The following is a 144,179-nucleotide window of genomic DNA, read 5'->3' on the forward strand; positions in this document are numbered from 1 at the left end:
AAAACATTGAATAAAAGTGCAGTCGAACCCTTTTAAAACTAATTCCACACACCTGCATGCTCCTCATTCCCTCAGAGCAACACAACCTGAACAATGACTTAAAGTTGTCCAGGTTTTCACAAATACAGTTGTTGCTGTTATTGTGTCTCTGTTGTTAATAGCAATGTAATGATGGATATAGTATATATATATTATACGGATAATGACGTATCCTGATTTATCCTGACTTATCCTGGTCATGAATTAATAATGCCTTACACTATGGACACATGGCCTACACATTACACAATGGAATGTCACTGTAAATATAGATAAGCGATTAAATGAGAACAATAGAGCACAATTTGCTATGATACTTTGAGGATTTGACAATATACTAATTTGTTGTTAGGCCTTGACCAGTCCTGTACAGAAGACCCACCACTGTCTTCTAAAGTCGAAACAAATTGAACTTGCATTGCAACTTAGGGTGTGCGGTAGTATACTTGTAAAAGACAAGATGTGAAGGAAGAGAGTAAACTGTAATTTCCAGTCTTTTTTCTGTCTGGTACAGCCCTTAAGTTTTGTGGTGAGGTCAAGTACGTCAAGCCATTATTTAACAAATGACCTATCTGATGATAGGGACATCTACAGGCAACGTAGAATGTGATATGCACAAGCAAACATGATTGTACGTAAGTTTAGTATTGTCATGGTCTGGCCCTCTGCCTGTTTATCCCCCTCTTTCTGTATCTCTCCCTCTGCCCAGTTGTGGCTGTCTTTCCACTTCAGCGACTCCCATTGCAGCCCTCAGTCCTAGTTACACACCTGGTCCCACTCTCATCAGCCCAGCCAATTACAAACCTATGAACTCTGCTACAATCAACCCACCACCTATAAATACTGGACTCCTTGCACAAACGAACTGTCAGAACATAAATCTTTGTCCGGTGTTTCACGTCGTTGTCCCCTGCTCTACCTTGATGTTTTGGGTTTGTCATTTTGACAACAACTATGAAGACATAGAAGACAACAACAAACTACTGTAACCCGTTGGATATATGCGAATACTGTGGAATTATTGTCATGGCTGGAGTTGTCTGTGAAGAGAGACATTGCTTGGAGCTTCCCATTGTATGAATCAACTAGGGAACTTGGTTATATTTGTACATCATTTGCTGCACATGATCAGTGACATATGTAGACATATGTATGTGTGACCGGTGTCAGGAATAGGTTTTTCTTTTTTTGTTGTTGTTCCTTTAATTGTTTTGCATACTTATTATCTGTTGTATATATCTATCAGTGACTTATAGTATCCTTCCTTATATATATATATTACTTACCACTGTCGATTGGATATATGATCCTATATGTGAGCAGACTTCCGGTTCCACGGACTAATGATGACGTCAGTGGCCGCAACTGACAGCTGTCAGATGGGGAACGGAAGAGGAGGAGTTTGTTTATTGGGAACTTGACTTGTATCAGTATAAAGCGACTGGCAGAGGGGAAGGTTGGGTGTGTGTGCTGCTCTGTGGAGTGTGTCCAGGGTGACAGGAGGACCGATAGAGAGAGTGAACTATAAATTCGGTTGGCACACCAAAGTTACGAGCCGAGAGAGGAGAAGGACTCGTGTGTGGCACCAACTGTAGAGGACGGAGAGGATCGAGTGAACTGACTTACCTGTTGACGACGGAGAGGATCGAGTGAGCCGTGTACGAGCCAGTGACCAGGAGTGGTGTTACAGAGTGCGGATACCCAGCAACATCGGCGGGCAGGTAACTGCCCGTTGTGTGTGAGTATTGTTCTATCCCGCACTACTGTCGATTACATCACTGTACGGGGGCGTAGGCGAGCTGTACTTGTTGGTGGAACAGAAAAACTGGTGTCTAACTTATGTGCTTTCAGGTCCAAATTATGTATTGAAGGGGACGTATATGTTGGACTGATTGGACTCTCTCTCTGTGAAACAAAATAACTGTCTGAACCCATCGCACTTTAGCAGCACTTTTGTAATGGAATGGTTTTAAGGAGTTGGTTATTTTGTTATTTTGTTATATAATTAGTTTTGCTACAGGATTTTAGATTTATTAAAGATTGTATTTTAAGGGTGTTTTAGAGATCCCATGTATAGGAAAATTATATTTCTGATGATGATGATGATTCAGTGTCAGTCTCTCTCCACTTTTTATGGTTGCTCTCTCACCTGGTAAAACGTGAACCTGTGTGTCCTTGAACAAACTGAAGCTAAGAGTAATAATGATAAAAGTGTTGCCGTTTCTCTGTAAATAAATGACGGCTGGCGTAGTCCCAGGATTATCTAGTGAGGTGTACAACTTTGATATCTCTAGCACCTTAAACGGTGCCACTCTAATAATTAAAGGTTGTATGTCTTATAAAATAATAACAATAAAGAATATTCTACTGCCCAAATTCTGTGTGGCTGATTCGGCCTTGGTCACATATTTGGCGTAGTGTCGGCAGGACAGGAAGAGAGCAAACCACAGGAGAGACTGAACATTAATTTTGTTTTGTTTTGTTTATATTAGCTGCTATGATGATGATGCCGGTCTACTCAGGTGCCCCATGGTTGCCCAAGTTCGAAGGTACAGAAGGTAGGGAAAAATATAAAGAATGGAAACAACAGATTAAAGGGTTATTGGGCACTCAAGATCTAACTGAGGCAAAGAAAGTAGCCATTGTGTTGAGTACGCTAGCCGGGGAAGCTAAACGACAGATAAGGGTGGTGGATGAGGGAGAGCGGGACACGGCAGGAAAAATCTTTAATTATCTGGATGCTTTGTATAGGGAATCGGTGTCCGCCTCAAAACTACGTTCACAGTTTTTTGGCTGCACCCAGCAGTCCGGGGAAAGTGTTACTACCTTTATTCTGAGACTTAGGGAGCTCTCTTGTGGGTTGCGGGGGCACGACCCAGCTACTGCCCCCTCTGATGCCGTTCTTCGAGACCAACTACTGAGTGGGCTGTCCGATGGCCCACTTGGACAAGCGCTACGGATCTACGCAAGGCGACACCCTGAAGAGGACTTTATGAAACTACGTACAGAGGCCCTGGCATTAGATAGAGAACATGGAGGTACAAATACACCTGAAATCGCTTGTCATGCTATTAACCCTGCATCTGTTTCCCATACCCCACAGACCACAGATTGGAGAGAGACTTTAAAGAGAGAGATAATGGATGACGTTAAAACACAAATGAAAGGACTGACCCAGGAACTGTTGCGCGAAATCAAGCCGCTACTGCAACCAAGCTCCACCGAGGCGCACCGCCGCACCTCGGAGCCACGAGCCGCGCCACCTAGAGATCGGTACGTGCCTTATCAAAGAAATGAATGGGATGCAGATGGGAGACCTATATGTAGACAATAGAATTTCGCCGCCCTTCGGGCGGCTCATCCTAGTTCCGTTGCAGCGCAATGGGAAGAAGGAAATTGCGAGATTTGACAGACTCCACTTCATGTTTCAGCTGTGTTTTTAAACCCAGTATTGTGCCCTTCACATGTATTAACGGATGGGTATTATTATTATTTGTTGTATTTTATTTTCACATCAAAGCAAATTAAATTAAATTAAAATAAGCACACATGAAACTGCTTTTTACTGTTTTTGTTTACTTACAATAAGTTACTGTTTTTGGAAACCAAAAGATGTTGAGAATGGAGCAGAACATACTGTAGTATATTTTTGTGGGGACCTTGACTGCATTATAGTAGGCCTACAATCTTTTGGATTGCAGTGACCCCACATTGTTTCTTCGGGAACAATATTTGTAGTTACAATGAGGGCTACATGAGCCGAAGGGAGAGAAACACGTCGCCTCTCTCCAGTCCGTGCGTATGCTGCTGCTGGTGGCTGAATAACAACGGATCGCATCGCTGACTGACATAAACGCACAGTTACAATTCAGAGGCACTTCAATAAGAAAACTCAACTAATAACGCTTGTGTGTGTTAATCTGCCCGATGCTGACGTTAGTATATAATGTTTAGATTGTTTTCCTCTTGTACATGCGTTTGTGGGCACAGTGGCAGGGGGTGAAAAGCCGATTTGTCCCATGGTGTGCACTGCGCAACTGTGCAGTGTAAATCATGCTGAAATCAAACCACACACACACACACACACACAGTCACTCAGTCACAAATCCTCCACAGTGTGATTACGTGTCTGCAGTGACACTGATGCGAGGTTACAATGAGTCCGTGGTGTGGTGAGACTGGGAAAGGAATAATGCGCGGAAGAGCTTGGCATCCGACTGCGCGCGTTGTGTCGATGAGATGGGCGCGTTGGGAAATACCGCACCGAAGCACACTCGCCTATTATATTGCATTGCATTTGCACAGTGCGCTCAGTGCGATATTTCCGAACGTGGCCGTTGTGTGTGTGTGGGTGTGTGTGTGTGGCTGGCTGGCCTGTGTTTTGCTGCGTGGGGATCGCCATGTGAGGGGGCTAGCCAATAAGGGCCCGGTGTTGCATGTGGAGAATTGTGTAGGTGAGTGTGTGTGGTGTAGCCGAACGGGGTGGTGAGAACATGAGGGGGATGTAGCACAGCAATCGGTGACCCCTACATTAAGCTGTGTTGCTCCCAGCATGCAGTGCAAATGCGTGTTGTAGCAACCGTAGCCAATGGGAAAACAGGATGCAGTGTTGCCAGGTCCGCGAATTGTAAGCGAGTTGTAAGTAGCGTGTTGAATGGCATTTTTTCTGGGCTTGTTTTCATAGACCTGGCAACAAATTAGGCGGGGGTGTCGGTGCTTGTGGCGTGTTTGTGTTTATTATTGATAGTGATATTGTTTGTGAGTGTGGACGGGAGGCGGCTTTAGTGGCAGTGCAATGACAATTTTTACGCGGGTGATGTTGAGTGTGGCCGTGCTGCGCGACATGAGGAGATAGCGGAGGGTCGACGCGGAGGGTAAGTCTGTGACGTGTTAGTGTGTTTAGTGGGTTGTTGCAGTGTGTGTTGCAGTGTGTCAGTGACGTAGTAGCTGGTGCCTTTTGTTCCTGGGTGCGAACAGCGTTTTGGGCACACCTTTTCAATTGTATAATAGATGCAAGCAATCAGGCCATATGATCCGTTTCTGTCCAGCTAACCAGGCGGCGTTAAACTAGCGTCCCCTGTCGCCGAGGTCCGGGAGACAGGGGTTGGGTGTCCTTATACAGAATCAGGGGCCAACAAAGCTTTTATTGGACAAAGTCCAACTATCAGTGTTAAAGTGGAGGGTGTGTCTTTGAGGGGCTTACTAGACACAGGATCCCAAGTCACGTTAATGCGAGAGAGCCTATTTGACCAGCATTTTTCCCAGGATAAAGTGGGTAGGAAGCCTCTTGTCTTTAAGTTACGAGCGGCGAACGGTATTATTATTCCCTACACCGGCTATGCCGTGTTAGATCTCGAAATAGAGGGAGTGAGTGTACCAGGGAGAGGAGTCGTAATCGTGCAAGATGAACATTGCACACAACCGTTGATAATAGGGATGAATGTCGTGGGCTCGTGCTGGCATGCACTGTTTAGGGGAGCCGGGAGGTCTGTTTTCTCTTCACAACAGGAACATGCAATATGGAAGGATGCGTTTGCCACCTGCCGGAGGGTGGAGGCGGTGACCAACACGGATGGATCGTTGGGCTACGTATGGCCAGTGGGTCATCAGCCCTGCCAGACGAAACTGCCGTGGGGGTCGCGCGCTCCCTGGTGACGGTGTGCGGGGGTCGGGTCCCCGTGCGCCTCTGCAACCCCCACCCTTACAACCTCTTCGTGGGACGGTATCAGAAGCTAGGTAGACTCTATCCAGTGGACGCGGCCGACATCCGTGGCCGCCGAGACCTGAGCCTGATGATGGGAGACGATGGAGAAGTGGAAGTGAACCTGGTGAGCACAGAGGAGGACGAGCCCGTACCAACCCTGCCGCAAGAGATCCAGAGACTGACCGAGCGAGATGACCTGTCGGAGACGCAGCGAAGAGAACTACGAGGGCTGCTTGGAAAATGGAGGAAGGTGTTCGCGACGCATGACGAGGACTTCGGGCAGACGGACGCCATACAACACCAAATCCCCACCGCTGACGCCGCCCCCATTCGGGAGAGACACCGACCGTTACCGCCGTCTATGTATAAGGAGAGGAAGATCCTGCTGAGTGATATGATGGAGAAGGGAGTCATTAGGGAGAGCCCCTGCTACGTTCCAGAGACTAATGCAGCAGTGCCTCAGTGGCCAATTAGCTGAATCGTTATTAGTGTATTTAGACGATATTATATTATATTCCGCTGACTATTCTTCTCATCTACAGAACCTTGACAGTGTGTTTCAGCGACTGGGAAAGCATGGACTGAAACTGCGCCTCGATAAATGTAAGCTCCTGCAACAAGAAGTATAATTTCTGGGCCATGTAGTAGACCAACATGGTGTGCGACCAGATCCCGATAAAGTGACCGCCGTACAAGATTGGCCGACCCCCACGACAGTACGAGAGGTCCGTGCGTTTTTAGGCCTCGCTGGCTATTACCGGCGGTTCGTGTCCTCCTTTGCCGCGACCGCTAGACCCCTAAATAATCTGCTAATCGGAATCCCTAATGATGTTAAGTCCCATCAGTGCCGTATTGAGTGGTCCCCCGAGTGTCAGAAATCCTTTCTGGAACTAAAAAAAGCATTAACACAAGCCCCTGTTCTAGCGTATGCCGATTATAATCTACCTTTTGTAGTGTATACTGATGCCAGTTTACATGGGTTGGGCGCCGTGTTAGCGCAGGTTCAGGAGGGGCGGGAGCGGGTGATTGCGTATGCGAGTCGTAGTCTACACCCCACTGAACAAAATTTTGCAAATTATAGCTCCTTTAAGCTAGAACTCCTAGCCTTAAAGTGGGCTATAACTGAGAAATTCAAAGATTATTTGACCGGCACGCAATTTACTGTATTTACTGACAATAACCCAGTAGCGCACCTCCAGACGGCGAGGCTAGGGGCGGTTGAGCAACGCTGGGCAGCACAGTTGGCTTCATTTACTTTTGATGTTAAATATCGGCCGGGGAAGAATAATGCGAATGTGGATGTGCTCTCCCGGTACCCTGTGGACCCTGGAGGAGCCGTGATGGCGGTAGAGCTCGTACCCCCTAAAGAGGAATGGAGGGACGCACAAGACCGGGATAACAACATCAAAATGATAAAGAGATGTGTGGGACAGAAGCGGCAACCCACGGCGGAGGAGAAGAGGAGTTGGTCCGGGGAAGCCCAACAGCTGCTGCGCCAGTGGACGAGGTTGCGGATCGAGGACGGAGTCCTATATCGCAGTGTGACAGATTCACGCACGCAGGAAGAATATCTCCAGACGGTGTGTCCAGCGGCCCGACGCGAAGAAGTATGGAGAGGAGTTCATCTGGCAGTAGCCCACGCTGGAGTGGAGAGGACGATGGCGCAGTTGAGACGGCGGTTCTACTGGCCAGGCATGGAGGGGGAGGTGAGTAGTTTCCATCTGGGTTGTGTCCCCTGCAATTTACAGCATAAAAGAGTAGAGCCCAAGGCCCCACTGCAGCCCTTTGAAGTGTCATACCCCTTAGAGATAATTATTAGCCATTGATTTCCTCACATTAGGTCGGCCTACTGACACATGTCAAAATATTCTGGTTGTAACTGATTTATTCACTAAATACAGTTGGGCCATTCCCACCCGTGACCAGACTGCTCAGACCACTGTACGTGCGTTATGGAATAATGTTATACAGCCGCTTGGCTGCCCGGCTCGGTTCCATTCAGACCGGGGGGCCAACTTTGAGTCTGCTTTAATGCAACAACTGTGTAATATGTATGGTGTTACTAAGAGTCGCACTACCCCGTATCATCCGGCTGGCAATGGGGGGGTAGAGAGGTTCAATCAGACATTACTGAATATGTTGCGTTCGCTGGATCATGATAAACAGGATCGGTGGTCTGAGCATCTGCCTGAGCTAGTTCATGCTTACAATAACACAGTTCACAGTGCCACTGGTTATGCCCCGTCTTTGCTAATATTTGGTCGCCATCTACGGCGCCCTGTAGATGTTGAGCTAGGAGTGCCGCCGTCCCAACAACGGATGAGAATAGGAGACTGGGTCCAGGACCACCAACAGCGGATGGCGACCGCTTATCAGACCGCGAGCCAGAGGCTGGGGGGGACAGCGGAGCAAAGGAAACAGGTCTATGACCGCCGAGCAGGTATTACGCAGTTATTACCTGGGGAACGGGTGTGGGTACGGAATAGGAACATGCACGGTCAAGGGAAGCTGGGAACGTGGTGGGACCCCGAACCGTTTGTGATATTGGGACAGCTGGGGGAGGCTGGGTTGGTGTACCGTATCAGGCCTGAGAAGGGAGGAACAGAGAGGACAATCCATCGTAATGCATTAGTAGTGCCCAGACCCAGAACCGGCGGGTCGGTTAGAGAGCCCACCGATGCTCCAGTGTTATGGATTCTTTCCGGTCCCGGTGGATGCTGCCGGGCCACGACGTTCCAGTAGGGCCAATTTAGGGACCCCGCCAGTCCGGTATAGAGACAATTAGTGGCCATTGCAGGGACTGCTCATGATAAAGTTGGGAGGAGTGTCACCGGTGTCAGGAATAGGTTTTTCTTTTTTTGTTGTTGTTCCTTTAATTGTTTTGCATACTTATTATTTGTTGTATATCTATCAGTGACTTATAGTATCCTTCCTTATATATATATTACTTACCACTGTCGATTGGATATATGATCCTATATGTGAGCAGACTTCCGGTTCCACGGACTAATGATGACATCAGTGGCCGCAACTGACAGCTGTCAGATGGGGAACGGAAGAGGAGGAGTTTGTTTATTGGGAACTTGACTTGTATCAGTATAAAGCGACTGGCAGAGGGGAAGGTTGGGTGTGTGTGCTGCTCTGTGGAGTGTGTCCAGGGTGACAGGAGGACTTACCTGTTGACGACGGAGAGGATCGAGTGAGCCGTGTACGAGCCAGTGACCAGGAGTGGTGTTACAGAGTGCGGATACCCAGCAACATCGGTGGGCAAGTAACTGCCCGTTGTGTGTGAGTATTGTTCTATCCCGCACTACTGTCGATTACATCACTGTACGTAGGCGAGCTGTACTCGTTGGTGGAACAGAAAAACTGGCGTCTACCTTATGTGCTTTCAGGTCCAAATGATGTATTGAAGGGGACGTATATGTTGGACTGATTGGACTCTCTCTCTGTGAAACAAAATAACTGTCTGAACCCATCGCACTTTAGCAGCACTTTTGTAATGGAATGGTTTTAAGGAGTTGGTTATTTTGTTATTTTGTTATATAATTAGTTTTGCTACAGGATTTTAGATTTATTAAAGATTGTATTTTAAGGGTGTTTTAGAGATCCCCATGTATAGGAAAATAAACATGTTATATTTCTGATTCATGATTCAGTGTCAGTCTCTCTCCACTTTTTATGGTTGCTCTCTCACCTGGTAAAACGTGAACCTGTGTGTCCTTGAACAAACTGAAGCTAAGAGTAATAATGATAAAAGAGTTGCCGTTTCTCTGTAAATAAATGACGGCTGGCGTAGTCCCAGATTATCTAGTGAGGTGTACAACTTTGATATCTCTAGCACCTTAAACGGTGCCACTCTAATAATTAAAGGTTGTATGTCTTATAAAATAATAACGATAAAGAATATTCTACTGCCCAAATTCTGTGTGGCTGATTCGGCCTTGGTCACATATGTAGCAGGTGTGGCGCCCTGTATGGGTGTATAAGTGAAATCACTTTAGGCTCTGTGTTCAGCATGGGACTATTGTGTGTTTGTTTGTTAAGCGGTTAAAGCTCTATATTCTGATATACTCATTGTAATAGTGTTTGTTCAGTCACAGGGCTCTCCATGTCTGTGTAATAAACAATGTGAGAAGATTAATACACAATATCATATAAGATTCAGTGTCCATCCATGATATGGCGTCTATCAACTCCATCAAGCTCATCCTGGGTCTCCCCTAACCTGACTCCGCCAGATGGGGCAGCAGAGAGTACACTGGGTACTCTCTGCTGCCCCATCTGGCGGAGTCAGGTTAGGTCTCCCCATCAACAGCTATGTTCTGTGGCTGATACTGAATGGAGCTGGTGGGACGATCGCCTCCGAGTTCTTCTATCTCAACCTGATCGTATCTGTGACCATCTCTTCCCTGGCCTCTGTCTTTTACTTTGCATGGCTCTTCACATGCACATTCATTTTGTTCAGGGTTTTTTCGCATTACTTCTAGTGTTTTTTTCTGGTTCCCTGTTCCATCATTCCAGTGTTGTATCTGTGTGGAGCGTTACATAGCGGTGGTTCACCCTGTGGTGTTTCTCAGGTACAAAGCTAAGCCAACGCAGGGAAGCTGCAGTACCCTCACTAAAAACGCCGGGACAAGGCTCCACACGTCCCAAACTCTTCCCCCTTCTGGCTCCAAAACTATGGAATGCACCTTTTCAGACTCCATCATGGCCCGTAGCACTTACCCTACCCCCTTAGATAGCACTTTTGTAGACTTGGATAGCATCTGATACATACTTATAGCATGTTATGTAGACAGCACTAGAATTGCATTGTATGTAGTCTTAGCACATAATAGTAGCCTACATATGTATAGCATAGAATAGTATACATTGACACGATCGTAGACAGGAACACCCACAAATGTCACATCTGGTTTTAGCCCGGGGTAAACAAAATGGTCTTCCCCATAGAGTTATAATAGCGTATGATCCTTTGGATCACGTTCAGAGCGATGTGTTGGATGATAGAAATATTGACAGCCAAGAAAAATCCATCAGAAAGACATCTGGAACACTCGCCCTCGGAAAGTTGACTTATTATTACGTATACGAGACGATTTAGCCATGGTTCACATGGCGCTCGTCTGTCATGGCGGAACTTCAACTTGTTTTATGCACTTTTCCCATTTAGAACGTTAACGTCTACATACATGTTCAGATTTCAAATATAAAGTGCTCACCCCAGAGCCATGGATGTTACAATCCTCGTCGGGTGGGTAATAGCACCCGTGTCTTCCGCATTGTTCAATAAAAAGCGTTTTTATCCGATCGGTGACCATTTTATCAGAGTTATAATGCACCAACGATAGGGGCGCATGGCCATAAACTGATTAAACAGCTTTTTATTGAACAATACGGAAGATACCGGTACTTATTCCCGAACTAGCAGAATTGTAACATCTATGGTCCTGGGGTGAGCACTTTATATTTGTAATCGGAACATTTGTGTAAAACACTTCAGTCCAGGCCAGGGCTACCATGAGCTCACAGCGCGCTGCGACGCGTTGTTTGTAGATTTTTTGTTTATGCTGGGGTCCTGGGGTTCAAGTGGTTTATAGTCAGAGTATCCTTATCTAATTATACTTTATTGCAGCGTCAAGTTGCACAAGCATAACCACCACTGAAATCGGACATCGATCTCCCTCTCCCTCCATGTTACAAAACATTGTGTTACCGCGGCGCAGTGTTTACTCGCCTGGTAGAGACACTCTATAGATATGATCAATTAAACTTAACGTAATATCAAAAACCAACAGCCATTAAGTCATCAATAATGTTTAGAGAACACATTGTAGTGAATTCTAAGTAGTTTAGAGACAGTTGCAACTTGGCACGGAGCCATCGTTGTGCGGTCGAAACGAATGGTGTCTGTAGTCTACTTGGAATTCACTAAAACATCATTGATGAATTAATGGCTTTTTAAAATGTATATATTATGATAAGTTTCAGTGATCATATCTATAGAAAAGTGTCTCTTACCATATAGTGAATATATCAGTCCATTGTGTTGTGCTGGATCATGCCCATGCAGTCAAGAAAAACATTACAATCGGCCTCTAGCTTGTTTCATTTTCTAAAGTAGCGTTCCTTGTCGAGTGGCAACAAGGATCTGTGCCTGTGATCTGGCAAGCCATGACGCCTACTTTTAAATTAGTAGTATTTAAAGCATCTGTGTTTGAAAACCCAACACTTCACTGTTTATTCCGGTTGGGAGAACTCTAAACTTTCCCCCGGCTCCACCCCCTAGCTATATTGACGCCCCTGATGACAAAAGTCGGTGTCGGTATATATATCACGTGTGTCATTGCAGCTACAGATTATGTACCTTTGCATCCGGAAGTTGAACCCAGCTCCGCTTCATTGTGTAGCTTTGTAGCTTTCGCAGCAGCCACAAACGTCAGATGCATCTTTGTATCTTCATGCTGGCTTCCATTGACAATGAATGGTAGACTGTATCTGCTTGCATCTGCCCATGTGAACGCAGCATTACCATGAATTAATAATGCCCACCACTGTCTTCTAAAGTCCACTCCGCCATCTCCCGCCTACAGAGGGTCCTGTATTTAAATCCCTAAACGGCCTTGCCCCTTCCTATATTTCTGAACTAATAACTGCTCCCCCTACCACCAGGACACTCAGATCCTCCACTCTCAAACTCATTGCAGTCCCCCCTTCAAATCTATTATACACTTTGGAATAATCTTCCACACATATTTTATTTTATTTTATTGTTTATTGTTTGTTATTTTGTTTGTTTGTTCTACTATTGCAATGTGATAGACTACGGTCTACCTGTTCTCTGGAAAGCACTTTGGGTCAACTGCTGTTGTTTTTAAATGTGCTATATAAATAAAATTGACTTGACTTGACTAAAGTTGGGGTGTGCGTACAGGGTGTGCGGTATTATACTTGTAAAAGACAAGATGTGAAGGCTTGTGTACTAATTATGAAGACTGTTTGCAATAATTTTAGGGGGTGGGTGGCAGTTTGTGTTTTGGAAGACAAATAGTATTTTGGAAAACAGTTTTTCTTGTTGTTTCTTCACACAGAGCTGGTTCTATGTTACTGAAAGAATGTGGAGCAATCCTCTTATGGCTCTGCTGCAGTAACAATTAATTAGGGACCAAGAAGTCACGTAGTGACTTTGGTCACTTATTGTTTTAGTGTTTATTAGGGACCAAGAAGTCACGCAGTGACTTTGGTCACTTATTGTTTTTGTGTTTATTTTTCTTCTCCTTCTCCTTCCGCCAAAAATAGCTGTTCTGACTGAATGGTGCAGTCGGTTTTCCGAAACGCGGTAATCTGGTAGAGGGCCATGCCAAACGGTGAATATGCGAAGCCCAAGATGATTGGCCAAATGGTGGCGCTATAGCGCTCAATTGAAAATGCTAACTTTGAACGTGCATAGCTCATGAACAGTTTGACCGTTGGCAATGCCACTTTGATACCCATATGCGTCTCCTCATGCTGAACAACTTTCGTGTTCTGACTTTTTTACCTCTGACCTTTAGATCACCCGCCATTTTGAATTATATGATCAGTACTTCTTCTCCTTCTCCTTCCGCCAAAAATAGCTGTTCTGACTGAACCGTGCAGTCGGTTTTCGCAAAACTTGTCAACATGATAGAGGACCATGCCAAACGGTGACTATGCGAAGCCCATCATGATTGGCCAAATGGTGGCGCTATAGCACTCAATTGATGCAAAACTTGCAAACTTGCAAACTTTGAACGTGCATATCTCATGAACCGTTTGACCGTTGGCAATGACACTTTGATACACATATGTGTCTCCTCATGCTGAACAACTTTCGTGTTCTGACTTTTGACCTCTGACCTTTAGATCACGCGCCATTTTGAATTATATGAAAAACAGTTCAAATGTAACTCCTCCCAGAATCTTTGCTCAAAATGCACGAAAACTTCTACACGTGAACTTTGGACCTATACGGACAAATAATCGTAGCACATTTTTTCTAAGTGAACCAATGAAAATTGCTGTTTTGTGAAACTTCTTCTGCACCTAATACCTATATGAAAACTGAATGATGTTACTGTTTAGAATGAGTCAACTGACTGTGTCTGCATAGCTCAGTTGGTAGAGCTCTCGCCGTTGGACCACACGGTTGTGTGTTCAAATCCGGGTAAAGACAACTCAGTGTATGCATTGTGTGCTGCAAGATTTGTGATGACTCAACTATAGAAATATTGAAGTAGATTACATTTGACATATTGTTGAACGCCCTGTGGGCTATATCAGTGAGATCAATAACTTTAAAGACTGGTGTGATAATAGCCACCTTATGTTAAACACCACAACAACTAAAGAGATGATCTTCAATCCAAATCCATGGTTATGAACAATTGTCTGCCTAACACACACGCATGCAGCCACGCAGCCACGCAGCCACGCACGCAGGCAGGAAGGCAGGCAGGCAGGCAGGCAGGCACACACACACACACACACACACACACACACACACACACACACACACACACACACTTTAACTGTGCGTGAAAACACACTGTAGTAATGGATAAAGACATGCCTAAAATGAGGACACACCTTCTTGTTACCAAATCACTGAATGGTTTTACTGTTTACAATATAGTCACTGTTAATATTGTCTCTGTGTAGGTCAGTCAGTAGAGCTCCCGCCTTTGGTCCACAAGGTTGTGAGTTCAAATCCCGGTACCGACAACTCAGCTCGTCAGTCTCATTTGTGCATGTTGTTCTTATTGCGCATTGTTCTTCTTCTATCTTGGTCCCGCTTTATCGCTGCTTGCAGCTATATTTATAATTAATATCCACTTATTCAATATTGTTAGACTATACATATATTATCCAGATAGCCAGATACTCTATATTGGATATAGATAGATTCATATATTAAATATGAAGCTTACAAAGCAATCTCACAGTTTATTTCTAGAATGTTGCATAGAGCATGACCTGGGGGAGGAGTCAGAGAGGGGTGGAGCACATGCAGCAGTTTGTTAGGTTGAGATTGGTGGCTGATGACTGTATTGTTCCACTCTTTGGCCAATCAACACCAAGCAGTTAGTGGTTCCACCTCAGGCTCTCTAGTATAAGAAGAGTTTGTAGTTGTTCTCCACAACTCCTCCAGGATATCTATACTTTCTGATCTCATCTGACTGTGGACTGGAGAGATGAACTCTCTCAACACACCCAAGGATCATCAAGACCTCTGTAAATTACTTACTGTGTCTATATGGATATACAGCATGCCATAAGGATGTTATTTTTATCTAGTAATTTGTTTGTTTTGATTTATTTTAGCATTGACTACCCGTTGTCATGTATTTTCTAAAATATAAAATGATTGTAGAATCGAATTATAAATGGATGCTAAATTGATAATAGGGTACATTAACTTAACACTATAGGTCTTGTTATTTGTGACGATTTGATCGAAGGGCTGCCATTGGATTGTTTTGATTAATTTTCGTTTTTTCATGTCATATGAAAGCAGGGAATCATAGCTTAAAATTGACATTGGTAGTTCAGTTTGACCCACCAGTTTTGGAGATATGGCTTATAGAGAAATGTCTTAGTGGAAAAAAGACCAAGCAGAGAAAATGGATTTCTAAGCTTTAGTTCAGTGATCTGTGACTTTAGGGGGTGCTGTTTTCCCTTCATTCCTCCTTTAGTCAACCAGCAGTGTTGCCATGTCTGCTTATTATAATTAGTTGGCCTTGTTTCTAAAGAAAAATAATGCATAGGCCTACTGTACCTATTTTATAATAATTTATAACCTGTTAATAAAAATGTATTTGACAAAAATAAAGTGTAGTTGATCATTTGGGCTTGTTTTTAAAGTGTAGTTGATTATGGAGAGTTGGTAACCAAGTTGACCCTTATTAGATCTTTAACTATCAAGTGTAAAAATAAACCTTAAAAGGTCCATTTTGTTTCATTTTACACTCTCAAGATATACATAATTGTTAAACATCTGCATTACTTAATTTACAATAAGTCTACACAATTAGAGAATGTTGTTATCTCTCCTTTTTTAAATAGGCTACTGTATTTATTTGGCATTTTGTAGTAAGAAAAAGGGAAAATAACAGTGGCAGATAAATTAGGCCTATGTAAATGTTCCAGATGAGTACAAATAAAAGAGCTATATGAATGCAAAAAAAACAGTAACCAACAGACAACAGGACAGTTTGCTCTCAAACTCTCAGCACAAATTGTGCCCTCTTGGCTCTTCTCTTAATTCCTGTTCCATTAGCCTGTTATTATTATTATGTGTCTGCAGACCCCCATCTGAAAATAATTTATGCCAGACACAAGATTTGTGTTGTTTGTATGCATATAGATCGGCTATTTTGGGCTTGTTTTCATATACCGGGTTGCTTATTTCTCTCACAGAAACTGGCAACCCCGCAACGATAGCCGTTAGCTACATTTAGCTAATATATTGATATCAATCCTGTAGCTAAAACAAGTACATTATCGCGCTATATTACATATCGATGCGATCTGCGTTATTATGACCTTAATTTTCATGGCAGGTACATTCCAAAGCAACTAATAATAACCACGTTATGGTGACATAATGTTACAATGTTTACATTACATTCATTCGAGTCTTCTTCTTCTGCTATTGGAAATAGGAAGCCATTTCCGCATTTTCCATTGTTGTGGTCACCAGTGCCCCCAGCTGGAACATTAGCATGAATTAGCTTTAGGCGGACCAAAATAAACACACTTTTTACGTTGTTAATACTTCTTTCTCTGCTATTTCTGTTAGCCAGTTAGTAAAAGACTAGTATTATCTTCCAAAACGATTGTGTACAAAAAGGCGGATTTGGCGGAATTTGCATACTTTAGCAGGGAAGCCGTATGTCTAGTTAGCATTGGTTAACCCAATGGTTATGACATAGTGACATGTTTAAGCATGTATTTCATATTTATATGTCGATATCAGCTCTGACATTTATTTCAGACCTGCTCTAACATGACATGAATAATAATATAGCTTCAGATTATTTTAGACAGAAAAATAAAAAAGTAGGCCTACAAAGAAAATAGTTTTTCAGCTGTCCTCAACAGTTGCCACCCCCGCGATGGCAGTCCGTACATCGCGTGTGGTCACATTTTAAGTCCAGGAATGCCTCTAAACAACATTTCCTTTGTCTTTGTTTCCAATTCAGTGTTGCATCATCAGTCTGGCTTCCCTGTTCTACCAGAGGTGAATGAACAAAGAAGCTTGGCTAAGCAAAAATGCCACTGCTGTGATCAGTGTGGTAAACGCTTCCCTACAATGTCTAGCCTTAAAATACACCAGACCATTCACACTGGAGAGAAACCCTTTGGATGTGATCAGTGTGGTAAACGCTTCCCTACAATGTCTAGACTGAAACAACACCAGATAATTCATACTGGAGAGAAAGCCTATGGATGTGATCAGTGTGGTAAACGCTTCTCTCGAATGGACAACCTTAAAACACACCAGAGAATTCACACTGGAGAGAAACCATATGGATGTGATCAGTGTGGGCAACACTTCTCTCAGTTGTCTGACCTTAAAAAACACCAGAGAATTCACACTGGAGAGAAACCCTATGGATGTGATCAATGTGGACAACACTTCTCTCAAATATCAAGCCTTAAAACACACCAGAAAATTCATACTGGAGAGAAACCCTATGGATGTGATCAATGTGGACAACACTTCTCTCAAATGTCAAGCCTTAAAACACACCAGAAAATTCATACTGGAGATAAACCCTATGGATGTGATGAGTGTGGACAACACTTCTCTATAATGGGAAATCTTAAAACACACCAGAGAATTCACACTGGAGAGAAACCCTATGGATGTGATCAGTGTGATAAACGCTTCTCTGAAATGTCCAGCCTTAAACGCCACCAGAGAATTCACACAGGAGAGAACCCCTATGGATGTGATCAGTGTGGGCAACACTTCTCTCAGTTGTCTGACCTTAAAAAACACCAGAGAATTCACACTGGAGAGAAACCCTATGGATGTGATCAATGTGGACAACACTTCTCTATAATGGGAAATCTTAAAAAACACCAGAGAATTCACACTGGAGAGAAACCCTATGGATGTGATCAATGTGGACAACACTTCTCTCAAATGTCAAGCCTTAAACGCCACCAGAGAATTCACACAGGAGAGAACCCCTATGGATGTGATCAGTGTGGGCAACACTTCTCTCAGTTGTCTGACCTTTAAAAACACCAGAGAATTCACACTGGAGAGAAACCCAAATGATTTTTTGTTGTTGATTTTCTTATTGGACATTTTCAAGACATTTTAAATTAGACACATTGTCTGACAGGGAAGAAATTAGCACGTAATCACATTTTGTACAAAATACATATTGTGTACCTTCTTATATATTATGGCTACAGCCATTGGTCAAATATATGAAAGGAGTCACAGACGTCCATATACAATCTTCCCATTGTATTTTCAAACACCATTTTAACCATGTTAGATTAATTGAACATATCCTGACGAAGACCCAAAGGGGTCGAAACGTTGTATCCTCTTCTCCATGAAATAAAAATGTTGAGCTCAAGGCCAGTGTGCGAACTACATCTCCTTTCATCAGATTCATTGAAAACACTGACATTGAGTGATTTTTATTACTTTTAATTCATTTTTTTATTTTCTAGTTTTTCTACTTTATGAGGCATTTCTGTCTCTTTTTATTTCCTTTTTTATTTTATATTTGACATTGCACGTTGACATAACGATGTATTCTCTCTCTTTCCTACTCAGATCATGCATCTCAAATGGCCAATTCTCTGGTTACCATTTCAGATTTGGCCCATGGGCCTTCTTCTCTTCATAGTACTGGTCAATTTTATTATTAACACATTTCACATTATGAAATAGTAATAATTATGTTAGTGAAATGGGTATGGAGACGTGGGAAGACCTCTGTTACTGAACAAACAATATAGCAATGATTAGTAGAGCTATTTTAACAAAACATATCCCTTACAAGCTACAGCACCTTTAACATTTCACAAAGGATGATAATAATAAGTTCTGTGTCATAGACCTATTTCTGTAGTTCTGTTGAAACTCAAAGAGGTGTAACATGGTCTCAGTTCATCCATAATGTGATCATTAACAGGTGATCTGTCCAATGCCAGACAACCAGTGACCATTAACACGTTTAATCTCTGCATTTTAATGCATTGTCTATAGTGAATGAAGCATCAGCCATCATACTTTAGCCTGTTTACATTTTAACCTGGGGAAAGAATGTGGGGTTTGTTCATTATTTAGCATTTGAAAAAACATTGAATAAAAGTGCAGTCGAACCCTATTAAACGCATGCTCCTCATTCCCTCAGAGCAACACAACCTGAACAATGACTTAAAGTTACACAAATACAGTTGTTGCTGTTATTGTGTCTATGTTGTTAATAGCAATGTAATGATGGATATAGGATATGATTATTATACGGATAATGACGTATCCTGATTTATCCTGACTTATCCTGGTCATGAATGAATAATGCCTTACACTATGGACACATGGCCTACACATTACACAATGGAATTTCACTGTAAATATAGATAAGCTATTAAATGAGAACAATAGAACACAATTTGCTATGAGACTTTGAGGATTTGACAATATACTAATTTGTTGTTAGGCCTTGACCAGTCCTGTACAGAAGACCCACCACTGTCAAACAAATGAACTTGCATTGCAACTTAGGGTGTGCGGTATTATACTTGTAATTTCCAGTCTTTTTTCTGTCTGGTACAGCCCTTAAGTTTTGTGGTGAGGTCAAGTACGTCAAGCCATTATTTAACAAATGACCTATCTGATGATAGGGACATCTACAGGCAACGTAGAATGTGATATGCACAAGCAAACATGATTGTATGTAAGTTTAGTATTGTCATGGTCTGGCCCTCTGCCTGTTTATTCCCCTCTTTCTGTATCTCTCCCTCTGCCCAGTTGTGTCTGTCTTTCCACTCCCACTTCCCATTGCAGCCCTCAGTCCTAGTTACACACCTGGTTCATCAGCCCAGCCAATTACAAACCTGTGTACCTCTGCTACAATCAACCCACCACCTATAAATACTGGACTCCTTGCACAAACTAACTGTCAGAACATAAATCTTTGTCCGGTGCTTCACGTCGTTGTCCCCTGCTCTACCTTGATGATTTGGGTTTGTCATTTTGACAACAACTATGAAGACATAGAAGACAACAACAAACTACAACAACAAACCCTAGCCCAAACATTTAGACTCTCGTAGATGTTTTTTTCGATTCTGACGAATCTCTCTACGAGAGTCTAAAAGACTAGTCCCTTAAAAAAAGTCTTGTGTTTACGTTTGTGCCTCAAAATCACTCTTACCTTGTACAAATGCAAAATCTAAAATCGAAATAGTTTTTCCCCACATGTCCGGCGGGTGTTCGGAAAACAATTACACCCGTAGGGACCGTAGTTTTCAATAAAAACAATATTTTAATCCACTCCGTCCATACTCCTCCATTGTAAATGCGCAACAGAACATTGGTCGCGCCCCTAGTGGCCAGGGTTCTGTTGCGCATTTACAATGGAGAGAAAACCAAGATGGCCGCCAGATTCCGAGACAGAGTATGGACGGAGTGGATTAAAATATTTTTTGTATTGAAAACTACGGTCCCTACGGGTGTAATTGTTTTCCGAACACATGTGGGGCAAAACTATTTAGATTTTAGATTTTGCAAGGTAAGAGTGATTTTGAGGCACAAACGTAAACACAAGACTTTTTTTAAGGGACTAGTCTTTTAGACTCTCGTAGAGAGATTTGTCAGAAAAGGAAAAAAAACCTCTACGAGAGTCTAAATGTTTGGGCTACTGTAACCCATTGGATATATGCGAATACTGTGGAATTATTGTCATGGCTGGAGTTGTCTGTGAAGAGAGACATTGCTTGGAGCTTCCCATTGTATGAATCAACTAGGGAACTTGGTTATATTTGTACATAATTTGCTGCACATGATCAGTGACATATGTACAGTATGTAGCAGGTGTGGCACCCTGTATGGGTGTATAAGTGAAATCACTTTAGGCTCTGTGTTAAGCATGGGACTATTGTGTGTTTGTTTGTTAAGCGGTTAAAGCTCTATATTCTGATATACTCATTGTAATAGAGTGTTTGTTCAGTCACAGGGCTCTCCATGTCTGTGTAATAAACAATGTGAGAAGATTAATAAACAATATCATATAAGATTCAGTGTCCATCCATGATATGGTGTCTTTATACCACTGCTATCAACTCCATCAAGCTCATCCTGGGTCTCCCCTAACCTGACTCCGCCAGATGGGGCAGCAGAGAGTACACTGGGTACTCTCTGCTGCCCCATCTGGCGGAGTCAGGTTAGGTCTCCCCATCAACAGCTACGTTCTGTGGCTGATACTGAATGGAGCTGGTGGGACGATCGCCTCCGAGTTCTTCTATCTCAACCTGATCGTATCTGTGACCATCTCTTCCCTGGCCTCTGTCTTTTACTTTGCATGGCTCTTCACATGCACATTCATTTTGTTCAGGGTTTTTTCGCATTACTTCTAGTGTTTGTTTCTGGTTCCCTGTTCCATCATTCCAGTGTTGTATCTGTGTGGAGCGTTACATAGCGGTGGTTCACCCTGTGGTGTTTCTCAGGTACAAAGCTAAGCCAACGCAGGGAAGCTGCAGTACCCTCACTAAAAACGCCGGGACAACGCTCCACACATCCCAAACTCTTCTCCCTTCTGGCTCCAAAACTATGGAATGCACTTCCCATTACAGTCAGAACTGCAGCATCACTCCCAATCTTCCGCCATAGTCTGAAAACCCACCTTTCCACCCTACCCCCTTAGATAGCACTTTTGTAGACTTGGATAGCATCTGATACATAGTTATAGCATGTTATGTAGACAGCACTAGAATTGCATTGTATGTAGTCTTAGCACTTCATAGTAGCCTACATATGTATAGCATAGAATAGTATACATTGACACGATCGTAGACAGGAACACCCACAAACGTCACATCCGGTTTTAGCCCGGGGTAAACAAAATGGTCTTCACCATAGAGTTATAATAGCGTATGATCCTTTGGATCACGTGCAGAGCGATTTGTTGGATGATAGAAATATTGACAGCCAAGAAAAATCCATCAGAAAGACATCTGGAACACTCGCCCTCGGAAAGTAGACTTATTATTACGTATACGAGACGATTTAGCCATGGTTCACATGGCGCTCGTCTGTCATGGCGGAACATCAACCTGTTTTATGCACTTTTCCCATTTAGAACGTTAACGTCTACATACATGTTCAGATTTCAAATATAAAGTGCTCGCCACAGAGCCACGGATGTTACAATCCTCGTCCGGTGGGTAATAGTACCCGTGTCTTCCGCATTGTTCAATAAAAAGCGTTTTAATCCGATCGGTGACCATTTTATCAGAGTTATAATGCACCAACCGATAGGGGCGCATGGCCATAAACTGATTAAACAGCTTTTTATTGAACAATACGGAAGATACCGGTACTTATTCCCGAACTAGCAGAATTGTAACATCTATGGTCCTGGGGTGAGCACTTTATATTTGTAATCGGAACATTTGTGTAAAACACTTCAGTCCAGGCCAGGGCTACCATGAGCTCACCGTGCGCTGCGACGCGTTGTTTGTAGATTTTTTGTTAATGCTGGGGTCCTGGGGTTCAAGTGGTTTATAGTCAGAGTATCCTTATCTAATTATACTTTATTGCAGCGTCAAGTTGCACAAGCATAACCACCACTGAAATCGGACATCGATCTCCCTCTCCCTCCATGTTACAAAACATTGTGTTACCGCGGCGCAGTGTTTACTCGCCTGGTAGAGACACTCTATAGATATGATCAATTAAACTTAACGTAATATCAAAAACCAACAGCCATTAAGTCATCAATAATGTTTATAGAACACATTGTAGTGAATTCTAAGTAGTTTAGAGACAGTTGGAACTTGGCACGGAGCCATCGTTGTGCGGTCGAAACGAATGGTGTCGGTAGTCTACTTGGAATTCACTAAAACATCATTGATGAATTAATGGCTTTTTAAAATGTATATATTATGATAAGTTTCAGTGATCATATCTATATAAAAGTGTCTCTTACCATATAGTGAATATATCAGTCCATTGTGTTGTGCTGGATCATGCCCATGCAGTCAAGAAAAACATTACAATCGGCCTCTAGCTTGTTTCATTTTCTAAAGTAGCGTTCCTTGTCGAGTGGCAACAAGGATCTGTGCCTGTGATCTGGCAAGACATGACGCCTACTTTTAAATTAGTAGTATTTAAAAGGATCTGTGTTTGAAAACCCAACACTTCACTGTTTATTCCGGTTGGGAGAACTCTGAACTTTCCCCCGGCTCCACCCCCCAGCTATATTGACCCCCCTGATGACAAAAGTCGGTGTCGGTGTATATATCACGTGTGTCATTGCAGCTACAGATTATGTACCTTTGCATCCGGAAGTTGAACCCAGCTCCGCTTCATTGTGTAGCTTTGTAGCTTTCGCAGCAGCCACAAACGTCAGATGCATCTTTCTATCTTCATGCTGGCTTCCATTGACAATGAATGGTAGACTGTATCTACTTGCATCTGCCCATGTGAACGCAGCATTACCATGAATTAATAATGCCTTATTACACTATGACACATGTTTCTGCACACAGGCCTACACATTACACAATGGGATTTCACTGTAAATATAGATAAGCGATTAAATGAGAACAATAGAGCACAATTGGCTATGAGACTTTGAGGATTTGACAATATACTAATTTGTTGTTAGGCCTTGACCAGTCCTGTACAGAAACCCCACCACTGTCTTCTAAAGTCCACTCCGCCATCTCCCGCCTACAGAGGGTCCTGTATTTAAATCCCTAAACGGCCTTGCCCCTTCCTATATTTCTGAACTAATAACTGCTCCCCCTACCACCAGGACACTCAGATCCTCCACTCTCAAACTCATTGCAGTCCCCCCTTCAAATCTATTATACACTTTGGAATAATCTTCCACACATATTTTATTTTATTTTATTGTTTATTGTTGTTCATTGTTTTTGTTGTTATTTTGTTTGTTTGTTCTACTATTGCAATGTGATAGACTACGGTCTACCTGTTCTCTGGAAAGCACTTTGGGTCAACTGCTGTTGTTTTTAAATGTGCTATATAAATAAAATTGACTTGACTTGACTAAAGTTGGGGTGTGCGTACAGGGTGTGCGATATTATACTTGTAAAAGACAAGATGTGAAGGCTTGTGTACTAACTATGAAGACTGTTTGCAATAATTTTAGGGGGTGGGTGGCAGTTTGTGTTTTGGAAGACAAATAGTATTTTGGAAAACAGTTTTTCTTGTTGTTTCTTCACACAGAGCTGGTTCTATGTTACTGAAATAATGTGGAGCAATCCTCTTATGGCTCTGCTGCAGTAACAATTAATTAGGGACCAAGAAGTCACGTAGTGACTTTGGTCACTTATTGGTTTTGTGTTTATTTTTCTTCTCCTTCTCCTTCCGCCAAAAATAGCTGTTCTGACTGAATGGTGCAGTCGGTTTTCCGAAACGCGGTAATCTGGTAGAGGGCCATGCCAAACGGTGAATATGCGAAGCCCAAGACGATTGGCCAAATGGTGGCGCTATAGCGCTCAATTGAAAATGCTAACTTTGAACGTGCATAGCTCATGAACCGTTTGACCGTTGGCAATGACACTTTGATACCCATATGCGTCTCCTCATGCTGAACAACTTTCGTGTTCTGACTTTTGACCTCTGACCTTTAGATCACCCGACATTTTGAATTATATGATCAGTACTTCTTCTCCTTCTCCTTCCGCCAAAAATAGCTGTTCTGACTGAACCGTGCAGTCGGTTTTCGCAAAACTTGTCAACATGATAGAGGACCATGCCAAACAGTGACTATGCGAAGCCCATCATGATTGGCCAAATGGTGGCGCTATAGCACTCAATTGATGCAAAACGTGCAAACTTGCAAACTTTGAACGTGCATATCTCATGAACCGTTTGACTGTTGGCAATGACACTTTGACACACATATGTGTCTCCTCATGCCGAACAACTTTCGTGTTCTGACTTTTGACCTCTGACCTTTAAATCACCCGCCATTTTGAATTATATGAAAAACAGTTCAAATGTAACTCCTCCCAGAATCTTTGCTCAAAATGCATGAAAACGTCTACACGTGAACTTTGGACCTATACGGACAAATAATCTTAGCACATTTTTGTTAAGTGAAAGAATTAAGTTTTTATGAGCCAATGAAAATTGCTCTTTTGTGAAAAATATTCTTCTGCCTCTAATACACACATATGCTTATGTCACTTTACTATGCGAAGCCCATCACGATTGGCCAAATGGTGGCGCTATAGCACTCAATTGATGCAAAACTTGCAAACTTGCAAACTTTGAACGTGCATATCTCATGAACCGTTTGACTGTTGGCAATGACACTTTGACACACATATGTGTCTCCTCATGCCGAACAACTTTCGTGTTCTGACTTTTGACCTCTGACCTTTAGATCACCCGCCATTTTGAATTATATGAAAAACCGTTCAAATGTAACTCCTCCCAGAATCTTTGCTCAAAATGCACGAAAACTTCTACACGTGAACTTTGGACCTATACGGACAAATAATCGTAGCACATTTTTGTTAAGTGAAAAAATGAAGTTTTTATGAGCCAATGAAAATTGCGCGCGCACGCACGCACACACACACACACACTAAAGTTTGAGTACTTATGCTGAACTAACACTGAATGATTTTCCTGTTAACAATGGAGTAACAGATTGTCTCTGTCTAGCTCAGTCAGTAGAGATCTCACCCTTGGACCACAAGATTGTTGGTTCAAATCCAGGTACCAACAACTCAGCCTGTGAGTCTCATTTGTGCATATTGTTGAACGCCCTGTGGGCCATATCAGTGAGATCAATAACTTTAAAGACTGGTGTGATAATAGCCACCTTATGTTAAACTCCACAAAAACTAAAGAGATGATCTTCGATCCAGGCAGGCAGGCAGGCAGGCAGGCAGGCAGGCAGGCAGGCACTTTAACTGTGCGTGATAACACACTGTAGTAATGGATAAAGACATGCCCAAAATGAGGACACACCTTCTTGTTACCAAATCACTGAATGGTTTTACTGTTAATATTGTCTCTGTGTAGGTCAGTCAGTAGAGCTCCCGCCTTCGGTCCACAAGGTTGTGAGTTCAAATCCTGGTACCGACAACTCAGCTCGTCAGTCTCATTTGTGCATGTTGTTCTTATTGCGCATTGTTCTTCTTCTATCTTGGTCCCGCTTTATCGCTGCTTGCAGCTATATTTATAATTAATATCCACTTATTCAATATTGTTAGACTATACATATATTATCCAGATAGCCAGATACTCTATATTGGATATAGATAGATTAATATATTAAATATGAAGCTTACAAAGCAATCTCACAGTTAGCAGTTTATTTCTAGAATGTTGCATAGAGCATGACCTGGGGGAGGAGTCAGAGAGGGGTGGAGCACATGCAGCAGTTTGTTAGGTTGAGATTGGTGGCTGATGACTGTATTGTTCCACTCTTTGGCCAATCAACACCAAGCAGTTAGTGGTTCCACCTCAGGCTCTCTAGTATAAGAAGAGTTTGTAGTTGTCCACAACTCCTCCAGGATATCTATACTTTCTGATCTCATCTGACTGTGGACTCCAGACTTCAGCTGAAGATTAACTCTCTCAACACACCCTCTCAACACACCCAAGGATCATCAAGACCTCTGTAAGTTACTTACTGTGTCTATATGGATATACAGCATGCCATAAGGATGTTATTTTTATCTAGTAATTTGTTTGTTTTGATTTATTTTAGCATTGACTACCCGTTGTCATGTATTTTCTAAAATATAAAATTATTGTAGAATCGAATTATAAATGGATGCTAAATTGATAATAGGGTACATTAACTTAACACTATAGGTCTTGTTATTTGTGACGATTTGATCGAAGGACTGCCATTAGATTGTTTTGAATTTTCGTTTTTTCATGTCATATGAAAGCAGGGAAGCTTCAAATTGACATATTGGTTGTTCAGTTTGACCCACCAGTTTTGGAGATATGGCTTATAGAGAAATGTCTTGCAGGAGTAGTGGAAAAAAGACCAAGCAGAGAAAATGGACTTCTAATCTTTAGTTCAGTGATCTGTGACTTTAGGGGGTGCTGTTTTCCCTTCATTCCTCCATTAGTCAACCAGCAGTGTTGCCATGTCTGCTTATTATAATTAGTTGGCCTTGTTTCTAAAGAAAAATAATGCATAGGCCTACTGTACCAATTTTATAATAATTTATAACCTGTTAATAAAAATGTATTTGACAAAAATAAAGTGTAGTTGATCATTTGGGCTTGTTTTTAAAGTGTAGTTGATTATGGAGAGTGGACCCTTATTAGATCTTTAACTATCAAGTGTAAAAAGAAACCTTAAAAGGTCAATTTTGTTTCATTTTACACTCTCAAGATATACATAATTGTTAAACATCTGCATTACTTAATTTACAATAAGTCTACACAATTAGAGAATGTTGTTATCTCTCCTTTTTTTAAATGGGCTACTGTATTTATTTGGCATTTTGTAGTATGAAAAAGGGAAAATAACAGTGGCAGATAAATTAGGCCTATGTAAATGTTCCAGATGAGTACAAATAAAAGCTATATGAATGCAAAAAAAACAATAACCAACAGACAACAGGACAGTTTGCTCTCAAACTCTCCCAGCACAAATTGTGCCCTCTTGGCTCTTCTCTTAATTCCTGTTTCATTAGCCTGTTATTATTATTATTTGTCTGCAGACCCCCATCTGAAAATAATTTATGCCAGACACAAGATTTGTTGTTTGTATGCATATAGATCGGCTATTTGTTGTCGGTACCGGGATTTTAACTTATTTTGGGCTTGTTTTCATATACCGGGTTGCTTATTTCTCTCGCAGAAACTGGCAACCCCGCAACGATAGCCGTTAGCTACATTTAGCTAATATATTGATATCAATCCTGTAGCTAAAACAAGTACATTATCGCGCTATATTACATATCGATGCGATCTGCGTTATTATGACCTTAATTTTCATGGCAGGTACATTCCAAAGCAACTAATAATAACCACGTTATGGTGACATAATGTTACAATGTTTACATTACATTCATTCGAGTCTTCTTCTTCTGCTATTGGAAATAGGAAGCCATTTCCGCATTTTCCATTGTTGTGGTCACCAGTGCCCCCAGCTGGAACATTAGCATGAATTAGCTTTAGGCGGACCAAAATAAACACACTTTTTACGTTGTTAATACTTCTTTCTCTGCTATTTCTGTTAGCTAGTTAGTAAAAGACTAGTATTATCTTCCAAAACGATTGTGTACAAAAAGGCGGATTTTAGCGGAATTTGCATACTTTATCAGGGAAGCCGTATGTCTAGTTAGCATTGGTTAACCCAATGGTTAACATTAGACATAGTGACATGTTTAAGCATTTATTTCATATTTATATGTCGATATCAGCTCTGACATTTATTTCAGACCTGCTCTAACATGACATCAATAATAATATAGCTTCAGATTATTTTAGACAGAAAAATAAAAAAGGACAAAGAAAATAGTTTTTCAGCTGTCCTCAACAGTTGCCACCCCCGCGATGGCAGTCCGTACATCGCGTGTGGTCACATTTTAAGTCCAGGAATGCCTCTAAACAACATTTCCTTTGTCTTTGTTTCCAATTCAGTGTTGCATCATCAGTCTGGCTTCCCTGTTCTACCAGAGGTGAATGAACAAAGAAGCTTGGCTAAGCAAAAATGCCACTGCTGTGATCAGTGTGGTAAACGCTTCCCTACAATGTCTAGCCTTAAAATACACCAGACCATTCACACTGGAGAGAAACCCTTTGGATGTGATCAGTGTGGTAAACGCTTCCCTACAATGTCTAGACTGAAAAAACACCAGATAATTCATACTGGAGAGAAACCCTATGGGTGTGATCAGTGTGGACAACACTTCTCTAACTTGAGCAACCTTAAATCACACCAGATAATTCACACTGGAGAGAAACCATATGGATGTGATCAGTGTGGGCAACACTTCTCTCAGTTGTCTGACCTTAAAAAACACCAGAGAATTCACACTGGAGAGAAACCCTATGGATGTGATCAGTGTGGTAAACGCTTCTCTCGAATGGACAGCCTTAAAAGACACCAGAGAATTCACACTGGAGAGAAACCATATGGATGTGATCAGTGTGGGCAACACTTCTCTCAGTTGTCTGACCTTAAAAAACACCAGAGAATTCACACTGGAGAGAAACCCTATGGATGTGATCAATGTGGACAACACTTCTCTCAAATGTCAAGCCTTAAAACACACCAGAAAATTCATACTGGAGATGTTATGGCAATCTGTGGGACACATGCTCAGGAAGACATAATAATGAGGCAACACAAGGATTCATAGTTTGGAAGTATTAGGATTTTACTCGAGTAAGGAGTCAGGAACTTACATGACCAATTCAATGCAACGGAAGACCCAGTCTGACTCTCTGAGTAAACATAAGGCCACAGCCTTTATAGTCTCCACTCCCACAAGAGACATCCCCCAACATAGCCCAAAGGAATTTGTGACAGTAACAAAGTAACCAACCAGCACCACAGGGGTGTCACAGATAAGATAACATCAGAGTGCAATAAAGGGGTATTATTATATGTTTGCAGTCTAAATTTCTATGACATTACCCCACTTTTAAACATTTAAAAACCCCTAAACACCACTTATCAGTACATCGCAGATGTAGGCAAAAAACCTGGAACCCAATGGGTTAGACAAACAGGGAAAATTCCTACATGGCCCTCATCATAGAGCGACCGCACACAAGGCCTACGATACACAGTGTTACAATAGTTTCAAACAAAACAAACAAAACAAGGCAAAGCCAAATTAAACATACAGCAAAACGTTGTAGCCCTCAGACCAAAAAACATCTCAGCACCAGAAAATGTCCGTTCAGAACTGTCCACTACACACTCGATAGTGTACTGCAGGTGCCATGTGGTCAACTCCGCACAGAGCAATCCAAACCGGAAGTAGCTCTTTCACAGAGCTCAAAGCACCAACGTGCATTACTTCCTCAAGCCCCAGACATGTCGTGAGCTTGCAGATCGGCCATTTGACAGAACTGCACACGTCACAGCCTTTCAAAAGACCAGAAATTGTCACCGCACAGGTGATGCAACATCATTCAGAAACGGCTCCCGAGCACATGATCGCAGGATTCAAAGTCCAGAGTGCTAACAGCACTTGATCCCCCATAGGGACATCAGCGTGGACACGTCGCGGACAGCAGACTAACCACTCATTTCTGAAAAAGAAAGAAAACCAATGCGAGTAATATGTCATTAACCACACCTAACCGGAGCCGGGCATTCATTCGAGATGGCCCCTGACCTTATATAAATCACGGGTCCCGCTCCGTGGGCATGCCTGCATTTAAGCCCCCAGCCTGCAGGAGCAGTCACAGCAACCCCTGGTCTATTATGGGTAGTTTAAGTCGGGTCTTGAACTTAACCTGCATTAATCAATCGTACTTATCTTCTGTCCACAACAATCAGCTGGCACATTATTACCTTGTGTTATCTCAACATGGATAGGCATAATAAGCTTTGGCTTGATCATGTAACACAACTGTCTTTTAAACACGGAAATGTAAGTACCAAAATTAACTATTCATTCATAAACCAGTCTATACATACTATCATTCATTCAACCCGACTCCGCATCTAAGTGGACCTTAGTTAGTTGACTTAGTTGACAACTTCTCATAATACATATTCCATATCATCCCCAAACGATACTTAGCCATGTCACATATTCCATATCATCCCCAAACGATACTTAGCCATGTCATCATCCACTTCATCATTCGTCATGTTATTCCAACACGACTCTTCTCATTATTATGGAGCTGAAAGAAAAAACTACAACACCATTGAAAAACCCTACTCTACCTGGATCACATGTCCTTCGCTATGTCATATCCAGCTCAGATACAGTCACATTACTACTAATTTGAATGTTGATGGTGGACTCAATACTACGTAGCTACAGCAGCAATAAACATGTATTATCGAATTTCATTTACTGCTAGTCCACCACTTCTCAATGCTCTTTCTGACTCAACCAGGCAGCTATGCTCAGCTCTAACGTACAACTCTAACTCTCAGTAAGCACATGTGTTTTTGTGCAACTATCTATGCGTAGATATCTTATCTCTGAACACATTCTTATATGTCTCTTTAGTATGGCATCATCAAACAATACCGTTGTTCAGAACTAATCGCATAACTGCAACAGAACATGATTTAGAACATCCTCCTATGCTCAATTATTCCACCAGGAAACATCAAGTTGTTGCATATCTTACTTACGTAATACTCACAGATTCGACTTCCAAATCCAATGACTTCTGCAAACACAGCAAGATATTCGGCGCACATGCACACATGCACAATTCCAATTTCCGTCAGGGATTAGTCAATTTCGTTAGTAACATCATGCCACAAAACATGAGAGAAATCAATCTCATGTCACATCAATCTGGATCGCCTCCACATGAACCTAAGAAACTTGGATCAGAATATTCATACAGGAAACATAACAATTTGAGTACACTCTTACATACTTTTGTTTGTTTCAAGGCGTCCCTCGAAAACAAACCCTTCTTTGTCCTGATTTAAATACACCATATAGCACTCCTATTTCTGTATTTGTAGATAATTGAACAATGTGTGATGACTTATCAATATGATACTCCACCTTGGGGCGTCCAAAGAATAGATCACAATATGACCTATTTTGTCAATGGGTTCTTCTCTTCCTGCTCAAATCCTTATTCAGCTCATACCTGCTCCTACTACTGTAGCCCTATTTATTAATGTATCACCCTACTGATATGTTCGCACTATTGGTGAGATGCGAAAATACTTTCCGCTGTACTTTACCTGTACTGTACTCTGACAATACATTGAATCTCATCTCATCTCATCTCATCTGTGACACACATTCAATTCATCAATTTAAATTCACCGGTCTTGAAGACAAGAGTATAGCACAATATAGCGTCAACCAAACTGTCATGCATCATTACAAATACTACTCAAATCAATTGTTATTTAACAAAACTATGCCTGCAATATACTGAACTTGCATCCTAAGTAATTCTCTAAACAATATAATGTAGAGATTGACTGATTTTACACCGTTTCAACCTCTAAGATTTTACCTTGATCATGACCTTCAGGACATTCTTTAAGAATGATTCTATCTTAACTGTCCTTCTTATTTGAGTGAGCGTAATTACTGCACACACATGCTGAAGTGATTCAATGATCTATCTCACTTATCTAGTACTATAGGCCTACTATTGAACTCCACCAATGTATTAGTATTGTAGTATCTGACCCTGTGCAGCTGATCATAGTATGCCTTTACATTCTCAACATAGCATCACCCATAGCATCACCCTCCCCAGGCTAATCAAAACACAGCTGGCCTACCATCATAGAGATAAGAAACACAGCTGCCCTGGGGCTTCTTGCAAGGTTCTACCAGGTCAACCCAAATTCCTTGACAATAGGCTACTCCTAAAGCTTGATCACAATCTGATCATGTAAACAGGTTACATCAGTACAGTATGTCTTAAATTTAACTCATACAGCCAATACATCAATAACAGCCATGTAATCAATAGACCTTTTTGCTAAAACTACTCATAACTTCGGCACCACTAATTGAACTAAATTAACTTGTACTTTCACTATACCTTGGTCTGAATTTTTAGCCGAATGAAGCCTCTTGGCAGCACTTAAACCTCTATTCCCAGAAGGGGGTTTTATTGACCATGTCACAGGAACTTCGATAAGTGCCCTGAAACAGCTGGAAATCCCTTTGTTTACTGATAAGATAATTTTACGGCCTGCATGGGACACAAAAAAGTCAAACTCTGTTTTTAAGAGTTTGCCAGTTGTCAGTGAGATCACAGTATTTATCACTACTATATTTTAGTAAATACAACCTATTTTTGTTTTATAACAGCCATAAGTGGAACAAATGCAACTCTGTAGCTACTCACTATCATTCGATCCCAATGTACACCTGTCAGCTTCACCTCACCCCTCCACCATAACTGCAGAGCCACAAAAAATAGCACAGCTTTTTCCGCATTCAGTTGTCACCAACGCGTACTCCTTCATGTCGGGATTCCGATTCAAGAATCTTTGCTTCCTTCAGATTCCGATCGTATCATTGTCCAGTGATCCCCCATCACTGTGTGCCATAATGTTCCATCTCAATGTCAGTGCATCAATGTCCATGCTCAGTTCCCAATGTTCAGTTCGTTCTCATCTCAACCCTGACACAGAGTTGCACCCTCATACTGGAAAAAACAAAACCAGTAGTTTGGCCCGTACATGCGGTATCATCTTTCCAACGGAACAGGATGAGGTGTTGTCGACAGCCGTACATTTATTTTTGCATAATATTGCAATCCACTGTACACTAAAGTTTGCAATTATAGCTGCTATATTCTATTCCATATTTAACTTTTGGGTTCCTGTCCTTCAAATAATGTCATCAAATCAATCACCGTCACAAGCTATCAGCATGTGGGCATACTTATTTTATTTTATGCCTTATTTGGACTTTCAAAATTTCAAATCTGTATATACTTTAAGTCCTAGGCCTAAAATTACAAATCTGTATATTACACTTTAAGACATACTGTAGATTACAACCCAAACACAAACCGGGTTCTCAGATCCTCGCAAAAGATGTCACCAAATCGAACATCGTCACACTATTCCTATTTGCCAAACAGTGACTGCTTGTTAGCCTGTGTTAGGCCTAAAGAAGGTTCTTAAAGGCTAACATGTTATCCTCGATAAATGCAATCACTTGTATCAGGCAGATATCTTTTTTGTGCACTTGTCATGCACTTTAAGACATACAGTACAGTACATGATCAGGTCTCTGGCTCAGATACCACAAAACTAACTTTTGCCTTCTAGGTGTTGGCCGTGGGCTTAGCCAAGTCAATCTCCTTCAATAAACCACAGGGGTGCAAACTCAACAAATGGTTGCTTGGAGCTGATAATCTGTAGACCTTTACAAATGACAGTTACAAAACGTAACTATCTTGGGAAGTAACCCTTTACATTCTCATTAGGGAACACATACTTACAGATGTTCCCTTATTAAAAACCAAATACCTAATTTACAATTTACTAATGGCTTGGTCAATGTCTATCTATCTCAAGCCGAATGGGCTTTCCTGTCTTTTCTTTCTTAAATCCTGCCACATGCTGTGGTTCACTTTTCTCCTCTCCTGCCTGTAATAAAACTCATTACAACAGGGGGGTAATTATCTCACAAAACAGCTTGACCCACCCCCCGGCTAAACTGATAACCAAGGGTTAAGAATAGTTTAACAAACACAGCTGGTTTTAGCTAGCTTAGGGCTCTTTAATCAACACTATTCCTACCTTCTCACTACTAATCAGACTATTTTAAACAACATGCTTATAATAACTAGGTTTGCGCGCACGCAGTAGATCTGTCATTTAAAAAAAACTTTCTTTCAGTCTCAAGTAATCTTTATCTCAATCTCACTCCACTAACTGTCACACTGTCCAATTTACTATTGAGCAGACGCTCTTAATTCAGAGCGATTTACAACATGAATATCCAGGGGCATACTTATACATCAAGCTGCGTATATTACAGAAAACAGGCGATAGCCTCCTATACTGTATGGTGCATGGCTTAGCAAGGCTCACTTCTCTAGGAACTAAAGAGCCACTTAATTTTAAACACTTAAACTAACTTTTAATATCAATCAGGGCATGGCCTGCCTGGGGAATTTAGATTAAATTCTTTCTACATTTTAAATTTCACGACAACTCCCCTTGAAGGGAACCGTACAGCCCTCAGGGGCTAGCTACCATGCCATGTTAAGGATAAATAAGTCTATATTAGACAGTCACTTGATCAAAATGAAGTGATAACTAGTAAACCAGTCATCGATGCTACTCTTTCATCAAGGCTACTATTAGCCCCACACTCAGAATAACTGAGTGAGGTAATAGACTAAACTATTTTGACTACCATTTTCACCTTGACTACTCTAGCCCACATTTCGACACAGAAACTGTACATAATGCACCTAAATATCTTCTCCAGGCCCTAAATGTTCTTCACAAGTTTGAGCATTTTCACTCATACACATGTGTACACTCACGCTTTCAAACAGTATACATTGAGACATATGTACTCCATACACATACTGTATTCACTTCCTTATTTTTATCCCTATTTGGAACTATTTCCATTTTCTCGTCTCGAGAATCATATGACATCATATGATTTAAAACGTATTACTTTACCTTAATATATCTCTATATCAATTCTCATATCTTCATTTTCATTCTAGGCTGTTAACTATTTAACATCCCTTTTTCACAATTTCCTCTCACACTTCTTTTCTGTCTCACACTGTCTGCCTCTCTCTCACACACTCACATACAGGCAGAACACTCCATTCTACACTCAATCAGTTTTCATGACAGACCATTCACATTCATTTTCAAATGATATATCCATACATAGCGCTTCACAATTGTTTTATGCTTCTGTTAGCAAAGGTACCCTAGTATAAGGCGAGGATCAACCCCCCTTCTCAGTAGCTACGAAGTTAGGCAAGACAACTTGTCTCCCTTTTTTAGGCCATACATTTAACACTCTGGACATACACTTAGGACAATACACACACACACACACACACACTCTGGCTAGCCAATTTTTTGTTGCTTCATAAAACAACAAGGATACCCTAAGGCAGGATCTAGTCCCCCTTTTTAGACAGCAGGCAACGTAATGAGTGATTTATTGAATAGACTATTCTTTTTTTCCAAATGTACACTGGTACCATTTGTCAGACCTCCTTGTCTAACCATCTTGAGTCATTCAACCAACCAAACACTGTTCCTCCGTCTCTCATGGCATGCACATGAAAGGCAAAACTTTCGTTTCCCTCTTTTAAATAGGCCATCAAAAAATGCCTATCGTGATCACAACCAAATTTCATCACTAATACCTTAAAACCCCGAATAAAAGCAATACCTCATTTCCTGAACATCCAAACAGACACCCATATACTCACTTGCGCGTCGTCGGCCCAGCCCGAAAGAATGAACTTACTCACCAAGCCGACGACCGCCAAGTCCAGCATAATCTCGGTGGGAAACCTCCAAAATGTTATGGCAATCTGTGGGACACATGCTCAGGAAGACATAATAATGAGGCAACACAAGGATTCATAGTTTGGAAGTATTAGGATTTTACTCGAGTAAGGAGTCAGGAACTTACATGACCAATTCAATGCAACGGAAGACCCAGTCTGACTCTCTGAGTAAACATAAGGCCACAGCCTTTATAGTCTCCACTCCCACAAGAGACATCCCCCAACATAGCCCAAAGGAATTTGTGACAGTAACAAAGTAACCAACCAGCACCACAGGGGTGTCACAGATAAGATAACATCAGAGTGCAATAAAGGGGTATTATTATATGTTTGCAAGAAACCCTATGGATGTGATCAATGTGGACAACACTTCTCTCAAATGTCAAGCCTTAAAACACACCAGAAAATTCATACTGGAGAGAAACCCTATGGATGTGATCAGTGTGGACAACATTTCTCTCGAATGGACAGCCTTAAAGGCCACCAGAAAATTCATACTGGAGAGAAACCCTATGGATGTGATCAGTGTGGACAACATTTCTCTGAAATGTCCAGCCTTAAAAGCCACCAGAGAATTCACACAGGAGAGAAACCCTATGGATGTGATCAGTGTGGGCAACACTTCTCTCAGTTGTCTGACCTTAAAAAACACCAGAGAATTCACACTGGAGAGAAACCCTATGGATGTGATCAATGTGGACAACACTTCTCTCAAATGTCAAGCCTTAAACGCCACCAGAGAATTCACACAGGAGAGAACCCCTATGGATGTGATCAGTGTGGGCAACACTTCTCTCAGTTGTCTGACCTTAAAAAACACCAGAGAATTCACACTGGAGAGAAACCCTATGGATGTGATCAATGTGGACAACACTTCTCTCAAATGTCAAGCCTTAAAACACACCAGAAAATTCATACTGGAGATAAACCCTATGGATGTGATCAGTGTGGGCAACACTTCTCTCAGTTGTCTGACCTTAAAAAACACCAGAGAATTCACACTGGAGAGAAACCCTATGGATGTGATGATTGTGGACAACACTTTTCTATAATGGGAAATCTTAAAAGACACAAGATAATTCATACTGGAGAGAAACCCTATGGATGTGATCAGTGTGGACAACATTTCTCTGAAATGTCCAGCCTTAAAACACACCAGAAAATGCATACTGGAGAGAAACCCTATGGATGTGATCAGTGTGGACAACGCTTCTCTCGAATGGACAGTCTTAAAACACACCAGATAATTCACACTGGAGAGAAACCCTATGGATGTGATGATTGTGGACAACACTTCTCTCAAATGGCACACCTTAAAAGCCACCAGATAATTCACACTGGAGAGAAACCCAAATGATTTTTTGTTGTTGATTTTCTTATTGGACATTTTCAAGACATTTTAAATTAGACACATTGTCTGACAGGGAAGAAATTAGCACGTAATCACATTTTGTACATACATGTGTAAGTATGGATGACATAAAACGTGTTAAAAAATACATATTGTGTACCTTCTTATATATTATGGCTACAGCCATTGGTCAAATATATGAAAGGAGTCACAGACGTCCATATACAAGCTTCCCATTGTATTTTCAAACACCATTTTAACCATGTTAGATTAATTGAACATATCCTGACGAAGACCCAAAGGGGTCGAAACGTTGTATCCTCTTCTCCATGAAATAAAAATGTTGAGCTCAAGGCCAGTGTGCGAACTACATCTCCTTTCATCAGATTCATTGAAAACACTGACATTGAGTGATTTTTATTACTTTTAATTCATTTATTTTCTAGTTTTTCTACTTGATGAGGCATTTCTGTCTCTTTTTATTACCTTTTTTATTTTATATTTGACATTGCACGTTGACATCACGATGTATTCTCTCTCTTTCCTACTCAGATCATGCATCTCAAATGGCCAATTCTCTGGTTACCATTTCAGATTTGGCCCATGGGCCTTCTTCTCTTCATAGTACTGGTCAATTTTATTATTAACACATTTCACATTATGAAATAGTAATAATTATGTTAGTGAAATGGGTATGGAGACGTGGGAAGACCTCTGTTACTGAACAAACAATATAGCAATGATTAGTAGAGCTATTTTAACAAAACATATCCCTTACAAGTTACAGCACCTTTAACATTTGTGACTAAATTTGACTGAGGGACTGCCATTGGATTTTTTTTGAATTTTCGTTTTTTCACGTCATATGAAAGCAGGGAATCATAGCTTCAAATTGACATATTGGTTGTTCAGTTTGACCCACCAGTTTTGGAGATATGGCTTATAGAGTAATGTCTTGCAGAAAAATGCGAGTTGAGAAAACCGGCTTGAAAGGTTCACTTCAGTGGTCTCTAACATTACACCTAGCTACATGTTTGGGCATTTATTTCATATTTACATGTCGATTTCAGCTCTGACACTTATTTCAGACATGCTCTAGTATGTGAAGAGTCTGCCTGTGCTATTAACTCATTTTGAAAAAAAAAAAATGAAAAAATCTCCTCTGGTGAAAAGCGGTAATTTGCGCGATGGCAGTCTCTCAGTCAAATCTGGTCACATTTCACAAAGGATGATAATAATAAGTTCTGTGTCATAGACCTATTTCTGTAGTTCTGTTGAAACTCAAAGAGGTGTAACATGGTCTCAGTTAATCCATAATGTGATCATTAACAGGTGATCTGTCCAATGCCAGACAACCAGTGACCATTAACACGTTTAATCTCTGCATTTTAATGCATTGTCTATAGTGAATGAAGCATCAGCCATCATAATTTAGCCTGTTTACATTTTAACCTGGGGAAAGAATGTGGGGTTTGTTCATTATTTAGCATTTGAAAAAACATTGAATAAAAGTGCAGTCGAACCCTATTAAACGCATGCTCCTCATTCCCTCAGAGCAACACAACCTGAACAATGACTTAAAGTTACACAAATACAGTTGTTGCTGTTATTGTGTCTATGTTGTTAATAGCAATGTAATGATGGATATAGGATATGATTATTATACGGATAATGACATATCCTGATTTATCCTGACTTATCCTGGTCATGAATTAATAATGCCTTACACTATGGACACATGGCCTACACATTACACAATGGAATTTCACTGTAAATATAGATAAGCGATTAAATGAGAACAATAGAACACAATTTGCTATGAGACTTTGAGGTCGCCCCATCCACCAGATGGGGCAACAGAGAGTACACTGGGTACTCTCTGCTGCCCCATCTGGCGGAGTCAGGTTAGGTATCCCCATCAACAGCTACGTTCTGTGGCTGATACTGAGTGGAGCTGGTGGGACGATCGCCTCCGAGTTCTTCTATCTCAACCTGATCGTATCTGTGACCATCTCTTCCCTGGCCGCTGTCTTTTACTTTGCATGGCTCTTCACATGCACATTCATTTTGTTCAGGGTTTTTTCGCATTACTTCCATTCCATTCCGTTCCATCATTCCAGTGTTGTATCTGTGTGGAGCGTTACATAGCGGTGGTTCACCCTGTGGTGTTTCTCAGGTACAAAGCTAAGCCAACGCAGGGAAGCTGCAGTACCATCACTAAAAACGCCGGGACAACGCTCCACACGTCCCAAACTCTTCTCCCTTCTGGCTCCAAAACTATGGAATGCGCTTCCCATTACAGTCAGAACTGCAGCATCACTCCCAATCTTCCGCCATAGTCTGAAAACCCACCTTTCCACCCTACCCCCTTAGATAGCACTTTTGTAGACTTAGATAGCATCTGATCCATACTTATAGCATGTTATGTAGACAGCACTAGAATTGCATTGTATGTAGTCTTAGCACTTCATAGTAGCCTACATAATGTATAGCATAGAATAGTATACATTGACACGATCGTAGACAGGAACACCCACAAACGTCACATCCGGTTTTAGCCCGGGGTAAACAAAATGGTCTTCCCCATAGAGTTATAATAGCGTATGATCCTTTGGATCACGTTCAGAGCGATGTGTTGGATGATAGAAATATTGACAGCCAAGAAAAATCCATCAGAAAGACATCTGGAACACTCGCCCTCGGAAAGTTGACTTATTATTACGTATACGAGACGATTTAGCCATGGTTCACATGGCGCTCGTCTGTCATAGCGGAACTTCAACCTGTTTTATGCACTTTTCCCATTTAGAACGTTAACGTCTACATACATGTTCAGATTTCAAATATAAAGTGCTCGCCCCAGAGCCACGGATGTTACAATCCTCGTCGGGTGGGTAATAGTACCCGTGTCTTCCGCATTGTTCAATAAAAAGCGTTTTAATCCGATCGGTGACCATTTTATCAGAGTTATAATGCACCAACCGATAGGGGCGCATGGCCATAAACTGATTAAACATCTATGGTCCTGGGGTGAGCACTTTATATTTGTAATCGGAACATTTGTGTAGGCGTAAGCCGCCGTAAGGAGTGTAAATGGAGAATGTGCGTAAAACACTTCAGTCCAGGCCAGGGCTACCATGAGCTCACAGCGCGTTGCGACGCGTTGTTTGTAGATCTTTTGTTTATGCTGGGGTCCTGGGGTTGAAGTGGTTTATAGTCAGAGTATCCTTATCTAATTATACTTTATTGCAGCGTCAAGTTGCACAAGCATAACCACCACTGAAATCGGACATCGATCTCCCTCTCCCTCCAGGTTACAAAACATTGTGTTACCGCGGCGCAGTGTTTACTCGCCTGGTAGAGACAATTAATTAAACTTAACGTAATATCAAAAACCAACAGCCATTAAGTCATCAATAATGTTTATAGAACACATTGTAGTGAATTCTAAGTAGTTTAGAGACAGTTGTAACTTGGAACGGAGCCATCGGTGTGCGGTCGAAACGAATGGTGTCGGTAGTCTACTTGGAATTCACTAAAACATGTTCTATAAACATCATTGATGAATGAATGGCTTTTTAAAATGTATATATGATAAGTTTCAGTGATCATATCTATAGAAAAGTGTCTCTTACCATGCGAATATATCAGTCCATTGTGTTGTGCTGGATCATGCCCATGCAGTCAAGGAAAACATTCCAATCGGCCTCTAGCTTGTTTCATTTTCTAAAGTAGCGTTCCTTGTCGAGTGGCAACAAGGATCTGTGCCTGTGATCTGGCAAGCCATGACGCCTACTTTTAAATTAGTAGTATTTAAAGCATCTGTGTTTGAAAACCCAACACTTCACTGTTTATTCCGGTTGGGAGAACTCTGAACTTTCCCCCGGCTCCACCCCCCAGCTATATTGACGCCCCTGATGACAAAGGTCGGTGTCGGTGTATATATGTATAGTTTATATAGTTTCATTATATAGATATTCCACTGTTACGTTCTTAGTTTATGCATGTTTCATGATAACTACTTTTTATGTATGTGATGTATTGCCATGCTTTTTGTTCTTGCTTAATGTAAATCGTTCTGGATTAAGAGCGTCTGCTAAATGCCTAAATTGTAAATTGTAAGTTGTAAGCTCGTCGGTACAGGGTGGCCTGTTGCTGCGCTGTCTGGCTGACGGGGCTTGCATTCAGCTTGTCAATTGTTATATCCGATACGGTGTATCCTTACTACTTCCTGCTGGTCTTTTGGGTGGTGTGCATTTCTGTGGTGTGTTTCTGCTGCCTCTCGGTCCTCAGAGCTCTGAAACAGCCTGGACCAGGAGAAGGACAGAGGGACAGTGGGGAGGGAAATGGCCTGAAGAGAAGAGCTTTTAGAATAATTCTGATCAGCTAGTAGTAATGTCACTGACTATAATGAGCTATATTCCCTATTATATGTTGTGTTTCGTCTGCTGCTGTTCAGATCTCAATTCTAATAGCCGTGATGTCAATGCTTGTTCATCCTTTGCTCTACCTCCACAAAGTTGGGAAACTGCCATGCTTCAAGTAATCATGGGGATATTATAATAATCATGAATGAATTGAATACATTCCTTACCAAGACATTTCTTCACCTATGTGTTTGTAAAGATGTTAACACATGTCACAAATCCATAACAAGCTTTATTTTGTATGGAAAACACTCCTTGGGCGGCCAACCGTCCATACCCACTTTTCCAGGTCATCACCTTTACAAACGCATTGGTAAATAAATCTCTTTGCAAGGAATTTATTCACAGATTGGAAATCCTTCTGATAAAATTCCCTGACTAAAGGGGCTCTGAAAGCAGTATAGATCTCTTACCAGACCCGTGTATGACATGTGTCAGAGAAACCTATTTCAATTATTGAGATATTTGTTATGTTGTTGTTTATTGAATTACTTGTGGTAGGAGAAAACTGTATTTTGACAATTACATTGACATTATTACGTTATTGTTCATCATATATACATTGTTTCTCAGGCTAAATGCATGTATATTGATGTATATTTGGAGGAACCACATCACATTAAATTACATAACTTTGAAAGTATGAACCTAAGTTTCTGTCTCCCCTAAATGAGAGAATAACTTCAGCTATTCTGACATGCTCAAACACAGTTTTAGTAGGATAGGACCCCAGGGGTGAGCACCTGGCCAGTTGAATCTAGATAAACATGCCTGTTTAATACACAAATTCAGAAGATTCAGCGTCCATCCCGGATATGGACGATTTGTTAGAGGTTGTGGTGACAGCAGCTCCAATGAGTCTCGCTTCAGTTCAAACATGTTGATGTCTCGGACAGAATTTTGCATTGAACATCCATCTGTGGTAGTTTCTGCATCATCGAGCACCACGCATTATTTGAATGTCACACGCAGGCCTATTTTAGACTAAACTAGACAGGGTGGCAAAAACAAACAAACATAAAACATTTGAAAACACCAACAATAAAACGGACGTATTTCAAATTAAATCATGCAAGTACAAGCTCACTCATTTTGTAGAACATGGTGCCTGATCCATAGAGCACCGAAGTCTGACGTCAATATCGGTAGAGGGCGCAAGTCCACGGGTTCATGTACTTTTTTATTTGCATTGTAATCCCCATAGGGGTTCATATAAGAACTGTGTTTGAAAAATAAACATGTCATCCCTGCCGTTTCACTCATATGGATATGAAGAATCAACTGAGAGAAAATGCTATTGTTACTGCTGCTGAATTAGTTACATTTTCGCTATAAACAGACTGTATCATATATGAGTGACTGAAATGAGTGACTGAAATGACCATCACTGATAGGCTATTAAACCGGTCAAATATTGGCAAAATTGCCAAATAATATAAGAAAGAGACAACATTGTGCAAATAGCTGATCTACATGCCCACAATGAGCTTGTAAATCAGCTGTTATCACAATATTTATCTAGAGAACCTGTTCAAATAGGATTATTTTTTGGGGGTCGTGGCCTGAAAAGGTGAGAACCACTGGTCTAAATAAAATGACCTGTTCATGAACTACTTTTAATTCATTAATTTGGATTATTCATACAATGGAACATGACGCATGTGTGACGGATTAATACCCACTGCCTGTAATATGACTACTTTTAATTAATCTGTTTTTTTAATCATATGATGTGATTTTGGTTGATCATGAAACATTGATGGAAAATAAAAATCTAGTGAAGAAACTTTGTTTGCTGTGTATTGGCTTAAACGTACAGAACCAAACAGGACAACAGCAAATTATTGTAACCCATTAGATAGTATAGGCGTGGGACGATTCACTTACCTCCCGATTCCATATCGATACCTAGGGTGCCAATTCGATTTATATTGCGATCCTGAAATAATATATTGCGATTCGATTCAATATTGCGATTTTTCTCCCAAATTGCTATTATACTAAACTCAGCAACAGGTCCATTATTTCTCCACTTTAATAATACCAATTCCATAACATTTTGTATTCGTCTTTTGGGCCCCAAATCATACCCTAATAAGCACTAGTGTCTATTTAAAACACATACTGTAGGTATTTTTGACTGAGGAGTCATATTTTGACAACATAAACTGCCACTCATTGATTGATTGATTGATTGATTGATTTATTAATAATTTAATTAGACAATGAAATGCAAAAGGTACAGGGGGCACTTTTTATATGCAAATATCCTGGCCAATGGCATTGTAAGACTAAACAATAGGACCCAATGATGATGTTTAGGTGAAAATAGACCAGAAAAAAATTATTTAAACTCTTTGTTTGATCAAATATAAATGTTGCCCTAAAGCAACAGTGGGTCTTGCAGGGTTTTAAGTGCCACGGCCTGCAACCTGCAGGGCCCTTTGTGAGAGACTATTTCAAATAGGTATACAGATGGTGCTTCCGTCGAAACCGCGTTCGAGTCCCGATCCCGACGACCTTTGCTGCGTGTCTCCCCCCCCCCCCCCCCCCCCCCATCTCTCTCCCCCTCTCCTGTCAAGCTACTGTTAATCTGTCAATAAAGGCCAAAAGCCCCAACAATAGAATTCATGAATTCCACATATCATTCTCTACCTTGACCCCCAACCTTCGTTTGTGGAAAGACTTTCACATGAGGTTCTGTCACGTCTCGGCGGTGTCACGCCAGTAATAATAACAACACGTACGGTGCATCCATGTTGCAGAGACACGCAACGCAAACAACAGCCGCAGACGCACACATGCACGCATGCATAAAGTTAGGTCATATTTTTGGTGTTAAACCTTTTTTTCCCCCATTTTCTTTAGTTAAAGCTGTATTTTTTGGGGGGGCTTTTTGCCTTTGACTGATAGAGTTCTGATTTGAATCATTGCAATAGAGCAGGGGTGTGCAGCATTTGTTTCCCAGGGGGCCACAATGACTTTGATAAAGTGAGTGAAGGGCCACACATTGGACTATTTAACACTAGCATGACTGAAGTAAAATGTGACAGAAGTAGCATGTGCTTAACTTCATATTTAGAAAATGTTTCAGATGTAAAAAAAAATCACACCCGTGTGAACTGAGTGGTGCAACTCCCCCCCCCCCCCCCCCCCTCTCTCTCTTTCTGGCACAACAGCGCCACTTTTGGTACTCATTGGTACTCGTGCTCATAGTGACATAGTAGTCACATAGTTAGGTGAACACATAGGTGAACACAGACATTGCTGTTCGTTGGAGTGGTTGCACCACTCAAAAATCTGAGATGATGGAATGATGATGGATGATGATGGTCATGGAAGGGGGACCTTCTGAAGTGTTAATTGAAAGTTGAAACACAATCATACAGTAGTGTTGATATGTTAATTAATCTATCTATCTATCTATCTATCTATCTATCTATCTATCTATCTATCTATCTATCTATCTATCTATCGTATCATAGTTAAACTAGGGGCCACCTTGTGTGCCAGCTTAATGTGTCATGAGTTGATAAACAAATTATCGGCACATCTAAAGGTGCAGTTTGCATAGTGACTATACATTTCCATGGAATCAAAAGCAATATGAAAATCCTTTTGAGTGCAGGTGTGCAACAAACAAACATTAGTGGAAGGAGGAGCAGGGAAAGGAATAGTTAGAGAAGGCACAGCACAGAGTTCATCATTTGGAGGATCTGCTCTCATAAAAAGGTTAATATGTGTACTGCATGTCACATTAAAAGCGTAATTTTATTTACCCGGGCAGTGCTGCACTTTTAGACTGACATGTTTGATCGTCTCTTGTCTTGATTGTTTAAACATGACGTCATGGGCCGCTATGCTCGATTTTTTTCGGGTATTGGTTATCAAGCTCCATCCCTACTTTTACGGGCCTGGAGTTTTCGTGCTGGGCCTCGGGCTCCATTATATATACTAGAATTTCGCCACCCTTCGGGCGGCTCATCCTAGAGTTACGTAGCAGCGCAATATGGGGAGAAGGAAATTGCGGGAGTTGACAGACTCCACTTCATGTTTCAGCTGTGTGTTTATACCCAGTATTGTGTAGAAACGGATGGGTTATTAATTATTATTATGTGTTGTTGCGCGCCCGCCCGCACACACACACACACACACACACACACACACACACACACACACACACACACACACACACACACACACACACTCACTCACTCACTCGCGCACTTGTCAATTGAAGTCCGGACTGTCCGGCCATGGGCTGCGATGCGAAACGAAAATCCTCCACGGTGTACTGTGAAGAACACAGCTGCTTTAGCTGCGTTCACCAAGCGTAGTGTAGTTGTGTGGCGTTTGCCGTGCGATAGGCGAGAGATGTGTGTGTCGGGTTGTTGTCGGTGTGTTGTTGCTGGCGGTGGCCGTCATGGGTCCTTATTAGTGTAGTCTAGTCAACACGACGTGGTGGTGGTGTGGTCGCCTGGCCGGCACAGCAGCCAGAGGGGGAGCGGGTGGAGGTAAGATGAGCTGGGTTAGAGCAGAGGTAGCGAGATTGGACATCGAGGGTCGGAAATAACGTGTGTGTCACTGTGAAGGCCGTACCATTGGACTGGCCCCATGAAGTGAACGGAGTTGGCGTAACTCGGCAAAGTGGTGACGATTTTGACGTAGGTTGGTGGTCTTGCGCAATAATGTGTTATTTCATAAAAATGGGTATTGTACTGTAAATTATCTTGTACTAAGTAGTGGTTGATGTCTGGACAGGCATGCTGTTGGTGTTGTGCATGGCGGCGGTGGCTCAGGGGTAGAGTACCTGGATGGTAACCGCAAGGTTGCCAGTTCGAACCCGGGATCCCACAGAGTTACTGTCGAAGTGTCCTTGAGCAAGACACTGAACCCCTAATTGCTCCCGATGTGCTAGTTGGTGCCTTGCATGGTTTCCGCTGCCATCGGTGTATGAATGTGTGTGTGAATGGGTGAATGTAATGCACAATCTATGTAAAGCGCCTTGGATAAAAGTGCTATATAAATGCACCATTTACCATTTATGGTGAGATGTGTGCAAACGGTGTGGTTTGGTAGGAGAAGGCGGACAAAGGATGGGGTGTTGCGCTGTCTATTAGGGTGGCAGGATATATATCACTCATTCTTGAGATGAGGGACAAAAGTGTCCCACACATAAGAGCCTTATTTATGTTAAAAATAAATTAATTCATAAAAATAAAAGCACTTGCAAAGTTAAATGTAATACAGTTGTGTATTCTTATGCCATTAATTTCATTATATATTTTTTCATATACCATCTAAATTAGTTAAAAGCAGGCACTGTACCCAAAAAGGCCTGTATTTAGCCTGTCCCCAGCAAGTTGTCACAATTTCAAACTGCCAAAAAAGTGTCTAATACTGTCACAATCACATAAATATACATACTAAATGAAAGTAGATTGTCAACAACATAGCAAACAATATACACAGTTAATTTTAATTTATATTTTAAATTAAATATCTCATATCAAATGTGTGTCCCACGTCTCCGTCAACTCCGTCAGGTTTTTTGAAAGTCTTAAATTAATCAGAAAATATTGTCGACAGATTTAGCCTGAAGACTCCTTTTCCAAGTCCTGTTTATATTTGTTGCAACAGTGGAGCACCTGGTCTGACAAGCATTCAATTGTTTGATATTTTAAACAAACAATGTTGATATCAATGTGGTCACAGCTTTTACATGTCAACTCTGTCAGGACATTATTATGATCTTTGTTAAGAATTCCAAAATAATGTTTAGTATTTTAGTTTAGGGTTAGGTTTAGCTAACAACTGAAGAAAAAACTAAATGGATAAATTGTACTACAGAGGGTTAAGATGAAAACAAATGCCATTTTATCAACTCTGTCAGACGTCAACTCCATCAGGTTTTGTGTCTGACGGAGTTGACATGTATCTGACGGAGTTGACAAAAGTGTTCCCAAAACAATAAAATTATAGTTTATGAATAATGGGAAGTATTCTAATTTGGCAGACAGTTAGAGCATGCCTTAAGGAACATTTTTGGCTATAGGGCCATCACAGATTTGTCTCGTGGTGACCATGGCAGCCATCTTCCAAAATGGCCACCACCTGATGTTATTTTACAATAACTCAAGTTCTACACCACCTAGGATCTTGATTCTGGTGACTAATATTACATTTTCAAGGATGAGGGATACAGTGGTACAATTTAGATTTTCCCTATGACCATGGCAGCCATTTTTCAAAATGGCCGCCACCTGCTGTTATTTTACAATAACTCAAGTTTTAGACCACCTAGGATCTTGATTCTGGTGACTAATCATACATTTTAAAAGATGAGGAATACAGTGGTACTATTTAGATTGGTTCTGTGACCATGCCAGCCATTGTTTTTCAAAATGGCCACCAACCTGCTGTTATTTTACCAATAATTCAAGTTATAGACCACCTAGGATCTTGATTCTGGTGACTAATCAATGTAATCATACATTTTAAAAGATGAGGAATACAGTGGTACTATTTAGATTTGTCCTGTGACCATGGAAGCCATTGTTTTTCAAAATGGCCACCAACCTGCTGTTATTTTACCAATAACTCAAGTTTTAGACCACCAAGGATCTTGGATCTGGCGACTAATCATTACATTTTCAAGGATGAACTTTCTCTGGGAGGGGTCAGGGCTTATTTCAGGTGCAGGCTGAGTTGCTACTGACAGGACATTACAGTAGGTGGGCTTTATGGCCTTTGACTTGTCCCTTTCAGGCACAGACGCACAGTTTGACTTCACTGGCCACTGCAGGGAACTGTGGGGGAGAAACTTTGGTCTCTTGACACCCCGATTAGGTTCAGGGGTTTTTTGGTAGAGACTTGCCTTTCATGACATCGTTGCTGCAGCAGTTGATCTCCTTACTGCGAGCGGTGGCACACTCTGGGTCTCTTGGGCGTTGTATCTTGGTGGCCTCCTGCCAGTGTTTCTCCGTCCTCATGAGCTCTGTGTTCTGGGGCTCTTACATTGTCTTGGCTGGAGATTGCTTTCCTGCAGGGTCCAGCCCAGTCTTGCAGATGGCTGCTGGCCCACCTGGAGGCCCCAACCTCAATTGTTCGGTTGGTGTGATTAGGTGGGGTGGTCTTCCCCAATCAGGATGAGGGGTTTGACCCTTTCAAACCGTTGTAGCGGCAGTCTGGCCAAGTGTCTGTATTTAGTTGTGAGGCTAGATACAGGATACGATTGCTCACCCAGCCCCAGGTGACTTGAGGTGAAGGCTCCTTTGATTTGGTAACATTGCTTTGGTTGACATGCTGGGGACACAGAGAACGACACTGATGCCTTCAGTGTCTGCACATCCTGCCTGATAGTTCTGAAGGCAGATCTTCAGGTTTTCCGTTGAGGCAGAGTCTTTCGCTCACTGTTCACCTCAAGCAGGACTTCAAGGTGTTTGCCTTTGCACAGGCTATATGGCTAGGACTCGTGCTTCAACCACTCCGAGAACTCCAACAGGGTGTTGGTTTCTCCTGGGCCGCAGAGCATTGTGCGGCGGAATTCAACTCTTATCTCTGGTGGCAGCTTGTTGAGGAGTCGTGCAACTTGTGAGCCGCATCTAAGTGCTGTGTCTCCCTCTGGGCCTAGGGTTGTTAGCATGCCTACCAGCGACTGTACTTGAAGCGCAAACTTCTCAAAGGCCACCCCATCGCCTCGACAGATGTTGGCTGCCTCCAAGACACTTGCTATTTTCCGTAACACTAATTCGTGGGACTGTCCAAACTTGTTGTTTAGGTGTCACCCGGGTCTCTGTTGGTGAAGTCGGGTCTATAGGTGGTCTAGAACATTATTAGAACGTTATTTAGTATGGGGATATTAATACAATCTGGTAATAAATTCCTTACCAAGAATTTTCTTCACCAATGTGTTTGGAAGGGTGTCTACTAACATATCCCACATTGCTTTATATTCAACCACCCTAGGGGAACTTTTGACAGCTGCTGAAAGTTGGGGTACCATCAACAACCAATATAAGGCAAAATGTTCATTATGCTTATAGCATGTGACATGTCAAACTAGGGGGTTTTCATGATTCTGAATGCATTCCAAGCATTAGCTATGCACAAAAAACACTCATTGGGCTGAAAACGGCCATAGCCGTCATCACAAATGTGATTAGGTCAGCACATTTGGGCACATTTGGGCAAGTGGATATGGCCGAATTTAGCCCAAAGAGTTTGACCCCTAGTTTGGCCATAGACCCCCTAGTTTGGCCATAGCCACTTGCCCAAATGTGCCCAAATGTGCTTACCTCATCACATCTGTGATGATGGCTATGGCCGTTTTTAGCCCAAGGAGTGTTTTTCGTGCAAAACTAATGCTTGGAATGGATTCAGAATCATGAAAACCCCCTCGTTTGACATGCCACATGCTACTTAAAGCATAATGAAAATTAGAACATTTAGCCTTATATTGGTTGTTGATGGTACCCAACTTTCAGCAGCTGTCAAAAATTCCCCTAGGGTGGTTCAATATAAACCAATGTGGGATATGTTAGTAGACACCTTTACAAACAAGAAAATTCTTGGTAAGAAATGTATTCCCAGATTTGACATTCTGATAATATTCCCTGACTAATTGGTAAAATAATAGCAGGTCCCCCATTTTTGAAAATGGCTGCCATTGTCACAGGATAAATCTAAATAGTACTACTGTATTCCTCATCCTTGACAATGTAGTATTAGTCACCAGAATCAAGATCCTAGGTGGTGTAGAACTTGAGTTATTGGGAAATAACAGAAAGTTGGCGGCCATTTTGAAAAATGTCTACCATGGTCACAGGACAAATCTAAATAGTATCAATGTATCCCACATCCTTGAAAATGTATGATTAGTCACCAGAATCAAGATCCTAGGTGGTGTAGAACTTGAGTTATTGTAAAGTAACAGCAGGTGGCGACCATTTTGAAAAATGGCTGCCATGGTCACAGGGCAAATCTAAATAGTACCACTGTATTCCTCATCCTTGAAAATGTGGGATTAGTTACCAGAATCAAGATCCTAGGTGGTCTAGAACCTAAATCAGTTCAACTTGTCAGATGTCCGTCAACTCCGTCAGACGTTGGTCACATGATGTTTTTGTTCATTTCCAAAGAAATAGATGATTCAATGTCAAATATTTTGTGCTTATGTATTGAAACACCAACTGAAATACTACTTAATGATGCTTTTTATTTTTTTTAACATGGTTTTTATGTTATAATATTGAAAGTAAAGGTTGAAAATGAAGGATTTGAGAAATGGGATATTTCATAATAGTGTGATATTGGAATAAAACAATATTAAATTAATTGTATTACTTAACTTGACTACTAAAAGCCATTATAAGATAACTGAGGACTTTATAGTATTGTTGAAATTATCAAATTAAAATAAAAGGGATTTTAGTGTGTCTGACGGAGTTGACATAAATCAGTTATAAAGTGCATAAATGTCCCATTTTAGAAATAAATGTTATGCGAAAAACCTGTTCCTTCTCAAGATTGGTAGTTGAGACCTGTGTCTACAAATACATCCATTTCATTTGAATGGTTCTTAAAATTAAAAAAAATCTGATTTGAAAAAGGTTTTGTCCCTTATCTCAAGAATGAGTGATATATTATATATTTGTTGCATTTTTTTTAATAATAATACAAATAATAATTCTGTTGATCTATTATGAAGATGGTGATGCCTGGCGTTTCACTTTTACTCTGTGTTGAGTTCTCAAATTCTGCCCAAACCCTAGCCAAAAATCTATGCTAATTAGTCGCGCCGGGCCTCGGCCCTGATCAGTTAGGGCCAGGCCCGTTGAGACCTCTAGCGCCAGAGCCTTGGAAGGGCTTGATCCATCACTGATGCTGCTGTGACAGTGTTGACGCTCAGGTTTCTGACAGCAACGATGTGTTTTTATTTCAAGTTAAATTATGGAGGTACAAGGTGTCTGGCCAACTAAACAGCGACCGACTGCTTCCCAATTCTCTCCAGTAATGGTCCATTTGTAGCTGATTGCTGTTCTTGTCCTTGTGACATACAGCTTTGTTTGAGGAGCTGTGACTCGAGTGATTTGTCTGTAGCGAAGTGGCGCGTGATTTGGAAACGGGATGACTGACGTTTATATGCTATATGATCAATTAGCAGCGGTGTAATCGAACCCAATAAAAAGAGCGCCTTTATCCAAGGCGCTTTACATAGATTGTGCATCAATTCACCCATTCACACACTGATGGCAGCGGAAACCATGCAAGGCACCAACCAGCACATCAGGAGCAATTTTGGGTTCAGTGTCTTGCTCAAGGACACTTCGACACTGACTCTGGGGGAGCGCGGGTTCGAACTGGCAACCTTGCGGTAAATCCGCCTAGTATTTTTCAGACTATATACATCATAAAATGATCAGATTACTTACAAATGTGATAAAGTTGATTTATTTTGACATTATTAATGTTACTCAATAAGACAACTAGTTTCTCAGCACAACTTTATTGTCGGCACCACGCCATACCAACTTCACAACAGCCACACAGTATCACAACATCCGGTTTGCCCCCTTCCGGTCCCCCCTTCATAAACGTCCCCCGTTGCCTCACAGTGCAACACATGCCATTTACACTGGTCATAGAGAACAGGAAACAGACAGTATTAAGTTAACAAACTCACTGTCTTTCAAAAAAAAAGAAAAAAGTGCATTGCAACAAATTCCCAAACAGCTTGTAACTGTAGAACATAAAAAATGTAATAATTAGTCTTGTGATTTACACCTTGTGTGCAAAAGAGTTTTGTGTTAAAGTCAGTTGCTTTTGTACTGAGTCTCTTTTCAATGACTGACATTGTGGACTTAATGTTCCTCGTGTCCAATATGGGATGCAGATCTGAGCTGTGGTATCACTGTTGTGGAGAAATGTTGTGTGCCTCCCCATGTGAAGTCATCCACATGGCAGGCTAGAACCCCAGTCACAGCACAGTCCTTATCTAGCCAGTAGAAAAAGGATGGATCAATTTTGGAAATCTTTCCTCCTGTTGTCAACACCATATCCTTCACTCTGTTGTACCAGTGGAGAGAAGCAACTTCCAGACCATTTATCTCAACATGTTTTTCTAAGTCAAGTGATACATCTTTTGTTTCAAACACATGCTCACAAAAATATGTGACATTTGTTAAAGGTACATCAGTTAATCCATCATCACATACATTTGGCACATAATTTGTTACCACCTCAAAATGATCAACTTTCGACATGTTAGCTGCATCTGTGGTGCCTGCAACATTAGTGGGTTCAATATAAAGAAAATTATACCAGTCTTTGTATTTGCCCATAGCTTTTCCTGCACGCCCCAACACCTTAGCTGTGTATAAAACACCTCTGTCTTTGTATTTCACAATTTGTCCTGCTTTCAGACTCACATCTGTCCTCAGACTGACACCTGTTCTCTGCTCTGTACCATGTGTATCTGTAGTGTCAGCCGTGTGTTCTGTCTCATTTTGTATTCCATCTGCCATTTGTGTTGGCTCCGATTGTGGTTCCGTTTGTCTCAGTCCCTGTATGACCTCCAGGTCACTGTCAGCCATGTCCTGTCCTTGCTCCACGTTTGTTGTGTCTTTTTCTGAATGAGCTTTCGTAACCCATTGATCCATATTTTCTGTGTTCACTTTCCTCAATCTGAGCCGATGCACTTCAATGCATGTTCCTTCGTGTCTGACAAAAATCACCGCTCCGTCCTGACCGATGACAACTCCTGGACCTTTCCACTCTGGACAATCCACTCTCTTGTAATATACACAATCTCCACTTTCATATTGTTCATCAGTGTGGCACATTTGTTTCTGCAGGGCTCTCTGTATTTTTACTGAGCATTCTGCTTCTGTAAAATCCCTTCTTGCTGCATGCAAAGCAGTGTTGTGTCTTGTCACAGATTCACCTTTTGTTGTTCCATCTATTATTTTTACACAATAATGACCAGAGCTTGTAAAGTCAAGTTTTACAGGTTTGTTGAACATCACCGCCCTGTCATTTTCCATGTCCAGTAGTGTCCCTGCTCTTTTCATGGAGGCTTTGCTTAAAAGCAGTGGAACCTCAGCTGAAACTACCTCCGTTTCAATGCGACACCTGGTCTGTCCAATTGTTGCAGGAATTTTCAAACTTTTTGTGGAATACAACACTTTTCCATCACCAAACTTGAATGGTTTATGGCTGCGTTTTTCAGTTTTCCTCAAATCACTCAACTCTTTCTGGCTCAGTTCAGTTATGTAGCCATCTAGCCACCCCTGTCCACATACAGTCCGTGTACATGCAGTGTCTATTATTGCTGAACCAAAACACTCTGTCATAACTATTCCATTTGACATTTGTACTCCATTGGAGGTCTCTTTAGTGTACAGAGTAATGTTGCACTCCTCTACTGCATCTGTATAACTTTCCTCATTATGCGGACAGTCTTTGGCCCAATGAAATGTTGATTGACAGACCGCACACTTTGATCTTCGACCGTACCTGTCCAAAGGATTTGTGCCAAGCACAGGCGTCTTGTGTTGATCCTGTTGAGGCCACATGCCCTTCTGTTGTCTCTGCTCCGTCGTTACAAACGTTTCTTGGTTGATTCCCATGCTGGGAGCTGACGTATTTCCTCCGAATATCCTCTTCAATGCGGACTTCATGGACGCAAAAGTCAGATCTGTACATGCTGTGAGGGCTAACTGACGGTCTTTCATGTCCAAGCATGCAGTATCCAATAGTTTGAAAGCCAACACTGCGTCAGGGAGTTCCATTTTGTACTTTCGTATACGAGAATAACGTTGCTCAAAATCAATGATATAGTCCGCCATGGACACGCTGCCGTCTCTCGTTATCCGATCAAAGCTCGAGTAAGCTTCATAGACTTGATCTTTCTCTTCTTTAAGAAACAAATTGTCAAGCTTTGCAATCAAAGTGATCATACCGTCAACTTTATTTAAGTCATCAACGGGTATTTCCATCGCCGTTTCTCTCGCACATCCAGATAGCGCCAAAACCACCGCAAGGGCTTGTTTCTTTTTTGTAAGTTCCGTAACTCTGCTCCAGATTTCGATTTCATTCTTCCAAGTTTCATATGGCTTCCCTTCGTCGAAGCCTGGTGGGACTTTATAGTTTCCAGCCATCTCTGCTACCAATGTTACTCAATAAGACAACTAGTTTCTCAGCACAACTTTATTGTCGGCACCACGCCATACCAACTTCACAACAGCCACACAGTATCAAGGTGCTGCCACACGGTCAAAAGAGCTGCGCACATTCTCGGCTGCGCGCTGCTTAAAGCTTGAGTTTTTAGACAGCTGGTGGATGGAAATTAAGCTCCACCTCCGCTGAATTCTTGCGCGACGGCCAGATTCCCGGAAACGCTCTCCTCCGCTCAAGTCTTCCGCGGAGGTGGAGCTTCTTTTCCATCCACCAGCTGTCTAAAAACTCAGAATTTAAGCTGCGCGCAGCTTAAGAAGTGCGCAGCTTAAGACCGTTTTGCGCTATGGTGTGGAGACGGTGTCACAACATCCGGTTTGCCCCCTTCCGGTCCCCCCTTCATAAACGTCCCCCGTTGCCTCACAGTGCAACACATGCCATTTACACTGGTCATAGAGAACAGGAAACAGACAGTATTAAGTTAACAATTAAAGTCACAGAACATGACATATCATCAATAACACCTTTAATGCAATGAAGAATACAAATTAATATGCATCATAGTGTCACGTGAAACATGTTATGGAGCTGTGCATTCTGCCTAGCTGTCACAATTGCATTTGCAATGTGGGGAACAGTCCAAATTTGCATTGCTGCATTTGCAGGTACATCACCTTTACAGCTCTGCAAGCTCTGGAAACCTCTGGAATGGTCAGCCAAACTGGCAACCCATGACCTTTCTTCCTTGGCCTACCCATAGTTCTGTGGAGAAGGAATCACTTGATGGCTTTGTGTGCTGAAGTCCTGGGTGGGTGGTAATTTCTCCATCGTTATTTTCTTTTTTCGTTGATGGACTGGATTTGTCAGTCTTTCAAGCTCCCGGAAGTGCTGGCAGTCAACATCTAGTTGCTGGAAGGGATGCTTTGCCAGATTGACGAATGTTTCTGTCGCAGCATCTTAGGGCGATTCATACTCCTATTTTAGAGCCGAATAAAAGTCAAATGACGTCACATTGGAGGCTCTACAGAGCCGAACCGACTTTTATTCGGCTCTAAAATAGGAGTATGAATCGGCCCATAGGCTTGCCAGGTCCGCCAAGCTGACTTCAAAAGGCTCATACATAGTCTGGATTTTCAGTGGTGGGGTGACCACCGAACTACAACATGACGTCACGAGCCGCGGTGAAGAGCAAACCACCGCCACCGCTCCAGCCCTTCTCTCTGTTTTTACTCACCACCGCTCAACGTTATTTCAGCTCCGGTGGTCAGCTCACCACCGGAGCGGTGTTCACCTCACCACCGAAAATCCAGACTATGAATAGGCCTTTACCCTTTACATTATAGTCCATGAGCTGGACAGGTTTTCATTACAAAATAAGTGGGTAAAGCCATACCTATATGAAATTATAGAGAGAGGAGTGTGTGTGTGTGTGTACGACTGTATGTGTGTGCGTCAATTTAACAAGACGATCAGAAATCAGCAGAGAGTGAGCAACGTTTGCGCTACTGTATGCCGAATTGATTCCAGACTTTTTTTTTCTCCCTGGAAATAAAAACGTTCTGGATTTCCAAAGCTACCGGACTACCAACACCTAGAATTAAATTATATCATCTCACACCTCCCCCCATGTATCAGGTAAAGACAGTAAAGTAGTCCCGTCTTGCTTTGCACGTATTTAGCTGGCTACGGTGTGGATGTCGCATCGGAAACTGCGAGGCGAACTGTTGCTTCAATTCACGCCACAACGTGGCACAAATACTGTCCAGGGGTCCGTCCATCCATTTTTTTATTTTTTTCATGTTAAAATATAAACAAGAAAAGACAAAGTAAATATTAAAAACAAAAAAAGAAGCGTCCAAAAATAATAATAATAGTGATCTTTCATAATGCTTAACTTATGTTTATGTTCGAAAAAAGGAGTAGGAAGAAGTTTATTGAAAAACCTATCAAGTCCTTTGATACCTTTGTGTATCTCAATACATCAGAACTTATCAAATTATATTCAGGTTGATTTTTTTTTTCTTTGTTTACACACTCACAGTATAATAACAAAATGGAAATACAATTTTTTTAAAATAAAAACAATCAAGTCTATATAAGATAATTCAACTAAAAATCCATCCATCCATCCATCCATCTATATCTATGACTGTCAGTCATAGATACACCTGCGGGTCATGGGTTGTTGTCATGGGTTAATAAACAAATGATCGTCACATATGTGTTCCCTGAGGTTTTCCAACTAAGGACAAAGTTTGCATAAAGAATATACTGTACATTTCCATGAATCCAATGCAATATGAAAATGCTTTTAAGTGCAGGTGTGCAACAAACAAACATTAGTGGAAGGAGGAGCAGGGAAAGGTATAGTTAGAGAAGGCAAAGCACAGAGTTCATCATTTGGAGGATCTGCTCTCATCAGGAAGAAAGTGACCGTCGGACGAAGAGACTTCACCAAAACACCAACTCAGAGATCTGAGACACTCTGCTGGCATCAAAAGGTGAGATCCCTTTAACCTTGTGTTCATTGTTCATTAGAATAGTTGTTCAATAGAATAGAAACATTTAGAAGAGTTGTTAAAAATGTTTACTTGTGTCATTGTTATATCAGGTCAACTGTGCTCTAATCCGTCTTCTGTACCGGTTACAGGACACACATAGAGCCTGAAGATGAACGACACACTGGCGAATGGCACCAACTCCTCCTTCCCCTTCACATCCTCGGAGTGGATAGCAATGTGCAGTGTCAGCTCTATCAAGCTCCTGGATCTCCCCATCAACAGCTACGTTCTGTGGCTGATACTGAGTGGAGCTGGTGGGACGATCGCCTCCGAGTTATTTTATCTCAACGTGATCGTATCTGTGATCCTCTCTACCTTGGCCGAGGTCCTTTTCGTTGCATGGCTCTTCACATACAACTCAGTGTTGTACAAGGTTACTGACTTTACTTTTGATTTGTTTGTCTTCTTCTCCATCCCATCGTTCCAGTGTTGTATCTGTGTGGAGCGTTACATAGCGGTGGTTCACCCGTGGTGTTTGTCAGGTACAAAGCTCTTCGGTACAGGGTGGCCTGTTGCTGCGCTGTCTGGCTGACGGGGCTTACAGTCAGCTTGTTAGTTATATTCGATACTTTGTATCCTTACTACTTCCTGATGGGCTTTTGGATGGTGTGCATTTCTGTGGTGTGTTTCTGCTGCCTCTCGGTCCTCAGAGCTCTGAAACAGCCTGGACCAGGAGAAGGACAGAGGGACAGTGGGGAGGGAAACGGCCTGAAGAGAAGAGCTTTTAGAATCATTCTGATCAGCTTGGTAGTAATGTCACTGACTACAATGAGCTATTTTCCCACTACTCTGTTTGCACTACTGAATTATCCCAAGTTAGTTGCTAATATAATCGCATATACAGTAGCCATGATGTCAGCTCTTTTTCATCCTTTGCTCTACCTCCACAAAGCTGGGAAACTGCCATGCTTCAAGGGGCTCTGAAAGCACGATAGATCTCTTACTAGCTGTGTGTGATACTAGGCTCTAATCCATACACAAATCTAATCCAAATTGCCACTGTGTCAGAGAAACCTACTTCAATTAGTCAGCCAATTCCACTGCAATGAATACATTTGTGTTCATCATAATTATGTAGATCATTTTTTAATGGAAAAACATTGTTTCTCGGGTGATGGTAAAGTAAAGTAATTCCTAAAAATATATATATAAATTAAATATTATAGAAAAGACCATTACTGTAGCCTACAGTATAAAGATCAAAAAAGTACAGGCTACTATAAAACCAAATAATAAGAAAGAGGTAAACATTGTGAAAATACCTGATCTACATGCTCACAAGGAGCTTGTCAATCAGCTGTTAACACAGTATCTGCGGAACCAGTTCAAACATGACTCATGTGTGACGGATTAATACACTGTCTGTAATATGACCTGTTCACGAACTACTTTTAATTTATCTGTTTTTTTTATCATTCATGATATGTGACTGTGATGGAACTGGAAGCATCGATGGAAAATAAAAATCTAGTGAATAAACTTTGTTTGCTGTCTCTATTGTATGAATCAACTAGGAAAGGGAACTCTGTTACATTTCTACATAATGTTCTGCATATGAACCGTGGCATGTGTATGTAGCTATACCTTATGGCCTTATTTGTTTGTTAAAAGGATAAAGCTCTATATTCTGATACACTCATTGTAATAGAGTGTTTGTTCAGTCACAGGGCTCTCCATGTCTGTGTAATAAACAATGTGAGAAGATTCAGCGTCCATCCAGGATATGGCCAGTCTGGATCTGTTGCTGTTGTGTGAGATTGACCTGAGGGTCTACATCAGATCACAATGTTTGTTTTCTTTTAAAAAAGAAGACGTGTGGATGCCTGCATGGCTTCTACCCCTTTAACGTTAGAGGTTGTGGTGACAGCAGCTCCAATGAGTCTCGCTTCAGTTCAAACATGTTGATGTCTGGGACAGAATTTTGCATTGAACATCCATCTGTGGTCGTTTCTGCATCATCGAGCACCACGCATTATTTGAATCTATTCTATTTTAGACAAAACTAGACGGTGGCAAAAAAAAAAAAGTAAGTGGTGCAACACCATGTGGGCGTCTCCGGAACTTCCAGAGACGCCCAGGGGGGGAAATTACAGAGTTACCGTGTGGGGGTCCCCAGGGTGTGTGTGTGTGTGTGTGTGTGTGTGTGTGTGTGTGTGTGTGTGTGTGTGTGTGTGTGTGTGTGTGTGTGTGTGTGTGTGTGTGTGTGTGTGTGCGCGTGTGTTACGCTGCGCAACAGTGACACTTGGTTGGTTGTGAAAACCAACCAAACTATTTCAATAAAAGGAGAGATCACACCAATATGGAATAAGCAAATGTTTATTGGAAACATTTTGGCAGCAGTTTAGCAAGTAAAATGGCAAAAGATTATAGCAGTAGATTATTTTTGTGATTAGACTCCAATTGCATTTATTGAATTAGATTAGCTTTTAATAGGGAGAAACCCCATTGGAGCATTGGAGTCTTGACGCTGGTGGTGGGTCGGCAGCTGAGCAGATGAACCTCCTACCTTCTCAACACTAGATGACATAAGTGTCAGAGGCAGTGATATTTAAAGGCGGCGTCAAATCACCTGATTGGCTGCTGCAAAGTGCTCGTGCTTGGATTTGTGAACAGATTTTGACAGTGTGAGAACGGAAATGACGAGCTATGAATATGATATAGTGCTGAAATGCCGAATGAAAGCGTTGCTTAAGATCTTCCTTTATTGAACCTTCGCTAAAAGCTACATTTTCGTGCTCAGACAGACCCAGCCAGCCAGCCAGAGACACACAAAGCTCCGTAATGAAGTGGTTGCACCGCTTAAAAATAAACATGAGACATTAAGAGTTCAAGACACAGAGCATAACAAATCATGGGTTGTGTGATTGGCTCCTCTCAGGGGCCAATCACCAGCCTGGGTCCACCTAAAAGCTAGCCACTCACACGGCACCACCACTCAAGCTGGTAAACCACTCACTCACAAGTTCAATCACACATTCACACCAGCCTCCTCCATCAGTCACTCCTCCCTCATTCACACACACACACACACACACACACACACACACACACACACCACACTGAGGGAAAAGGACAGCAACACAGGAGTATACACATTATCCCACATGCCCTTTTTGAAACCGCCTCCTCGCCACTCATCCTACACTTGCACTCGGTATGCGCGTTCACGCGAGGCCGAAACCAAGCAGCCTTGAGTGGAAGTGGCTTATGAAGCCCACAAGGGCGAGTCTATGCCGATCTAAACTCGATAGTCTTGTGCAGCCCTGCTCTGTGTCCGCATGGAAACCGCGACCTACAAATGTAAGTACCGTGGGTGAAGCCACACAAACAAAACACCTTTTAACACAATGATTTATAAACACCATGGATGTATATGAAATGTCCATTTTGACAGTCATGCTGTAATTCCTTTTAAATGTCCATATTAATGAAATCCACATGTCACACAAACATATACACGATGCAATGCAATATAACTGTACAAACATGTGTGTGTGCGTGCGCATGTGTGTGCGTGTGTGTGTGCGCAAATACGGAGAGAGACAGAGTTATTTAATATTTAATTAAAATCAAGATTTAACGTCCTGTCTTGCTATAGCGCACGTAGGCTATCACAAACATTTCGCCCTGTGTAGCCTGGCTATTCCTGTGTGTGTGGCATACACACATGAGAGAGAGAAAGAGAAAGAGAGAGAGAAAAAGATGCGTCCTGTGTCGGTCTCGCGCTTGTATCACGGTATCCTGCACGTGCGTGAGATGTCAAAATGAATTGGAATAAAAAAACAAATGATGTAGCCTATATGTATCGGGTCTGGATCGCATCTTGGTGAACTCTTGCAGTGTGTGATGCCTAGTCGGCGACCAATCGTTTAGTGTGAAAGCCACAACGATATAATGACAGACGATTTCATAAAAAGACTCCTGGAGTGTGAAATACATAACGATCTGATGACTCGCCGACAACTTTAAAACTCCTACAGTGTGTAGGGGCCATTACTGACATTGTGGCATTGAGGTGAATGTTGTGATGTATGATTAGTGACACAGAAATACAGTACTGTTCAAATGACATGTAGGCATATTCTCGCTTTTATGTAGAATAGATGTTTCAAATGGCCAGTTCTCTTGTTACCATTTCAGATATTTTTTGTGACCATACATCTGTATGTATAGATCGATTTTGTTTAACTTGTTAATGGATTTTTCAAGACATTTTAAATTAGACACATTGTCTGTGACAGGGAAGAAATTGGCACATGATCATCAATCAAGTATGGATGAAATAAAACGTGTTACAAAATACATATTGTGTAGGCCTACGTTCTTATATATTATGGCTACAGCCATTGGTCAAATATATGAAAGGGGTATTTCACAGTTTGGGGCCATTTAACAGAAGTCCATATACAAGCTTCCCATTGTATTTTCAAACACCATTTTAACCATGTTAGATTAATTGAACATATCCTGACGAAGACCCGAAGGGGTCGAAACGTTTTATCCTCTTCTCCATGACATAAAAATGTGGAGCTCAAGGCCGGTGTGCGAACTACATCTCCTTTATTCAGATTCATTGAAAACACCCGTATTCTGGTGACTGATTGTCATAATGTTTGCGGGTGAGTGATTTTTTTACTTTTAATTAATTGTTTTGATGTTCTACTTTTTCTACTTGATGAGGCATTTCTGTACTTAAATCCCTTTTTTTTTTAATATATATATTTGACATTGCACTTTGACATCACAAGATGTATTCTCTCTCTCTTTCCTACTCAGATCATGCATCTCAAATTCCAATTCTCTGGTTACCATTTCAGATTTGTCTCCATTCCCACTGAGAGAGAGAAATTAGAACACGTTTTTGTATATAGGCCTAATGTATTTTATAGTGATATATGTGGTAAGCACATGTGAGCATTTTTTTAATTAAAACCTGTGAACGAATATTGTGTCATAAGTTCTTATACTGTAGAGCCCATGGGCCTTCTTCTCTTCATAGTACTGGTCAATTTTATTATTAACACATTTCACATCATGAAAGAGTAATAATGATGTTGGTGAAATGGGTATGGAGACATGGAAAGACCTCTGTTACTGAACAAACAATATAACAATGATTACTAGAGGTATTTTAACAAAACATATCCCTTACAAGTTACAGCACCTTTAACATTTCACAAAGGATAATAATAATAATAAGTTCTGTGTCATAGACCTATTTCTGTAGTTCTGTTGAAACTCAGAGTCAAAGAGGTGTAAACTGGTCTCAGTTCATCCATAATGTGATCATTAACAGGTGATCTGTCCAATGCTAGAATGTTGCATAGAGCATGACCTGGGGGAGGAGTCAGAGAGGGTTGGAGGACATGTAGCAGTTTGTTAGGGTGTGATTGGTGGCTGATGATTCTATTGTCCTGTGACACTTACAAGTGCATGTGCACAATTGTTGTTTTGTTTTTATTTAATTGTATGTATTTGTATTGAGAGAGGTCAATTCCAGTTGTGTTTTGTGTTCAAACTATACTAATAGTAGTTACTAAGTCATGCCACAAGGGGGAGATCGCCCTAGGGTGAGCAATGGTTTGTGTGGTATATGGACCACGGAGGCTTCCGTTCCTCAGACAGATTTGCAGCCTGCTCTGATGAACGCAACATAAATCTCCTGTCTATATTTTCCCTGTACAACAGGTTAGTAAAGTGTGCAAAAGCATCATAACTTATATCAAAGGACTCATAAGCCTTTCTTCAGTTGTTTGGGCTAAGACTGATACAGAAATGTTGTGTTTTGGTTTAGTTTGAGACTTGGGAAATGTACAAGTGAATGAGTGACTGAATCTAAAATGGAGGCCTTGTTTATTGTCTGTAAAAAACGGAGCTCACTGACATGTGTTTTAACACCACAGTTTAGCATAGGGTTTGGTGTGATAATGTACAAATGTTTATTGAATGTTTTGTGATATTTTGTGAACAAGTAATGTGATTAATTCAGTACATTGTGTGTTTTATAAAAAACGTTCTGTATGCAGTAAGACTGACTAAAAAAGTAAACAAAGCAAGGTTTAAACAGTATTACAGTATTGACTGGAAAAGTAAAGTACAGAGACTGGTTAAAGTAACAGTATTATAAATGTGAGTTTTGGAGCACATACAGTACAAATGTATTTTCTATACCGTATTTTGGTGAAATGTGACAACAGAAAAGACCAAATGTGTAAAGTTGTATTATTCTACAGTAACAGTTTATTGTGAATTGTGAAATATGAATTTGAATATGTGATTATTGAATGTGATATGAATATGATGATTGCATTCAAAGAGAGAGAAAGAATATGAAAATAAGATTCTGTGAATAAAGACAGATTTGCAGCCTGCTCTGATGAACGCAACATAAATCTCCTGTCTATATTTTCCCTGTACAACAGGACTTATCTTCTGCCATCAGGCAACTCAATCGTGAGGCCTGTAACAGTTCCACTCTTTGGCCAATCAACACCAAGCAGATAGTAGTTCCACCTCAGGCTCTCTAGTATAAGAAGAGTTTGTAGTTGTCAGTTCTCCACAACTCCTCCAGGATATCAATACCTTCTGATCTCATCTGACTGTGGACTCCAGGCTTGAAGTGAAGATGGACTCTCTCAATGCCACCTCAAACGATTCTGCTCAACAGGGAGGACCCACTGATCATCAACACCTCTGTAAGTTACTTACTGTGTCTATATGGATATACAGCATGCCATAAGGATTTGTTTTATCTAGTCATTTTTGATTTAATATTAGCATTGGCGACCCGTTTTTGTGTATTTTCTAAAATATAAAACAATTGTAGAATCGAATTATAAATGGATGCTAAATTGATAATTGGGTACATTAACTTCACACTAGTTTTTGCTATTTTTAAGGAATGCCTCTAAACAACATTCCCTTTGTCTTTGTTTCCAATTCAGTGTTGCATCATCAGTCTGGCTTGCCTGTTCTACCAGAGGTGAATGAACAAAGAAGCTTAGCTAAGCAAAAATGCCACTGCTGTGATCAGTGCGGTAAACGCTTCCCTACAATGTCTAGACTTAAAATACACCAGAGAATTCATACCGGAGAGAAACCCTATGGATGTGATCAGTGTGGTAAACGCTTCCCTACAATGGGAAACCTTAAAACACACCAGAGAATTCATACTGGTGAGAAACCCTATGGATGTGATCAATGTGGACAACGCTTCTCTCAAATGAACTCCCTTAAAACACACCAGAGAATTCATACTGGTGAGAAACCCTATGGATGTGATCAATGTGGACAACGCTTCTCTCAAATGAACTCCCTTAAAACACACCAGAGAATTCATACTGGTGAGAAACCCTATGGATGTGATCAATGTGGACTACGCTTCTCTCAAATGAACTCCCTTAAAACACACCAGAGAATTCATACTGGTGAGAAACCCTATGGATGTGATCAGTGTGGACAACACTTCTCTACAATGAAAGACCTTAAAATACACCAGAGAATTCATACTGGAGAGAAACCCTATGGTTGTGATCAGTGTGGACAACATTTCTCTCGAATGGACACCCTTAAAACACACCAGAGAATTCACACTGGAGAGAAACCATATGGATGTGATGATTGTGGACAACACTTCTCTACAATGGGACATCTTAAAACACACCAGAGAATTCATACTGGTGAGAAACCCTATGGATGTGATCAATGTGGACAACGCTTCTCTCAAATGAACTCCCTTAAAACACACCAGAGAATTCATACTGGTGAGAAACCCTATGGATGTGATCAGTGTGGACAACACTTCTCTCAAATGTCCCACCTTAAACGCCACAAGCAAATTCACACCGGAGAGAAACCATATGGATGTGATCATTGTGGACAAAGCTTCTCTAACAAGTCCAACCTTAAAAGCCACCAGAGAATTCACACTGGAGAAAAACCCTATGGATGTGATCATTGTGGACAACACTTCTCTCACATGGTAAGCCTTAAAACACACCAGAGAATTCACACTGGAGAGAAACCCTATGGATGTGATCAGTGTTGACAACACTTTTCTGACAAGTCCACCCTGAAAAAACACCAGAGAATTCACACTGGAGAGAAACCCTATGGATGTGATCAGTGTGGACATTGGACAACACTTCTCTACAAAGTGAAATTCAACACACACACACACACACACACACACACACACACACACACACACACACACACACACACACACACACACACGATTAATCTGTGTGAACACTGTGTTAGTGGTTCCAACTCAAGCTCTCTAGCATAAGAGTTTGTAGTTGTCAGTTCTCCACAACTCCTCCAGGATAGCAATCATTTCTGATCAGTATGTAAAAGCTTCATTTAGATGATTTTTGTCTCGTTCATGTTGGTGGTATTTCTTTGTCATACAATGGATTTTTAATATTGTTAGTATGGAATATTGTTTAGTATTGTTAGTGAAGTAGGTATGGAGACATGGGAAGACTTCTGTTACTGAACAAACAATATAGCCTATCAATAATTACTAGAGCTATTTTAACAAAACATATCCCTTACAACACCATTGACATTTCACAAAGGATAATAATAAGTTCCATGTGATGATAGACCTATTTCTGTAGTTCTGCTGAAACTCATCAGAGTCAAAGAGGTGTAAAATGGTCTCAGTGCATCCATAATGTGATCATTAACAGGTGATCTGTCCAATGCCAGAGAACCAGTGACCATTAACATGTTTAATCTCTGCATTTTAATGCGTTGTCTATAGTGAATCGGGGAAAGAATGTGGGTTTTGTTCACTCTTTAGCATTTCATTTTTTTTTTTTAATAAAGTGGAGACACAAGCCTATTGAAACTAATTCCATGAGTGCTCCTCATTCCCTCAGAGCAACACAACCTGCACAATGACTTGACTTGTTTTCCATGAATACAGGATATGAGTATTATAAGAATGACTTATCCTGATTTATCCTGACTTATCCTGATCATGATTAATACCTTACAATATGGACACATGTTTCTGCACACAGGCCTACACATTACACAATGGGATTGTAAATATAGATAAGAAATAAAATGAGAACAATAGAGCACAGTAGACTTTGAGGATTTGACAATATACTAATTTGTTGTCAGGCATTGACCAGTCCTGTACACTGTACAGGACTGGTCAATGCCTGACAACAAATTAGTATAGAAGACAGTGGTCTGGGTTCTGTACACTTGAAGTGTACACTTGAAGTGTACAGAACCCAGACCACTGTCTTCTATACTAAAGTGGAAACAAATTGAACTTCCGGTGGGACGTCATCGAAAATGTTCCCCCCCATTTTAGTGGATGAGAACGAAGATCTTAAAACGTGAATAACTCTTGATCTAAATCATTCCGTCCAATTCTAAGAAAAGATTATGTGTTAGACGGCCCATCGCGGTCCCGTCGCTAGTCGCGTTAGAATTAATCATACCTCCCGTTGTTGTCGATCGGCTCGGGAGTGTTTTGGCTACATCTATAGCTACTTCAGCTACATCTGGGATAACATCCGGTCCGTCGCTAAATGTGCTCCGCTGCTATAAATCTGGATTAAATAACCCTGGGCGTCCGGGGTGTTAATAGTCCTTATTATTTTCAAAATGAGACAAACTACGATCTTTGAGACCTTATAAAAGTCTAAACTTTGATCGCGCTAAGAAAGTGAAAGCAATCCGCGGGGCGGCGATGCATCCCGTAATGAGAATCTGGCTCCAATATGGACGGCTATCGCATCCGGGGCAGGCGGAAGTGACGCGTTTTGTAAGCTCATAGTGCTGATTTATTTGGCACTGGCGCCATGTTATGGATTAAAGTAGTAGCGCACAAAGTGTTACAAAATATACATGCTCTAAAAATGCACACGTTTGGTCATATGGGTGGGCCCAAAATGCACACTTTTTGAAATTCTCAAGTGGGCCCTGATCCAGATTTTAGTTTTAGTCATAGTCTGTTGAATAGTTTTCATTTAGTTTTAGTCACATTTTAGTCACCAGGAATGCTTTAGTGTTAGTCTAGTTTTTGTCGACTAAATATAATAAGATTTGTATTTTGGCGGGCTTTGATCCTGTCGTAATGACGGTTTTTACACTTGCTGAAAATAGCACATCTACAAGCTCGCAGATCTACAAGCTCACAACGTGTCGCGCTGCAACCAAGTGTAAAATGACTCATAGTGGATCTCTTGTCCACTAGTCCCTACCTAACATTTTAGTCTAGTTTTGATTTGTTGACAAAATTGTCAATATATTTAGTTTTAGTCATCATAGCTTAGTTATCGTTTAATTTACATTTTAGCTTTCGTCAGTGAAAAAAGGTAGTCGACAAACATTTTTCGTCTTAGTATTAGATGACAAAATCAACACTGCCCTGATCACAGAAAAAGGTCAGGAACACAGTTGGTGTTTTATTGCTGTCTGTATCTTGGTTCCAGAACAGCTCTAACAACTGGTGGGTGAGTGACGTGTTTGCCAACATGGTGGGCGTGCCGGTCCCCATCATGGAACATGATGATGATGATGAGCAGGAGGAGCAAGAAGACATCCTCTCCAATGTCCACAAGGTCAGCTCAGCAGTCACCATTACACTCCATCAGCGCTTCTTAGGGCTTTCACTTCTAGTCATTTTTACTAGTTGACTAGTTGCCTAGTTTACTAGTCGACTAGCTATTATGTAAAAAAATAAATAATAATAAAAGTTTTCTATATTAAACTGTACATTGGTGACTATAATATAGTATCCTAGCTGATCTTGAGGCCTACAAAAACGAAAAAAACAACTACTACCAAAAAGGTCGACTAGTGGATTTACTAGTCGACGAGTTGAATAGTCGAACCGGTTGCTCTTAACCCATATAGGCCTGACGTCGAAATAAAAAAAACGTTCGCTCTGAAAGAATATATATTCAAAGATTTGTGACGCATATTTACGATTTTTCAAAAATAGCAGACCTACAAGCTTGTAGCGCGCCATGTGGCGTGCTATGAGTTAAAACACCAAAAGGGGTTCCCGTCCAGGCTGGGTTAAAGCCCTAGCGCTTCTCAAACTTGTTCATGTCAAGGACCCCCAAAGGATATGTATTTGGCTGCAGACACCCATTCTGAAAATGTTTTGCGCCAGGGACCCCCCCCCCCCCCTTGAAGAGAAGATTTGTTTGAACCTGACATCACCATTTTGGGCATGTCATTAGAGGTGGAAAATATGTCACAAACTAATTCAAAGTGATTTGCTATAGAATGCTTTCTTGAAGCAAGTCTACTGCTATTCATGCTCATGCGTATGATTAACAATAATATCTTTTTGTTTTTACAGGACGGGCCCTTTAAGGCTGTTTATTCTGACGTCAGAACCAAGATGGTGGAAATGGAAGAACGGAATGTCTACTGTGGAGTCTATAATGTCCGGGTACTGCTGGAGAAGTTAGTACTATTTTGTTTCCATAACCACGTACTCATAATTCTATACAATGATATAGACCGATGGCTATAAAGCCATCTTAGGAAAACGTGAACTATTTTCAAGATAACATGCACAGTAATCCATCAGACCGGGGCGCCTGCTGGCCTAGTGGTCCAGGCGCATGCCACATTATAGGCTCTGACCTGACAGTGCGTCGCGTGTTCGAGTCCCGTTCATGACGACCTTTTGCTGCATGTCCCTCCCCTTCTCTCTCTCCCTCTTTCCTGTCCATCTTCACTGTAACTATCAATAAAGGCACAAAAGCCAAAAACAAATCTAAAAAAAAAAAAAATACATCAGACCAATTTGTGCATTATATACTTTGATAAACATGGACTTCGACTATTAAATTAAAGTTATAATACTTTCTACAGCGGCAGCGTACCAATGAAGCTTGGCATTGATCGATCAGTCGAGTAATTTGCGAGATTAGCTCCAGACATACGCACGCACTAGGGCATTCACTTCTAGTCATTTTTACTAGTTGACTAGTTGCCTAGTTTACTAGTCGACTAGTTAACTACCTATTATGTAAAAAAAAAAACGTTATTTCTTTTTTGGGGGGGAAATAAATATTTGTACATTTAATAACTGTGTACATTGGTGACTATAACTATAATCTACCTGATCTTGAGGCCTACAAAATTGGGGATTTTTTTTTTTTTTAATTTTATCAACTAGTCAACTAGTACCAACAAGGTCGACTAGTGGATTTACTAGTCGACTAGTTGCTTAATGCCCTAGCATGCACGCACGCACAGACCGACCGACCTTCTCATAGACGGCTAGCCTCCTACAGAACCTACACTATAAAATACTGCGGTACCGTATTTCTGTCATATCTGTGAGATCGTTTGACTTCAACCCGTATATATACCGTGTCTCGGGACAGGGAGGACCCGTACCGCACGGTGGACTACAGAGGCGGGGCGTTGGCGGCCCTGGGGTCCAGGGACCGCCTGGTGCGCTTGCTGCACGTGGCGGAGAGGAAGAGGGCGGCGCCCACACCGATGAAGGGCCACGCCGGCAGCGTGCGAGCGCTGCTGCTGTGCGAGGACAGACGCATGGTCATCAGCGCCGGCTATGACCTCAACATCAGGTCAGACATTTTTTATTTATTTTTATATATAATGTTTTATTGGGTTTTTTCAATTTTTAAAATACAAGACATACAAGGAACATGGTGCACAAAAAAACAAAAACAACAACAACATCTATGACAAAACAAAACCGACAATAACACATACCCACCCACCCACCCGCTAGCCCTGAGGGGAGAATAGACTTATAGAAAAATGTATGATAATAAACAATACTTACAAAATAATTATTGGGATCAGACATTTTCACCTCTGTATCTTAGTGTTTAGTCAGTGTTGGGTTTTTTTGGTCAGCAAATTTCTATAGTCTTTGGACTGAAACTTCATTTAGTTTTAGTCAAATCTTAAGTCACCTGGAATGTTTTAGTGTTGGTCTAGTTTTAGTCGACTGAGTGTCATGCGATTTTAGTCGACTAAATCAACTGTAGATTTAGTAAAATGTGTTTTTTTTGGGCGGGCCTTGATGCCGTTGTATTGACAGATTTGACTTAAATACTGAAATGACAGATTTTACACTTGCTGAAAATAGCCGATGAGCTTGTAGATCGACTGAAATGTATTATGGCGGGCCTTGATGCCGTCGTAACGACTGTTTTTACACTTGCTAAAAATAGCAGATCTACAAGCTCACAACGCGTCGCAGCGCTGATGCTGGGACCTGAGGGCGGTGGAGTGTGTATTTCATAGTATCTGTACGTGAAGGTGCTGGGACCTGAGGACGGTGAAGTGTGTGTTAATAGTATTTGTACGTGAAGGTGCTGGGACCTGAGGACGGTGAAGTGTGTGTTAATAGTATTTGTACGTGAAGGTGCTGGGACCTGAGGACGGTGGAGTGTGTGTTAATAGTATCTGTATGTGAAGGTGCTGGGACCTGAGGACGGTGAAGTGTGTGTTAATAGTATCTGTATGTGAAGGTGCTGGGACCTGAGGACGGTGAAGTGTGTGTTAATAGTATCTGTATGTGAAGGTGCTGGGACCTGAGGACGGTGAAGTGTGTGTTAATAGTATCTGTACGTGAAGGTGCTGGGACCTGAGGACGGTGGAGTGTGTTTTAATAGTATCTGTACGTGAAGATGCTGGGACCTGAGGGCGGTGGAGTGTGTGTTAATAATAGTATCTGTATGTGAAGGTGCTGGGACCTGAGGACGGTGGAGTGTGTTTTAATAGTATCTGTATGTGAAGGTGCTGGGACCTGAGGACGGTGGAGTGTGTGTTAATAGTATCTGTACGTGAAGGTGCTGGGACCTGAGGACTGTGGAGTGTGTGTTAATAGTATTTGTATGTGAAGGTGCTGGGACCTGAGGACGGTGGAGTGTGTGTTAATAGTATCTGTATGTGAAGGTGCTGGGACCTGAGGACGGTGGAGTGTGTATTTCATAGTATCTGTATGTGAAGGTGCTGGGACCTGAGGACGGTGGAGTGTGTATTTCATAGTATCTGTATGTGAAGGTGCTGGGACCTGAGGACGGTGGAGTGTGTATTTCATAGTATCTGTACGTGAAGGTGCTGGGACCTGAGGGCGGTGGAGTGTGTGTTAATAGTATTTGTACGTGAAGGTGCTGGGACCTGAGGACGGTGGAGTGTGTATTTCATAGTATCTGTATGTGAAGGTGCTGGGACCTGAGGACGGTGGAGTGTGTATTTCATAGTATCTGTACGTGAAGGTGCTGGGACCTGAGGACGATGGAGTGTGTGTTTAATAATAGTATCTGTATGTGAAGGTGCTGGGACCTGAGGGCGGTGGAGTGTGTGTTAAATAATAGTATTTGTACGTGAAGGTGCTGGGACCTGAGGACGGTGGAGTGTGTTTTAATAGTATCTGTATGTGAAGGTGCTGGGACCTGAGGACGGTGGAGTGTGTATTTCATAGTATTTGTACGTGAAGGTGCTGGGACCTGAGGACGGTGGAGTGTGTATTTCATAGTATTTGTACGTGAAGGTGCTGGGACCTGAGGGCGGTGGAGTGTGTCTTAATAGTATTTGTACGTGAAGGTGCTGGGACCTGAGGACGGTGGAGTGTGTGTTAATAGTATCTGTACGTGAAGGTGCTGGGACCTGAGGGCGGTGGAGTGTGTGTTAATAGTATCTGTATGTGAAGGTGCTGGGACCTGAGGACGGTGGAGTGTGTGTTAATAGTATCTGTACGTGAAGGTGCTGGGACCTGAGGACGGTGGAGTGTGTGTTAATAGTATTTGTATGTGAAGGTGCTGGGACCTGAGGGCGGTGGAGTGTGTATTTCATAGTATTTGTATGTGAAGGTGCTGGAACCTGAGGACAGTGGAGTGTGTGTTAATAGTATCTGTATGTGAAGGTGCTGGGACCTGAGGGCGGTGGAGTGTGTGTTAATAGTATCTGTACGTGAAGGTGCTGGGACCTGAGGGCGGTGGAGTGTGTGTTAATAGTATCTGTATGTGAAGGTGCTGGGACCTGAGGGCGGTGGAGTGTGTGTTAATAGTATCTGTATGTGAAGGTGTTGGGACCTGAGGGCGGTGGAGTGTGTGTTAATAGTATCTGTATGTGAAGGTGCTGGGACCTGAGGACGGTGGAGTGTGTGTTAATAGTATCTGTATGTGAAGGTGCTGGGACCTGAGGGCGGTGGAGTGTGTGTTAATAGTATCTGTATGTGAAGGTGCTGGGACCTGAGGACGGTGGAGTGTGTGTTAATAGTATCTGTACGTGAAGGTGCTGGGACCTGAGGACGGTGGAGTGTGTGTTAATAGTATCTGTATGTGAAGGTGCTGGGACCTGAGGACGGTGGAGTGTGTGTTAATAGTATCTGTACGTGAAGGTGCTGGGACCTGAGGACGGTGGAGTGTGTGTTAATAGTATCTGTATGTGAAGGTGCTGGGACCTGAGGACGGTGGAGTGTGTGTTAATAGTATCTGTACGTGAAGGTGCTGGGACCTGAGGACGGTGGAGTGTGTGTTAATAGTATCTGTACGTGAAGGTGCTGGGACCTGAGGACGTTGGAGTGTGTGTTAATAGTATCTGTATGTGAAGGTGCTGGGACCTGAGGACGGTGGAGTGTGTGTTAATAGTATCTGTATGTGAAGGTGCTGGGACCTGAGGACGGTGGAGTGTGTGTTAATAGTATCTGTACGTGAAGGTGCTGGGACCTGAGGACGGTGGAGTGTGTGTTAATAGTATCTGTATGTGAAGGTGCTGGGACCTGAGGACGGTGGAGTGTGTGTTAATAGTATCTGTACGTGAAGGTGCTGGGACCTGAGGACGGTGGAGTGTGTGTTAATAGTATCTGTACGTGAAGGTGCTGGGACCTGAGGACGTTGGAGTGTGTGTTAATAGTATCTGTATGTGAAGGTGCTGGGACCTGAGGACGGTGGAGTGTGTGTTAATAGTATCTGTATGTGAAGGTGCTGGGACCTGAGGACGGTGGAGTGTGTGTTGCTGCTGTCGGGTCACTCGTCCACCATCACCTGTCTGGACCAACAGGGCGACACGCTGGTCTCTGGTGCCAAGGACTGCAAGGTCAAAGGTCAGCAGCTTGCTTGATTAAACCCATTTTGACCTGGGAACGATTCTACAAAAGGTCTCCTAAATCCTGACAGTTTTCTGAAAAACCTCATTTTTCTATTATGTCAGTGGTGCTCAATATTTCATCTCAAGGACCCCCAGAATTATATGTATTTGGCCGCCGACCCCATCTGAAAATATGTTGTTCCAGGGACCCCCCAGATGCAAAGATTTGAGTTAAAAACTCCCTCTGTAACAATATATATTTCAGGCACATTTTCACGATTTTTTCAAAAATAGCAGATCTACAAGCTTGTAGATCTGCTATTTTTCAATAGCTAAAGCATAACATAATGCTTAAAACGGGGTGCATACTTAGTTTAGACTAGTCATTGGTTAGACATGGGTTCCTGGCGAACCGAGAGTAGGGTAATAATGTAAGAGTAAAAGCGGTCATGTCTAACCGGCACCCCAGAGCTCTTATTTTGAAGGAATCCCAGGGGTTCATTGTGTTAACCCATTCTGGGCGGGAACCCCTTTACATTATACTTTAGCTATTTTTGAAAAATCGTGAAAATGCGGCACAAAACTTTGAATATATATTCTTTCAGAGCGAACGTTTTCAACTCAAATCTTTGCTTCTGGGGGGGTCCCTGGAACAACATATTTTCAGATGGTGGTCGGCGGCCAATTACATAGAATTGTGGGGCTCCTTGACATGAACCAAGTTTGAACACCACTGACATAGAAACATTTTTTTTTCCAGAAAACTGGATTTAGAAGACATTTTGTAGAATCGTTCCCAGGTCTAAATGGGTTAAGTTGTTTCTCCTCCGTATGTCGCATCAGTGTGGAACCTCCAGACGGGGAGGTGTCGTGAGGAGCTGAAGTTCAGACACGCCAGCTGTGTCCGCTGTGTGAAGGTCCACGCGCCACAGGTGTACAGCAGCTGTGACCGAGGGCTCATCAAGACCTGGGACCTCCACCACGGAGCTCTGCTCAGGGTGAGACAGACCACCAGAGTCCCCACACACACACACACACACACACACACACACACACACACACACACACACACACACACACACACACACACACAACCTCATTGAGGAACCGTCACATTTGGAACCATTTCTTGATTGATTTAATACTTTAGTTGCGAATGCACTGAGCACTAACTATAGAAGAAAAAAAAACTTAAAGAAAACGTAAAAAAAAAACCCTTAAAGTAAGTCATTTATTCTAATTGTTATTGCAATTTACGAGCTGCGTTCGCTTCCCGCGTTCGCGCGTCTTACTTGTAGTACTGGTTTGTAATTCTCAACGCTTACGTTATGGGGGTCTATCTATGAAACTAAAACGTCTGAGGATCACTGTATTGCCCTACTTTCCCCCCCACAGGTGATTAACGTCCACCAGAGGCCAGTAAAGTGCCTGTATGTGGACCAGTGGCACCTCGTGTCTGGAGACAGTGATGGTCAGGTGATGGCCTGGAGCAGCAGCTGTGATGCCAAGCACTGTCTGAACACCTTCATCCACCCAAAGTAAATAGAACCACCTCTTAACCCATTTAGGCCTGACGTCCACATTTAAAAAAGGTTTTTTTCTGAGAAACCTCATGTTTCTATATCAGTGGTTCTCAATATTTCATGTCAAGGATCCCAAAGATTATATGTAATTGGCCGTGGACCCCCATCTGAAAATATGTTGTTCCAGGGACCCCCCCCCCTACAAGTAGCTACTATAGCTACTTTATTGCTTATAGCTACTTTAAAACTGTTGGGTGCACAGTCTGTGCACCCAACAGCATTGATAATAAGGATAATGTCATTTGGTTTTTCAGGGAGGTGCGCTGCGTGACGCTGTGCTTCCTGCGCGTCATCACCGGCTGCATGGACGGAAAGGTCCGCATCTTTCACTTCCTCACCGGAGACTGTCTGAGAGTCCTGAAAACATACAGCCCCGTACTGTCACTGCACTGCTACGGCTTCAAGTGAGTCTGTACTGTCTAGTGTCACTGCACTGTCACAGCTTCAAGTGAGTCTGTACTGTCTAGTGTCACTGCACTGTCACAGCTTCAAGTGAGTCTGTACTGTCTAGTGTCACTGCACTGCCACGGCTTCAAGTGAGTCTGTACTGTCTAGTGTCACTGCACTGTCACAGCTTCAAGTGAGTCTGTACTGTCTAGTGTCACTGCACTGCCACAGCTTCAAGTGAGTCTGTACTGTCACTGCACTGCCACGGCTTCAAGTGAGTCTGTACTGTCACTGCACTGCCACGGCTTCAAGTGAGTCTGTACTGTCACTGCACTGCCACGGCTTCAAGTGAGTCTGTACTGTCACTGCACTGCCACGGCTTCAAGTGAGTCTGTACTGTCTAGTGTCACTGCACTGTCACTGCTTCAAGTGAGTCTGTACTGTCTAGTGTCACTGCACTGTCACAGCTTCAAGTGAGTCTGTACTGTCTAGTGTCACTGCACTGCCACGGCTTCAAGTGAGTCTGTACTGTCTAGTGTCACTGCACTGTCACGGCTTCAAGTGAGTCTGTACTGTCTAGTGTCACTGCACTGTCACTGCTTCAAGTGAGTCTGTACTGTCTAGTGTCACTGCACTGTCACAGCTTCAAGTGAGTCTGTACTGTCTAGTGTCACTGCACTGCCACGGCTTCAAGTGAGTCTGTACTGTCTAGTGTCACTGCACTGTCACAGCTTCAAGTGAGTCTGTACTGTCTAGTGTCACTGCACTGTCACGGCTTCAAGTGAGTCTGTACTGTCTAGTGTCACTGCACTGTCACTGCTTCAAGTGAGTCTGTACTGTCTAGTGTCACTGCACTGTCACTGCTTCAAGTGAGTCTGTACTGTCTAGTGTCACTGCACTGTCACTGCTTCAAGTGAGTCTGTACTGTCTAGTGTCACTGCACTGTCACTGCTTCAAGTGAGTCCGTACTGTCTAGTGTCACTGCTTCAAGTGAGTCCGTACTGTCACTGCACTGTCAGCAGTGTTGCCAGATTTTGTGAGAGGAATAATAAACTATAGGTCTATGAAAACAAACCCCCAAAATAAGTCAATACTAGGCCACATGAGCACTTTAAGCCATTATGTGTCACACGACTGTGGCTCAAGAGGTAGAGCAGGTCGTCCAATGATCCATGGGTCGGCGGTTCGAATCCCGGCTCCTCCTGTCTACATGTCGAAGTGTCCTTGGGCAATTTACAATTTACAATTTAGGCATTTAGCAGACGCTCTTAATCCAGAGCGACTTACATTAAGCAAGAACAAAAAGCATGGGAATACATCACATATGTAAAATACATTTATCGCGAAACATGCGTAAGCTAAGAACGTGACTAGAACATATCTATATAATGACACTATACATATAAACTATAACTAGAACATATCTATATAATGGCACTATACATATAAACTATACATATATGCTATACTATGCTGTATATATATTGTGGGGGCCGCTACTTCTCACACCAAGAACACACAGGAGGCAGCGTCACATCAAGCCAATTCTGGCACTGTTTTATTCATTCAAAGGAAAATGTTGTAGATTAGGCCTTGCCTCTACAGTGAGCAATGGAGGGACCAGTGGTTTCCAAAACAAGGTGAGTAAAGTTAACTTAGGGTTTTGGCCTTTATCCAAGTCAGTGCTCTGTGAAATAAACGGCACCTCTCTATCTCAAGGGGGGGTGTGCCGTGCGCTCTTCTCGAGCCTATATGTGCGCCTCTGACGCTTATAGTCATGGGGGGGGGGGGTTCAGGGGAATTGTTGTGCCACAAGCCTCCGAGCCCAACGGTCCTATCAATCCGCACTGCCTGGAATGTCCGCGCACCGCAGATCAGCTTGTTCCCCGGGAGAGTCGACTAGACTGAGGAGGGCGGAGGCTTTTATACCGTCTGGGCGTTGGCCCGCAGCTGTCAGCTCGACTGATAAATGAAGAGGTGACGTGGGATGTACCGTCCGTCCTGGACCACTCCCAGGTGATAGTGCCTTACTCCGTCCTCCCCCTCTCTCTCCCCGGGGTTGCTAACCCGTGGCGCGCGGTACTCGATCGAGACGCCACATATCCCCCCTCTATGTTTCACGCTGCGGCGGGGGACATCATCACTCCTATCCTCATATAGCCGGGACAGGGCGTCCGCATGTGGTATCGACTTGCCCGGCCGATGTTCCACGGTGAACTTGTAGTTCTGGAGGTCAATGAACCACCTCGTCACTCTGCTGTTCTTGTCCTTATTTGTGGCCATCCACTTCAGTGGGGCATGGTCGGTGACTAGCGTGAATTGGCGTCCCCAGAGGTAATACCGCAGGTGGTGTATCGCCCATTTGATGGCGAGACATTCCTTTTCGACTGTCGCGTAGTTCCGTTCATGCTTCAGCAGCTTTCGGCTGACATACGTGATGGGGTGCTCTTCTCCGTCTATTACTTGCGCGAGAACCGCGCCGACGCCTGTCCCCGATGCGTCTGTGTGTAGGAGAAAAAGGTCTGTTAAAGTCAGGCGATATGAGTACAGGTTCCTCACAAAGTGCTCCCTTTAATAGTTCGAAAGCCCCCTCTGCCTCTGGGTTCCATCTGACGTGGTTCGGCTCCCTCTGACGTGTTAGATCGTATAACGGGGCTGCCTTCGTAGAGTAGTTCTCAATAAATTTCTGATAATAAGAAATTAAGCCCAGAAACGACTTGACTTGCCTTTTCGTAGTGGGGCGGGGCCAGGTCCTTATCCGCTCAACCTTTCGAGCCTGGGGTCTTAAACATCCGCGTCCAATCGTGAAGCCTAGATAATCTGTCTCTGTCATTCCCACCCTGCATTTCTTGGCGTTGGCAGTGAGGTTGGCCGCCCTTAGCCCATCCAACACTGCCTCCAAGTGGCGGAGGTGCTCTTGCCAGCTCCTTGAGTGTATGATGACGTCATCTAGGTAGGCGGCCGCGTACTCTTGGTGGGGGCGGAGAATCCTGTCCATCAAGCGTTGGAATGTGGCGGGAGCTCCGTGTAACCCGAACGGTAAGACCTTGTAGTGGAACAGCCCTTCTGGTGTGGAGAAGGCTGTTTTCTCTTTGGCCCGGTCGGTCAATGGGATTTGCCAATATCCCTTCGTTAAATCTAATGTGCTGATAAATCTCGCGGGGCCCAGCCGCTCTGTGAGTTCGTCGGTCCTCTGCATGGGGTAGCAATCGAAGTGGGACACCTCGTTTAATTTCCTAAAGTCATTGCAAAATCGTAATGCACCGTCAGGTTTTGGTACAATAACAATTGGGCTACACCAGGGGCTGTGGGATTCCTCGATCACGTCCAGCTCTAGCATCTTTTTTACCTCGTCCCTAATGGCTATCCTGCGGGCCTCGGGGATTCTATAGGGCCGCTGTCTAATGACAACCCCGGGGGTGGTAACGATGTCGTGCTTGGCGAGGTGGGTGCGCCCTGGCCGGTCTGAGAAGCGGTCGTGACACCGGCTTATTCATTCTCTCACGTCCTGGACCTGCTGCGGGGAGAGCTCTTCCCCGATGGGGACAGGAGGTGGCGCCTGAGAGGAGACAACAGTTAATAGAGCACAGTCAGGCCTCGGCACGGACGAGTGCCACTTCTTTAATATATTGACGTGATATATCTGCTGTGGTTTTCGCTTGCCCGGCTGGCTCACGCGATATGTAACTGGTCCAGTCTTTTCTGTTACCTCGAAGGGGCCCTGCCACCTAGCCAGAAACTTGCATTCAGATGTGGGGACTAGAACGAGCACTTTTTCTCCCACCTGGAATTCTCGTAGCACGGCGCCACGGTTATATAGTCTGGCCTGGTCTCTCTGTGCCTTTTCCATATATCCCCTCACGAACGGCCAGACTTTGCTGGCCCGGGCCTGCAATTGTTGGACATGGTCAACCACACTCCTGTGAGGGGAGGGCTGGCTCTCCCAGGCCTCTTTGGCGAGGTCTAGCAGGCCCCTTGGTCGCCTCCCGTATACCAGCTCGAACGGTGAGAACCCAGTTGAAGCCTGTGGGACTTCGCGTATAGAAAACAGCACATAGGGTATTAGTTGATCCCAATCTTTCCCATCAGTTTCGGCCACCTTTTTTAACATCTGTTTTAATGTTTTATTGAACCTTTTGACCAGCCCGTCCGTCTGTGGGTGGTAGGCGGAGGTTCTGATACTTTTGACTTTAAGCCATTTATAGAGGTGTTTTAACACAGTCGACATGAAGCATGTACCCTGATCTGTGAGGATCTCTGACACGATTCCCACCCTACTACACAGCAACATCACTTCGTGGGCGACCGCTCTGGCCGTGGCGGCACGGAGTGGTATTGCCTCGGGGTAGCGGGTGGCGTAATCTACGATTACCAATATGTAACGATGTCCCCGGGCCGACTTGGGCAGGGGGCCCACTATGTCCATGGCGATTCGTTCGAACGGGGTTTCGATGATCGGCATTGGGATCAGTGGGTTACGGAAATGCGGCTTGGGGCTCACTATCTGGCACTCGGGACACTCTCGACAGAAATCTTCTACCGCCCGCTTGATACCGGGCCAGTAGAAGCGAGCCAGAATCCTCTCATATGTTTTTTTTACACCAAGGTGGGCACCGAGTTGGTGCGTGTGTGCGAGGTAAAGCACACGGGACACGTAACTTCGTGGTACTAGCAATTGTTCAATTACGTCCCCGTCCTGTATTGTGACTATTCAGGCCCCGCTTAACAGTGAAATGAGGAAAGGTTTTATCACTCACCGAGTCACAGGCGTTACCATCGATTGTTGCCACCCGCTGTCGTGCCATCTCCAGATTCGGATCTGCCCACTGCTGGCTGGCGAACTCGCCCTCTCGTGCGGGTGGTGTCGCCTCTGCCATAGGAAACTCGGCAAACGTGTCCTCGGGGTTCACCGAGTCTTCCTCGGTGGGGGGTCCGCTCTCGATCCCAACCTGTGACTCGTCCGAGCGTGAGCTGTCATCTGTGGTTCTAGGCGAGCTGTCACGGAAGGCGGGGAGCGCGTGTCGGGCTCCTCTGGGTCGTCTGGCGGGGCGGTGCTTACGCTGTTTCGTCTTCTTCGGCGCCCGGGGATCCGTTGCACCCCAATATCTGTCGAAGAGGACACAGTCTGCGCCGAGTAGGAGGGGTACAGGTAGGTTTGGCACGACCCCGGCCGCCAGGGTGGTGCTTCCACGTGGGGACTGGATTCTTATGTTGGTCAGTGGGTAGCGTTTCATGTCCCCATGCACACAGGTCACGGGTATGGTTTCTCTTTCTATGACGCCGGCGTAGGCGGGGCGCACAAGTGTGACGACGCTCCCGGAGTCCAACAGTGCGTGTGTGTCCTTGCCGTCCACTTTGACCGGCAGGGTGCGCTGCTTTCCTCTCTCATCCTGGCCGTAGAGGCAGGGTCTCGTGCCTTCGGAGACGGCCGAGGCCATACTCACATCTTGTTCTTTGAGTGGGCAGCTCCAAGAGAGGTGGTCTTCTTTTCCGCAGAGATAACAGCGCCGCGCCGTGGAAGAGCGATCCGCCGCTCCGGCATCTCGGCGACCCGTTGGGTTCGGGGCCCCGTGCTTCTGTCGGCGGCGGACCGCTCGTCTCCCGACACCTTGGGGGGGTCCACTTTCGGTGCGCTTTTCTGCATCTCGTGGCAGACTTGGAAGTTCTCTAGTAGAGCGATTAACTCGTCTACGGTGCTTGGACTTACATGGGCTGCATAATCTCGCGCTTTGGGGGGCAGCGCTCTAATGCATCGATCCAGGATCACTCGGTCGGCACAGGCTGGCTCTCCCGGACTTAATAGCCAGTTTCGTGTCAACCTTATCAGTGCGGCTAGCTGGGGACGGGGGGGCTGATTCGGGAGGAAGTTCCAGTTGTGAAACCGTTGGGCTCTGGCTGGGAGGCTATATCCATGGCGGGCAAATATGGCAGCTTTCAGTTTGCCGAAATCTCGGGCATCGGCGTCCGGTAGGTCCCTACACGCTAGCTGGGCCTCCCCGGAGAGGAACGGGGCTATGAGGGACGCCCAGTCCGCTATGGGCCACCGCTCACGGGTGTGCCGTGCGCTCTTCTCGAGCCTATATGTGCGCCTCTGACGCTTATAGTCATGGGGGGGGGGGGGGGGGGTTCAGGGGAATTGTTGTGCCACAAGCCTCCGAGCCCAACGGTCCTATCAATCCGCACTGCCTGGAATGTCCGCGCACCGCAGATCAGCTTGTTCCCCGGGAGAGTCGACTAGACTGAGGAGGGCGGAGGCTTTTATACCGTCTGGGCGTTGGCCCGCAGCTGTCAGCTCGACTGATAAATGAAGAGGTGACGTGGGATGTACCGTCCGTCCTGGACCACTCCCAGGTGATAGTGCCTTACTCCGTCCTCCCCCTCTCTCTCCCCGGGGTTGCTAACCCATGACGCGCGGTCCTCGATCGAGACGCCACAATATACTATGAAGTACTATGACTACATACAATGCACTTATTGTGCTGTCTACATGACATGCTATAAGTCTGTTTCAAATGCTATATAAGTCTACGAAGTGCTGTCTAAGGGGGGTAGGGTAAGTGCTATGGGCCATGATGGAGTCTGAAAAGGTGGGTTTTCAGACTACGGCGGAAGATCGGGAGTGATGCTGCAGTTCTGATTGCAACGGGAAGTGCATTCCACAGTTTTGGGGCCAGAAGGGAGAAGAGTTTGGGACGTGTGGAGCGTTGTCCCGGCGTTTTTAGTGAGGGTACTTCCAGCTTCCCTGCGTTGGCTGATCCCTGCGTGGGCAAGACACTGAACCCCAAATTGCTCCCGATGTGCTGGTTGGTACCTTGCATGGCTTCCGCCGCAATCGGTGTATGAATGTGTGTGTGAATGGGTGAATGCAATGCACAATCTATGTAAAGCGCCTTGGATAAAGGCGCTATATAAATGCACCATTTAGACTCATGTGAGGTGAGGGGCACCTTTGGCAGCACCCACTACATCATAGTAAAGATTCCGTAGAATTGGCTGCCACATGACGTCACGGGGGGCACAAACAAAAGTAAACATAAAAAGCTCTGGATCAAATGTTTTATTGAGACTGTCAGAGTCGCCGAAATAAAGGATTTATCTAACTCACGTTAATTGGCTGATAATGTTCCATTTCCAACATTCTAATGGTTTCCAGCAATTTCCAACGGTGAGTAAACATCTTCTGAATCAAGTAGCAGCGATCCTCTAAAGTGACGCAGTTCATATGTCCAATACTGTCCCCGTTAACAAAGTGCAACCATTTCATCATTCACCGTTGGGCAACAGTCCCGAACAGAGCTATACAATATTATGACAACTGTCAACATGGCTATAATCTACTAGGTTACTGTATAGTTTACATTACGCGTAATGTGCGTAGCCTAACCAAAAGAACAGACATACAAACAATCAACATGCCACTCGATGGCGTGTCAACAGCTTGCAGATATGTTATTTTGGGCAGTGGTCACACAATGAGGCGCGCAGCGCTACGATGGGGTAATGAAATAGCTGTAGCCTACAGTGGACTGTAACATTGCTTAGTCATCATGTAACTATATTACGTATATGCAGTGAACATTAACATTAGCGTTATATGGAGTATTTACCGTGGTGACGTTGATTAGGTCATTTAGGTTATTCACCCAGCTGGGTTCAACGAGACAGCAGTGTCTCGTTAAGCCCTGACGTTTCCAAAACGAGCTATTGCGGATGAATCGATGGTCTTAAAGAACATCTAAGCATATGGCAATTGGCAAGTTAACTTAAGTTATATAGTTGATGCTGAGCACTAAGAAGCTCATTTGGTTCGCAAACCAGAGGCCAGCCAGCGGTAGCAAGTTCAACAACCACCGTTCTATACTCAGCTGCTGCTGATCATCGTCTCCTCCTCCACCAGTCCAATCACATAATAGTATAACCTAAACTGTAAAAGTTAATCGCCAACATTCACCAGCTCAGCCCTCTTCATATTAAAAGTGCCAGCGACGTTAAGACGAGCTGAATCTAACTATGTACTGATTGCCAGGGACGTTAAGATGTTTTTTTTATCCATGTTTTTTGAAAATTCCTCTAATCTGGTGTGCAGGTGATGACATGCACATGACATGCACAATAGAATTCCCATTTATAATGGGAAAAGTGGCACCCAGGACCAAAACTGGTGTCCACCCCCTGGCACTTAAAGAGTTTTAAATAAATACATTACACAAACAACAGAATTGTTATTTTTGTTATAATAAAATTACAAAAATCACAGAGCCCGAGGCTCGGCTCGGCCCGGCCCGACTAATTATCTTGCATTTTGGGCCCTACCCTACCTGAAAATGTCGGGCCGGGTCGGGTAGGGTCGGGTTCGGGCAGAGATTGAGAACTCTAGTACACACGTAAGCCAGGCGTTGGAGCGGATAGTGCTCCTTCAAAAAGGGAGCATGAATAAAGCTTCTAGGCCTGTTTTCGCTGCGTGGCAGGATGAGTTCAGTGGAATCCAATTCACTGACATCGGTCGTGGCGACTGAGAATTGTAATCTGTGTGCGTGTGTGTGCGTGCGTGCATGTGTGCGTGTGTGCATTCGTGTGTGTGTGCATTTGTGTGTGTGTGTGTGTGTGTGTGTGTGTGTGTGTGTGTGTGTGTGTGTGTGTGTGTGTGTGTGTGTGTGTGTGTGTGTGTGTGTGTGTGTGTGTGTGTCCTCCTCCTCTGCGTCTCCTCAGTGTCCTGGTGAACACGACGTCCAGACTACAGCTCTACCAGTTTGCCAAGGTCCAGTGGGACTACACAGCGTCACCGTACGGGGGTCAGCGCGGGGGGGGGGGGCTGCTGCACCCAGTCTGCTGAGGAGAGGTCTGCTGATGAGGAGAGGTCTGCTGATGAGGAGAGGTCTGCTGATGAGGAGAGGTCTGCTGATGCTGCTGCTGCTGCTTCTCTCAGAATGTCACGGCACCCCGGGGTCTCGGCCCGGGCACGGCCACGCTCGTCGCCACCAAACCCAAAGACCTTTGACCTCGGCGTCAAGACAACGGAGAGGCCTCCTCCTCAGCCGACCCGCCGTGTCCATTTCCTGTCCGGCGGCGGCGGCGGTGTGCGGCGGCGAGAAGTTGGACGTGAGTGTTCTACTGTAATTAACTTTTTTAGGACAACAATAGTCTCGCGTGGCCCAGACTGTTGCCTCTCGCAATAGAGGTATGCGCGTGACGTCATCGTACCTGGAAGTTATGCGGGAACGCCCACTGAGTGGCAAAAACTACTTTCTGGGCTTGACAGCTCATTCATCCAAACAGAAAATAACTGATTGCATTAAACAATGTTAAACTCACCAACATTGCAGCTGAACGAAAAGCTTGAATTATCCTCTATCTGCAAAGTTTTTGTTTCATGAAGATCCACCATAGAAACGTTATGAGCTACTTTCTGTAGTGTCAGAGTTTGGAAGTGCTTGTTTTCAATAACACAACATTTTGCTTTTGCTCCTGCATATGTGACATTTAGAAACAGGTGGTACGCAGGACGGTTGAGTGATTTCCAACGAGCGCTTCCAAACTCCAACACTCGATGCTCATACTCGATGCTCAATGTTTGCCACTCAGTCTAGATGAGGGGGGCGTGTCCTGATGGGAAAATCATGCATGTGCATACTCTCTATAAGGGCCTTTCTCGGCCCCGCCCCTCTCCCATTTGTTTATATTGTGTTTAGGATCCAAGATGGCTGCAACACCAGGAGGGGGTGGGGCGGAGGTGAGCGGGCGGGGTGGGGTCGACATAGGCCCTTACTGGGCTGCATTCAAGACACTTGCCTTGTGTCTGACACCTGACTTGTGTCTGAACACAGCTTTGATGGATGTGTTCTGCCCCCCTCCCCCCCATCAAACAAAATGTTTGGTCAAACCATATGGCCTTCCATTGGAAATGCATTGGAGCGGCCATTAAACACAAGACACAAGACAGACACAAGGCGGGTGTCTTGAATGTGTGAACGCAGCCCAGTAAGGGCATATGTAATATAAACAAATGGGAGAGGGGTGGGGCCGAGGAAGGCCCTTATTTTCGAATGCTTCCGTCATACAGTCTGGAGAACGGAAGCTCTGATCACGAGTAAAATATAAAGCGGAAGTGAAGCCTCCTCCTCACTTCCGTTTCGCCTTTACAGTCGCGCTAATTTATCCTAATATCAATCGAAATCATCCACCGTAAGAATATATAGCTTGCTACTTAGCAGAAATGGAAATACAATGTAAAGACATTTTAATAGATCTTTCCATGAACGGAAATGGCAGCATAAAAAAATCACACCCGTGTGAACCTCTCTCTCTCTCTCTCTCTCTCTCACTCTCTCTCATTAGCAGGCAACAGTGCAGCACTATCTCTCTCTCTCTGTTTCTGGCACGACAGCGCCCCTACTGGTACTCATGAGTCACACATGAGTCACACACAAACATAGGTTAACACATAGTCACACACATAGGTTAACACGGACATTGCTGTTCCTTGGAGTGGTTGCACCACTCAAAAAAAATAAAATAAAAATAAATCCAAAATGGTGAGAATAGCAGACCTACAAACTCACAACGCATAGTCAATCAAACTTTATTGACAGCCGTAGCCAATAGAAGACAAACAACAATTAAAAACATACAAAACAGTTACAAATAAATACAGGGTTCATAAAACTCTAAAAATCTCTCACATTAAAAAAAACATAAAAAAAAAAAAAAATCTATAAGAGGCACTCATACCAATGTTTCCACATCAAAGAGCGGTATCTAACCGTGCTAAACCTAGGATTGGTCAACACCTTAATCACGTTATTATGTGACCCATCAAGTCTGCTTTTAAAGCTGAACATAAGGTTTCTCAAGAGAGCATGGAAGGTGGTTAGGCCAGAGTCACAGAAGAGCTGACTAGCACTGCCACCCCTAGGCTTCTTCAGGAGAATCCTGAGAGCATCATTATAAGCCACCTTAAGCTTGCGCAGGCTCTCTTTTTTATAATTCACCCATAAGGGGGCTGTATACAGCGGGGTGCAGTATGCTCTAAATAGGTTCACCTTGACCTCAACTGAGCAGTAGTGAAATTTCCTGGCTAACATGTTAGCTTGGGCATACAGCATTCTGCGTTGTCGATACATGTCAGCATCATCTTCCATCTTGTCATTAATGATGTGCCCCAAATATTTACAACTGCTGCTTACAGAGAGGGTTTGATCTGACAAGTAGAACACTGGAAAATGTTGTTTCTGATCCTCCTTGGTCCTGCAAATAACTACCACACTCTTTTTGGCATTGTATATGACATCATAATCAGACGAATAACAGTCTAAGTCCACACTATTGATCCATAATATATAAATGATAGATAAGGGTTCAGGACAACAAGGCCTTTTCGTGGAGGGGTCAGTCTGAAATTTGGACTTAGACTGTTTTTCGTCTGTGGTACTCATATGTAACCCCATAATCAGAGCAAATGTTCAGTAGCTGCTGGAACCCAGCACTACACGGGGAAACAATGGCCAAATCATCGGCATACATAAAATGGTTGATCAAAGTGTTACCTATCATGCAGCCAGTCCTACACCCTCCCAGCAGCCTTGACAGGTCATCCATATACAGATTGAAGAGGGCGGGGGACAGTAGCCCCCCCTGCCTCACCCCATTGCCTACACTGAAGGGGGAGGATAGGCTGTTCCCCCATTTTACCTGCATACTCTGCTTGGCATACCAGTATGCCAGGATGCGTATAATGCATCCAGGCACACCCCTCTGCTTCAGTTTGACAAAGAGCTTATGGTGATTAATTCTGTCAAAGGCCCGGGAAGCGTCAATAAAACCTACCAGCATGGTTGAGCCATGTCTTCTGTAGGATTCTACTGCTTCTTTTAAGGCATAGATACACAAGTCTGTGCCGTGTTTAGCCTTAAAGCCAAATTGATTGTCTGTGGTGTGGATCAAATCACTTAACCTGTCTAGTAATATCCTTTCAAGAACTTTAGACAGTATACTGGCTATGGCGATAGGTCTATAGTTGTCCATACTCCCTACCTTGCCAGCATTGTCCTTAATGACAAGCACTAGAACCACTGTAAGCAAGGAGTCTGGCAGTACACCATGTGTTAGCAGTCCTGTAAAGCAGATGGACAGCAGCGCTGCTACTCTAGGGCTGGCCAACTTAAGGTGCTCAGCAGAAATATTGTCCATGCCACTAGCTTTATTATCAGCTAGTTGCCTTATGGCTTGGTGGATCTCATGAGGGCTGAATAGTACCCCTTCCTCTTCTAACTTGCCTGTACAGTAGGGTTCACTACTGACATAGTGATATGAAGCATTGTGATCTTGTAGATCTGATCAATTACTAATCAAGTATTTTTATGGAATTATCGATTGTCTTTTTGAGTGGTGCTAGCCACTCCTGTAGACACAGCAATGTGTGTCCCTATGTTTGCACTGTTGCGCAGCCACACACACACACACACACACACACACACACACACACACACACACACACACACACACACACACACACACACACAGAGGCCTGGGAGGAGAGCTTGTACAGTGCATACAGTACCACTCAGTTCAGACGTGTCCGTTTTTGTTTATATTAAGCAAATGGTTTGTCTTTTATAAGCAAATCGTTCGATTAACTGTTGCAACCCTTATAGAGCACCGAAGTCCTGACGTCCCTGCCCACTACTGTCAGTAGAGGGCGTCAGTCCACAGGTTCATGTACTTTTTATTTGCATTGTAATCTCCATATGGGGATTTTAGATATAAGAACTGTGTTTGAAAAATAAACCGATCACCCCAGCCTTTTCACTCATATGGATATGAAGCATCGACTGAAGGTGGAAATGTACAAATATACCCAAAGAGTAACAAAATAAGCGTTAGAAACGAGTCAAACAACCCAGAGACTACATTTCCGGGTATGCGGATGGCTGCATCTGTCTGTCGCACAACAGAAACTGAATGTCAATTACGTTTATTTTTATTTTTATTTTATTGATATTTAATGTTTCGTGGTTAGTACGAGTCGAGTCACCACCAGCTGAGCTTACGTCAACGAGGAATCTCAGGAACGCAATGTGTTGACAGCTGGGCGTGACGTATATGCTCAGCGACATTGCCTTCATATGTAGTTTCAAGGCTTTTGCGGCCACATTAATTCCATTTTCTCCAGAAACTGGCTGTATCAAATATGAATGGACATCATTAACGACGCACAGCCCCTCCCCTGACAGAAAGGCCGGGGTGGTCGGTTTATTTTTCAAACACAGTTCTTATATAAAGCGACCTAAAATCGCCCTATGGAGATTTCAATGCAAACTAGAAACAAATTTCAGGAAATTTGACTGGGTGCCTGCAGCTCGCCAAGTCTGTGCAGCATTTGAGCCACGGACCACCATTTGATGACATTTAGCCTCTCAGACCCTGTAAGGGTCCATTTGGTTGACTTTCAATGGGGTATTTTGTCTAAGTTTATTGCACATTACGTTGCCACCAACATTCTAATCCTAACATGCTAATACTAACATGCTAATGCTAACATGCTAATGCTAACATGCTAATGCTAAAATGCTAATGCTAACATGCTAATGCTAACATGCTAACATGCTAATGCTAACATGCTAATGCTAACATGCTAATGCTAACATGCTAACATGCTAACATGCTAATGCTAACATGCTAATGCTAACATGCTAACATGCTAACGCTAACATGCTAATGCTAACATGCTAACATGCTAACGCTAACATGCTAACATGCTAACATGCTAACGCTAACATGCTAACATGCTAACGCTAACATGCTAATGCTAACATGCTAATGCTAATGCTAACATGCTAATGCTAACATGCTAATGCTAACATGCTAACATGCTAATGCTAACATGCTAATGCTAACATGCTAACATGCTAACATGCTAATGCTAACATGCTAATGCTAACATGCTAAGGGGTCCATTTGGTTTCGCTCAGGGGGGCGGCCCGGTTCTGGCGAGCCGCCCCGCATCCGAAACGGTTGAGAAATGACAGAGTTACGTGTTTCCCCGAATTTCTCTATTGACTTTCAATGTGTGTGTGCGTGCACATGTGTGCATGTGCGTGCATGTGCATGTGTGCGCGCGTGTGTGAGAGTTGGTCAGGTGACCTTGAATCATTAACAAAGTATCATTTTCACCTGGGCTAGTCTATGCAAATGCAAACAGTATTGCAAGTTAAAAGCCCACTGACTCTATGAGAGAACGTATGTCCGAACAAATTGCTCTATCGCAAAAAGTAAAAGTCGAATGCGATTTTTGTTTTCCCCGTGAGTGACCCGAGGCATTGAGGTACGCCGTGTGCGATCGTGGTATTGGTACGATAAAAAACGTGGTTATAAGTGCGAGTTAAGAATTGTGCTTGTGATGAAAAAATTGCTGACTCATTCAGGCATTTAACATGGAGTTTATGACACATTATGATGGTACACCTGTCGCTTTCAGGGCTGTAGTTCACGTACTGTATGTATCTGTGCTATGGTTTTGACATTGGGTGAAAGAGGACGAGTGTGGCTACAAAATTACCGAAACCCATGCGTGTAAAGTGAATATTTTGGCCGTGAGGACGATTTGTTCGGAGAATTTCGGTATAGTCTTCACATTGGCTTCTCACTCTGATCCGCTCTCTCTCTGGGCGTGCGACACTCTGAGTCGAGAATATTTCTCAGACCACACACACTTTGAACTGCGATAGCGGGCAAACCGTGCAACGTATTCGAATTCCGTCTGAACCACCACAAAGTCGATGGCCTCGTGTGCTGTTTGACGTTTAAATCGTGTTTCTACGTAACAGTATGCCAGAGCAATGTGGCTCCAAAGTAACGTGTCGTTTTCTGTTTTTCCACGCGTTTCCCCATCGACTTTGAATGGGGCATTTTTCGCGTCGTTTATTGCGAATTACGTGGGCACGGTAACACGAATCGGAAAGAAAAGCACAAGCACACCATTCCCGGCCGAGCCGCACGTTTTGATGTATATATTGCGGGGCTTTGGCAAACCGTGCGGCCGGCCGTAGACGTCGAAGTTTCGCGTATTGGTGATTATAATATTTCTGGGTGCCTGCCATGCAATGGCAGAAACACAGGTTGAAATCTAAAACGCATACTTAATCGTAGTAATAATCACCAATACGCGAAACTTCGACGTCTATGGCCGGCCGCACGGTTTGCCAAAGCCCCGCAATATATACATCAAAACGTGCGGCTCGGCCGGGAATGGTGTGCTTGTGCTTTTCTTTCCGATTCGTGTTACCGTGCCGACGTAATTCGCAATAAACGACGCGAAAATGCCCCATTCAAAGTCGATGGGGAGACGCGGGTAAAAACAGAAAACGACACGTTACTTTGGAGCCACATTGCTCTGGCATACTGTTACGTAGAAACACGATTTAAACGTCAAACAGCACACGAGGCCATCGACTTTGTGGTTGTTCAGACGGAATTCGAATACGTTGCACGGTTTGCCCGCTATCGCAGTTCAAAGTGTGTGTGGTCTGAGCAATATTCTCGACTCAGAGTGTCGCACGCCCAGAGAGAGAGCGGATCAGAGTGAGAAGCCAATGTGAAGACTATACCGAAATTCTCCGAACAAATCGTCCTCACGGCCAAAATATTCACTTTACACGCATGGGTTTCGGTAGTTTTGTAGCCCCACTCGTCCTCTTTCACCCAATGTCACAACCATAGCCCAGATACATACAGTACGTGAACTACAGCCCTGAAAGCGACAGGTGTACCATCATAATGTGTCATAAACTCCATGTTAAATGCCTGAATGAGTCAGCAATTTTTTCATCACAAGCACAATTCTTAACTCGCTCTTATAACCACGTTTTTTATCGTACCAATACCACGATCGCACACGGCGTACCTCAATGCATCGGGTCACTCACGGTGAAAACAAAAATCGCATTCGACTTTTACTTTTTGCGATAGAGCAATTTGTTCGGACATACGTTCTCTCATAGAGAGTCAGTGGGCTTTTAACTTGCAATACTGTTTGCATTTGCATAGACTAGCCCAGGTGAAAATGATACTTTGTTAATGATTCAAGGTCACCTGACCAACTCTCACACACACGCGCGCACACATGCACATGCACGCACATGCACACATGTGCACGCACACACACATTGAAAGTCAATAGAGAAATTCGGGGAAACACGTAACTCTGTCATTTCTCAACCGTTTCGGATGCGGGGCGGCTCGCCAGAACCGGGCCGCCCCCCTGAGCGAAACCAAATGGACCCCTTAGCATGTTAGCATTAGCATGTTAGCATTAGCATGTTAGCATTAGCATGTTAGCATGTTAGCATTAGCATGTTAGCATGTTAGCATGTTAGCATTAGCATGTTAGCATGTTTGCATTAGCATGTTAGCATTAGCATATTAGCATGTTAACATTAGCATGTTAGCATTAGCATGTTAGCATTAGCATGTTAGCATTAGCATGTTAGCATGTTAGCATTAGCATGTTAGCATTAGCATGTTAGCATTAGCATTAGCATATTAGCATGTTAGCATTAGCATATTAGCATTAGCATGTTAGCATTAGCATTTTAGCATGTTAGCATGTTAGCATTAGCATGTTAGCATTAGCATGTTAATATTAGCATGTTAGCATGTTAGCATTAGAATGTTGGTGGCAACGTAATGTGCAATAAACTTAGACAAAATACCCCGTTGAAAGTCAACCAAATGGACCCTTACAGGGTCTGAGAGGCTAAATGTCATCAAATGGTGGTCCGTGGCTCAAATGCTGCACAGACTTGGCGAGCTGTAGGCACCCAGTCAAATTTCCTGAAATTTGTTTCTAGTTAAGTATGCGTTTTAGATTTCAACCTGTGTTTCTGCCATTGCATGGCAGGCACCCAGAATAAAAAAATCACACCCGTGTGAACTGAGTGGTGTAAGGTTTTATATAGCATGATCAGCTGTGGTCTGACGTAATGTCTGACGTAAATGTAGGGTCGTCTTCTGATGTGATGATTTGTGACCATGAAGTTGATTCAGCTGGAGTTTTTGTCCGATGTGAGGTATTATATAAGGTAAGGTATTATATAGCCTGATCAGCTCTGATCTGACGTAATGAAATCACACCTGGATGTGATTTCACAACTGGCTCTTTTTGTGCAGAGAAAATGACCACGGTTGCTACGGTCATCCAGTTCACCCGGGTGTGATTTAATTACGTCAGAAATTATTTTGAACATAGCAACCATGGTCATTTTTTTATGCACACAAAAGCCAGTTGTAGGAGTGGTTTACACCACTCAAAAATACATGAACCTGTGTGTTGGTGCCCTCTACTGAAAGTGACGTCAGACTTCGGCGCTCTATAGTTTTAACAATACCGACACTTTTCAGAACCAAACAGGATGCTTCACGTGCACATTTTTGGAAAGAGAATGTCACCCTGTTATTTTGTTTTTAATAACTAAAGTGTTGTCTCTTTCCACAAGTAACCCAGAGGCCTGTGTCTAGCAGCTCCAAGTGGCACAAGGCCTACATCAGCCTGGGGCCACGATTAGTGACGAGGCCTCCCTCTGCCCTCTCTCCTGGGAGGCCTGGGAGGTGGAGGAGCCAGCAGGAGTCCCTGCCACTGAGCAACAGGACCAGCCACACACCACCCTGCACCACCATCAGCTCAGGTAGGCAACTTCAACATCCCACAATATAGGGTCGACGTGGTGTCTGGTTGCTATAGGGCCGAGTTTACCAGTTGTTTTTGGCAGCAAATTTTGATTTTAGTTTTAGTCATAGTGTCTTCAATAGTTTTCATTCAGTTTTAGTCACCTTTTAGTCACCTGGAATGTTTTAGTATTAGTCTAGTTTTAGTCGATTAAATATCATAGGCTTTTCGTTGACTAAATCTACAGGTGATTTAGGCGACTAAAATGTATTTTGGTGGGCCTTGATGGCGTCGTAATGACTGTTTTTACACTTGCTGAAAGTAGCCGATCATCTATTTTCAGCATGCAACCAAGTGTAAAATGACTTATACTGGATCTCTTGTCCACTAGTCCCTTTCTAACATTTTAGTCTAAAATTTTAGTCATCATTACTTAGTTTTAATTTCACTACAAGCTCGTCGCGCGGCACCGAGTGCCGCGCTACGAGCTTGTAGGTCTGCTATTTTTGAAAAATCGTGAAAATGGGCCTCAAATCTTTGAATATATATTATTACAGACTGAACATTTTAACTAATTACATATCATTTTAGGGGTCCTTGACATGAAATATTGAGCACCACTGATACAGAAACATAAGGTTTTTCAGAAAACTGTCAGGATTTTGACGTCAGGCCTAAATGGGTTAAAGTAGCACAAATAGACGATCTACAAGCTCACACTGTTGTACAAACGAGAGGTTTCTGCCAAATGGTGACCATAAGAAAAAGAGACAAACCTAACCGTCTGAACTCAGGGCAGACGCCATAAGAGGTCGTCGCGAACCTCTTAACCACTTCAGAAATCTGCACTGTGCCTCCTTTTCACAGCCAGAGGACAAGGAGGAGGAGGAGAGCTCGGTCGTCACGCCTCCTCCACGGCGCTCGAGCGGGCGAAGGCGCGAGGTCCTCACCGCCCGCTGGCGCTGACCACCCCGCAGATCGCCCTCAGGGTCAACGCCGTCCGCCAGGGCCAGCTGATGGACGAGGCGGGCCTCAACATGGAGCTCAACGGCAGGCTGCGAGTCGCCTGGGGCTCCCCCCCTCCGCCGCCGCCGCCGCCTCCGGACCCACCAGAGACGACCACGCCCAATCAGAACGCCCCGCGCGCCCTGCAGAAACCGCCAAGATCCTTCAGTACGGGCTGCAACTATGAATTATTTCCTTTTTTACGATTATTTATATGGATTACTTTAGTATCAATTATTATTTTCATTAACCCTTCTAAATCATGACACCAATCATAAAACCAATCATAAAACACCAAAATGGGTTCCTGCCCAAAATCGAATATTTACATTTTAAATAATCAGTTGAATCAATGACTTTGATTAAGCGTTGCGCCCTCCCCTATCCATATACTGTAGGTGAAAGCGCGAGAAGCACATCATCGCGTGGCACAGGAGTCCCTTCAACCGCCGGCCCTCATGTCCTCCGAGCTACGTCACGCCCTCGCACCGGAGGAGGGGACGCGGGTCTCCGAGAACACCGTCCTCCTCCTACCCCTCCCCGGAGTCCTCCCCGCTCAGACTGGGAGGAGGCGTGGCCTCGCACACAGCCCGCGGCCAGGAAGGTGGGCCTTCTGGACCCGTTGAGGGAGCAGGGAGGAGGGTTCATGCTCCTCACCGACGTCCAGTTGGAGGAATACATCCTCTCACATGCAGGAACACTGTGACACTGTGAAAAGAGGAGTTAACGGGCAATTATGGGCACTGTATTTTGCCCGTAAACCTCAAGTTTAGCGGTCATATACAGTTAATATATGGTAAATATACAGGTGTGATGGTACAATTCGGGAGTTTACCGGAGTTTGTTGGAAAGTTTCCTGTAATATACACATCCGTATTCCATGCTTGTTGTGCAGTGTGAGCACACACAGAGGCCCCTTTTCCACCAGTTGGTTCCCAATGGGAACCGGTTCAGTTCTTTGTGGTTCTTAGTCCATGAGCCAGAGCTCCAAAATTGGAACGTTAATTATGAATTGTGTGGCCAAAACCTATTATTAGATTGTTGTTATCACCATGAAACTTCCCCAGTTGATTACTTACACGAAGACAACGATTTAGTGTGTTACAAAACTTTACATTTTTAAATATGCAAATGATGCATCATGTAGGAAAATATGCAAAATACTAGAAAATATGAAAAAGCTACTACTACTGTGGAAGGGTTATCATGTATTAATTTACTTGTATTGATCCTATAAACAATTTAATATAGGTCTAGTTTTTTCCCACCAATTTTGGAGCTCTGGCTCATGGACTAAGAACCAAAAAGAACTGAACCAATTCCCATTCGGAACCAACCGGTGGAAATAGTACAGGAAATCTATGGAAAATACAGGATCAACCTCTAACTAATTGCAAAAAAACCGAACTCAGCTGATTTTGCATCTTCAATATATCCTGAATAACAGAAAAAAAGTTGCCTGGAATTGTCTGAGGGGAAAGTGTTGAAAATAGCCTGTACAGTGTGGCCACCATTGACATCCTATTATAAGGTAATATTTTCTAAATGTCCTTATGCTTTAAGTAGCATGTGACATATCAAACTAGGGGGTTTTCATGATGCTGAATCCATTCCAAGCATTAGTTTTGCATAAAAACACTCATTGGGCTAAATTTGGCCATAGCAACTTGCCCAAATGTGCTGACCTCATTACATTTTGGCAAGTTGCTATGGCCAAATTTAGCCCAATGAGTGTTTTTATGCAAAACTAATGCTTGGAATGGCTTCAGCATCATGACAACAACCTAGTTTGATATGTCACATGCTACTTAAAGCATAAGGACATTTAGAAAATATTGCCTTATAATAGGATGTCAATGGTGGCCATACTGTACAGGCCATTTTCAACACTTTCCCCTCAGACAATTCCAGGCAACTTTCTTTCTGTTATTCAGGATATATTGAAGATGCAAAATCAGTTGAGTTTGTTTTTTTTGCAATTAGTTAGAGGTCAAATTACATTATTACTGGACTAAAAGGGGGTCAGAGAGACTGTATTTTTGTCCATGCTAAACCCTTAAACATGCTAAACGTCTGCCTTTTTCTTTTATTTTTACTACTATTTTGAAAAACATTTTTGAATAATTAAAAGAGACAATCTACAAGCTCACAATGTGTCGATGTAGATTGGCTATTTTATTTTTTATGTTTTCTTTTGCTTTAACCTTTATTTAATATTTTGTATGGAGGGACAGACAGTAGGCTGACAGGAAATGGGGAGAGAGATGGATCTCAAACCGATTTGTCTCAATAAAAGCTACAGGCTATACAAGAGCTTTTATTGTTATTCTTCCGGTTTGAGGGAAAAGGAAGTTCCGTTTGATTGTTCCTGCCTGTCGACTACAAAACAATACTACAACATGATGTAACGATATCATCCTGATGACTACAAAACAATACTATACAACATGACTTAACGATATCATCCTGATGACTACAAAACAATACTACAACATGACGTAACGATATCATCCTGATGACTACAAAACAATACTACAACATGATGTAACGATATCATCCTGATGACTACAAAACAATACTACAACATGACGTAACGATATCATCCTGATGACTACAAAACAATACTACAACATGACGTAACGATATCATCCTGATGACTACAAAACAATACTACAACATGACGTAACGATATCATCCTGATGACTACAAAACAATACTACAACATGACGTAACGATATCATCCTGATGACTACAAAACAATACTACAACATGACGTAACGATATCATCCGTTCCAGACCGGTTCACACGGCACTTTTGGAACAGAGACCAGGCTTGCGAGGTTACTGGATATGCAGTCTAAATACAAACTGATGAATTGAAAATGGTGGACCCTGTTGTAAACAAGTGTAATGCTTTATCATGGTGTCGTCCACAGTAACAGTTTATGTATTGACTTGCATTTAAAATGTGCCCATTCTGCATACTGTGAAATAATCTTTCAATCAATCAATCAATCAAAACACACACACGCACACACATACACACAGGTGCGGACGCATGCACACAAGCACGGCAGAACTTCAGAGCTTGTATGACCGTGCATTTCACCCTGTGTGAGCTGCTCGGGTTAAATGACTATTTATAGAGCATATATAGATATATAGAGTGTGTGTGTGTGTGTGTGTGTGTGTGTGTGTGTGTGTGTGTGTGTGTGTGTGTGTGTGTGTGTGTGTGTGTGTGTGTGTGTGTGTGTGTGTGTGTGTGTGTGTGTGTGTGTGTGTTACGTGGCAGTGCATTCATGAAATATGTCCGTCAGATTCTAATGCTTTATATATCGTTCATGATGCTTTGTTGTTAGTGAGCAACAATAATGTGCAAAACAATGAACAATAAAAAAAAACATACACTACTTTTTATTTGGTGTCCTGTGAATTGTTTTAATTCTTAAATTGTCGTTACTGTCGGGCAGAAACCTCTTATCTCCATATTTCAACTTTTTAGGTTTCTTTTAATCAATGAATGCCTTGCCTCCAGTGTTGTTTCCGTCGACTAAAACTAAGACGACTACGGAGGCCCTTGTCCTGTCCGCCGCAGGGGACAGACGGGGGGCTTGTAATGAGCGTGAAATCAAAGTAAAGGTAGTAAAGGGGGAAAGTCTTCACGGGGAAGGAATGCTCTTAGACCCTTATTCTCTCCTCTTGAGCTGGCCCTGAGGGTGGGGTTATTGATGGAAGGGGGGGGGGGGGGGTTAAGAAGAGCAGAGGTTGCCTCCCCTATACCTTCATAGTGAAAGACTGATTTGGGGGGTGGGGGGGTTTGGGCTGATCGAGGAAGGCCGACAATGAGGCCGATCGCGCGAGTATGACCCGGGGCAACCCTTTCACGTCGTCTCATGCCGATCTGCGTCTGCTTATTAGCCTGGGGTTTAGCATCGCGGTTCGACGCACGGTTCAAAGAAATGACATTTCTCCCCCTTTCTGTCATGCGCCACGCCGACCTTTGACCTCCTGATTGTGCCTGAGGTTCGAAGTTTGACGTTGTACTTCATCCCGTTTTAGACCTGAGGCTGATAAAAAAAAAGGAAAAAAAAGGCTTCTAAATCCTAATAGTATTCTGAAAAACCTTTATGTTTCTATGTCAGTGGGGGTGGGTGCTCAACCTTTGTTCATGTCAAGGACCCCTAGAATTGTCTTTATTTGGCTGCGGACCGCCATATATGAAAATATGTAGTTCCAGGGACCCCCCCCCCCCAGAAGCAAAGATTTGAGTTAAAACATTTTCAAGAATAGCAGAAGATCTACAAGCTCATAGCGCGGCACTCGGTGCCACCACTCTGGTGGCAGAGTGGTGTGATGAAGCAGGAGGTGGAGTGCCTCTGGTGTTATTAATTAAAGTCCAGAGGCATAAATTAGCTTGGATATCCATTGTCTGCTGTTCTTATTAAAGTTCTCAAACTCTGCCCGAACCCGACCAGGCCCGACCAGGCCAAAAAATTATGCTAATTAGTCGGGCCGGGCCGAGCCTTGGGCTCGGTGATTTTCCGCGATGTTGTTATTTTTTCTTTCTTTTTTTAAAAGAGTGTTATTATAATAAAAATAGCAATTCTGTTATTTGTGTAATCTGATTGTGTAGTGTATACATGTACTTTATGTATTTATTATGAAGAGGGCTGCGCTAGGCAATTCACTTGTGACAGGAGGACTGGAGACGGGGGTCGCAATGTCGCATCGCACTGGCATTTCAGACTCAGAGGCCTCTTACACACAATCACACATGTCAAACCACGTGACTTCCATTGGAAAAGCATTGAGCCTGAGGCGGCCATGAAACACAGACAGAACAGATCATGTCCGTCCGGCATGTGTGTACGAGGCCAGAGCAACATGCAGCCTGCCCCGCGCAGGCAGTACAGTAGAGAGAAGTTAGAACAGTGAACGCTGTGAGACTTGCTTGCTTGCCTTGCTACCGCTGGTTTGCTACTAACCACCAGTTAACTTGCCAAGTTTCCATATGCTTAAATATTTTATAAAATCAATCGGATTATCACAGCTGAAGAAGCGTCAGGTTTTCGTCATGTTGCACTGAGTCTCGTCAACCCAGCTGGCTGCGATGAATAAAACCTAATTATGAATCAACCTCACCAAACGATCCATGGTGATATATAACTACACGCTACACGTAAAGCAACTTCACTTCAGAGGAAACTTAAGGGAGGGAGCTGCAGCTGCTATTCGTGTTTACTCACCAGTCAGTCACCACCACCACTGTATGGAATCCATTAGAATGATTGGAAATGGAAGTTATGGAACATTAATAGCCTATTCTAACGTGAGTTACATACATCCTTTATTTCGATAAATCCGTTGATCTCCGTTCTCACTTTCACACTGAAACACGGCGCCGCTGCGCCGCAACGCTGATCTACAAGCTCACAACGCGTCGCGCTGCTTTTTTTTTCTCTCTTTTTTTTCCTGTCGGGCTTTTTCCGGGCTTCGGGCTTAACATTACGGTAATTTTTAGGGTCGGGCCGAGCCTCGGGTCGACCCAGTTAGGGTAGGGTCGGGCCGGGCCATAATTTTTGGGCCCGTTGAGAACTTTAGTTCTTATAGCTCCTCAAGCCCACCCTGTTTCTTCAGGAACAGTATTTCCTACTTCCTGTTGCTGCTGTTAGTCATGGCTGCCAGTTCCCACCTGATGTTGTGTGGGAGTCCAGACTGCTTCAGATTGTGCTGAATAACCGCTAGTTTGCACAACGTCTTAAGACTAGGATTTAAGTCCAAGACATGCAGTTCATCAAGTCTGTCCAATGATCCAAAGAGGATGATGCGATCTCCCACCATGCAACAGCACATCCTATATGTTGAACATGGGCCATTCCCTCTGGGCTCAACTTTCTTCCAGAGGGTCTCTGGACTGAATTTCCACAGATCAGTGAAGTTCTGGTTCCAATTTCTACCACCAAATATGTACAGATCTCCATTGTAGGTAAAGGCTGAATGACCGCAGCGTTCTTTAGGAAGAAGCTGTGCAGAAGGTGTTCTCAGCCAGAGGTTGGTCTCTGTGTCAAACAGACTGATGATGTTGTTACCGTTGGTGGCTCCTCCCCCAAATACAAACATCCTTGTCCCAATGATGGTGGCAGAGTGGTGTGATAAAGCAGGAGGTGGAGTGCCTCTGCTGTTAATTAAAGACCAGACCATTGTGGTAGTGTCCATCTTGTACATGTCATTATACTCTCCAGTCCCAAGTACATCCCAAGTCCATCCTCCATGGATAAACATGATCGTCCCCAAGACACAGGCTGAGTGGTTGCTCCTCGCCTCTGGAACAGTTCCAGAAACCTTGGTCTTGAACCATCTGTGGGTGTCCACATCAAATGCATAAAGAACATTACAGTGCCTTTTCTTATAACCCCCCCAGATGTAGACGATATAATCTATCATCACAGCTGTGTGTCCCCACCGATTGGATGGAACTTCAAGTTGACATTCTCCTCTTCCAGTAGTCTCTGGGGTCAACTCCGTCCAGCATAAAGCCACTGTGTTGAAGACGTGAACACCAATCTGATCCTTGTTGACGTCACAGCACCCTCGAAATGAGTAGACTTTGTCTCCCACGGCAACAGCAGCCTGTCTGTCTTCATTAGGTCCTCTGTTCAGATGCAGCGTCCAGCAGAACATTTCCCACAAACAGCTCCTCCGGGGATCAAAGACAATTCCTCAAATTCTTCTCTGTGAATGAATGGCATCCTATTGTGTGCACTGGCACTTATATTGGTTCAGTGGTGGAAACATCACAAACATTGTGGCCAATCAAAGGAGCCGGTGGCTGTTGCAGTCCCTAATATGGCAAACTGATCAGAGTGACGTCATCAGAAGGCCAACAACCTCCTAACTCCACCCTCACACAGCCCAGTGGGCCCACCCACCTTGAACAACAGCCAATAACCTGACCTCACACAGCCCAGTGGGCCCACCCACCTTGAACAACAGCCAATCTAGCGCATTGTTGCTGTTTTACACAAAATTTCTTCTCATTAACAATAAAACACTAATCTTTTTAGACACCATTTATTTCATTTGGATTAGCAGGGAAAATTCCAGTGGAGCTAAAAAAAAAAGAAGAAAAAGTTAGATCCGGCCCTGTATGTATATATATATATATATATATATATATATATATATATATATATATATATATATATATATTTAGCGATCGCTAAATGATTAGATAGATTACCCACACTGAACATCATTTGCTGTAGAACGGGTAAGGACTAGTATATAGGGCTGAAGCGGTTAATGTATGTTTTGTCATAATAATCTAAATCTAATCTAAAACTAGTAACTGACATTTTCAAATAGTAGTGGAGTAAAATAGTACTCAAATGTATTAAATAGTAGTAAAATTGTAGTGGAGTAAGATAGTAGTAAAACAGTAGTTGAGTAAAATAGTAAGTATAGGAGTAAAAGTACAATATTTTGGATCCGAGATGTAGTGGAGTAGAGGTAAAAGTATTGGATATTCTCAAGTAAAGTATAGAAATACCTCGGAATTGTAGTCCCAGCACAGTACTTATACTGTAAGTAAATGTACTTAGTTACTTTACCCCACTGGTTCCAACACTAGGGTTCAGCGTTGGGTGCTTATATAGTTCCACGACGCTACGAGATGGGCGTGGGAGACGGATCAGAGAGTATTTGCATGTCAGTCAGACGTTCTGGCTGCGTTCTGCCCCGGAGCTGTCCCTCCACACATCACTCTGCTGCCATACGCGGCTTAACGAGGCGCACGGCAGACGTCCGCCCGCGCTGGGCTGAATAATATGCAAATGCTATAGCAAACGCTAGCTGTCTCTCTCTCTCTCTCTCTCTCTCTCTCTCTATCTCTCTCTCTCTCTCTCTCTCTCTCTCTCTCTCTCTCTCTCTCGGGGGACGGAGCGACCGCACGATAAGACTGACCGCCGATTGAATGCAGATTGACACCGACCTCCTCGTTTTGCACCGAACAATGATGCTCTGGTTTGTGTCGGACTGAAGCACTGAGGGAGGGAGGGAGGGAGGGAGGGAGGGAGGGAGGGAGGGAGAGAGGGGGGAGCCCTGCTCGGAGAGAGAGAGCAGCCTTAATCGCTGTGTTTATGCTTTTTGGATAACTGTTTGGACGCAGCCGGAAAACAGAGCCTTTGAACGTCGGACGCCGTTGATGGCGGTGACAGTAACGTGTCGCAGCGATGACCGAAGCCCTCATCCTAGAGCAAGGCGTCTTTTTGATGGGGGGGGTCCGGGACCTCTGGGGGGGGAGGGGGTCCTCAGAGTTACTACAGGGAGGCTGCCTAATCTTAGTGTGATTGGCTATGTTTGTTATACAACTTAAACCCTATTGCACCCCTATTCTTTTTTTTTGTAATGTTTTTTTGTGGCTTTTGGCTTTATTTTATAGTTTTTATGGAGGGACAGACAGTAGGCTGACAGGAAATGGGGAGAGTGATGGGGGGGGGGGGGTGACATGCAGTGAAGGCCGTCGGGATCGGGAGTCGAACCCGCGGCACACTGCCAGACCGGATTACCAGCCAAGGTGCCTGGACCGCTTAGCCACAGCCCAGGCCTGCACGCACCCCTATTCTGAGGGGAACTTTATAGCCACAACTATAGCGGATCTACTGCGAGGCGCTGTGAGCTTGTAGATCGGCTATATTTGGCTAAGAGGTTTGGTGTGGAGGGGAAAATAGAGCAGACCAAGTACAGAGTGAATGGTTACATGTATGAAGTATTGACCGTTTAAGTGGTTAAATCATGACGATAGTAACACTGATGACAGTGCTGTCAAACAAGTCTGTGACATCTATGAAAAGGTTTAATTTTGCAACACAACACAGAGGATATGGATAGAGAAACACCAGCAACCACACATGCAGGGTCCACGGGCAATCAATCATCATCATCCCAACCGGTCTGTCCACACTGCCAAACTGAAATGAAAAAAATAGCCGATCTACAAGCTCGCGACGCGTGGCGCGGCAGCACCACGCGTCGTACGTGAGCTTATTAGATCAGCTGCCCGGCCACGGAGTACCCCGGAGTATACAGCCGAGGAGTTATACAAATGGCCTCTTTAGCGTTCAGCAGAGCGGCTCGGTTTGGAGGAAACCAGATCCACATGCCTCGCTGACCTCATTTGCAGATAAAGATCATAAGTAAAGGGAGGGAGCGGGGGGGGGGGGGGGGGGGGTACAGCCCCCTCAACGAGGCGTGCGGGGGGTTGGGGGGGAGGCAATTAACGAGAACACCATTACCCCGACTGACGATATGGGACTGATTCACATTCCCATCCAGGCAGAACCAAACCGATAAGAGGGAATGTGATTGGCCCGTTGATTTGATTGGCCTCCCTCCCCGGGGGCGGTTCCTCTCGCTGTGGGCCGAGCGGTTGGTTCGTTCTGCTTCCTCGGAGCCGAGCCGTGGCCTTCGCTCCGCAACACTCCGCAACGCTCCACGAGCACTTGATTGAGCCGAGAAGAAGGGTTTTAGAAACACGAGAGAATGAAAACGAAACCACTGCTGTGGCCACGCATCGCAGGGACGATCACAGAGGAACGTTCGCAGCACACTGCACGCCACGGCTTCATTTTTAACAAATGTACTTCTTGCACCCGTGAAGCGCTGAGTGACGTTTTCCTTCACCAGACTGATCGTCAGGATGTAGCCACTAAGCCAGGACATGTCTTTTAAATGTCATTTATAATAATCAGGAAGGACATTTTCACATGATTGGTATACTGTTCTTTAGGCCTGTGGGATATCCTGTGTAAATGGCTTTTTTTTTATTATTATATCTGTGGTGTTGTGAAAAATTGGGGTTTGTGTGCATAACCGATATGGGCTTATTGGACCTCTGTGTCAATTTCAAACCATCTACTGTGGGCACGTGCATTTGTGGCTTACATGACATCAAAGTCAAAGTCATACAATTAGTCACACACAAATTTGTTCTCAGCATTTGACCCATCTCTTGGAGCGGTGAGCTGCAGCCGTGCGCCGTGCTCGGGAATCATTAGTTGATTTGACCCCCCAATCCAACCCATTGATGCTGAGTGTCAAGCAGGGAGGCCATTGGGTCCCACTTTCTTTTTTACAGTCTTTGGTATGACCCGGCCAGTTTAAGGGCAGACACTCTAACCACAAGGCCACTGACTGGTTGACGTCACTTCATGTCAGCTCTGATGGTAGCTTTCACATTTACCAGCTCTCTAATTTCCCAATACAACTAAACTCCAGTGGTGGAAAGTAACTAAGTACTTTTACTTAAGTACTCTACTTAAGTACAATTTTGAGGTATTTGTACTTTACTTGAGTATTTCCAATTTCCAGTACTTTTACTTCCACTCCACTACATCTCAGAGCCAAAATGTGTACTTTTACTCCACTACAATTATTTGAAAACTTTAGTTACTAGTTACTTTGGAGATTTTAATTTTGATTTGAAAACATACATTAACCACTTCAACCCTATACATTTCGGCCATTTGAAAATAGCCGATCTGCAAGCTCACAATGCGTCGCAACGCGACGCATTGTGAGCTTGTAGATCGGCTATTTTCAATATATTTTGTACACATTTTGAACTTGTGAAATGGGACATTCTGCAATATGAGTACTTTTACTTTTAGTACTTTAAGTACATTTTGATGCCGATACTTTTGTACTTTTACTCAAGTACATTTTCAATTCCGTACTTTTACTTGTAACGAAGTAGTTCTAAATTGCAGTATTGGTACTTTTACTTAAAGGACCACTTCACCACTTTTCAACCTCTTCAATTATAATAGGTCCTCACTAATAATCATGATAAAATGGCACGATTTATTTTCTACTCAGTATGTGTCTCATAGGAGGGCTGTGGGCAGTTTAGAAACCGTCCTCCAGTGACATCATCATTAGGCAGATTTTTTTTTAAACAAGATCTTTTTACAAAAATGTTTAGATTTTCATTATCGTGAGAACGATGGCTTCCATTTTCGCATTGCAACTTTTCAGGACTAGAAAGCCTGCAGATTCTATTAGCTTGTATTCCCCATCGATGATGTCACTGGAGGACGGTTTCTGAACTGCCCATATGATACACAGACCAAGTAGAAAATAATTGTGCCATTTTTTCATGATTATTAGTGAGGACCTATTATATGAAGATAGGTTGAAAAGTGGTGAAGTGGTCCTTTAAGTAAATCAATTGAGTACTTTTTCCACCACTGCTAAACTCAGAGATATGGGGGGGGGGTCTCCTCGAAAATAAACCACTCACCTCCCACTTCAGCTTATAGTTGCATCTTGCCCAGGCGTGGCTACGACCACAATTAATTAACCTTGTTTGACGTCGTAGCGAGAATGTGATTGTGAAAACGGAGGACACCCTGTTCCCCACAAGGAGGGATTATACCATCAAATTGAGTGTTAACAGGTGTAACAGAACAGGAGATTCCAGAACAAGGCAGTGAAGATGGAAGCAAAAGCAAAACACAAGGTAAGCTATTTTTTTCTGAATGAACAATTAATAAAAACAGTGCTCAACCACAGATATTTGAAAGATCACTATAACCAGTATTTGACCATAACATTTTGTGAATTAGCTCTGATTATTAAGATAGCTCAGTTAGCTAAGTTAGCTCATAACATTTTGTGAATTAGCTCTGATTATTAAGCTAGCTCAGTTAGCTAAGTTAGCTCAAATGGCTCACATGGGCTGAAGACAGTTTAGATCAGTTAGAGGGATTGCTTTTCCTGTACTTTCAGGTTAGTAATGACCTTAAAACTACTGTTTTGTAACACAAATAATTTTGTGATGAAGTTAAGATACTTAGCTTCAGTTTAGCTTCAGATATAAGGATGATGTTGTTTGGTGGTAATTTCATGTAATGTAATCCAATGTGGGCTCCTGAAACGTTTTTTTTTGCTATTATTTTCTGTGAAAATAGTCAGAATGGGTATACAATTTCGTTTTTGTGTTAGGACTTTCTACTGTATAAAGTATATATGTTGAGTTTGGTCCAGTTTGTAGTGTTGTAGCATTAGCTTCCTTTAGCTGCTGTCTTTCTGTGTAGCACTGTAGCAGTGCAGCCAGTGACTCTGCAATGATGTGATATTAAAGAAAATGGTAATAATAGGCAGAATAATTGAAACATCAGAAGACGTCCCCATGATGCACATTAGCACGGGGTCCCCAATATGCATGTTTTAAGATGTGTGTGTGTGTGTGTATTTATGCAAGCTTGAAGGCAAAATAATTGAAACTTCAGAAGACGTCCCCGTGATGCACATTTAGCACGGAGTCCCCAAGATGCATGTTTTAAGATGTGTGAGTGTGTTTGTTTGTGTGTGTATTTATATGTCCCCGTGATGCACATTAGCTTAAAGTGTGTTAAATGTCCCCATATATCACAAAACTGAAAGTGTGTTCTAAATACCTACTATCTATCTACTATTTAGTATGACTGTCCGTTCTCTCAGACACTCACTATGTATAATTATGTCAATTTAACAACATAGCCGCAGCCAACTGGTGGTGTTTTTTCCTTTACTGGGGCTTATCAGACTTAACATTATGGTAATGTTTCGGGCCGGGCTAAGCCTTGGGTTTGACCAGTTCGGGTCCAGGCTTTAATTGTCAGGCCCGTTGAGAACTCTAACAGCATGTATGTCCCCGTGACGCACATTAGCCTAAAGTAAAGGCCATTAAAAGTCTAAATATTGTAGATCACATAATAGGCAGAATAATTGAAACATCAGAAGACGACCCCATGATGCACATTAGCACGGGGTCCCCAATATGCATGTTTTAAGATGTGTGTGTGTGTGTGTGTATTTATGCAAGCTTGAAGGCAAAATATTGAAACTTCAGAAGACGTCCCCATGATGCACATTTAGCACGGAGTCCCCAAGATGCATGTTTTAAGATGTGTGTGTGTTTGTTTGTGTGTGTGTATTTATATGTCCCCGTGATGCACATTAACTGAAAGTGTGTTCTAAATACCTACTATGTAACAAAATGGTATATTGGACTACATCAGGATGTTGTAATACTAGTAACATTATCTTACATGAGTTATTTCGAACTCGCTTTTATCCAAAGCAACTTCCAATAAGTGCATTCAACATTGATAGTCAAGTGCACTACTTTCACATGCCTAACTCTTTTAAATATTCAATGAATCTTATTCTAAACAGATGTTGAATGACATGCCTGCAACAGGGGGTGGAGACTCCCCCACAGACACACATGGCTCCAGCAGTTGCCAAGACATCCACTTCCATTGAAAAGGTAAATGGGGAGAGCACACCTTACAAGGATGTTGTGTAATGTCCTAATGTCTAGTATGACTGTCCGTTCTCTCACACATTCACTTGGTATAATGATGTAAATTAAACAACATAGCCGCAGCCAACTGGTGGTGTTTTTTCCTTTACTGGGGCTTATCAGACTTAACATTATGGTAATGTTTCGGGCCGGGCCAAGCCTTGGGTTGGACCAGTTCGGGTCCAGGCTTTATTGTCAGGCCCGTTGAGAACTCTAACAGCATGTATGTCCCCGTGACGCACGTTAGCCTAATGTAAAGGGCATTAAAAGTCTAAATATTGTAGATCACATAATAGGCAGAATAATTGAAACATCAGAAGACGACCCCATGATGCACATTAGCACGGGGTACCCAATATGCATGTTTTAAGATGTGTGTGTGTATTTATGCAAGCTTGAAGGCAAAATAATTGAAACTTCAGAAGACGTCCCCATGATGCACATTTAGCACGGAGTCCCCAAGATGCATGTTTTAAGATATGTGTGTGTTTGTTTGTGTGTGTGTATTTATATGTCCCCGTGATGCACACTAGCTTAAAGTGTGTTAAATGTCCCCATATATCACAGAACTGAAAGTGTGTTCTAAATACCTACTATGTAACAAAATGGTATATTGGACTACATCAGGATGTTGTAATACTAGTAACATTATCTTACATGAGTTATTTCGAACTCGCTTTTATCCAAAGCAACTTCCAATAAGTGCATTCAACATTGATAGTCAAGTGCACTACTTTCACATGCCTAACTCTTTTAAATATGAAATGAATCTTATTCTAAACAGATGTTGAATGGCATGCCTGCAACAGGGGGTGGAGACTCCCCCACAGACACACATGGCTCCAGCAGTTGCCAAGACATCCACTTCCATTGAAAAGGTAAATGGGGAGAGCACACCTTACAAGGATGTTGTGTAATGTCCTAATGTCTAGTATGACTGTCCGTTCTCTCACACACTCACTCTGTATAATGATGTAAATTTAACAACATAGCCGCAGCCAACTGGTGGTGTTTTTTCCTTTACTGGGGCTTATCAGACTTAACATTATGGTAATGTTTCGGGCCGGGCCAAGCCTTGGGTTGGACCAGTTCGGGTCCAGGCTTTATTGTCAGGCCCGTTGAGAACTCTAACAGCATGTATGTCCCCGTGACGCACATTAGCCTAATGTAAAGGGCATTAAAAGTCTAAATATTGTAGATCACATAATAGGCAGAATAATTGAAACATCAGAAGACGACCCCATGATGCACATTAGCACGGGGTACCCAATATGCATGTTTTAAGATGTGTGTGTGTATTTATGCAAGCTTGAAGGCAAAATAATTGAAACTTCAGAAGACGTCCCCATGATGCACATTTAGCACGGAGTCCCCAAGATGCATGTTTTAAGATATGTGTGTGTTTGTTTGTGTGTGTGTATTTATATGTCCCTGTGATGCACATTAGCTTAAAGTGTGTTAAATGTCCCCATATATCACAGAACTGAAAGTGTGTTCTAAATACCTACTATGTAACAAAATGGTATATTGGACTACATCAGGATCTTGTAATACTAGTAACATTATCTTACATGAGTTATTTCGAACTCGCTTTTATCCAAAGCAACTTCCAATAAGTGCATTCAACATTGATAGTCAAGTGCACTACTTTCACATGCCTAACTCTTTTAAATATTCAATGAATCTTATTCTAAACAGATGTTGAATGACATGCCTGCAACAGGGGGTGGAGACTCCCCCACAGACACACATGGCTCCAGCAGTTGCCAAGACATCCACTTCCATTGAAAAGGTAAATGGGGAGAGCACACCTTACAAGGATGTTGTGTAATGTCCTAATGTCTAGTATGACTGTCCGTTCTCTCACACACTCACTCGGTATAATGATGTAAATTAAACAACATAGCCGCAGCCAACTGGTGGTGTTTTTTCCTTTACTGGGGCTTATCAGACTTAACATTATGTTAATGTTTCGGGCCGGGCCAAGCCTTGCGTTGGACCAGTTCGGGTCCAGGCTTTATTGTCAGGCCCGTTGAGAACTCTAACAGCATGTATGTCCCCGTGACGCACATTAGCCTAATGTAAAGGGAATTAAAAGTCTAAATATTGTAGATCACATAATAGGCAGAATAATTGAAACATCAGAAGACGACCCCATGATGCACATTAGCACGGGGTACCCAATATGCATGTTTTAAGATGTGTGTGTGTATTTATGCAAGCTTGAAGGCAAAATAATTGAAACTTCAGAAGACGTCCCCATGATGCACATTTAGCACGGAGTCCCCAAGATGCATGTTTTAAGATATGTGTGTGTTTGTTTGTGTGTGTGTATTTATATGTCCCCGTGATGCACACTAGCTTAAAGTGTGTTAAATGTCCCCATATATCACAAAACTGAAAGTGTGTTCTAAATACCTACTATGTAACAAAATGGTATATTGGACTACATCAGGATGTTGTAATACTAGTAACATTATCTTACATGAGTTATTTCGAACTCGCTTTTATCCAAAGCAACTTCCAATAAGTGCATTCAACATTGATAGTCAAGTGCACTACTTTCACATGCCTAACTCTTTTAAATATGAAATGAATCTTATTCTAAACAGATGTTGAATGGCATGCCTGCAACAGGGGGTGGAGACTCCCCCACAGACACACATGGCTCCAGCAGTTGCCAAGACATCCACTTCCATTGAAAAGGTAAATGGGGAGAGCACACCTTACAAGGATGTTGTGTAATGTCCTAATGTCTAGTATGACTGTCCGTTCTCTCACACACTCACTCGGTATAATGATGTAAATTTAACAACATAGCCGCAGCCAACTGGTGGTGTTTTTTCCTTTACTGGGGCTTATCAGACTTAACATTATGGTAATGTTTCGGGCCGGGCCACGCCTTGGGTTGGACCAGTTCGGGTCCAGGCTTTATTGTCAGGCCCGTTGAGAACTCTAAAAGCATGTATGTCCCCGTGACGCACATTAGCCTAATGTAAAGGGCATTAAAAGTCTAAATATTGTAGATCACATAATAGGCAGAATAATTGAAACATCAGAAGACGACCCCATGATGCACATTAGCACGGGGTACCCAATATGCATGTTTTAAGATGTGTGTGTGTATTTATGCAAGCTTGAAGGCAAAATAATTGAAACTTCAGAAGACGTCCCCATGATGCACATTTAGCATGGAGTCCCCAAGATGCATGTTTTAAGATATGTGTGTGTTTGTGTGTGTGTATTTATATGTCCCCGTGATGCACATTAGCTTAAAGTGTGTTAAATGTCCCCATATATCACAGAACTGAAAGTGTGTTCTAAATACCTACTATGTAACAAAATGGTATATTGGACTACATCAGGATGTTGTAATACTAGTAACATTATCTTACATGAGTTATTTCGAACTCGCTTTTATCCAAAGCAACTTCCAATAAGTGCATTCAACATTGATAGTCAAGTGCACTACTTTCACATGCCTAACTCTTTTAAATATGAAATGAATCTTATTCTAAACAGATGTTGAATGGCATGCCTGCAACAGGGGGTGGAGACTCCCCCACAGACACACATGGCTCCAGCAGTTGCCAAGACATCCACTTCCATTGAAAAGGTAAATGGGGAGAGCACACCTTACAAGGATGTTGTGTAATGTCCTAATGTCTAGTATGACTGTCCGTTCTCTCACACACTCACTCGGTATAATGATGTAAATTAAACAACATAGCCGCAGCCAACTGGTGGTGTTTTTTCCTTTACTGGGGCTTATCAGACTTAACATTATGGTAATGTTTCGGGCCGGGCCAAGCCTTGGGTTGGACCAGTTCGGGTCCAGGCTTTATTGTCAGGCCCGTTGAGAACTCTAACAGCATGTATGTCCCCGTGACGCACATTAGCCTAATGTAAAGGGCATTAAAAGTCTAAATATTGTAGATCACATAATAGGCAGAATAATTGAAACATCAGAAGACGACCCCATGATGCACATTAGCACGGGGTACCCAATATGCATGTTTTAAGATGTGTGTGTGTATTTATGCAAGCTTGAAGGCAAAATAATTGAAACTTCAGAAGACGTCCCCATGATGCACATTTAGCACGGAGTCCCCAAGATGCATGTTTTAAGATATGTGTGTGTTTGTTTGTGTGTGTGTATTTATATGTCCCCGTGATGCACATTAGCTTAAAGTGTGTTAAATGTCCCCATATATCACAGAACTGAAAGTGTGTTCTAAATACCTACTATGTAACAAAATGGTATATTGGACTACATCAGGATGTTGTAATACTAGTAACATTATCGTACATGAGTTATTTCGAACTCGCTTTTATCCAAAGCAACTTCCAATAAGTGCATTCAACATTGATAGTCAAGTGCACTACTTTCACATGCCTAACTCTTTTAACTATTCAATGAATCTTATTCTAAACAGATGTTGAATAGCATGCCTGCAACAGGGGGTGGAGACTCCCCCACAGACACACATGGCTCCAGCAGTTGCCAAGACATCCACTTCCATTGAAAAGGTAAATGGGGAGAGCACACCTTACAAGGATGTTGTGTAATGTCCTAATGTCTAGTATGACTGTCCGTTCTCTCCCACACTCACTCGGTATAATGAAAGTGTGTTCTAAATACCTACTATCTATCTACTATTTAGTATGACTGTCTTTTATTGGTTTGGGTTTTATTGGTGTGTATTTGTTAACCCCCTGCACTGCATGTTTTGTATTGATTTTATTGTTGTATTGCACAAGTTGTTTTTCGTGCTAGGCCTGTCCCTTTTCTTTCCCCAAATGTATTTGAGCTAATTATATACTTTTCACTTTATTATCTTATCTGCCTCACTGATGTATTGCCCTAACCTTTTAATATATACTGTGTAGTTATATATAAATAAAGTTGTTACATTTTCCACAAATGTCTCTCGTACATTGTTCCTGTTAAAGGGGAAGTTGGTCAAAGTTTACACTCTAGGGGTTCCTCCTGCCCCCTCAACCAGCGGGAGGTGGCGTAGTCAGGATATTAGTACCAATTTGTTCGCTTTTACAATTAAAATTGTTGTTCTACAATCTATGTGTAATTTATTTATGTCAACATTGTGCATTAGCTATGTCAGGATTGGGCAACTTTGATGATGGAGAGGGCCACTATATTTTCAGTCACTCCAGGGGGTCACAATGCATATACTGTCAAAAATAGCAAAAATAGCAGTCTACAAGCTCAAAATGTGTTGTGCTTTGATGCGTTTTGAGCTTGTAGATTGGCTATTTTTTAATTGGAAAACTGAATTATGTTTTAGCTATTTTTGAATTGGTTATGGTTTTGAATTATTATTATTATTATTATTATTATTTTCCCAAATGGATTCATATGGTATGTTACCTTAATAACTTAATTACAAATTAATTGGACATGAAAGAAGGCAATAACATTTTAATACTAGTATTAAGTCATCAAGGGCGTTTTACTAGTTAGTAATTACACTTGTTGCAAGGTCCCCATTAATCACATTAGAGCGGACCTTGTGTGAATTATTTAAATGATATTCAAATGAGGTCCCCATCAACCATGTTAACCAGATTTTTCACAAGTCCCCATATGGCATGGTCCAGCAATTACTTCATCAATTCTGATATTTAAAGTCGTGTATAAGCTTACAAAGCCATAGTTGTTATACCTGATTTTTTTCATAGCTGTATAACCTTTAGAAAGGGTGGTCCCCACGAGGGATGAAAAAAATGTTGGTCCCCACAAACCACAAAAACCAGTATGTGTGTGTGTGTGTGTGTGTGTGTGTGTGTGTGTGTGTGTGTGTGTGTGTGTGTGTGTGTGTGTGTGTGTGTGTGTGTGTAACTTGAACTGCAACATCTGCACGATATTTTACACCTTCACGTAGTGATTTATCAACCTCCCTCGACACATTTTGGATCGTATATGGGACATTTTGAAGCAGTTATTTTCCTCTTTGAAACTGACATTGAAACTGACGTTAAATTATGGTCTTATACTTTGGGAGGCCCACTTGCGTTGGCCACAGAATTGTCTTGAGTCACACAGCTAAGTTGAAGCACAGCCGGTTGTGAAATAATTCATCTGTGTATAGACACCTGCAGTGGTGTGAAGTAACTATAAGTACATGTACTCAAGTACTGTACACATTTGAGGAATCTTTACTTTAGCAATAAAGTACTGCAGTTGAGTAATTGAGCATTTCCAATGTTCGGTACTTTTACTTCTACTCCATTACATCTGAGAGGCAAATATTGTACTTTTGTTTTAGTCCTTTTTAGTTCTGCACAATGAGTACTTTAAGTACATTCTGATGCCAATACTTTTGTATTTTTACTCAAGTACATACCGAATACCGGACATTTACTTAGGGGCGACTCACACGGTCACAACAGATTGATCTATGCTTGTTGTATACAAAGGGTGTGATACATCTTGCCCCAATGCATTTCCAATGGGAGTCACATGGTTTGACACAACATTTGTGTTGTATGAGGGGGAGGTGGGCAGTCGAAACACAGCCGAAAGCCATACAACAGCTTGTAGTCCAAAATGTTGTATCAAACCATGTGACTTCCATTGGAAATGCATTGGGGCGGCCATGACACTTACATCTTGCTTACATCTAGCATGCATCAATGTTGTATGCTAGATCGAAAGGTGTGAGTGAGGCCTTAGGAGCGACTCACACCTTTAAAACATTGATGCATGCTTGTTGTATGAATGTTGTAAGTGTCATGGCCGCCCCAATGCATTTCCAATGGAAGTCACATGGTTTGATACAACATTTTGGACAACAAGCTGTTGTATGGCTTTCGGCTGTGTTTCGACTGCCCCCCTCCCCCTCATACAACACAAATGGTGTGTCAAACCATGTGACTCCCATGGGAAATACATTGATAGCTTACAACAAGCATACATCTCATACAACAAGCATACATCAATCTGTTGCGACCGTGTGAGGCACGGGCGCCTCACACGGTCGCAACAGATGTATGCTTGTTGTATGAGATGTATAGCTGATGAAACAACATATTTTCAGATGTTGGTCCGTGGCCAAATACATATAATTCTGGCGGTCCTTGACATGACAAAGGTTGAGCACCACTGACATAGATATTGGATGGAGCCCGCACACCACAGATCAACGTTTCGATCTATTTGATCTTCATCAGGTCATCTACGTCCGCTCCCACCACTGACATAGAAACAGAGGTTTTTCTGAAAACTATGATTTAGAAGACATTTGTAGAATCTGTTCTCTTATGTCTAAATGGGTTAACGGTGCCGGAGATTAGCTGTTCACAGACGGACGGACGGACGGACGGACACATGGACACACGGACGGACGGACGGACGGACGGACGGACAGACGGACGGACACACGGACGGACGGAGTGCAAAACATACTCCCTCCCCATGCCTTTGGGCTGGTGGAGACAAAAATGGGGTCGTATTATAATCAGAGTCGTCTTATATTCGGCAAAATAGGATACTTTGTCCGCCACTCTTCCTATTCCTATTTTTTGATGTATACTGGATTTGGGTTTAGCACTGAAAACCACTGCGGTGTGTGCGCGTGTGTGCGTGTCCGTGCGTGCGTGCGTGCGTGCGTGCACCAAGGAATCACTGACCGTTTTTCATTCCTAAATGAAAAAACGTTTAAGAATGACCTTTTTCTTTTCTCTCTCCTCTACCAGACATGTTGAACACAAGCTTTTTTGTGTTTTTCGTTTTCGCGACGTGTGTCAGTCAGCGTGAATGCGCCCCTCCAACGTGCCACCGTTACGTGCCGAGAGAGACATCGGACCCCCCCCCCCCCCCCCCCCCCCCCCCCAGGCTCTCAATAGAGCGCCCACAGTCTTCATACCAGACGCTCTCGAGGCGACAGCGCTAAGTGTCGTAATTCCACTATTTTCCCTGAGACGTAAATATGGAGACACGGGGGGTCAAAGGTGACGAGGATAAAACTTCCCTGTTCGGGCGGAGGGTATCGGGGGGGGGGGGGGGGGGGGCGTGTGTGTGTGTGTGTGTGTGTGTGTGTGTGTGTGTGTGTGTGTGTGTGTGTGTGTGTGTGTGTGTGTGTGTGTGTGTGTGTGTGTGTGTGTGCGTGCGTGCGTGTGTGTGTGTGTGGGGGGGGGGTTGAAACAAGTAGTCAATTCACACAGGAAAGGTTAGTGCAAACAGCCTCTGTTTCCTGTCCCGAGCGAAACAGAAAATTAATTGTAACACAAACCCCCACAGAGGCCTTTATTGGCTCCTCCGCGCACCCCGGAGGAGGAGAGGAGCACCGTGCTAACCAAGTGGCCATCATCGTGACTGGACAAAAAAGGGATTTTAGAACACGTCTTGTTTCCAAAACAGTGGGTCGGAGGAGACCCGACTGTTTGGGGTCAAAGCCACAATATTGTATTGATATCCAAATAGAAATGGCTTTTAGACCGCCGAAGTCGGACGTCAATATCGGTAGAGGGCGCTATACGTCCACTGGTTCATGTACTTTTTATTTGCATTGTAATCCCCATAGGGGGATTTTAGATCGCCACATATATAAGAACTGAACAATAAACAAATGAAGAATCAACTGAGAGAAAACACTATTGTTACTGCTGCTGAATTAGTTACATTTTCGCTAGAAACAGACTGTATCATATATGAGTGACTGACTGTCGCAAACGATACAGAGACACCTCCCTCGACAATTTTTGTTTATTTTTGGACCACAATGCTTATATGAAACGATTTTAAGAGGACCCCATGTTATTCTCCATAGATAAATTACTTCTGTGAACCAGGCAAGACCAGGGGATGAGCGAGTGACGTCAGGACTTACGTGTTGCACACAAGTAGGCCATGAATGGCATACCTATTGTAAAATCAATATCAATTTAACTCTCTGAGAGTGTACAAATGGACCCAGTTACGGTCCGTTTGGTTCCATTTGTGCACACTCCAAGTTACAGACCCACACGCTTCCATTTGTTTCCTAACTATTATTCAGGTGGGGACCCCCCTGGAACTCCCTCAAGGACCCCCGGGGGTCCCCAGACCCCACTTTGGGAAGCACTGGTCTAGCGCCTAAAATGTACAAGTGGGTGTTACGAGCAACACGGCCTCTAGGGGCTGCTAATGGGTGGCTTTTAGACTCTTAGGCGCTGTTCCTTTCAATGGACAGTTATATGCCAGCTAGTATCTGCCACTTAGACTTATACGAGCGCTCAAGTTTTAGTACTGGGTCGTAATTTGCGTGTGGGTATGTGTGTGCTCGTCCGTGTGAATGTGTGTGCACTTGTTTTACTGGTGAGGGGCCGTGTGCACGTGCGTGTGCACGTGTGCAAACTGTGCATGTGTGCGTGTGTGCGTGTGCGTGTGTGTGTGTGTGTGTGTGTGTGCGTGTGCGCGCGCGTGTGTGTGTGTGTGCGCGTGTGTGTGTGTGTGTGTGTGAGTGTGAGACAGCTAATGGACATCTTTATCAGCACTCTCCTCGGAGACGGAGACGTGCACTCATTCCCGGGTCTAACAACCAATTAGCTGCCATAGCTCCATGTCAGCCCCAGATGTCTCCTCTCTCCTCTCCTCTCCTCTCCAGCCCAGATAGAAACCAGAGCAGATGTTTGCTCTCCTCTCCAGCACAGATAGCACCATATATACCCGGACAGCGCTCTGCAAGGCATGGGCCTCTGGCGGTCCAGAGAGCAGCCATGCAGCGTCCTGATAAGACCCAGCAGGATCTTTGTGTTGTCATGCACATGCAAGAGGGTAAACATTATAGCAAGCCTTGCCGAGCCATGAGGCCCATATCGGGCTGCAGGAGCCTCCTGTTTCTGTAGCCATGAGGCCCATATCGGGCTGCAGGAGCCTCCTGTTTCTGTAGCCATGAGGCCCATATCGGGCTGCAGGAGCCTCCTGTTTCTGTAGCCATGAGGCCCATATCGGGCTGCAGGAGCCTCCTGTTTTTTTGTTTTTGTTTTTTTTTGCATGCAATTGTACAATAGCCAAGTAAGTATAAAATACATATCCATTGGCCAATCAAATGGTTCACTGCAGCTCAACAGTCAGTGTGAGGGGTGGTCAGGAGATATCTCTGAGCTCTGCGTTTAAAGGCTTGAAGGCCATTGTCTGTGATGGAGTCCACCACATGCTCTGGTAGGCTGTTCCACACCTGGACAGCAGTGTGGAGAAAAGTTCTGTCCAATGTCCGTGTTTTGGAGCCTGGGGGGTCGAGAGCATGTACTGGTGTGGCTGTGCATCGGTGGGTGTTTCGCCGTCTGGTGTAAGGTGGAGGGAGCATGTCCTGGAGGTCCTTAGGGCAGTGGGCGGTGTGCATTTTGTACAGGACTGTAGCGGCGGCAACGTGCCTTCTGTGGCTAAGGCTGTCGATGGAAAGTGTTGTACTGGCAGTGTCCTGGTCAACTCCAATTATTTTGAGGGCCTTCCTCTGAATATTGTCCAGCAGACCAAGATGTGTTGGTGGGGCACTCATCCACGTGAGTGAGGCGTACTCCATAACACTGCGGACCTGTAGCTTGTAGACCGTTGCTCGGCTCTCGGTGGTGAGTTTACTGGCCACTCTCCTCAGTGCTGCCAACTTCTGACCGGCCCGGATGGAGATTTTGGTCAGGTGTTTCGACCAGGACAGCTTGGGGTCTATTTTGACACCCAGGACGTCAAGCTCATATGTGGAGGTCAGTCGGTGCCCATTGAATTGCAGGTCCAGCTGTGATGGGATCCTCTTTCGTGGGATTGTCATGAACTTGCACTTTGATGGTTCGAAGGTAGTCTTCCATCGATCTCCCCAGGTGGATATTTGGTGGAGATCTCGGTTCAGGCTAGCCTCCACTTCAGCCCTGTGTGCTGGAGATCTTATGCGTGCATAAAGAGTTGAGTCGTCGGCGTACATGTAGAGTTCATTCTCACACACTTCAACCAGGTCATCGATGAAGATGGAGAATAGGAGGGGACCAAGGATAGAACCCTGTGGTACTGAGGCATTGATGGAACAAGGTTCTGAGGCCTGGCCTGACAGGACAACTCTGATGGATCTGTTCGATAGGTAGCTTTGGAGCCATTGGAGCAGCTTACCTGACACTCCTCTCGAGGAGAGTTTAGCCACCAGACCGTGATGCCACACCTTATCGAATGCCCCCTGTATGTCCAGGGCTATGACACAGACTTCCTCACTCTTGTCCAGGTAGTTGTTCCACGTCTGGCCTAAGATGTTCAGGAGGTCAGCAGTACTGTGTCCTGGTCTGAATCCAAACTGTCTGTGTGATATGAGGTTGTTCCTAAGAATAAACCTCTGTTTAACGGGACATTCTGTAGCTGTTGGTTCACAACTGCTTCCATAACCTTGCTGATGACTGAAAGCAGGGATATGGGGCGGTATTTGGATGGGTCAGCTTTGGAGTCTTTCTTGTGCACCGGTGTAACAGAGGCCATCTTCCATTGGCTTGGGAAGATTGCACTTGAGAAACAGCGACTGAAGAGGCGACACAGGGGGCTTGCAAGCTCTGCACTACATTCCTTAAGGACTCTGGTGGGGATTTGATCTGGTCCCGAGGCTTTGTCTGGTTTGAGGCCTTTCAAGAGCCGTTTGATGTCCTTTGGCTTGAATGTGATGTTTCCAATTGTGCAGGAAGAAGATTGTTTGATGTGGGGTGCCAGGGCAGATGCATCTTGGAGATGGCATTTTTGAGCAAAAGCCGTGCAGAACACCTCTGCCTTTTCTCGGGCTGTAATGTGGGCTGTGTCGTTGTGTATGATGACAGGTATGTCAGAGATAGCAGCTCGCCCAGAAAGGGAATTGACAAGCTTCCACCATCTCTTGCCGGAGAGAGTATTGTCCGTGAGTTCCTTTGTGAGTTTGGCATTATGGTTCCTTTTTGCTTGCTTCTCAGCCTGGTTAAATGTGTGTCTAGCCTCTGCAAACTTCTGCTTGTTGGTTGGGTTGTTGTTGTTTTTCAGCTGTCGGAAGAGACGCCGCTTCTTTCTTGCAGCTTTACTGCACTTCTCATCAAACCATGGTTTATCTCCTGGCTTCTTGATGACAGTTTTACTGGGGATGAATTGTTCCATGGCGGTCTGGATGATCTCTGTGATCTGGACACATATGTTCTCAGGATCTTCCTCAGAGAAAACCTTCCGCCAGTCGATGCGTGAGATGAAGCCTCGCATTCCCCAGTAGTTGGCTTTGTCATACTGCCACACTTTCCTCTTGTACGGCTTGTCTCTGTATGCGGGCAGGTCAAGTCTTACTAAGACTGGATTATGGTCAGAAGTTCCCAGGTTGGCAGATGTAGTGGCAACAGCTGGAAGGTCCGTCATGATGAGGTCTAGAATTTGGTCACCTCTGGTTGGAGTAACCACAATCTGTTCAAGGCCTAGACAGCTTGCAAGCTGAAGGGCCCGGCGACCAGCTGCATCCGTTGTTCTGCTTCCTAGCCAATCTTCATGATGGACGTTGAAGTCCCCAACCAGCATGACAGAGTGTGCACCAAACGCAGTCATTGTGGGCAATGTTTCAGTGTCAAGATAGTCAAAGATGTCAGAAGTGGCACTTGGTGGTCTGTAAACAGCTCCTATGAGGAGCTTCTGGGAGTGCAGAGTGACTGTAAACCACATCAGTTCCAGGCCTTTTGGATCTTTTTGTGCATCATGGTGGATGGCAATTCCATGCATGCAAAACACTGCAATTCCACCACCGTTCCGGTTTCTATCTCTGCGGCAGCACATGGTGTATCCTGGAATTACAATGCAGTCGGCTCCGTCCTGTACAGTATCAGCCAGGAATGTTTCCACCACAATGACGATGGTAGGTTCTTTGGTCTTGCACAGGTTGGCCAGTTCTCCGATTTGTTCTCAGGCCACGGATGTTAACCTAAAGTATACGCAGTTCCTTATCTCGTAGTCGGTGGACAGGCAAGGGTCGTTTCCGTCGTGATCTGTCCTTTGGAGGCTTTTCATTGTTTTCTGTAGCAATGGTTGTAGGGTACAAGGGTTGCTAGCCCGTGTATTCCAGACACACTTGAGCAGTGCGGTGGGGGTGTACGCTATACATGACCTGATCTGAAAGCATCAGATGACTCGTAACAGATCGTGTTCAGAATTGAACCACTTAGTCAAGGGTTGGGTGACCAGCGTTTATCACACCCCTCACTACCCCTCACACCCCTCACTACCCCGTCCTCACTGTTTCTGTAGCGTGAGACAGCTTGATGATACTATACGAAGTCAAACGATACGATACGATATTTGCTATTTACATATCGATATACTACGTGTGTGTGTGTGCGTGCGTGCTTGCGTGCGTGCGTGCGTGCGTGCACAATGCACAATCTATGTAAAGTGCCTTGGATAAAGGCACGCTATATAGTGTAAATGCACCATTTAGGGGTGTGTGTGCGCCCGCGGTTTCACAAACATCGTGGCGTTTTGGACGGGCCTCCCAGTGACCCCCACCGATGATGGAGTGCTCATGCATGTACGACATTGTTGTAAAACTTGGCCAGGAGCCAGCATGGGGCCCCGAGATCGTCCGCTATATTAGAAATCGGCACGTTTCCACCCATGACGTAAATTCTGACGGATGTATCTTTTACGGATCCGCTCTCGGGAGCTTATCGACTTCTCGTTGGCGGCACAAGGAATCCGCTGCGCGCATTACTCAAAGAAAGACGTGTTCATCTGACAGACAGAACCCCTTTTGGTGTTTTAAGCATTATATGTTATACTTTTAGCTATTGAAAAAATAGCAGATCTACAAGCTCATAGCGCGGCACCGAGTGCCGCGCTACGAGCTTGTAGATCTGCTATTTTGTTGGAAAAATCTTGAAAATGTGGCGCAAATCTTTGGATATATATTCTTTGAGAACGAACGTTTTTAACTCAAATCTTTGCTTCTCGGGGGGGGGGGGGGGGGGGGGGGGGTCCCTGGAACAACATCATTTCAGATGGGGTTCGGCGGCCAAATACATCATTCTGGGGCTCCTTGATATGATGAAATAGTTTGAGAACGACTGATACAGAAACATAGGGTTTTCAGAAAACATTTATAGGATTTCGAAGACATTTTGTAGAATCGTCCTCAAGTCTAAATGGGTTTTAAAACGAGGCAATAAAACGGTTGCAGATTGTTGCCTCACAAATGACCGATCAATAGCATTTTGTGCTGTGCACAAATATTATGCATGCAAACACAACTTTATACCCCCTGTACCGCTTGCATTTTATCGTCTAATAAAAACAAGGGGGAAAAAAGTACCTCAAATTGTACTCGAGTGCAGTACTTGTACTTGCAGTAAATGTCCCTGTGTGTCGAGTGGAAACCTCATATGTCCAAAACTGCTACTTTTCAGGAATAAATGGTGCATTTATATAGCGCCTTTATCCAAGGTGCTTTACATATAGATTGTGCATTACATTTACACATTCACACTAGTGCATTAAGCAACTAGTCGACTAGTTTACTAGTCGACTAATACATCCACTACCTTGCTGGTACTAGTTGACTAGTATTTTTATTTATTTTTCCCGATTTTGTAGGACTCAAGATCAGGTAGATTATAGTTATAGTCACCAATGTACACAGTTTTTAAATGTACAAATATTTATATAAAAAAAAAAAAAAAAAGTTTATTTATTATAATATTTTTAAACATAGTCGACTAGTAAACTAGGCAACTAGTCAACTAGTAAAAATGACTAGAAGTGAATGCCCTAATTCACACACACATTCATCATGGCAGCGGAAACCATGCAAGGCACCAACCAGCACATCGGGAGCAATTAAAGGGCTTCAGTGTCTTGCTCAAGGACACTTTGATGACGCTAACTCTGGGGGGAGCCCGGGGTCGAACCATGGCAACCTCGCAGTTACAATCCGGCCGCTCTACCCCTGAGCCCCACCGCCGCCCCTTAAAAAAAAAAAAAAAAAAACACAGCAAAAGTAGCAGATCTAAAAACGTGTGGCTTTGTGCCGCGTTTTGGGCTTGTCGATCTGCTAAAGTATACGGTATAAGTACAATTACTTAAGTACAATTATGAGGCATTTCTACTTTCTACTCCAATCTCCAGTATACTTCTACCCCATCTCAGAGGCAAACATTGTACATGTATTTGAAAACTTTAGTTACTAGTTACTTTGTAGATTCTGATTATTATTACAAAACCACATTACATTAACCACTTCAGCCCTATATACATTTCGGCCATTTACCGACCGGCCATCTACATGCTCATAATGCGAGCTAACTCGAAACGGGACATTCTGCACACTGAGTACTATTATTTTTGGTACTTTCAACATTTTGAAACCAATGCTTGTGTACTTTTACCTCGAGTGCATTTTGAATTCCAGACTTTTACTTGTAACGGAGTATTTCTATATTGCAGTATTGATACTTTTACTTAAGTAAATTTTTCTCCCAGCACTGAGGAAAAAGCGACATGCGGGACATCCAGAGGCTCAGATATTTCACAGCTCGGTATGGGTTATCTATCATTGTTGACACTCAGTGGGTTATCTGTCATGTTGACACACGTGTGTCTCATGAAACAACACGTAAAGTTGATTCACGCCGTCTCGCATTCTTCCGCTCGCTTGTTATGATGATGTGTCTTGTCGGCTGTTCTTGGCAGACAGACGGGCGGCGAGGAGCCGGCTGACCCAAATGAGCAGCAGATGGTTTCATTTAATTTTTTCTCAAACCGGTTCCGACACGGGGGGCAGCTCGCCGGGAAACCGGGCCGGCGGCACCCCGGGCGCGTTCCTGTGGACCTAGGAGTTGCGGGGACCCCCCCGGGGACCCCAACACGAAGTGTCCCACTCAACGTTGCTCCATTCTCAATAATGACCGACAAAACTGTTTATTTTTTAAATGTTTTTTTGTGGCTTTCGCCTTTATTTTATATATTTTTTATGGAGGGACAGACAGTAGGCTGACAGGAAATGGGGAGAGAGATGGGGGGATGACAGGCCGACAAAACTGTTTATTGCATAACTTGCACGCGGCATCGGTTCATGGAGACCCCGGCGGAGTTCGTTAGGTTAACGGGTATAGTCAGATGTGCCTGAGGGTCATAAGTGCGACATCTCCCCTTGTCAAGTGGTTTTTCTCCTCGGAAGTGTGACTTGGATGCTCTGGTACCAAGCTTAGGTGGTTCTGGCATCTGGTTAGGATGCCTCTCGAGCGTCTCCCTAGGGAGGTCCTCGATGCACATCCCCCTGGAAGGAGACCCCCCCCCCGGGGCAGACCAAGGATGAGTTGGAGGGTTTATATCTCCAAGATATGCCGGGACCTGCACCCCGGGATCCCCCAGAATTTAAGTTACTAATGTTGCTGTGGAGAGGGAAGTCTGGAACTCTCTCGTCCCCCTGCGACCCAACTACGGATAAGCGGTTGAAGATGGAAGTGTGATTTGGAGCCTGGGTTCGAATCCGGTGTAAGACATACGGATTGCATGCTTCAAACAAAAATAATAATGATAAATTAATAATAATAATAAAAAGATATAATGTATTTATCTAGACTTGTATTGCCTATACCCTATACAGTAGGTGGATAGATGGATGGATCATGGATGGATGGATGGATGGATAGATAGATAGATAGATAGATAGATAGATAGATAGATAGATGGATAGATGGATAGATGGATAGATAGATACTCCCTCGTCATTGCCGATTGGCTAACCGAGACTGAGATAGCATAGAGTGCAGCGGGGTCGCTCTTATTTGTCTCCTCGTTCCCTGATTGGTAAAAAAAAAAAACACAGCCCCCCTCCCCCCAGCCCCCCCTCCTCCATCCACCCAGCTGTTAAAACACAGCACAATTATTCCCCATAATTGTTTCAGCGTGTCTGTGTCTTCTTGTTATAGGTCAGGGGTTCTCAACGTTTTTGGCCGGGGACCCCCGGAAATGCTTTGGCAATGTCTCGGGACCCCCGCCCCGCCCCCTCCCGACCCCCAATATAAATTGACTGCTACAATAACCTTAAACCATTTTGGGCGGGAACCCCTTTTGGTGTTTTAAGCATTGTTATAATTTAGCTATTGAAAAATAGCAGATCTACAAGCTCATAGCGCGCCACCGAGTGGTGCGCTACGAGCTTGTAGGTCTGCTATTTTTGAAAAATCGTGAAAATAAGATTTAAAAAAAAATCTTTTTTTTTTTTTAATAATTTGGGGCCCTCCTAAAATAATTTGGCGACCCCCCGAGGGGTCGCGACCCACGGGTTGAGAACCCCTGTTATAGGTGACTGTGCCAGCATGCAGCATGAGGCCCGGCGGATCACAAAACGTCCGCTGTCGGTCGAAAACGAGACAAAGTACTTTGGGAAGGACTACCGTCCGACATTCTTCGGGAGGTTCTTCTTCTGGCACCCCAAGCTGTTGTTGTGGAGTGGACTATAAGGAATGCTTCTTCGGGAGGTTCTTCATGGCACCCCAAGCTGTTGTTGTGGAGTGGACTATAAGGAATGCTTCTTCGGGAGGTTCTTCATGGCACCCCAAGCTGTTGTTGTGGAGTGGACTATAAGGAATGCTTCTTCGGGAGGTTCTTCATGGCACCCCAAGCTGTTGTTGTGGAGTGGACTATTATAAGGAATGCTTCTTCATGGCACCCCAAGCTGTTGTTGTGGAGTGGACTATAAGGAATGCTTCTTCATGGCACCCCAAGCTGTTGTTGTGGAGTGGACTATAAGGAATGCTTCTTCATGGCACCCCAAGCTGTTGTTGTGGAGTGGACTATAAGGAATGCTTCTTCGGGAGGTTCTTCTTCTGGCACCCCAAGCTGTTGTTGTGGAGTGGACTATAAGGAATGCTTCTTCGGGAGGTTCTTCATGGCACCCCAAGCTGTTGTTGTGGAGTGGACTATTATAAGGAATGCTTCTTCATGGCACCCCAAGCTGTTGTTGTGGAGTGGACTATAAGGAATGCTTCTTCATGGCACCCCAAGCTGTTGTTGTGGAGTGGACTATAAGGAATGCTTCTTCCTTATAGGATTGGGTTGTATTTCGGCGCATGCTCTGCTGCGACGGCACGGTCTGTTCGTTTGAGATTGTGAAGACAAATATCCTTCGGGACAATAAAGATTATTATTATTTCTCGGCTATCAGGTGTTTCCTATTATTCCTCCCCGATATATATGAAGTATATCCAGCGCTCTAGGGCAGTGGTTCCCAAACCTTTTCATGTCAAGGACCCCCAAATCAACATTTATTAGGCCACGGACCCCCATTTGAAAACATTATGCCTGCAGTGACCCCGATAAGGGAGGATTTGTACATAGCTCTAGCAGTGATTCCGAAACATGTTAATTTTATGGTTACACATTATGCTACGGACCCCCGATTTAATGGCATTTCAATCTTTGGTACCCCATGATATTGTAAAACCACTGCTAATTTAACTCTGAGAGTGTACAAATGGAATTTGTACACTCTCTGAGTTACAGACCCATAAGGGTCCATTTGGTTCCTAACTATCTCTAATTGAGCTAGGTATACCCCCTGGAACTCCCTCAAGTAACCCTAGAGCAGTGGTTCCCCACTTTGGGAACCACTGCTCTAGGGCACAGGTTCCTGCAAAGTGGGGTCCGGGGACCCCCAAGGGGTCCTTCAGGGAGTTCCAGGGGGTCCCCCATGCTATGATGGATATAGTTATAGGAACCAAATGGACCCATGGATCTGTAACTCTGAGAGTGTACAAATGGAACCAAATGGACCCCCATTTGCACACTCTCAGAGTTAAAGTAACTCTAACTAACTTTACAATATAAATTGGGGGTCCCAGAGATAGAAATGCCATTAAATGGGGGGTCCGTAGCCTAATGCAGGGGTTCTCAACGTTTTTGGCTGCATGGGGACCCCTGGAAATGCTTTGGCCATGTCTCGCGCCCCCCTCCCCACCACCATTACAAACTGACTGCAAAAATAACCTCAATAATAGAGAAAATGATGAACTAGAAAAAGTGCCCTTCTGGGCACAGGTCTCCACCAGGAGGATAGGACTGTGTGAGATGTTTGGCAAAAATTTTAGGAGTAATATAAACATGTTTTTTTGTTTGTTAGTTTTTTGCAACAATTTTCTTCATTTTGTTGAGGAAATGCTGAGTGCCTGGTGACGCCAATTGGATGATTTGAGGCATTTTGTTCTAAAAATGTGTTTTGCAAAAATCAACCTGTTGGTGGCGCTATAACAGGCCAATGTGAAAAGGGTGGGATATATTCCTCAGCCTAGTAAGAAAATGTGTGAAAGATTTCACGTAAATTGCATGCTGCGTTCATGATTTCAGGCTTTTGTTCAAAACGGGGCAATCTTGCAAACTGTGAAAGCCAATTATAGCCAATTAGGATGGAAAATGAAATATCGGACAGATCCGACTTGAGCACATGACCATAGAGATACTGTGTAACGATTTGTGAGACACACGGACGGAGTGCAAAACATACTCTCTCCCCATGCCTTCGGCCTGGTGGAGACAATGAATACTGAAACCAGATATAATCATTAAGGAAGGTTTATGCATGCACTATGTGTGTACTAATGTATGTAAACTCTTAATTTCCATTTTCCAGCCATTCAGTTGCAAAAAAAAAAGAAAATAATTTGGGGACCCCCCAAAATAATTTGCGCTTTTGCACAAAATAACACCTGGACCTCTTTGGTGCAGGGGACGTAACAACTACAAATAAAGGTAAGAAAGCTTTCTAGTCCGAAATTCTCCTTTAAGTAAATATTTTACACCACTTACATTACTGAACAGCCACTGTGCATTTTGATTGATTTCTGCTGTGGCTCTTCACCCATTCTCTCCATTTCTGCGTTTTCTTTATACCAACCCTCACTCACATGAGAGGACCCGTGACGGGGTGTATTCCAAATTACGTTTCAGGGGGGTAAGACGTAAGAGGGAGGGCTGGGGGGCTACTGGTCTGTGGAAATGAGCTCAATGACGTCAAGAAGTGTACGGGAATGTCATCTGATAGGCTAAGGAGGAGAAGCCAGTGTATTTTCCCCCTAAATATTTTTTCGGTTGATTTGAGCAGAGAATTGTTGCGACCAGTCGAGCGCTTTTCTTTTGGTAAACGCATTCTTTGGGTTTTTTTTCTTCACTAATAGCTTTTTGTGTCGAGGAAATTCTCAATCTAGATGGAAATGGATGTTTTTAAGGAGTGGTTTTCACTCACTCAAGCCGGTTTAGACTGAAATGTAAATTCTTCTCCTTGTTCTCAGAACCTCAGAACATTTTTCTTTTAATGAAAGTTGTTTCTCAATGTTGTGTGTGTTTGTTTGTGTTGGCCTTCTCGTTCTACTTCTACTTATTAGCCTTATAATAAACCTTTTTGGTAGACAGGAATTCAGACGGAGACGCTCGTCCAGCGTTCTCTGTTTTGTATTACTTCGCTGATCCGTCTGGCTATCGTCCTGTTTGAGACCCATTTTCAAATGTCACTGGGCAGCCACTGGGCAGCCAATCCAGCCATGAAACATGGAACCAAATGGACCCTTATACGGGTCCATGTGTCCTGTAACTTGTGCATGACATGTCCGCCGGACACAAATATATCTCACTTGGCCAATAATGGAATTTTAGCCCCGATCTGTGACCTCCCCCATCGGGATTCCGTCACTTTTCTTCCTGAATTTGGTTGCCGGATGAACGGATGTCTTTCGTAAGAATCAGCCGAGAGAGAGAGAGAGAGAGGTGGCGAGAGAAAAGCCCTGATTTAATGGAGTGATACTTTTGTGGTATGACGTTGCTTGCTGAGAGTAGCCGTTCTACATGCTCACAGTGTGTGTGGATCCGCCGTTTCCGGCAGGGCTGCACGATTATGGCCAAAATGATTATTACGACTTCGGCACGAGTTTGCGCGTGACGCACGACTGCTTTCACATTCATGTTGTGCTACTAAATTAATACCTAAACTTAACACAACAGAGCAATATGCTGTCATTTTACAATTTCCTGACCAAGTTTGCATTCACTCCGATGAGTATTTCATTGTACCTGCATGATGGATGATTGTGAATGAACCTGCTGAACCTCACTTTATAGTTTGACACCCATTTTAACTGACGGTTCGTACGACAGTTCCACGTGGCGAAAATAGCCGATCTACAAGCTCCCGATCCATCACACATTTTGAATATCAGTAATCGGATGAGCGCGTTAATTTAATTGTGGGGATTCGATGAATTGTGCAGCGCTAATTGTTTCCGGCGAGCGGCGCTGGCGTACGTACGACAACTTGAATACAACTTCTACACGACGAGGAAACGGCAAAACTGAAAGTGACGGGAGCCGAAAGATATCGGCTGCAATCTGTCCCCCTCCGAGGGACGCAGAGGCACAGCGTCAGCGCGCTCTGGGGTCTGTGACAGTTCCACTAAGAGGCTGTTCAACACACCCGATGACCCCAACCTCGGCGCGCGTGCTGTGAGTGAGTGAGTGAGTGCGTGCGTAAGCGAGGCGAGCCCATCGAGCGAGCGATGGGGGGGTGGGGGGGTAACCCGATATGATTCGATAAGTTGGAAAACGTCAAGCCACCACTTTTCATCCAGTGCTGATGAACTTTTTGATATGTTTAACTCCACATGCACCATGATCCTGAACTCAGTGGCCCCCTTTAGACTGCAAACAAAAAGCGCCAAGGCACTCTCAGAGCCCTGGCTAAACAGCTCTACACGTGCCCTCAGATGCGTCTGCAGACGCGCTGAGCGGAAATGGAAAAAAGATGGACTCCATGTCTCTCTTGATATCCTTCGCGGGTGTCTGTCAGAATACCAGGAAGCGGTCAAAGCTGCTAAAACCAGATTTATATCAGACCTGGTCTCCAAAAACAGCAAGAAACCCCAGGTTCTTTTCAGTATCCTCAATTCAATTATTAATCCTAGAGATGTCTCCCCCATCGTACCTTCCCTCACCCTATGCCAAGATTTCTTAACATTTTTTACTGATAAGATAACTGCCCTCAGGGCAGCTCACTCACCCGCTGCTGTTGTCCCCATCTCATCAACCTTAAGTGCCACCTTTAGTCATTTCGAGCCTGTTTCTCTTACCCTGCTTACAGACATTGTAATGCAGTTGCGTCCTACTAAATGTGCCTCTGATGTCATCCCGTCTCATCTTCTCAAAGATGTTTTTGACTCTGTTGGTAACAGTGTATTAATATGTATGAATGCCAGTCTCAGTTCTGGTCATGTCCCTGCTGCTTTTAAACATGCGGAGGTTCAGCCTCTTTTAAAAAAAAAGAATCTTGACCCTTCCGTTCTTTCAAATTTTAGACCCATTTCACAACTCCCATTTCTATCCAAAGTTCTCGAAAAGTTAGTTTATACCCAGTTGCAATCATTTCTAACTACCCACGGCATCCATGAAACCTTTCAGTCAGGCTTTAGGACAGGCCACAGCACTGAAACAGCCCTCCTCAGAGTTTTCAATGATTTACTTTTAACTGCTGACACTGGTTCCCCCGCTGCCTTGGTGCTCCTGGACCTGACAGCGGCATTTGACACTGTTGACCACCCAACCCTGCTATCCAGACTAGAACATTACATCGGCATCACTGACATTGCTCTGCAGAGGTTCAAGTCCTACCTCACCGACAGGAGCTTTACAGTCAAGCTTGGTGAACTTTCCTCTAGTCCTGCCCCCCTTAACTGTGGCGTCCCCCAGGGCTCCATTCTCGGCCCTCTTCTGTTTTTATTGTATATTCTGCCATTAGGGACAATCATTAAAAAACATAATATGACTTTCCATTGCTATGCCGACGATGTACAGCTTTATTTACCCTTAAACACAAAAACCAGTGATTCAACCAAACCATTGTTGGACTGTCTCTCAGATATTAAGGCTTGGATGGCCTCACATTTTTTAACACTCAACGAGGGAAAGACTGAGGTGCTGGTTTTCGATCATGCCCCAAGCTATCCCAACGCTGACCTTGGCCCACTCAGCATCAACACTCGCCCCTTTGTTAAAAATCTAGGAGTGCTCTTTGACAACAAATTTAAATTTGATAAGCAGATTAGTGCCGTTGTCAAAGCTAGCTTTTTCCAACTAAGGCTGCTGGCCAAGATCAAGGCCTATCTACCTCCCTCAGACCTAGAGAAAGTTGTCCATGCCTTCATTTCCTCGCGGATTGACTACTGCAATGCCCTGTACTTTGGAATCGATCAATCTGCTATCAGACGCCTACAACTCGTCCAAAATGCTGCTGCCCGCCTCCTTACCGGAAAGAAAAAGCGCGATCATATTACACCTGTCCTTGCTTCCCTACACTGGCTCCCAGTTCGCTTTAGAATAGATTTTAAATTATTATTGTTTGTCTTCAAAGCCCAAAATGGGCTTGCCCCCCCTTACCTCTGCGAGCTCATTAAACCATACGTCCCAGCCAGACCCTTGAGGTCAGCTGACCAACTGCGTTTGATTGTGCCTGGAACCTCATGTGTCACTAGAGGTGACCGAGCCTTCTCTGTGGCCGGTCCCACACTGTGGAATGCCCTGCCCCTTCCCATTCGTTCTGCCCAGTCCCTGGGTGTTTTTAAATCTCTCCTAAAGACCCACTTTTTCTCCCTGGCTTTTAATGTTGCCTGAAAACTCTGGTCTCACTTGTTGCTTTGTTTTTTGTTTTTGTTTTCTTTATATGCTCTTGTTGTTGCTCTGTTCTTGTTTTTTACATGCTCTTGTTCAGCACTTTGGTTTGTCTTCGGTCAATGTAAATGTGCTATACAAATAAACTTTGATTTGATTTGATTTGATTTGGTAAGTGTCTTAGTGTGAGCCCACTGACATGTTGGACGGGGGGGGGGACGACACATCACAAGGCATCACCGCTGCCGCTGCTGCTGCGGGTTTGAGGAGGGGAGGCGTTGCACACACTTTGATGCCGCTGCGTGTGCGTGCGTGCGTGCGTGCGTGCGTGCGTGCGAGTGCACGTGTTTCCAATCACTTTCAAAACGCCCTGCCAAAGAGCCAGTTACAGTAGGTCCTGGGAATGAATGGACTGCCAGAGTCACAGAGCAGATCCCAGTGAACGTATAGAATGAATGGACTGCCAGTGTCACAGAGCTGATCCCAGTGAACGTATAGAATGAATGGACTGCCAGTGTCACAGAGCAGATCCCAGTGAACGTATAGAATGAATGGACTGCCAGTGTCACAGAGCTGATCCCAGTGAACGTATAGAATGAATGGACTGCCAGTGTCACAGAGCTGATCCCAGTGAACGTATAGAATGAATGGACTGCCAGTGTCACAGAGCTGATCCCAGTGAACGTATAGAATGAATGGACTGCCAGTGTCACAGAGCTGATCCCAGTGAACGTATAGCAAGCAAGTACAATTTGTCTGTGTCAATATTATGGTTGATAATGTATGGAAGGATGATTGCACAATGTGATGGCTGCGTAAAAGCCTTTGAGTAAAGATTCTGAGTACCGAGTACTTGAGGGTGGTATCCGTTACTCGGGCCGATACCACCCTGAAGTACTCGGTATCGGTATCGGAACAACTCTAGTTCAGTTACCAGTTTTATTTGTTACAAATTTGTTACAAATAAAACTGTGTAAATGGTAAATGGTGCATTTATATATCGCTTTTATCCAAAGCGCTTTACATTGATTGTGCACACAAACATTGCGCGCGCACACACACACACACACACACACACACACACACACACACACACACACACACACACACACACACACACACACACACACACACACACACACACAATCACACACCGATGGCGGAGGAAACCATGCAAGGCACCAACCTGCACATCGGGAGCAATTAGGGGTTCAGTCTTGCTCAAGAACACAGGGATCGAACTGGGAACCTCACAGTTCCCAAACGGCTGTTCTACCGGCCACTCTACCGCTGAGCCTCTCTCTCTCTCTCTCTCTCTCTCTCTCTCTCTCTCTCTCTCTCTCTCTCTCTCTCTCTGAGCAACGGGAGCAAGTCTGACCCAACACTGCAGCAAATCGCCAAAAACAGCCGATCTACAAGCATGAATGACAACTGACAAGTGTATAGATCGGAGATCCATCTGCATCTACATGAGGAAAAGGGGGTAAAATAAGTAGTTACTCAACACAAATAAAGTACTCATATCGGTACTCGGTATCGGCGAGTACTAAAAATGGTATCGGGACAACTCTACTTCAACCTATACCTATTGATTTGCACTACTGCAGGGCCAGGGTATGTGAACTTCATGTAGTAGATTCACCCACGGACCAAATGTTGTTCAATATCACTGATATGACATGATATGACATAGTACTTTATTCTCAGTTCACACTGAAATTTTTCTTGCAACCCAGCAGCCAAGTATGCAGAACACATATACACACATTTGACATAACACAAAGAACAAGACAATTTACATACATAAAGACATGAAGACAAGAGCAACATCCACCGCTTAGATTACCCCGTGGCTACTACAACTCCTGATTAAGCCTCAAGGTCGACTGGTGGACAAAGGACCTCTTTAGTCCGACCTTATTGTATGCTGGTACACCATATCTCCTTCCTGAAGGTAGCAACCTATATTCTCCATACAACACATGCTTAGTATTAGAGGTGATATTCCTTGCTAAACTTAGGATGCTGTTATCATACGTGGATGTATACAGTTTCTGAAGTTATTGTCCAACAATCTTTGAACAAATGTTCAGTTGTTGCAGCAGTTGTAGCCTGGAACTCACCTATGCTTTTTATGGCATAGGCAGCTCCCGGCAGGATCCGCCGGCAGAAACTATGCGCAGCTGCTAGACATGAGACTAATTAATTAGAGCGACAGAGAGAGAGAAGAGTGTGTGTGTGTACATGTGTGCGTGTGTGTGTCAATTTAACAAAGGTGCAGACGATCAGTAATCAGCAGAGAGTGAGTGATGTTTGCGCTACTCTATGCCGAATTGAAGTGGACTCGGACCCAGACTTTTTTTTTTCTCCCTGGAAATAAAAACGTCTGGGGTTCCGAGGCTAGCCCATCTCTGCTAAGTGCTCACTCTGTCTTCCGAGTTCAGTCACAGTAACAGCCGAAATCATCCACCTAGATCAGAATCAGAAACAAGCTGCTGTACACAAACCACCACAGAACAGGAGAAACAACATGACACATGCTGAGAGCCAAAGAAGGACACTTTCACATATAAACGTCAAACCAAAAAATGTCAACACAATCCGCTTGGACATTACAAGGACTGTCTGGAACCAACCAACCTAATTTCAGAAGAATGCACGGCAATGAAAACGGTGCCATCTGCAGGTCACAACATAATATGTTGGATATGATCTGATCGGAATGCACAATTAATTTAACCCATTTAGACTTGAGGTCGATTCTAAAGTCTTCTACATCCTAACAGTTTTCTGAAAAACCTATGTTTCTATGTCACTGCTGCTCAAACTATTTCATGTCAAGGACCCTCAGAAACTATATGTAATCAATCTCAAAATATGTTGTTCCAGGGACCCCCCAGAAGCAAAGATTTGAGTTAAAAACTGAAAAAATATATATTCAAAGATTTGCGACACATTTTCACGATTTTTCAAAAAATAGCAGACCTACAAGCTCGTAGCGCGGCACTCGGTGCCGCGCTATGAGCCTGTAGATCTGCTATTTTTCAATAGCCAAAGTAGGATGCCTGATGGAAGTTCTGAACGACCGAAACGTTAATCAATAATAAATCTAACTCAAGTGAAGACAGTGTGTGCAGGCTTCTTTTTTCCTCAGTTCCAGTTATCCGACGCACCTGTCCATTGTCGGTGTGCCGAACGACTTTTTCGTATAATAGCTAAAGTATAACATAATCCTTAAAACACCAAAAAGGGGTTCCCGCGCTGAATAGGTTAACCAAAAAGTGTTGTTGTTTCTCCGAATGTTGCATCGTCTAGTCTGTTCTTTTCTTTTTCTTTATTTACCCAGGGAAGTAGCTGAGCACAGGTGCTCATTTTCAGCAACGCCCTGCACATAGAGACACACACACACACACACACACACACACACACACACACACACACACACACACACACACACACACACACACACACATTAAAACCTGGGAGCTGACCAGTACAACCACAGTCTTATACTGTTGGCCACTAGCAGCTCCAGGGGGAGCAGTTGGGGGTCCAGTGCCTTGCTCAAGGGCACTACAGCGGTGTTGGGTGAGTGATGACAATCACTTCCCCACCCAGATTTTTCCTGACCGTCCGGGGAATCGAACCGGCAACCTTTCGGCAACAAGGGCGCTCCTCTAACCCTTAGGCCACCGCTGCCCCCCTCTTGAATTCCTGCCCGAGCGATGGAGACGTGAACATGTCAGTGGTTCTTGTTAGCTGAGCCATTTCACTCAACCTCCCATTGACTTTGTGGAAACGGTTTGCCGTTCCAGCAAAACGGAGAAAGGGGGCTCTCCAAAAACAACCTCCTGAGTGCTTTTGGTAATCCAGACATCAAATGTGTTAACCCATTTTGGGCGGGAACCCCTTTTGGTGTTTTAAAGCATTATGTTATACTTTAGCTATTGGAAAATAGCAGATCTACAAGCTCATAGCGCGCCACCGAGTGGCGTGCTATGAGCTTGTAGATCTGCTATTTTTGAAAAGTCGTGAAAATGCGGCGCAAATCTTTGAATATATATTTCAGAGCGAACATTTTTAACTAAAATATTGGCTTCTGGGGGGTCGCTGGAACTACATATTTTGAGATGGGGGTCCGTGGCCCAATAGAGATAATTCTGGGGGAACTTGACATGAAAAAGGTTGAGCACCACTGACATAGAAACATGGGTTTTTCAGAAAAATGTTAGGATTTAGAAGCCTTTCTTTAGCGACCTCAGTCCAAACAGGGTTAATGAAACAAAGATTATGGGGCTCAACTCGTCGAGCTAGCACAGTGTATTTGTGGACCTGAAATGGGCCCTTTTTCAGACGGCGGGAATGGAGACGTATCCACTAAACATAATGATGGCAGCGGCGGGAGCTGCTCGCTGGAAATTGTGGGCCCTTCCAATGAAAGCAATGAGATAGAACAAGGAATAGTTCTGTCTCTCTCTCTCTGCCGCTCTGTGTCTGTCTCTGTCTCTCTCTCTCTGTCTCTCTGCCACTCTGTGTCTGTCTGTCTGTCTGTCTGTCTGTCTGTCTGTCTGTCTGTCTGTCTGTCTGTCTGTCTGTCTGTCCGTCTCTGTGTCTCCCTCTGTCTCTGTCTCTCTCTTTTTCTGTCTCCATGTCACTCTGTCACTCTGTCTCTCTGTCTCTGTGTCTCTCTCTGTCTCTCTGTCTCTCTCTGTATCTCTGTCTCTCTCTCTGTCTGTGTATCTGTCTCTGTCTCTCTGTCTCTCTGTCTCTGTCTCTGTCTCTGTCGCTGTGTCTCTCTCTGTCTCTGTGTCTCTCTCTGTCTCTCTGTCTCTGTATCTCTCTGTATCTCTCTGTCTCTGTGTCTCTGTATCTCTGTATCTCTCTGTCTCTGTATCTCTCTGTCTCTGTGTCTCTGTGTCTCTGTATCTCTGTATCTCTGTATCTCTCTGTCTCTTTGTCTCTGTGTCTCTGTGTCTCTGTGTCTCTGTGTCTCTGTATCTCTGTATCTCTCTGTCTCTGTATCTCTCTGTCTCTGTGTCTCTGTGTCTCTGTATCTCTGTATCTCTGTATCTCTCTGTCTCTGTGTCTCTGTGTCTCTGTATCTCTGTATCTCTGTATCTCTCTGTCTCTGTGTCTCTGTGTCTCTGTATCTCTGTATCTCTGTATCTCTCTGTCTCTGTGTCTCTGTGTCTGTCTGTAAGCCATGCATTAGATAAAGGAGGAACTCTAGAAAAGGGTCTTGTTTAACTTCAGGCCAATTCTTAAAAACCTCTAAATCCATGATAGTTTTCAGAAAGAAAAAAAAAACGTATATATCAGTGGTGCTCAAACATTTTCATGTCAACGGAATAAACCAAAGTATAGAAAGAGAATCTTTCTCGGTCTTTTTTAATCCGGTTTTCTGCACTAATGTGCACAGTGTAATGTCCAAGTCGCACGCACGCACGCACACACGCACGCACGCACACACACACACACAGCTCTCAATGATGGGCCCCGTCCCTCCCTCCCTCCCTCCCTCCCTGATGATCTGAAATGAAAGTTGAACCTCAGCGAAGTGCAACGCTGCGTGGGAACATTACGGGGCGACCGGCGATGTTTTGGAACCGGAGAGTGAGTCATAACGCGAACCCATCTCCATGGCTGATTAACACAGACCAGTGAACCCATCTCCATGGCTGATTAACACAGACCAGTGAACCCATCTCCATGGCTGATTAACACAGACCAGTGAACCCATCTCCATGGCTGATTAACACAGACCAGTGAACCCATCTCCATGGCTGATTAACACAGACCAGTGAACCCATCTCCATGGCTGATTAACACAGACCAGTGAACCCATCTCCATGGCTGATTAACACAGACCAGTGAACCCATCTCCATGGCTGATTAACACAGACCAGTGAACCCATCTCCATGGCTGATTAACACAGACCAGTGAACCCATCTCCATGGCTGATTAACACAGACCAGTGAACCCATCTCCATGGCTGATTAACACAGACCAGTGAACCCATCTCCACGGCTGATTAACACAGACCAGTGAACCCATCTCCATGGCTGATTAACACAGACCAGTGAACCCATCTCCATGGCTGATTAACACAGAGCAGTGAACCCATCTCCATGGCTGATTAACACAGACCAGTGAACCCATCTCCATGGCTGATTAACACAGACCAGTGAACCCATCTCCATGGCTGATTAACACAGACCAGTGAACCCATCTCCATGGCTGATTAACACAGACCAGTGAACCCATCTCCATGGCTGATTAACACAGACCAGTGAACCCATCTCCATGGCTGATTAACACAGACCAGTGAACCCCTCTCCATGGCTGATTAACACAGACCAGTGAACCCATCTCCATGGCTGATTAACACAGACCAGTGAACCCCTCTCCATGGCTGATTAACACAGACCAGTGAACCCATCTCCATGGCTGATTAACACAGACCAGTGAACCCATCTCCATGGCTGATTAACACAGACCAGTGAACCCATCTCCATGGCTGATTAACACAGACCAGTGAACCCATCTCCATGGCTGATTAACACAGAGCAGTGAACCCATCTCCATGGCTGATTAACACAGACCAGTGAACCCATCTCCATGGCTGATTAACACAGAGCAGTGAACCCATCTCCATGGCTGATTAACACAGACCAGTGAACCCATTTCCATGGCTGATTAACACAGACCAGTGAACCCATCTCCATGGCTGATTAACACAGACCAGTGAACCCATCTCCATGGCTGATTAACACAGACCAGTGAACCCATCTCCATAGCTGATTAACACAGACCAGTGAACCCATCTCCATGGCTGATTAACACAGACCAGTGAACCCATCTCCATGGCTGATTAACACAGACCAGTGAACCCATCTCCATGGCTGATTAACACAGACCAGTGAACCCATCTCCATGGCTGATTAACACAGACCAGTGAACCCATCTCCATGGCTGATTAACACAGACCAGTGAACCCATCTCCATGGCTGATTAACACAGACCAGTGAACCCATCTCCACGGCTGATTAACACAGACCAGTGAACCCATCTCCATGGCTGATTAACACAGAGCAGTGAACCCATCTCCATGGCTGATTAACACAGACCAGTGAACCCATCTCCATGGCTGATTAACACAGACCAGTGAACCCATCTCCATGGCTGATTAACACAGACCAGTGAACCCATCTCCATGGCTGATTAACACAGACCAGTGAACCCATCTCCATGGCTGATTAACACAGACCAGTGAACCCATCTCCATGGCTGATTAACACAGAGCAGTGAACCCATCTCCATGGCTGATTAACACAGACCAGTGAACCCATCTCCATGGCTGATTAACACAGACCAGTGAACCCATCTCCATGGCTGATTAACACAGACCAGTGAACCCATCTCCATGGCTGATTAACACAGACCAGTGAACCCATCTCCATGGCTGATTAACACAGACCAGTGAACCCATCTCCATGGCTGATTAACACAGACCAGTGCCCGTCGCAGTCGGCCTCCAGTTGGCACGGGCCGTATAAACAGCACCGTCCCTCTTAACCCATTCAGGACGGGGAACCCCTTTTTGGGTGTTTTAAAGCATTATTGTTATACTTTAGCTGTTGAAAAATAGCAGATCTACAAGCTCGAGCTTGTAGATCTGCTATTTTTGGAACAATCGTGAAAATGTGAGCGAAAGTTTTTAACTCAAATCTTTGCTTCTAGGGGGGATATTTTCAGATGGGGAGGGGGTCGGCGGCCAATTACACAATAATATTCGGGGTCCTTGACATGAAGTAGTTTGAGAACCACCGATATAGAAAAATAGGCTTTCCTAGAAAAGTGGCATGATTTATAGAAGACATTTTGTATAATAGAATCTGGTCTCTGGTCTCAGTGGATTAAAAGGGGGGGGGGGACCCCTAAAATGTTTTAGGGACCGAGACGGCGGTGGTGTGTGTCCCAGAGCGTGCAGACTATAGTGAGCGAGCGCCGGGCGCTGGACGGGCCAGCGAGCGAGCGACCGCACGTAAAGGCTGCACATCTGGGATCACTGGTAACACATGGAGATGTCGAGATAAGCCGCGCGAACCCCAGCGTCCCCTATATTTTCGGTTTGCCGAAGTTCATAACGTGCACGTGTTGTGAGCTTGTACTATTGGCTATTTTCAGCGAAGATATTTGGTATTGGACTGGGGCCGAGGCTCTCGGCAAAGTATTTACCATGAGTTCTGGGCAGTGGTGGAAAAAGTACTCAATTGTTTTACTTAAGTAAAAGTACCAATACTGCAATTTAGAAGTGCTTCGTTACAAGTGAAAAGTACGGAATTGAAAATGTGCTTGAGTAAAAGTACAAAAGTATCGGCATCAAAATGTACTAAAAGTACCAAAAGTAAAAGTACTCATATTGCAGAATGTCCCATTTCACAAGTTCAAAATGTGTAGAATCCGCAGAATCAACGTTGAAATTGCAGATTGATTAGGTCTCTATTGATTTATTGAGTGCTGTTCAGAGGTAAACAGCCAGGGGCTCAAGAGGTTTTAATGTATGTTTTATTGAGTGCTGTTCAGAGGTAAACAGCCAGGGGGCTCAAGAGGTTTTAATGTATGTTTTATTGAGTGCTGTTCAGAGGTAAACAGCCAGGGGGCTCAAGAGGTTTTAATGTATGTTTTATTGAGTGCTGTTCAGAGGTAAACAGCCAGGGGGCTCAAGAGGTTTTAATGTATGTTTTATTGAGTGCTGTTCAGAGGTAAACAGCCAGGGGGCTCAAGAGGTTTTAATGTATGTTTTATTGAGTGCTGTTCAGAGGTAAACAGCCAGGGGCTCAAGAGGTTTTAATGTATGTTTTATTGAGTGCTGTTCAGAGGTAAACAGCCAGGGGGCTCAAGAGGTTTTAATGTATGTTTTATTGAGTGCTGTTCAGAGGTAAACAGCCAGGGGGCTCAAGAGGTTTTAATGGATGTTTTATTGAGTGCTGTTCAGAGGTAAACAGCCAGGGGGCTCAAGAGGTTTTAATGTATGTTTTATTGAGTGCTGTTCAGAGGTAAACAGCCAGGGGGCTCAAGAGGTTTTAATGTATGTTTTATTGAGTGCTGTTCAGAGGTAAACAGCCAGGGGGCTCAAGAGGTTTTAATGTATGTTTTCTAATCAAAATTAAAATCGCCAAAGTACCTATAGTAACTAAGGTTTTCAAATGATTGTAGTGACGTAGAAGTACACATTTTGTCTCTGAGATGTAGTGGAGTAGAAGTAAAAATACTGGAAATTGGAAATACTCAAGTAAAGTACAAATTGTACTTAAGTACAGTACTTAAGTAAAAGTACTTAGTTACTTTCCACCACTGGTTCTGGGAACGTCTTCTTCCCTGGAGTTATACGATGCGATTGAGGACCTTTTGGTTGTGGCGTGATGGAGGGACCCGAGACCGCGTGAAACCGCTGTATCTATCTAATCATTTTGCGATCGCTCGCCCGCTGTCTATTTTGCTCGGTCGCTGTCTGTCAGTCAGTCCGAATACTTCCAGGTCACCCGTGAAATGCGGGCGAGCGATCGCTAAATTATTAGATAGATTACCCACACTGAACATCATTTGCTGTTCATATATTCAGAAAGGGTAAGGACTAGTAGGTGAAAAACTTTTGTTCGTAAGCATGTTCTTATGATGATGAATCCAAATCCTCGTAACTTGAAGGGGTGTGCCAGTTCATTCAAATTATCATAGGTAGACGCCCCACATATCCTAATTAGCATCCTAATTACCATAGGGAACCGCCCCACCATATAAGGCATTGGGAATTCACTTTCCTGCCTGTGTTCACCCAGGTGGGTGTAGTTTTGCATGACTCCATGGCCTTGCCTGCAGTCACACCTGTGTGTGATTGCAGCTCACAGGACCTCACACATAGAAATAAAGTTGAGTGAAGTCAAGAATACCTAAACTAAAGTCTAAATATGGTGGAACACCAGACTCCAAATTAAAAATCAATAATACTGTGGAGGTACTGAAGTGAACAGAAATGTTCACATTTTCAATATTTAAATATTTAAATATTTAAATATTTTCAATATTCATGAATGTATTTTATTATTTATCTCACAATAGTCAACTGGGGGGGGGGGGGGGGGGGTGGTTATGTGGTGGGTATGGTGCGTTTGTTTGGGTTGGGTTGTGAACTCTAAACCAGTGGTTCTCAAACATTTTCATGTCAAGGACCCCCAAATTGACATGCATTCTGCAGACCCCCATATGAAAATATTTTCTGCTAGGGTAATGTTTTGAAGATTTATCAAAATGTTTTGAAAATAGCCGATCTACAAGCTCAAAATGGGCAGTAATGGGACGCGTTTGTGAGCTTGTATATTGGCTATTTTCAAAGTATAAAATGGGATTAAAGTGGTAAAATATTCCATATTTTGCTGTGGACTGCCTGGAACTTCCTCAAGGACCCCTTGAGGTCCTCAGGCCAAACTTTGAGCATCATGCAGATGGCGCTGTTTTCCCTTTATGTTTTCAGATTGCACTTAAGAACGAAAAAGGCACCCTCAGAGTGCTCCACAGTGTGCGTAGATTCTGTTTTTACCTACGAACAAATCACAGCTAAGAAAAGATTGAGGGATCCCAAAACCTTCTTAAAAACTTCCTAAGTGGGTCTAAGAACAAATTTCCTCTTAAGAACTTCTTAAGAACGGTTGGCGCATGAGGCCCATTGAGTTCCGTCACATGGGAGAGACGGAATGCCCACGGCATGCGTTGAACCAGTGGTTCTCAACAACCCCCCCCCCCCCTTAATAATATTAATAATAATGGATTTGATTTATAACGCACTTTACATTCGTCAGAATCTCAAAGTGCTACAGTAAATGAATAAAAGCAGAAGAAACAACAACACCATTAAAAACTATATCTATATAGAACGGGAACATTTAAAACGTATAAGGGCAAGGCTATAAGAATGCTTTGGTAAAAAAGGAACGTTTTTAGTCCTCTCTTAAAAGTGTCGACCGACTGTGGGGCTCTCAGGTGCGCGGGGAGAGCGTTCCACATTTCGGGGGCAACCGAGCAGAAGGCCTGGTCGGTCACCCATGGTGCGTAGGTTAGTCCATAACTCTGACGGGTCCATTTGGTTCCATTTGTATATACTGTCAGAGAGTTTAAAAACAGTTGACACAAAACACAGTTAAAAGCAAAAGCAGACAATTAAGTATAGCATAGCATTCAGTGATTTGGGTGATTTGGAACCCCCCCCCCCCCCCCCCCCCCCACCACCACCTGCGTCACAGTCCATGTTACAGGTCCACTAGCTAGGCTGCTCACAGTGGCGTACACAGACATTTAGAGGGGCAGGTGCTCAAGTGAAAAAAGGGCACCTTGTGCAGCGCGTGGAACCGGCCGGTTTCCATAATAGTGTGAGATTTATTGAGTTTTTTATCAAGAATAATCAATGTCACCATGGTACACATACTGTACAGTGTACACTGTACAAAAAAAAGAAAGGGCACATTGCTGTCCAGAGGGAAAAGGGCAGGGGGTGCTCTAGCGCTTCGGACAAAATCTCTTAACTCCATTGGACCCTCAAACTGTCTGCTAATGTAACCTAACTCCACCACCTCAATCCCCCTTCTCATGGGAGTAATTGACAATATATAAAGTCACAAAACCAACGTTGATGAGGCAGTATTGCTTTGTTTTCAAAATATAAGGTTTTCTTCATTTCCTCAAAAGATTATATTTTTAATTTCCTGAAAAATGGACATTTTGGAGTTAGGTGGTTTATTCCCGACAGCAGAGATATACTGTATTATCCCATTTTTTGGGGGGGGGGGGCCTTTTTGCTGTTTTAAGCATTCTGTTATGCTTTAGCTATAGCAGCTAATAGCAGATCTACAAGCTCATAGCATGGCACCGAGTGCTGCGCTTATACAAGCTTGTAGGTCTGCTATTTTTGAAAAATCGTGAAAATGTGGCGCAAATTTGGAATATATATTCTTTCAGAGCGAACGTTTTCAACTCAAATCTTTGCTTCTGGGGGGGTCCCTGGAACAACATTATTTTCAGATGGTGGTCGGCGGCCAATTACATATATTTTTTGGGGTCCTCCTTGACATGAAAATTCCATGTCAGAATGACTGACATGGAAACATAGGGTTTTTCAGAAAACTGTCTGATTTAGAAGACATTTGTACAATTTACAATTTAGGCATTTAGCAGACGCTCTTAATCCAGAGCGATTTACATTTAGGCAAGAACAAAAAGTATGGGAATACATCACATATATAAAATGCATTTATCAAGAAACATGCGTAAGCTAAGAACGTAACTAGAACATATCTATATAATGACACTATACATATTAACTATACATATATACTATGTAGAATATGTAGAATCGAGCTCAGGTCTAAATGGGTTATATTGGCTCAGTTTGGTCCTCCTCTGCTGGACGTGTTGTTTTTGGTTCAGGCTGTTCCACTTGCTTCACATAACGTGGCTCAAGTACTTTACCTAAGTACTGTACTTTACCTGTACTGTATACTTAACCCATTTAGGCCTGACGTCGACATTTTAAAAATGTCTTCTAATTCCTGACAGTTTTCTGAAAAACCTCTGTTTCTAGGTCAGTGGTTCTCAAACATTTTCATGTCAAGGACCCCCAAGATTATATGTAATTGTCCGCCCGACACCCATCTGAGAATATGTTGTTACAGGGACCAAGCAAAGATTTGAGTTAAAAACGTTATTGGCTCTGAAAGAATATACATTCAAAGATTCGCACTACATTTTCACGACTTTTCAAAAATAGCAGACCTACAAGCTCGTA

At 43.5% G+C, this 144,179-nt stretch overlaps 1 protein-coding gene across 1 annotated transcript; it reads left to right on the forward strand.

Moving 5' to 3' along the window:
• Positions 1-7,083: 7,083 nt before the first annotated feature.
• LOC306917861 (F-box and WD repeat domain containing protein 10B-like) lies at positions 7,084-75,741 on the forward strand (the record flags this gene model as incomplete). The annotated part of the gene is made up of 8 exons (XM_079530758.1): positions 7,084-7,449; positions 68,149-68,277; positions 69,027-69,133; positions 70,066-70,272; positions 73,660-73,766; positions 74,594-74,748; positions 75,146-75,288; positions 75,588-75,741. The coding sequence occupies 8 exons, from the start codon at positions 7,084-7,086 to the stop codon at positions 75,739-75,741; spliced, it is 1,368 nt and encodes a 455-aa protein (XP_079386884.1).
• Positions 75,742-144,179: the final 68,438 nt, after the last annotated feature.

This window comes from Electrona antarctica, assembly GCF_951216825.1.
Source record: "Electrona antarctica genome assembly, contig: scaffold_32, whole genome shotgun sequence".
In the NCBI taxonomy this organism is placed as follows: domain Eukaryota; kingdom Metazoa; phylum Chordata; class Actinopteri; order Myctophiformes; family Myctophidae; genus Electrona; species Electrona antarctica.